We start from the raw sequence: 121,449 nt of genomic DNA, 5'->3' as shown, positions 1-121,449 counted from the left end.
CTTTCCAAAGAACTATTTTTCTTTGTTAGGAAGCATATCATATGTAAGTTAAAGATATTTTCAGAGAAAATTTCTCATGTTGCCTGTGAGAATTAGACTTGCGATGCAGTATTAAGTATAGGTTTCACTTGGCAAAGACTTGTTATTATCATTCTTTTAACATACAGTGATGCAGATTTAAAAGGAAGAGTGACACAGTACACCACAGTCTCAGCATGAAGTGTTACAGAACTTTGCAGAGCAGTGCCTTCCCGATGCCCAGGGCACATGGGGCATTGCTGGCACAGACCGTAGAGCCACTGGACCGCAGGGAGTCACACCTTACCTGCCAGCCAGGCCACCGGCTCTCAGAGTCAGGAGGACACACAGTTAACTACACAAGTAACACTTCGGTCACCAAATGATAGGTCTAGATTTGGAAGACAGAGGGTTTGAAATTCTGTGCACACATCCAGGTGGAGAGGAGGGAAGGAATTACAAGGCAGTCATCAAGTGGTCATTGTTTCTTATTTTTTTGTGAGAAAACAGTTGAAAAACATGAGGAAAAGATTGGAGTCAGCTAAACCACCCCCCCCAGCATGATACACGCTTATGTCCCTTAGTTGGGCACAGGCTTCCAAGTAATGCAGTGCACGAAGCAAGCAGAGGGGGAGATCTGCCAAGTGCTGCACGTGTGTAGCGGCCTCTGTTAGGAAAGGCCTTCCCTCTGAGGGAAGTGAAGCGCAAAGTGAAGCCTAGATAAGAAAGAGCAAATGAATAATTTTCCCAGATTTTTCCCCCTTCCTTTGGTCTTGTTTCTCTTTGCTTCCTGAATGAGGTGCCCCTGCGACACTCTCATTTCTCTTGAAATTCCTGATTCAAGTTTAGCTAAACTTTCCCCTTGTTTAAGAGACAATTCCATATATGTGGAAATACCCAGTCATACCCAGTTATTTAGTAAGCGCTCAAATATTCGTGTTGTGCCTTTTTTAGTTTAGCATTAAATCAGACTGACGTTTTTGAAAAGAGTTTTACTTTAAACAAAAAACTCACCACCCCTCTAAAAATGCATAAGCATGTTTGACTTGAAATTCCAACACAGTCAACAAAACCAGTCCCTTTTTTAAAGTTTAGCCCTTCTTGGATGGGTCCCTCTTCACCTGCTTCCATGAGACAGGCAGCATCTGCTTTCCTACCACACAGCATTTTGAGAATCTTATCTTGGTCCTAGGCAAATTGTTAAGACCCTTGAGTCTCCAGTTCAAACCTCCCATATTCCTAAGGTCCTTGTATGAGGTCCCTGGTCTAAGAGATATACTAATTCAGGCAGTTGCAGACATGTTAGTAACCACCGCAATGAATGTTTTAGGCCCAAGATTGCCAGTCTCTTAACAAAACTTTACAGACCCTTTTATTTATGATATATTTTCCCAGTAAATCAGAAATTACTAGGTTATTTGGCCTATCAGTCTTATCTCAGATTTCTATGATGCGTTATCAGCCAACCTGAACTGCTGATCATCACATGAAACCTACTATTTTTACTTCGATAGTCCAGCCAAAGCAAACAACTTTATCCTTTGTTATTGGCCTGGCTTTATCTTAGATATATGTGTCATTTGCATTATTTTTGAAATATATAAATTAGCTGTTAAGATTTTTATGGGTTCTTAAGCATCTTAGGATACATATTGGGAATTATTGATCTAGAGGCTTTAGACCTTTCCTGATAAAATTAACCAGGCCCCGCCCCCTACCCCACTTTTGGAGCAGACTATAAAACATGTCTGATCTGAGTCCCCATACTACCACACCATGGCGGGGATTTTGTGCAGGTATCCTGTTCCAGATTCCCAGTTTATCCAACAACGCTGTGAGAGCCCGAGTGTCCTGCCCCATGCTGGGCAATAGGACTTCAACAACAAACAAGACTGGTTGCTCACAGACTGTTAATGTGAGAAGGTCTATGACAAGATAAGCATAGAGTATAGTAGGAGGACATAGGAGGGCCTGTGGGAGGAAGTGGTATCCAAGCTTAAATCTGGAGGAGGACGTAAAGTCAAACAAAAAAGTACTCCAGGCAGTGGGAGCAGTGCACTCAAAGACCTAGACACTGGAGGCTGGGGACAGCAAATTGGTTCCCAGGTTGTGATAAAACGTGCACAAGCACAGCCATAGATGTGGCTGGGCAGGCAAGATCATAAAGGACCTTATAAAACCTGGACTTGATCCTGAGCACAGTGGGAACCATAGGAAGGCTTTAAGCAGGGGAATTACATTGTTTTAGAACCATATACTTGCCAACAATGGGGAGGATAGAATAGACAGGCAAGTTCAGATACCATTTCTGTAGTAACCAATAATATTTACTAAATTATATACTTACCCAGCCATACTGAAATGGGAAATTCTGTTCCCTTCCCAGAGTGTTCTCTCTTTTTTTTTTAATGCCTAATACTATTTCATTTTACTTCACTTATATTTTTGAGCCCTTATCTATAAGTCTTTGTATCCCCCCACTCTATTTTTGGGTGGTAAATCCTAGGACTGGTCTTGGGGTCCTGATCACAATCTAAGTGTTGCCAAGCAGACTGGGAAGGCTGTTTTATGGAGCCCTAGCTTCTTACCAGACGAACGATGGGCTAAATTTTTAAAAACCACAATGCTAGGTCAACTTACCACCACGCTTAAAGTCTAGGTTTGCCAACCCAGCCTCTACCAACCCAGTGTGCTCCTGAGCCCCTCCCACCAGGTGGCCAGTTGCTAAGACTGTCATGTTTACATTTGTGTATCATCAACATCCGAGCTACCTTTTTAACCTTTCTTTCCTTGACTACTTGTTCTAAGCTTGAGTCCGGGGGTGGAAGTATGTACAGTAATAGAGATAAAAGAGTGAAATAGTGGGAAATGTGGCCTTCTGGGAGAAGCTAGCTTGTACAATCTTGATTTTCCGACTCCTTGCAATAATTAGATTGGGAAGCACAGTTTATATGCCTTTTCTCAAATTTGTGCTTGCTGAAGCTCCATGTACTTCCGATTGTGTTCTCTTCCTGTGATGTTAATGGCTTAACTTGTTGAGAGCAGGTGTTTGTAACATTTTTCACACCATGGACCATTCCAGTGATCTGATGAAGCCTGTGGACTCTTCAGAATCGTGTTTTTAGATGCCAAACACTAAATATGAAGGACTGCAAAGGATGTTAAACTATAGTTATTAAGATATTTTTAAAATTTTGTGGTTGTGTATATATGTACTTCTTTATTAACTCAAATTAAGGTGTAGTGGTAGTTCTAGAGCCTCTGTGATTCCAAAGTAATTTCAGGTTATTATTTCTAAATACCTGCAACCATTGTAATGTGATACCTGAATCTATGGTTTCTGTTGGTGACAAAGTCGTAGGTGCTGCTCATAGACTGTCGATTGTGGCCTATAGTCATAGTTAAAGGAAATGCTACATTTCAGCTAGAAGTTAGTGAGAATAAAGATTTATTTTTTTTTCCCATCCAAGTGCACTAAAACCGGTGGGTTAGAGGTTGTCTAACTTTTGTCGTGTTTTTTTTTTTTTTTTAAGTTTTTATTTAAATTCCAGTTAGTTCACACACAGTTTTACTTTGTCATTTTAGGAGCAAAATATGTTTGTTTGCCTGCTCAGTTCTAAACTATTTGGGGCCTTTTTTCCTTTTTTTTTTTTAACTGTATCTTGTGTGCTTTTCATACTTGAATTGTTCTGCAGCCTTGGGACAGCAATAATTAAAGGCTTAGGTGGAAAGAATTCAGCAACTGGTTAGACAACAAAAGCTTGATAATGTTACCTCAAGATATACTGTCAACACAGTCATTGCTGGGGCCCTGCGTCTGTTGGTTCATGACACATATGTCTGTAAACGTCAATAAAATCTGGATCATCTGCATTAAACAATATTGTAATGCTGTCTTGTAACAGGGTCTGCTCAGCTCTGTCATGATGTTGTTTGTCCACACCCTCCTCCAAGTCCTTTGGAGCAGTCTCACCATCCCCTTCAATGGGTGCTGACCAAATTCTTTTAGGAAGGCAAGCTGGGGCCCGCCATTTCCATTCCAGAGTTGAATAGACAGTCTGAGACAGGAGAGGCACCAGTCAGGGCTCCGCAAGTTATAGGAGGCCTTGGGGAGGAGTGATAAATGCTGAGCCAGGGACAGGCCTCAACCCCTAGGCAGGTCTGGGAGGAAGTCCCTGGGTCCATCTAATGGTAGTGTCCATTAGGATTCTCTAACCCAGAGATTGGCCCTGGACTAGAAAGCAGTTCCTTGCAGCTCTCCGTAATTGTCCACAAACCAAGGCCTCCAGAAACAATACTGTGCCCCCAAAGGGAACAGAACATTTTCACATACATGCACTGATTTAATTCTAACCACCATGCTCTGAGACAAGTGTTCTTGTCCTCATTCGCCAGGTGAGGACATGAGTTTCAAGAGGCTGTGACTTCACACCTTAAATTAGTTGGGCAGAGTTGGGATGAAGACCCAGGTCTATCTGCCAAGCTAAGTTTGGCTGATTTCGTGTCCAGTCTCTCCTAGCCACTACCGGGCCAAGACAAGCCTCAGACAGGAAGGCATAGAGGGATAGGTTAATCTGGGGAAGGAGGAAGAGTCAAAGAAGGCTTCATGAAGTGAGATTTTTAGTTGGTTCTGGGCACAAAAGATGGATTTAGAAAGGCAGAGGGAGCCCTCAGAAGCTACTCAAAGCAAGTGACAGGCTACAGTCCAGCATAAAGAAATCCACAAATCAAGAGAAAGACAAACCACCTGTAGAAAAATGAACAACAGATATGAAAAAGCAACATGCCAGGGAGGAAATCCTTACAACCAATATACAAAAATGGGCAGCACAATGCATGGAGTCAGGCAAGGCTCTCCATTTGAATCTCCTGAGGACCTTGTTAAGATGCAGGTTCTTCAACAGGGCTGCAGTGAGACCCTACTTCTAACCAGCTCTCAGATGATGCAGATGCTGCCGGTCTGAGGAATGCTTTACAGAAGTAAAGGTGTGGGTACAGGAGCCAGACCTGTATCCCAGCTCTGCCTCTTTTCAGCTGTGAACCTTGGGCAACTCAATGTCTCTGTGCCTCAGTGTTTTCATCTGTAAAATGGAGATCATGGTCCCCATACCCTGTGGCTGGGAGGACTAAATGAGTCCTCCATACAGCATTTGGTAGTGTGTGGTAAAAGTGAGTGTTCAGTAATAGTGATTAGTCGTAGCAATAGTAATTACTAGAGGTGTACAAATGAAACCACTGGCATCCGAAGACACCATTCTGTACCCACCAGGTGTCTGAGAATGATCGTTTTGAGGCTAGGGAGATGGAAGTTGGAAACTCTCACACGCTGCTGATGGGAGTACAGAGTCATATGGCCCCCTGGAAGAGCAGTGTGGCCAATTGTGCTACAATCGAGGTGCCCCTACCATGGGATTGTGTCAGTGCGTCTGTGTGTCTGTGTGTCTAGAGACAGCAGCAGCTCCTGAAGCATACATAGCATATTTAGGAAACTGGTTGACTCTGGGGAGAAAAACGAAAGGAATACAACTGGGGAGAAAAGAGGCCTTTGATTTTACTAAACTTAATAGAAAAGTCTAAAGCAAAAATTACTAAATCTAAATAACTAAATCTTAACTCTGGAGGGTAGAATCATTATTGCTTGTTATGTGATTTTTTTCTCTGCTTTTCTGTAATAATTTTGGGGGCCTTTTTTTTTCCCCAGGGGAGGAAAGAGGGGAAGAAGGGAGAGGTTAAAGCACAGAGAGGTCCTTTTATTGGGGCACCACTTTCTTCAGGAATGAATGGAAAAGGAGTTTAGAGAGGTAAGTGGGAAAGCCGAAGCTCAAAGAGGTTAGCTCAGAGGTCACACAGCTAGTGGTGGGAGACGCTTTGGACTATCAGCACCCAAGTTCCCACTCCTGCTAGAAGTGTACCGAGGCATGGCTCGAGCGGGCCCCAGCCAAGGCAAGGGAGATCAGCAGGGTTGCCCAAGGGAACCCACGGTAGACACCTCTAGTTAATCACAAAACCCTGAATCCTGACCTCAGAACCCTCATGAACCCCACATCCAGACATCCTCTCGCCGTCGATTGCCATTGGCGGACAAATGAAATCTAGTTAGCATCTTTGGCAGCTGCAGTAGGGGTGTCCTTCCATACACCCCCCACCCCCACCCATTTCTCTTCAGAGCACGAAACCTGGCTTGCCACTGCCAACACTGGCAGCTCTTCTCCCACGACAGGCCAGCAGAACCAGCGGGCTTTACCTCTGGCAATTCTCAGCCAACGACTAGCAAGAGATGGTAAGCAGACCCCCACTCCATGCCCTCACCATCAGGCGGAGTAACTTGGAGGTGTGCCTTCTCCCTTGTCTCCTCGAACTCCTCGGCAGGAGAAAGTTCCATTTGCACCTCATGGGAATGTGCCTAATCACATGCCTATTACGGGGTCCTTCGCTTCCCTGTCCCACTCCCCTCGCTCCCCAGCTGGTATTTCCAGGGATCACTCCCAATTAAACCTATTCCCAGTCTGGTCTTATGGTCTGATTATAGAAGTCCCCAAGTGCCCCCTTCATTTGGCCAAATCCTTTCATTCTATGCATGAGGGAATTGAGGCTCAGAAAAGGGGAGCAACTTGCCTACACCAGCACCAGTGGCAGGGCCCTCTCTCTTGGCTGAGGGTTTGGCCCTTCCCAGGGCAGCTCCCTCTGGAGGGTTGCTCTGGCATCAATCCATCCTACCCCCACCTCGGCGGCTCCAGCGGTTCATATCCCAGTGCAAAACAGAAGGCCAGTCCCAGGGTAGACAAGCCCTAGGCATCAGGGGCAAGCTGCCCAGTGACCTTCCCAGGAGGTCCCACACTCGAAGTCCCGAGGTGGACACCTTGCCTCCCTTGGTATTCCAACCAGTCCCTGGAGCTCCCAGAGCCTTGGTCCCCTCAGCCCTGGGATGAGGCTTCCTCCTGCAGGGCAGGAAGCCAAGATTATTCAGGTGAGTGACCTGCCTGTCCCTCCTCCATCATGGGCACTGTCCCCCAAAAGACAAAAAGGCGCATGGCCACTTTTTAAAAGAAAATAATTTAAAATTATGCTTGTTTTATAATTTTAGTGGAAAATGCATATTCTGGCCTCATAGATTACCTATTAAATTGACTAGAACAATAAGAAAATGATTTCTGTTTTAACTAGAATGTTAATTCTGGATATTTTTGCCTGGACGTTCATGCAGCTGAGGGTCCTGAGAGCCCCTGGTCTCACCACAGATGTGGAGGAAAAAGCAGGTCCAACCCCTGCCTCCCACTCCCTACTGTGTGAGCTAGGGGCAGTTTCGTCCTGTCTGACCACAAGCTCTTTGTCTATAATGTGGGCATGAGGATTCCAGCCTTGGAGTGTGCTGTCAGAGGCCAGAGGGCGGAGTGAGGAAGGGCCATGCAGGAACCTGGGAGGGGACTGCCCACAGGGAAGGTGTGGCCAGGCCAGGCCTCAGTCCTCCCTCCGCCAGGCTGTCCCTGGCAACCAGGCCAGAACCTGTGCTGAGTTCTCTGCATAGGGCCCCAGGGCCAGGATCCTAGAGCTGGGAGCAGGAGGCCCGAGACATGAACAAAATCTTCCCCCAGGTAAGAACGACTTTAAAATGCTCCCCGACCTGGGGAGGCCAACCCTGGAATAAAGAGTGGGCTTAAGTGAAGAGGGGAGCAGCTGAGGTGGCCCAGGTCTCCCTTGCTCTGAAGGCTCCCTCCCAGGTTGTAGGGGACCCCACATGTGAACCAGCCGCACAGTTCCGGTGGCGAGCGCTGGAAGGGGGACAGAGGAGCCAGGTGCACAGGAGACCAGGGGAGGGATCAGTCAGCATTATGGGAAGGGGCCTTAAAGAAAGCCCCTCCATGGATGAGCCTGAGCAGGTCTGAAGGATGAGTGTTGGCCAAGTGGACAGTGGAGAGAAGGGCACTGTGGGCAGAGGGCAGTGTGGAATCATGAGGCGGGCGTGATGGGCTTGAGGTGCTCAGCACGCTGGCATTCCCAGGATTCCACACAAGGCTCTCCCTGACCCTTCTGAAAACCCCTTCTGGCTGGCTCCCAGAGGCTGGCCCTTGGCCCACCTAAGCCCTGCCCTCACTCTGTTCTCTTGGGCAGGGAGACAGCGATGACAGTGCTGCTGGAACCAACGCCCTCCCCCGAGGGGAAGGTAAAGGACCGAGCTCCCCAGTGGGCTCCCTTGAGGCTGGGCCGCTGCTTCAGAAGCATGAACAGGACTCCCCAAGTCCCCCACTGTCCCTCAGACCTCTGCCCCCATGCTGACGTCATGTCTTCCACTCCCAGCTTCCTGGCCACAGGGCTGATAGTCACCTGTTTAAGAGGGCTGTTCTTTCTCTCTATGCCTTGAGCGCCTGTGTGTGCTGCCTATCACACACCCCGCCCTACATACTGTTTCCAAGATGACTGAAAGAACTCTGCAGCCAATTCCCTGACTCCGTGGGTTGACATGGACTGTTCTCTGTACTTCTGAGGGATAAAGTAGACAGGATCACACACTAAGTTAGCTCCTACAGTGTGCCACTAACTCACCATGCACCAAGGACAGGTTGCTTTGCCTTTATGCATAAAGGAAGAAACACACATTTATTGAGCACCTACTGTATGCCCCGTCTTGGCCCACATTTGTCAATGAGGAAACAGAAACCAGAGGTAGGTAGTAATAATAACAGCTCTAAAGGATCGGCAAACCCCCCAACCCCCCAGCCCACCCTAGTCTGTGCTTGGCAGTGTATGGCCTCTTGTAGTACCTAGGACACCTCTGAGAAGGAGGCCTGCTTGGGTACAATAACAGATGAGGAAGCTGAGGCTAAGGGACTTTGGGGAGCTTGGCCAAACTGGGATCACACACAGCTGGGAGGTGGGGAGAGGCGGATGGAGTTCAAATTCAAGTTGGGATTCCTCTTGTGGCAAAGCATCGTGCCTTCATTCTTCCAGCGGGGCTCCCACTGGGCGTGGTTGTGGAGCAAACGGCCTCTTTCTCCCATATGTCCAGGGAGGGCTGGTGTGGAAGGGCTCTGAGCCCTGCAGAGTGGTGCCTTTGTGGGGCCCGGCGCCAGTGCTGCCAGTCCTATCTCAGGTCCCTCCCGGGATCCCTCCGCCCAGGCCTGTGCTGCACAAATATTTGAGAAGCAGCTGCTTGAATCCCCGGGCTCCACGCTGTCTCCCTGGTTACCTGAGTTGGCGCTGTGTTCGCTGATGACGTCTAGGGAGCCACAGAACAGCCCTGCAGGGGTGGTGGGTTTCAGCTCAGTTCCCTGCTCATTCAGCGCCAGGCCTTCCCTCCTACAAGCTCTCCCTGGAATGCCTTCCCCTGCCCACCCCCACGCCCACCCCCTCAACCCTGCCTGTGCAAATCCCACCCTTGCTTATCTTACCCCTCCTTCCGGCACCCATGGCCCCTTGCTCACACTTTGTTGATACTTTAGCACCCTGGACCAGAGCTTTGGGAGTCCAGGTACAGGTCTGCCTAGCACAGGCAAGCGGTGTAGGAAGCTCTGGACAGGGGAGTGAATCAGAGGGAAGGGCCTCGAACTCACCTGAACTGGGTGCCTTCCCGTGTCTCCCGGATGTCTGGGTCAGAGTGGTCACAAAACACTCACTGGGTGCCCAGTCTCGCGACTGGATCCTGTGGACACACAGATGCCGAGACCTGGCCTGCCCCTTTCTCTGAGATACCTGCAGACAGCAGTGGCGCCCACACTCTCCCTTTCCCCACCCATGCCTTGTCCTCCTGAGTGCAACAGCAAGCTCCCAAGGTTAGGTAAGGACCGCACTGTGACGATCCTCTGTCCTCTGCACAGCAGGATGCTCGTAGGTCCTCAATAAAGCTTTCTTTCATGATTTTCGCAAGCAGGCAAAAATTAAAGGTACAAGGTAAGTTAAAGGGGCGGATGTCTCATCTCATTGTTATTTCCACGGTGCTTACGTAAACAGCCAGGCACATAGTAAACACTCAATGAACACTAAGAGTAGCTAAAACCTTTAGAGCACTGACTGTATGCCGAGCACTGTTCTAACTGGTTACTGGCTTAGCTTAGTCCTCTCAACAAGCCTAAGGGAGATATCATGACCCACCCCCCATCTGCATGAGGAAACAGGCGTAGAGAAGTCAAGTGACTTCTCGGTGGGGTCCAGCTGGGAGTCCAGCCAGCATCCTGGCTGGCTCCAGAATGGATGGTCACTTGGCGTTGACTCAAGTCCCAGCTCTGCATGAGGTGATCTGGACCTTTTCTTCTCTGAGCCTCAGTTTCCTCATCTATAAAATAAAGGTTTTGAAAAATAGAAGTAATTGCTATGAAGGGCCTGCTTTATTTTTTCTGCAGGCAGAGGCTCACTAAAACAGGTGTCTGTTTCTCCTGACCTCCTGAGGAGAAGTCCTCGAGGGAGGACAGCGGGGCGAGGGCCATGATGCAGAGACCTGGATGCCCACCTCAACTGCTGCTCACCAGCCACTGGCCTGGGCAAGGGACGGGTGCTTGGTGGAAGTGGGCCCACAGGCAGAACCGGGCGCATCATGGAAGTCTCAGGAGCCCCATCCTCCAGGGAGTCCTTCCTGCTCCCAGCCCCAAAGGCGGGGAGGTGCACCTGTAGGGCTGGGCAAGGGGGATCCGCCACTGGTTTTCCCACCCCACACGCAGGCTGCAGCCCCCTCTGCGGCTCACGCCAGGGCGCCTGCCTCTCAGCCTTCTTGCTGCTCCTGCTGGTCACTCTCGCTGCCCTCATCGCCCTGGTCTCCATCCTGGGATTCCCACCACACACACCAGGTCAGAGTGGTCCAGACTGGGTGGGCTGGGCTTGCTCAGAGGGGATGGGGAGCCCATGAGGAACCATAATGCTGTGAGTTTCTGCCATGAGATGCATACGGGACTCTGAGCTGCTATTTGCCCATCTGTATAAGGAGTTACTGAGCAGACTCCGCTCTGATGTCTCCTTCCTCAAACAGCCTGACCTGACCCCCAGGCTGGGCCTTGTGCCTCGGCCCCCATGGCTCCCACACCTCCTGTGGGGTGCCGTGCATCTGTGTGTCTGCCTCCACCAGAGGACAGGGACATATCTTGTCCATCCCACAGCCCTGCCTCATGGAGCTGATAGTTTGGAGAGTAATGGACATTAATCAAAGAAACCCATTAAGGCAGGGTTAGCGGGGGCTCTGCAAGTCTGGATCCAGGGCCTCTGACCCAGGCTAGGAGTCAGGTGGGCAGCTTGGAAAGGGAAAGGGAGCTGAAGGGCCATGAAGAAAAGGAGGGCAATGGTTAGCGGAGAGGGAGGCAGGAAAAGTCTCCCGGGCGCAGGGAATGCCAGATGCAGAATCCTGAGGGTGGGAAGAAAGGTGAGGAGAAGAAGACACAGGAGGCCGGGGGGCTCCAAGGGCCAGAGCAGTGGACAGGGCGGGTGCCCTGTGCTGGGGAGGGGTCACCGTCCAGAGTGCCATGGGCAGAGGCTCCAGCTGGGGGTGGGCTGTCATTTCTGAGAGATGGCTCTGTAGCCAGGTTAGGGGGGTACAAAGGGACATGTGGGGACAAGGGGTAAAATACACAGTACTCTACCCACCCCCCCGGGCAAGAACATGGGCACTGAGTAGAAGTGCACACGTGAGGAGTTGCCCTCACGCGCCCTGTGTACCTGCACATGTGTCTGTGTGTCAGTGTATGTGCACGTCTATCTGTGTGCATGTGTGTATGCATGTACCTGTCTGAGAGTGTGTCTGTGTGCACGTGTGTGAACGTCTGTGTGTATGCACACGTGTCAGTGTGTGTATGCATGTGCCACAGGGGGAATTCTCTGAGACTCAGTCCCTCTCCCGCTGGCTGAGGCTGCCCCAGGAGGTGAGAGGCGGGTGTTGGGTGCCCAAACACACATGCATAGACCGAGCCCGTCTCCAGGCGGCACGCACGTGTATACACGCCCACGCACAGCCGTGGGGCCGGGGTGACCTCCCGCCGTCACTTTCGCTCCTTTAATTCTTCAGAGCAGCCCTGGGTGGGTTCCCTCCACACCTCCCCATGGGAAGGAAGGGAAGACTCTCAGCTGCCCAGCATTCCTGGACACTGGGGGGCTGGCCCCAGCCTCAGGGAGGAGCGGGGACAGCGGGCTTGAACTGTCAGCCGTGTGACTGGGCCTTGCACCTTCTTGAGCCTGGGTTTTCTCATCTATAAAACAGGGCTAAGGATGACACCTCCCAGAACTATTTGAGGAAACAAGAGACTACAACTATCAAAGTGCTCTACAGTCCGTAGTTGTGCCCAGATGTCAGGGATTGTGGCATAAAGGTCCCCAGCCAGCCCAAGAGATTGTTTCTGACAGCCTGACCCAGCACCTGGAGCTCCACCATTAAAACCACTTCACTGACTACAGCCCCGTTCTCAGGAGCTTCTGTGAGGCTGACAATCAGCTCTCAGTAAAGGAGAGAACCATGAGTTACCCTGCACATTCTGTGTTCTAGGGTTGATCACACAAAAGCTTCTATGTAATCTCCCCAGCAGTCCTACGGGGTGTGTGCTCTCGTCCCCACCGTACAAAAAAGGAATGTGAGGCTCAGAGAGGTCAAGTCATCTGCCCAAGGTCTCACAGCCAGGAAATGGCAGAGTGGGGGCTTCAACCTCACCTCTGTCACCACCCAGCCCAGCATCCTCCCGGCAACCCCAGACCCTCGGGACAGCTCAGTGTGGGGCTGAGTCGGGGGAACTTGTGATGCCCTTGTGCACACCACTCTTGCCCCTCTGGGGTCTCCCCCTGCCAACTCAGGGGCCCAGACCTGTGTAACGCTGACGAACAGGACGGGCTTCTTGTGCCATGACCAGAGGAGCTGCATCCCCGCCAGCAGGGTCTGTGATGGCGTCCGCACCTGCGCCCACGGCGAGGATGAGGACGAGACCATGTGCCGTGAGTACCTGCACAGTCTTGCCCTGCCCCAAATGGACCTCTCCAGGTTCAGGGTTGCCCCCCATGCCAGTTCTCCTTGACCTGGGGGCCCCTGTGCCTGGTAGCGGAGTCTCTGCATTTATTTCCTGAACAGACGATGAATGAATGAATGACAAGTGAATGAATGCATGAGTGACAAGTAAATGAATGAATGAATGAATGAATGAATGCATGAATGAATGGGTTCCAGACCTTAGAGACCTGACAGGACCCAGGAGAGGAAAGCCATGGCTACATGGACTAGGCAGTTCCCATGTAGGAAGGAGAGAGTCTGGGGGGTTGGAGCACGTGTGGTGGGAAGTGGATGGGGGAAGTCACTGCATCAAGGACCTTTTAGACTAGAAGAGATGTTAAAGTTCATCTCGTCCATGTCAGAGCTCATGCCCAAATCCTCTCACACACCCAACAGAGGCCACCTAGGCTCTGCTTGCATACTCCAGCGATGGGGGGCTCACTATAGCCCGAGGCAGCTGCTCCCCTCCCTCGTCACACGGTTTCCATGGGAATGTCTCCCTTGGACTGAATTTAGAGCTGTCCCCTGTAGCATCCTTGATTGGTCCCAACTCTCTTCCCTCATCTGAACCACATTTGAATTCACCTCCCATGATGGGGGCACTGCATGGATTTGAAGATTGCTTTCTTGCCCACTATGAGGTTCCCCCTCCCAGAGCCACACTCCACACTCCTACAGTCATCCTCCCTAAGGCTGGTTTTCTCCACTCCACCGGCATACCACAGAACACACACCAGCTGCCCTTGTCCCCCTCCTCGGTCTGGCTCCAGAAGCATCCATCACACTCCTGGCCAGCCCTGGCTAGTCCAAAGGACAAAGGCTTTTCCCCTCCCAAAGGCCTCTCGCCATGTAGCCCCTTCACACCACCGCCTAACACAGAACGCACCTTCAAGGAAAGTGCTCTGACTCCCTCTCTCACAAAGTTTGTGAAGCCACGTCCTCTGCGTTCTGGTCCCCAAGCGCAAGACTTCACATTTGTTCTTGTTTCGTTCCTGTTGGGAGGAGGTTTCCTGGAGGTGAAGGAACTTGAGCCTGCCCTTGACAGTGGAGTGGTTTTGTAGAGGTGTCCGAAAAGACACTTCTGGAGGAAGGAATAGTGCAAGCAGTGGTGTGAAGTGGGCGTGCCCCGGAGTTAAGCCAGGAATGAACGAGGGAGATGCTGCTCTCTGGGCATCTTATGCCGAGGGGGAGGGAAAGAATCCTCCTCTCCCCTTGATTTGACGTCCTCCCCAGGAAACCTTTTCCTGTGCCCTTCTCCCTGTGAGCCCGGGTTTGAGGGGGTGGCCAGGACAGACCACCTCCAGAGAGACGTCTGGAGGCCAGATGTGAAGCTCTCCCTGCTTCATCTGTCCCCCTGCAGGGGATATGCCCCAGAGCCTCCCCAGCTTCCTCGTGGCCCGCTGTGGAGACCCGTCTTTCTGGATCTACTCAGACCAAAAGTGTGATGGGACCAACAACTGTGGGGACTGCTCAGATGAACTGAGCCCAGGTAGGGGTCTGGGCACAGGCTTGACTGGGGCAGCAGGCTAGACAGTGGCCAAAGGGCAGAGTTTGACCAGAGAATCTCAAAGGTTCCCTTGCCTCCCCTTCTTGCATAGTGTGAAGAAGTTTTCCACCCCTGCTTGAGTGCCTCCAGTGGTGGAGTGCTCACTACCATTCCAAGCTGTTCCTTCTGGAGGCCTGTTCTTCCATGGTGGGGCACCTACCTTCAAGGGCACAGATGAGGAAATCAAGGCCCATAGGGTTATGCAAGGGGCACATACAAGGCTGGACTGGGATTTCAGCATGAGTTTCCCTCCTCTCCTCTGCACCTCTCAATCACCCTGTGAGGAAAGCAGGGCAGGAATCACTGGTCTCAAACTTATATGTAGGAAAACTGAGGCCAGAGCAGAGAAAGGACTTCACAGAAGAAGGGATAGGAAAGGAACAGGGATGTAAACCCAGGTCTCCTGGCTCCAAGTCTGGAGCTCTTTCACTGCCCCGACTTTCTTTTCTATTTCTTCACCATTGTTCAAGCAACAAACGTGTGCCAAGCCCTGGGAAGGGCTGGCTGTGCCTGGTGCCAGCTTCCGGTGGGTGATAGTCAAAAGTCAAACCTGTGTCCTACCTGCAGGACTAACATCATGCTGAGGCCAAAAGGCCGTGCTGGGGAACTAGGGAGGGGTACTTCGCGGGGAGGGGTGCAGGTCAGAACCAAGGGAGGCTTTTCAGAAGAGGCAGTATTCAAGCGGCCTTAACAGAGTGGGGCTCTAGGGTGCCTGGGGTGCCCCGGGCCAAAGGAGCTGCTCTTCTGCTGTGCCCACAGTGACGACGTGCCCACCCTGTGGCCCGGGCTGGTGGCGCTGCCCCTCGACTGTCTTCGGGTACTGTGGCTGCATCCCCAGGAGCCTCTGCCGCGACCACACACAGCACTGCTCCGACTGGTCTGATGAGTACTCCTGTCCTGGACCCTGAGGGGGCCCCCAGGCCGGAGGGGAGGCCGGTTGGAAAGGCACTGATAGGCCTTCACAGGAGCAGCGAATGCAAGAACACAAGGATGGGAAGGAGGCTTCAAGGTCATCTAGGGGATCCGTGCACCATTGTCTCTGAATAAGAGTTGCCTCTCCTTGCTTTCAAGTTGTTTAGCCTCTCCTTGAATGCCTCCAGGGACAGGGGCTCACGACCAAGTCAGATCACTCCTAACCAAGATGAAGGGGATCCACTTTCCTGATTTTAGGCATGTCTCCGGGACCACACAGAACAAATCCGTTCTCTGCCCCAAGAGAGGCTTGCAGCTCCTGATCCTATCACCCCTTAGGAAAAAGATAAAACCAAGCCAAGGAGTTCGGATCTCATAGATGCCACATATATGTGAAGTTGCCACTTTCTGCTCCCTTGGGGACCCAAGGCAGATATTGCTGGGCTCACGTGCAGCTTATATTTTTCTCCACTCAGTGATCCTAGCAGGCCCTGCTGGCTGATCACGGGAGATGGCACTCGAGGCAGGGTATTGGCTATCCTACCTACCCTTGGAAGCCATCCCGAGGGCTCTGAGCTGGAGAATAGAAGGTCAGGAGAAAGAGCAGCTTGAGGTGCTCCTCACTGCCCTTCTGTCTATCCCATTCTGCACGCTGCCACCTGTAACCAGTTGCCCAACCCAACAACCCAGCTCTCCTGAGGAAGGGATTGCATTTTGGTCCTGGAAGCTGAGTGAATGAGCAGTTTCTCTGATACTTTCCAGTTTCACAACAGCCAGACAGACAAGGACACGTATCCCTGTTAAACAGATGAGGAAACTGAGGCCTAGAGGAAGAAATGACTTGCTCAGGTCATCCAGCAAAGTCAGTGCCAGAACTGGAACCCAAGCACGGTCTCTGGCGTCCCACCTCTGAAGCCTTTCTGCTCCCAATGGGATTATACCTTGGCCAGGGACAGAATCTCCTTGGGGTACTTTAAAAAGGTAATTTCGTGGGCAGCTGAGTGGGTTGAGCATCTGACTCCTGGTTTCAACTCTGGTTTCAATCTCAGGGTTGAGAGATTGAGTTCTGTGTTGGGCTCTGCGCTGAGTGTGGGTTCTGCTTGGGATTCTCTCTCTCCCTCTGTCCCTACCCCTGCCAAATAAATCTTAAATAAATAAATAGGTAAAATAAAAAGATAACAAATTTTTAAAATCTTAAAAAAATAAAAATAAACAATTTGAAGGTCAGAGTGTGATCCACACCTATTCCAAAAGAAAGACTTGCAATTTGGAATCTGACCAACAGAAGAGTTCCTGATGAGGAAGACAGATATATCCTCATTGGAAATTAATAAAATTGGTTTTATAAAGCAGTCTTTGGTGAGTTTTGAATTGAACATGAGCATCTGAGAGACTGTTAAGCTCCAGTCCATTTTCTCACAGCGCAGCCTCCAGGCACCTGCTCTGGGCCAAGGCCATTCCAGGCACCCAGGAGCAGAAAGACCTGATCCCAGCACACGAGGAACCCAAGGTCTCATGGAAGGGACCCCTCATGCATAGGGGATGGGTGGAGCAGCAGGAAAGGCCGGGCTGAGGCCACCAAGGAGGTGCCTTTGGGGAATGAGGACACAATCCTGTCCCTGAGCCTGATGGCCTGAGGACCCACTCCTGGGACAAGGTGCCTCAGGGATCCTGGCTGAGGAACAGTCCCCCTTGTCTGAGCTTTCCTCCAACCACAGCCTAAGTGAGGCACTTGGGGCTCGCTGGGGACACTGTCAGTTCTGATGCCTTGGGCTGGCTCTGGAGAGAAGAGTTTCTAGGGGAGAGGGGGAGGGGAAGGGCATTCCCCACTGAGGGGCCAATGTAACTGCAGATCTGGATCTGGGGGTGGGACTGGTATAGCTGAACCCAGGAATGCATAGCAGGTCCGAGTGGCCAAAGCACCATCTGGGGGTAGGAGACAGAAGGAGATGAAGTCAGGAGGTGAACTGGGATGTGATCCTTCAGGGCACAGCCCATCACACTCCCTCCTAAGGGCAGCGGGTGTCGTCAGGGGTGATAAGCCAGGAAACACCCTGGACCTACAATGACCTTTAATTACACTGTCCAAGAAAGAGATGCCAGCACCTGGACCAAGTGCACACAGGAGGTGGTCAAGAGTTACTTACTGGTGGAACACAGGGACCTCAGGGAGCAGGGGAGGGGAGGGAACAGGGGGAGGGGGAAGAGTCCAGACCTGAAACTGGTCCTCCCGCCCTGGGGGCGCCTTCTCCAACAGAAAGCCAGTCTCCAGGGGAAGAGAGGGCTTATGTGGTCCCTGGGCAACAAGAAAAGGTCCAGAGGCTCGTTCCAGCCCTCAGAATGCGTTCCCCATGCCGTGGTCTAGCTGTTGGAAACAAGGCTTCTGGGAGGGGGCCATGGGAATATGCCCCTGTGTGCTCATGCTGGTCAGCCTCAGTGGTTCGGGCAGCGGGAGCGCACCCAGTTCCCACCAGGAGAATGCATCCTGCCAGTGCCTCAGATGGGCCCTGCAGGGGATGGGCGGCTGGCCCCACTGGCCCTCCTGTCCTGGGCTTCTTCAGTGGCCCTTTTCAGCAAAGTGCCGAGGCACTGGCACCACGGGCTGCCCCATCATTTTACCCGCCCCTCCTAACCAAACACACCCACCATCCTTTAGGGGTTAAGAAGCTTCGTTTCACAGGACGAGATGCAAGGCTGGGACACACTGGTCCCAGTCCACTCGGTGTGTCCGGAGCAGAGCAGGACCTAAAGCCAGGTTCCCAGGTGCACACAGTTGGTCCCTGCGGAGTGTTTGCTGGGAACCAGGCACTGTGCTCATTAAGAGCTTCACCTCCCGGGCGCCTGGGTGGCTCAGTGGGTTAAGCCGCTGCCTTCGGCTCAGGTCATGATCTCAGGGTCCTGGGATCGAGTCCCGCATCGGGCTCTCTGCTCAGCAGGGAGCCTGCTTCCTCCTCTCTCTCTCTCTCTGCCTGCCTCTGTGCCTACTTGTGATCTCTCTCTCTGTCAAATAAATAAATAAATAATTCTTAAAAAAAAAAAAAGAGTCAGATTCTTGACCTACTGGGCCATCCAGGCATGCCTAAAAAAATTAAAAAAAAAAAAAAAAAAAAAGAGCTTCACCTCCCATTCTCCTCTTTGCACACACACCCAGGGGCCCCGCCATTGGCTGGGGGTGGAGCCAGGCATCTGGGGGCTCAGCGGCAGTAGTCCACTGTCCAAAGCTCTGTTTCCGGAGGTCTGGGAAGCTTCTTGTGGTGGTGCTGCCCATGCAGGGCCATGATGGAGCCCAGTGGGAAGCCAACCCGGGGCAGCCCAGGCTGAAGAGTGCAGGGAGGGCACCTGGTGGCCGAGGGAATGTGAACCAGTACCCCTGGGTGAAGAAGAACCTCTGAGGTTGGGTTGCAGGGAGTGAACTTGACTCTGCACGCTACGTGATGCTGGCAGAAATCTTCAGCAGGAGGAACACGTTTGAGTCTTTCCTTCTGAGGAGGGGCTGCAGTAAAGGCTCTCTTCCCAGCCTCAGGAAGAATGATGTCATCAGCAAACTATCCTGCGTCCTTATTGAGAAGAAAGATCCAGAATTACGCTACTTGGAAACCTTAGAGCTTTAAGCAGAAGAAAGAGGAGTGCTGAGCACTGTGCCAGGGGCTTTAATGAGTATTAAAAGGAGGTAATTAGTCAGCAATATTGCCAACGTATATGTGCCTTGTCTCGTGTGTGCGTGTGTGTGTGTGTGTGTGTGTGCGTGTGTGTGTGCCTTGTCTCCTGTATCTCATTTTCCCTAATACACACAAGCATCCCAGGCACCGGTCTGGTTAGTCACACTTGACAGAGGCACACCGAGGCGAAGTTGCTTGCTTGAGATCATAGAGCCGGGATCAAACCCGGACAGGTCCAAATCCAGAGGCTGCCACACCCCTTCCTTGACGTCTCGCTCTTTCTCAGCCAGCAGTCTCTGGAAGAGAAAGCTAGAGCTCAGGTCAGGGGGCAGCAGCCTGTAAATGGGAGGTGGCTGGCGCTGGAGTTTGCTCTTTTCCTGTTTATTGGTTCTTCTTCTCAGAAAGAAACAGGTACCACAGCAACCTCCTGAACAATGTTCCATAAACCGGGTCCAGAAAGACACGGAGCCCAGGGCAGCCAGCCAGGCCCTTCCCCCAGTTCACATCAGCAGAGGGGCGGTGGGGACTGAATGCCGAAGCCTGCTTGGGGAACCCATGCAGCCAGCGTCAATATTTGCCATCTCCCAGCTTCCCTGGCCCTCCTCAGGCTGAGATCAGTACTGTGAGAACAACAGGTTCTTTGCTGTGCAAACACGCAGGGATAGATGAATGGAATTTAAAAAGGCTCAGCCTTCGCCCCAGGGTTTGGACTAGAAATCTGGTCTGGATTAACTCTCTGAGGTCACTGTTTGCTTAGGACTCTCCGTTCATCCTTAGACTCACCGAACCTCAGATGTTGGAACCGGGGAGAAACCCATAGCCCAGCCAGGCTTTTGACAAGAGGACACCGGCACCCCTCAAAGTGGCACCGTCTGGTGGTCATCACTGGGATTCTGAGAGCCACCCAGCAACTCTGGGTCAAGGAAGAAAAGATTTCTCTGAATATTCTTTCAAAAAAATAATTTATTAACATATAATTTACATACAGTAAATGCATAGATCTTAAGTATATGTTAAGTTCTTTTTATTTTTTTAAAGATTGTATTTATTTGACAGAGAGAGAGATCACAAGCAGGCAGAGAGAGGGGAAAGCAGGCTCCCTGCTGAGCAGAGAGCCCAATGCAGGCCTTGATCCCAAGACCCTGAGATCATGACCTGAGCTGAAGGCAGACACTTAACAATGGAGCCACTCAGGCACCCCAGTCCAAGAGTTTCTAAAAACAGCTTTATTGAAGTATAAAGACATATAGTAAGTTACACATAGTTTCAGTATATATTTTCATAAGTCTGACATATGTATACACCTAACGAAACTATGACAATTAAGATAGTGAACATAGTCGTCTGTCCTCAAGTGTCCTTGTGCCCCTCTGTAATCCTTCAGCCTGCCCCCTCTCTAGTCCTCCCCCTCACACTAAGGCAGCCAGTGATCTTCCTTCTTCAGTATCATCTTCAGTATCTTTTTTTTTTTTTAAAGATTATTTATTTATTTATTTGACAGAGAGAGTTCACAGTAGACAGAGAGGCAGGCAGAGAGAGAGAGAAGCAGGCTCCCTGCTGAGCAGAGATCCCGATGCGGGACTCGATCCCAGGACCCAGAGATCATGACCTGAGCCGAAGGCAGCGGCTTAACCCACTGAGCCACCCAGGCGCCCCTCATCTGTACATCTTTAGAATGTTATATGAATAGAATCATGCATATATAACCTTCTTGTCTGGCTGGCTTCTTTCACTCGGAATAACTATTATGAGACTCACCCATGTGGTAGCATGCCTGACATCCTTTTTACTCTTGTCTAGTATTCCTTGTGTGAATATACCACAATCGGTGCATTCCACGCTGAAGAGACGCACTCTTCACTTACGCATTCATTTGCAAATGGACTTTTGCATTATTCCCAATTTCGGCTATTGCAAATAAAATGGCTACAATCATTTATGTACATATCTTTATATGAACATAATATTTTCAATTATCTTGGGGTAATACCTAGGAGTAAAATGGCTGGATGTGATCAGTGTATGTTTACCTTTTTATGAAACTGTTTTCCAAAGTAGTTGTATTGTTTTATATTCCCACACTGCAATATGAGAGTTCTATTGTCCTATATTCTTGCCAATACTTGCTATGGTCAGTCTTTTTCATTTTAGCTATTTTTTTTAAATTTTTTTACGTATTTAAGTAATCTCTATCCCCAAGATGGGGCTCAAACTCATGACCCCGAGATCAAGAGTTGTACGCTCCTCCTACAGAGCCAGCCAGTTGCCCCTCATTTTAGCTATTCTAATAGGTATGCGGTAGCATCTCAGTGTGACTTTACATTGTATTTCCTTAACGAACTGATGCTGAGCACCTTTTATATCTTTGCCATCCACATTTCTTCCTTGGTGAAGGGTTCGTTCAAATCTCTTACCCATTTTATTTAGATTGTTTGTTTTTTCATTACTGGATTTTGACTGTTTTTTACATACTCTGAACACACATCCTTAATCAGATGTGTGATTTGCAAATATTTCTCCCAGTCCGTGGTTGGTCTTTTCACTCTTTTAACAGTGTCTCTCCAAGAGCAGACATTTCTTTGTTTTGTTGAAGTCCAATTTATCAGATTTTTTTCTTTTATGGGTCATGCTTTTGGTGATGTATATATGAAATGATTGCTTAGCCCTAGGTCACAAAGATTTTGTCCTATGTGTTCTAGAAGGTTTACAGTTTTGGTTCTCTAATTAGATCTATGATCCATTTTGAGTTAATTTTTGTACAAAGTCCAAGGAATGAATCAACATTCTTTCTGTTTTGTTTTTGCCCATGTTATTGTTCCAGTATCATTTGTTGGAAAGACAATCCTCTCTCTACTGAATTGCCTTTGCATCTCTGTCAAAAATCAGTAATCTATATATTTGTGCTCTATTTATTCCACTGATCTATTTGTGTGCCTTGATGCCCGCATCATACTGTCTTGATTACAGTTGCTTTATAAGAAGCCGGGAAATTAGGCAGTATTAGTCCTCATATGTTGTTCTTTTTCAAAAGTTTTTTTTGCCTGTTCTATCTGGATTCTTTCCATTTCCATATGAATTTTAGAATCAGTTTGCCAATTTCTATAGGGAAGCTCTGCTGGAATTTTGATTGAAATAGCATTGAAACTGTAGACGAGTTTTGGGGAGAACGGACACCTTAACATCGCTGAGTGCTCCCACCCATGATTATATCATCTCTCTCTATTCGTTCTCCTTTGCTTTTTCCCAGCAATGTTGTATGGTTTTTCACTGTATAGGTTTGTACATCCTTTGTCTGATGTGTCCCTCATTATTTCCTGTTTTTTGATAGCAAGGGGCATTTTAAAATTTTAATTTCTGATTTTTCGCTGCTCGTATATAAAGATAGTTAATTTTTTGTACATCTATCATGTATCAGATAACCTGTTAACCTCTCTTATTGTTTTATATTTTTGTAGATTCTATCAGATTTTTCCATATACATAGTCATATCATCTGTGAATAAAGACAGTTTTCGTTCTTTCCAGTCTGGATGGCTTTTATTTTTCCTGTGATTCCAGGGCATTTACAAGGTTGAACAGAAGCGGTGAGAGGAGACAGGCTCGCCTTCCTCCTGATCACGAGGAAAAAGCACTCAGTCTCGGGATCACTATCCTTCACCGCCCGATGTCCAGTGTCTTAAAATTGTTGCTTCACGTATTCTGCCTGGTTTTTTGTTTTGTTCCAGGCAGGAAAACAAAGCTGGTCCCATTATTACACCCTGGCTGCCTTCTGAATCCTCTGAGCAGGGCGGAGGAAGGCGCCTTCCCAGAGCTTTCCATCCCCACCCCCTTGCAGATTCCTTCTACCTCATTCATCAAGAAGCAGGGGTCCAACCATCACTGCTTCATTTTAGAGCCTGGGAGATGGAGGCAAGGTAGCCTCCACAGAGGGGAGTGTTGGGAATGGACGAGATTAATAGCCACAAAATTCCCCACTTAGCCTGCTCGGTGCTGTGGGGAAATATTGGACCTGAGAGTCCGAGGGAGCACCCTGACTTGCCAGCAAGCCTCCCACACGGCCGAGCCGTTTCCCACCTGCGCAGCACACTGAGATTTACAGAGCACTTCTCTTGGAGGATCCTTGTTCTCACGCCATCATCTCCATTCAGTTTCCAGAAGAGGAGTCCTGGCATCTGCCACTTAAGATTCTTGGGCCAAGGGGCATGTTATTTGATTAAACTGCAGGTTTTGGGGGCGCCTGGGTGTCTCAGTGGGTTAAAGCCTATGCCTTCAGCTCAGGTCAGGATCCCAGGGTCCTGGGCTTTCTGCTCAGCAGGGAGCCTGCTTCCTCCTCTCTCTCTGCCTGCCTCTCTGCCTACTTGTGATCTCTGTCAAATAAAAAATAAAATCTTAAAAAACAAATCAAATAAATAAAATGCAGGTTTCGGGGTGCTTGGGTGGCTCAGCGTCCATCAGACTCTTGATTTAGGCTCAGGTCGTGATCTCGGGTGGTGGGATTGACCCTTGAGTTGAGCTCCACGCTGGGGCCAGAGTCTGCTTCGGTCTCCCTCAGCCTCTCCTGCTACTTGTGCGCGTGCGCGTACACAAGCCTGGACCCAGGCGCAGGCCCATGGCACGCTCTCTCTCTCTCTCTCTCAAATCAATCAATTAATCAATCAGTCAATCTTTACAAATGCAGGTTCCTGGGGCCAACCAGCAATCAAGAATCAGAACGGAGTGGTGGAGCTTATCAACACTTTTTTTAAAAACAGAGTCCTTGAGTGACCTTTGAAAGTTTCTAGGAATCACACTTTTAAAAAAATCAGTCCTTGAGTGACCTTTGAAAGTTTCTAGGAATCACCAAAACCTCAGCCTGTGATTTTCTTCCCAGGAGCTACAACACTTAACTAGATGTGCTATCTTGTTAAGTTACATCATCCCTTTCTACTCCTAACCTCATGAGCCTTATATGGAATGAATTTTTATAATAAAATGAACCAAAATGGTCTTTTTGACCTTTTCACAGAAATATTTGAGATGGCCAGGGAAATTTGACAAGTGTTAAGAGATTGTCAAGCCTAGAAGGGACTTTCAAGGTCATCTATCCAACCCTCTACCTGATTGTCTCTGGATTATCTCTGTACCAGCCTTGCCAAATGATCCCCGAGCTTCTGTCTGCACACTTCTGACGATGAGGAGCTTGCTACCTCTCCTAGTAGCTGTGAGCTTAGAAATTTTCTTCCATTACTGACTCAGATCTCTCTCTAGTTAGTTCTGGATCCAGAAAATGTATGTGTTCCCTCTGGCCCAGGAAAAACCATCTCCACTGCCCCCCGAGGCCTTTCCAGCTGCACCAGCCCCAGGTCACTGGCTGTCCCTCCTGGGATCAAGGGTTTTAGTCTCTTGAACAAGCCTACTTGCAGAGCCCCACAGGGCTGCCTTCGCCGGCCTGTCACTTGGCTTCCCCTCGCTCTGTGGAAGCTGACTGCCTTCCTGAAGTGGGGGGAGCTGATGTCGCAATGGCTCCCCTCCTCTACTAGAATGCTCCTCGCGGCATAAACACATGTCGTATGTCAGTCTGTCTGATGTTAAAACAGCCTGCTTCTACGCCAAGTTCTCCTCGGGCTACCTTCACAACTCCAAGTCCAACTGCTTGTCGGCACCAGGGAAACCCTCCCCTCTCGTGGTTTCCATCATGGGGCCCTGCTCTAGCTCCCTCCGCCCTCCACCCTTTCTTCTTGGTTGGTTCTTCCTCCGCTTCCCTTTCAATGCTGCCACTCCTGAGGTCTCCTCATTAGCCACCGGCCCACCCAGTTATTATCTCAGCGGCTCCTAATGTTGTTGGCAGAGTATTTTCCTCCCTGGGAGAAGGTGATAAGTGCTATGCAGCCCCGCCTTAGGGTGGCAGGAATCCCACAAGGATCCAAACACAGAACACTTTGCATATAATTCCGGTTCCGAGCCTGAAGTCTGTTCTTCCTGCCTGATCTCATTCCCACCCTGGCTTCTTCCCAGTCTCTGTTCCAGGCCCATAACTCTCTGGCCCCTTAGACTCACAAATCAGCGATCTCCTGGACAGTTTGATCCGATTGTCCCGCCTCAAACTTGACAAGCCCCAAACTGAACTTATCTGGCCCCCAAACTTGTTCCTTCTGCAGGACTCCCCGTCTGGGTGGTTGCTGTCCTCAGCCTAGAGACCTGGACATAGTCTTTGACCACTCCCTCTCTGGGAGATCAACACCAGATCCTCCCGGGTCCCCCGCCAAGCTCGCCAGCTGCAGGGTCTGTGTTGTGAACAGGAGTGCATGAAGACATCTCGCTGGCGTCCCTTCTGCTGCCTCTCTGTCCCTTCCCTCAAGCCTGCCTTGGCTCCCTGTCCTGGGCAGCAGCTTCCGTGGAGAGGCCTGAGGAGTCTTTCTAAGCCACAGGTTTCTGTCATCCCTGCTTTCCTCTCCTGCGTGACCCCCTAGGATTTTCAGGATCAAGGCCTTCCCCGAGAGTGGTCCTGGCTGACGGGTCCCCCTTCCTCTCTCAGCTCTCTCCCGCTACCACTGCCTTCAGCCCCCAAACTCCCGAAAGCCTCATCTGGGCAAAGGCGGCCACTCTTCCCCACACTCCACAGAACCGGAACTGCCCAGCCCCTCTCTGATTTGCTAACTCACGGTCATTCTTCGAAAGTCACGCCAGTCTCATCATCTTTTAGGAAGCGTCTCAGACGTCACACCTCTTGGTTACCCATTTTAGCATTCCTTCACTGTGGCTGCAACACTCCCAAAGCACCCCCAAATCATGGTACTGATCACACAAAGCTGTACATTGGAAGTCATTTGTCTGTCTCCTGACTGTCCTCCTTGAGGACAGGGACCCTGTTTCATCTGTTCTGCCTAACTGAGCTCGCAGTGGGTGCCCAATAATTGTTTGCCATAAGAGCGAAAAGATGAATGTATTAGTAAGCAGTCTACAGAGAGAAAAAACAAATGTGTGTGTGTGTGTGTGTGTGTGTGTGTGTGTGTGTGTGTATACACAGACAGAGAGGGAAGGTGGGGAGAGGTTTACTCTGGGAATCTCCGTCTTTTCTCTTAGGCCTACAACTAATTAGATGAGGCTTGTCCACATCATGCAGAGTAATCTTTTGTTTTTTTTTTAAAGATGTTATTTATTTATTTGACATAGAGAGATCACAAGTAGGCAGAGAGGCAGGCAGAGAGAGAAAGGTGGAAGCAGGCTCCCTGCTGAGCAGAGAGCCAGATGTGGGCCTTGATCCCAAAACCCTGAGATCAGGACCTGAGCCGAAGGGAGAGGCTTTAACCCACTGAGCCACCCAGGTGCCCCAGAGTAAACTGTTTTATTTAAAACCTACTTGTTTAACTATTACTCACATTTATAAAATATTTTCACAGCAACACCTAGACTGGCTTTTGACCAAACCCCTGGGCACCATAGCTTAGCCAGCAGGACACATAAAATTTACCACCCATAATGAATAAACTTCCCTTGGAGTTTCAGCTTCCCCATCTGTAAAATAAAGAGCTGTAATAATGGTCTAGGATTCTAGAAACCATGGCAATTAGATAACATTTGGATTGGTCTTTCTAGTTTAAAGCACTTTCACTCACACTATATGATTTAATCCCCAGAATAATCCTATTAAGCAAATTTGTTACTGTATTCTTCTTACAGATGAGGACAGGAAGGCCCAGAGAGAGGAAGGGATTTGACTGGAGACTGGGTTTTCTGACTCCTCACCTAGAGCTGATTCCTCACTGCCAGGAGAGCCATCTGTGACAGCTGAAAGAGAGAAGGCTGCCAGGAATGAGAGGCCGAAGCAGCGGCAGAGGGGGAAATTACGCTATGGAAACTCAGAGTAAGGCCAGGATGGCTGGATGTCCAAATCAGCCTGGTGAGGACAGGTTAGGAATTCCAGAATGTAATTATTCCTCTCCAGCCGAGAGAGTACGGGTATAGCCAGAGCTCAACACCTGGTGTATTAAGAACTACGAACTTGGGATTTAAGATAAATTTTGAAAAGTAAAGATGATGAAAAATGCATGGTAAAGATGGCCAGAAAAGGTGGTCACAGCTCTTTATTTGCCAGAAAGCATGTAGCATTTAATGTTGCCAGAATATTCTCTTATAAAACCTTTTCCAAAGCTAAGCCTTAGGGTTATTCCAGACCAAAGGTACAAAAAGACTATCAGGGGAAGGACTAGAAAGAAAGCAAGGCCTTCTGGTAACTTGTTCTGTTTATTTTGCTTTGGTGTTATCTTTGTTTACTTACAGGATTAGACCAGGGGAAAACTTGCAAGCTAATTCTGCAAGCCTGGTGTCCCAAGCACTTACAGGGCTGGGAAAGCTAATTGCTTGCCCTTTTTTTTTTTTAACACTTTTCGTGCTTTCTCATTCTCTTCTATTTTTCCTTTGCCTGAGGCTGCAGGGGAGACTTGTTTCCCTGCCTGTTTCAGAGGCCACCTGTATTCTTTTGCTTGTGGTCCCTTCCCTGTATCACTCCAATCTCTTGCTTCCATGAGCCTCCTGCCTCCCTCTTAGAAGGATCCTTGTGATTACATGAGGTCCCCTCGGTGCTCCAGAATCATCTCCCTCACTCAGGTTCTTTCATTTAATCCCACCTGCAAAGTCCTTGTTATGTATTCGCAGGTTCTAGGGGTTATGATCTGGACATTTTTGGGAATGTCATTCAGACTGTCATTCAATGTGGTAGTCATTCAGACTACCACAATGGATAATGGGTACACAGGAGTTTGTTCTACTCTTTCCTTTATATACGCTTGAATCAAAAATGATGAAAGAAACACTTCTTTGACTCCAAGATCTCAGTTACCATAGAAATTTGGAACTTATACACCTTTACTGAGCGGCAGAGGGGAAAATTTCTTCAAAATAACTTCTTGAATTTGTGTGGTCCTTATCTCTGTTTCCTTACCTCCCATTCTCTTTAATCTATTCTATTTGGCTTTTTAACACTGACCTCTCCCCTCAACCCAATAAAGGCCACAAACAACCTTCAGCTTGCCGAATTATCTGTTCTCATCCAACCTGAACTCTCAGAGCATTATTGTAGTGGACTACCCCCTTCTTGTCTAAACATTCCCACTCTAGGCTTCCATTATACATTCTCCTGGTTTTAGCCTGACCTCAACACCCATTTGTCTTCTCCTCGATCTTAAGTGTGGGAAAGGCCCCATACCAAGTCTCAGCCCTCTTCCTAATTCTGTCTATACTCATTCTGGGTGCTCTTGGGCAGTCATGGGCTCTGTCAGCTCTACAGTATTGAACCCCAACTTGACTTATCCCTTAAGCTAGACTTCTGCCCAGGTGCCTGCCTACCTGCATATGCCCTGAGCCACTGGTTGCCCACCTGTGACAGAACTCTTGATTCCCACCCACCCCAAACCTGTTCCTCTCCTGCGTTGTCCAGTCTTAGTAAATGGCACCAGGACTCACTCCATTCAGGCAATACCTTAAGGAATGAGTCAGTTTTGATTTTATTCTTTCTGTTCCTTTCTTTCCTGACACCAACTTCAACAACATGATCAGCTCCCTCTCCAAAAGAGCCCCCGAATCCAGCTCTTCCCATCTTCACTGTTACTGACCACTTTGCGGCTGCCATCATCTCTCACCCAGACTTCTGTCATGGTTCCCATGGGACTCCCTGTTCCCATGGTGTCCCTGCCATGATCCAGGCTCCACCTATGGGGCCCACCAAGCAGCAAGGGTTACTTACTCAAAGTACAAATCAGGGGCACTTGGGTGGCTCAGTTGGTCAAGTGTCCAACTCTTGGTTTTGGCTCAGGTCATGATCTGAGGGCCACAGCATCGAGCCCTGCGTGGAGCTCCCACATCTGGCTCCACGGTCAGCTGGGAGTCTGCTTGAGTTTCTCTCTCCCTCCCCTTTTGCTTCTCCCCACTACACATGCTCTCTCTCTCTCTCTCAAATAAATAAATACATCTTTTATCTATATTACGTATAATATCTCAGATGACATGTGTTTTAGGCTTCATTGGTGGCTTCCTGTTACACTGCAATAAAAATTCAAATTCCACGACCCTCAAGGCCTAGGTGATCTGCCACTTGCCTCTCCTAAACTTGTCTTACTTACTTAGTCCTTACTCACCAAGCACTAGTCATCTGGCCTTTATTCTTTTTCTTCTTCTGTCCCCAGAGCGTGTCAGTCAGCACGCACCACTGGAGACTTCTGCACTTGTTCTTTTTTACCAAGACCCCCTTCACCCAGACCTTTGCATGATTAACTCCTCATACCTCTCAGCTCAACTGTCACATCCTGAGAGGTCTCTTATAATCCTGTAAATTAAAGTCTAAACTAACCCTCCCCATGACCCTCCACTTTCTTTAAAGTACTGATTTCCACCTGGACTTAGCTTATTGACACACTGTCCTTTTGGTCTCCTTGCCCTTTTTGAACGTAAGCTCCTTGAAAGCAAGCACCGTCTCGTGTCTGCCAGCACCAGGCACTGTTACATGCTCAACAGATAGCTTTCCAAGTGGATAAATGAGTACTCAGCATTTTACAAATATGAGTGAGAAGAAAAGGTGGCCTCGTGTTAGATTTTTATACACTTCCAATCAACTAAAAATTTTTGATTCAGCAAATACAAATGAAACACAGGAATACTCACCCCCCCACCCCTTCACTGTGCCCTGAGATGCTGGGGCAGGGGTCCAAGGACCTTACTTTTGAGAATACTGATTTATTCATTCTTACAAGCACCAGTAGGTAAATGGCTTAGTATTAAAGTGGTAAATTGAAGCTTAGCAGAATTAACTCACTTGTCTAAAGTTCATGAAGAATGAGTAAGTGAATTCGAAGAAGGAACAAGAAACTCTAATTTAAAAATAGCTAATTCTTGCAGGTGAGCTAAACACACACGCAAATTACCCCATCTATTTTATGCTGGTCATAAATTCTTGGCCTTGGTCCTTTGTTTCAATCATTTAGACAGAGCCTAGACTTTCATAACTCCGTGTGAATGACTACAACAAATTGTTGAGATCGAACAAGAAATAATCTGTTTAAAGGCATCATCAGCAGAGGAAAACAAGAACCTTAAAAGAAAAAAAGGATGAAAGAAAGTGAAATGTCCACTTCAAAAGTACACTGTGTTTATGAAAGCAAAGGTAATCAGAAGTGGCTTTGAAGATTTGCCCTCCAAAACAATGAGAGCAGGGAGCTGTTTTACGAGCCATTTCAGACACCCCTCTCTGACAGTGTCACCTTACGGCAACAATAGAGGTGGGAGGACTGAGGTGACCAGCAAATTAGACTCCAGTTGGACCAATGACATATGCGAAGTTTGACAAGGAAGGCTGTGTATTTGCACTTGGAATTTGGCAAGGTGTGTTAATGTCCACCCAAAAGACATTTCAAAACTCTACTTCTACCAAAAAAAAAAAAAAGCAATCTGCATCTAATCTGCTTTTTCCGTTTCACAAATTTTAGAATCAGAACTTTTCATGATCCGGGACAACAGGCCTTTATGGACAGAGCAGCTTGCCTAGCAAACAAAACATGTATCAGACTCAAGATCCACCCCTATACTACAATCCTGGTTTAACCGTAGAGCATTTCCAAATGTCAAACCTGTCACACTGATGTATGTCATGCCAATGTGTTAATTCCTCAAGGTATCCACTGCCTTCCTTGTACTCACCAGTTAAGTCTTGCTTTAAGCTCACTGTGAGGATGGAGGACGGTCCGCAGTGACACTGTCTGGTAGGAATATAAAGCGTATCATAAATATAAGACATGTAAACTTTGTAGTAGTCACATCAGACACAAAAACAGGGGAAATGCGTATTTTAACCCCCAAATTACCATTCTAACATGCAATCAATACTTTAAAAATGGGAGATTTTTTTTGTTCACACTTGTTTGTGCTTTGATAGGATACCCAGTGTGTATTCTATGGCACATCTCAACTTGGACTAGCCCAGTTCAAGTGCTTGACGGCCACATATCACTAGGGGCTCCTGTATGGGATAGGGAAGATCTTGAGCCTTGCTATCCAAAGTGGTCCACAAATTAGAAGCACTAATATCTTCTGGAAACTTGTTAGACATGTTGACTCTTGGGCCCTACTCCAGATCTACTGACCAGAATCTGCATCTTAACATGAGCCCCAAGTAATTTACATGCACGACAGAACTTAAGCACTGATCTCAGGCCAAGTTATTGGTCTCTGGTTCCTTTTCTGTCAGATAGAGGTGATAACCCTGACTTGGCAGGACTGTGTGAAGATTCTTGGTGGTTTACTTCATGGACTTAATAGTTGGGATTTTAATAAACGGTAGCTGTTATTTAAGAAGGCAATGTAAGAGTGGGCTTTAGGACAGAATAGAGTATGAATTCTGGTTCTATCACTTATGAGCTCTGTGACCTTCATTAACTCCCTTAATGTGAGGCTGAGTTTTCTTTTCTTTCTTTATTTCCTTTTTAAGAAAATATTTATTTATTTGAGAGAGAGAGGAAGAACGCAAGTGGAGGGAGGAGCACAGGGAGAGGGAGAGAGAATCCTCAAGCAGTTAGCCCACTGAGCATGGAGCGTAGAGTCTTACACAGGGCTCGATCTCACAACCCTGAGATCATGACCTGAGCTGAAGTCAAGAGTCGACACTTAACTGACTGAGCCACCCAGGTGCTCTTTGAGGCTGACTTTTCTGAACTCTAAAGTGGGGCTAAAACCTATCTTCCATTGCTGTTGTGAGGACAGGGTGTGGCACAAAGGAGATATTGAATGATGGTAGCCATACACTGGTGCGCGTGTGTACACACACACACACACACACACCCCTTCTTAGCTGGGCCACCTTATAGTAACAAATCATGCTCAGCTGCCTTGTTAATTCACATGCCTTCTCTCCCAAATCACCAGAGTGTTATTTCCTGTGGCTCTAGTCTGTATTTCACAAGCAGAACTTAAGGACAGCAAAAACGTTTATTTGAAAAAATTACTATGTATTGAAAATATACATTAGAAATTATTACATACTTCCATAGCATTCCCCTCCCCCACCACAAAAGTAGAAATATCCGCTTGCTATGCTAATACCATAGGTAAAGTCAAACAAAAGGGAAAACACCATCAGCCCCCTTTCCTCATACATTAGAGTCGGGGGAAAGAGGTCAACTCCTATCTACCAATCAGTAGGAATTTAACAAGTCCCAGTCTTCCACAGCAAGACACACGTATTTCTGCTTTGAAGACTGCGAAGAGTTGCTCTGGTCCTTCTCTGGCTCTTCAAAAGCTCTCTTCTTGCTCTTCTTTGACTCCTGGCTCGAGACAGCTTCCCGCTTTAACAATGGTGCATGGCAGTCTGGGGCTTTCTCTTTATAGAACTGGAGTTTCTCAGAAGAGTTCACGGGGGTGTCTGCCAGGGGACACTTCACAGGGGCTTCTGTCCGAGCCCGCTTGCCATCTGCAGGAGTGACAGAAGGGAGCGGCAATAAGTTGACCATGCTGGGGTGTGAAGGCCTGCCCGAGTCCAGAAAGATGATCCAAGGAAGATGACAAATAGGGAGAGACTTGGATTCATTTTATTGTCTTCTGAAGGCCCTATTTAGTGACCCTGGCCTGCGCACTAGTGTAGGCTGGAGGCACACACTCACACAGGAGGACGACAGATCTAGATTCAAATCCCAGGTCTGCTTTCTCTTGGAAAAGTCACCTTGGGCAAGTAACTGCTCTGAGATTTACTCTTCTCATCTTTGTAAGGTTATAAAACTAATTTCATAAGCGTGATGTGAAGATAAATGATAGAACATATGAAGTGCTCAGCACACAATTAAAGCTCAGAAAATCTTAAATCTATTATTATTCAAAATACGGACTTTGTCTTCTAAACAAGAGCCACATTTGGGGCACAACCCTAACAAATGATACCAATTTATTCTATAGCTTTTGGTAGGCCCTGAATTCTTATTTTGTTACCTTTACTTTTCCTTCATTTTGATTTTATTGCTTGACTCCTTTCAAAAAGTTTTGGTAAAATATACATAAATTTACCACTTGAATGGTTTTTAAGTGTATAGCTCTGTGGCACTGTGTACATTCACACTGTTGTGCAATCATCACCATCTTTCTCCAGAACTTTCACTTAGTGCAAAATGGAAACATTGTATTTGCTAAAGGGTGATTCCCTTTCCTCTCCCCCCAGCCCCTGATACCCACCATTCTATTTTGTCTTTACAAACTTCACTATTTTAGGAACAACTTACAATAAGAATCACAAAACATGTTTCTCTTTCGCTTATATTTCACTTAGCATAATTTCTTCAAATTTCATCCACGTTATAACACTATGTCAAAATTTCCTTCTCTTTTTTTTAAAGATTTGAGAAAGAGAGGGAGAGAGAGAGTGAGGAAGACTGAGCATGAGTGGGGGAGGGGCAGAGGGAGAGGGAGAAGCAGGCTCCCTGCTGAGTAGGGACCCTGACATGGGGCTAGATCCCAGGATCCCAGGATCATGACCTCAGCCAAAGGCAGAAGCTCAACAGAGCCACCCAGATGCCCCCAAATTTCCTTCCTTCTTAAGGCTAAATATTCTACTATATGGAAATACCTCATGTTGTTTACCCATCCATATATTTTTTAATTTTTTAAGGGTTTTATTTTTAATTAACCTCTATACCCAATACAGGATTCAAAATCACAACCCCGAGATCAAGAGTGGCAGTCTCCCCTGACTGAGCCAGCGCCCCTATCCATCTTTTGATGGACACCTGGGATGCTTCCATCTTTTGGCTAGACTTAATTCCTTTTTTAATGTTCTGTACTCGATCTACTTTTGTGCTGCCACAAAGATGGGATACACAGACATTTAACTATGTTCCTGGTGGTGGTGCTCAAAGCCAAGTGGGAACTGACACCGTAGCATGGTGAGAGAATAGAAGTCCTGATGATTTGTTTAAGTCCATACGATCATAATTACTTTGCCCACTGGGTGAAAAGGGCTGACTGCTTTAAGGGTGCAAATAACCTAACAGCAAAAATTCCAAAGAAAAGGGAATTTCTCACAGAAGTGCTGAGCTGCGGTTCGAGGCTCCCCGGTTTCTCGTGGCTTCACAGCTTCTGAAGTCACACGTTCCCACTGCAGAACAATCTAAAACATATTTGGAAAGATTTGAATCTGAACAATATCTCAAGCTTTTAATTTCTAGCTTTCCTTGTTCCCCCAGCTCCCTTCCATAAACACAAAGCCTTGTAATCTCACTTCAGATGACAGGTGGTGGTAAGAGTAACTAAGTCAAGACCGGATTTTCTGTTTTAATGCAAGAGTTGATCAGAACAATCACGCTGGACATATGGATCTGCAGGACTCGGGAAAAATCTGTCAAGCTGATTCCCCATCTATTTTCATCTCCATTGCAAGCCAAAAAGAAGTGTAAAGCCTTAAATTAAATAATTTTCACACATCCCTAGACTCACTTTCATGCCTTAAAATATATCAAATATAATTCAAACTCTTGTATGTGTGTAAAATGCCCATGTTTCCATGTTCTCATGACATCCCATGCTAGGTTTCCATTTTCCAAAACTGTTACAAATCTATTTTCACGGTAAACTACTACAAATTCTTTGGGAAATTTGGCTGAGTATAAACTATGCATAAATAAAGTGATTATTTCACATATACCACAAGTAACAATGACTTTTAACTTACTATTTCTCATCATAGTATGCAATAAAATGATCATAAAGAAAGCCAAAGAAAACACTTCAGGACACAGACAGGACAATGTAATGCAAGAATGTAATGTAAGAATGTAAGAATATAGTTCCAAGTTTAGCGCCATTGTCTACTAGCCAGGGTATCCTTGGCAAGTGATTTAATATTTTAGGCTCAGTATTTTCATCTGTAAAATAGTATTAACAATAGGACACAGCCACCCAGGGCTGCTTTGAGGACTAAATGATGAGGTTAGCAGTGGCTGGCACACAGAAAGCACCCAGTAAACACTAGGTGTCATCCCTTCTACAATACTTCCCTATGGGGAACAGGTCGGATCTTAGAGAACACCAGCATAAACCAAACCTGGTGACTCAGCAGGCAATACAGAAAACAGTCCTTCCACTGACAGAAACAGGAATGTCAATAGGAAGAGCTGCTTGGGGAGAAGGAAGAGGAAAATAAGCTTGGTTCTGGACACACTGAGTCTGGGGTTCCCAGTAGAGATTTATGGACAGTATTTAGGAACAGGTTCGATGTGTCAGAGAGGGTAAAGTCTTCCCACAGGGAAGGCTAAGGCTGTAAGAACAGTTCCGATCACCAGGAGAGTGAGAGAAGACAGAGGAGGAGAGGGGAATCAGCAGGAGCCAGAGGGAGAAGTGAGAGGGGAGTGAGGAGAAAAGCCAGGAGAGGGAAGCGTAAGGCGGGCATGTTCATACCAGCAGTGCAGAAAAGCCCAGGAGAGATGGAGAATGAGATCACACGCCACCTGCAAGAAAACACCCGCCAAAGAGCAGTGGAGGCCAGACCTAGGTTACAAGGGATTAAGAACCGGGCGGGCGGTGAGAAAGTGGGCAAGATCGTAGAAACCACTTCACAGCTGCACTGGGGGATGAAGAACACGTTAGAAAAAGGGTAAGTCACATTTATACACAGAAAGCAAGTAGCCAACAGTATGAGACTGAAGACGGACAGGCGGGGGAGTAGAGGGAGACCCCAGAGACTGGAACCCACCAACATGCAAGGGCTCATCCCTGGAAGCCGGTGGCACACCTGCCTTCGGACAGGAGGGAGGTAGGGTATGGTTGAAGAAACGGAGACATTCTGAGACAGAGACAGGGAAGTAAGGGGACTGCTATTAGTTGGCCCTAATTTCCTGTCACCTGCAGAGAGCAGGGCAGGAGGAGACTGGAGTCAGCCTGAAACATTTCAACAAGGGATCAGCAAGAAACGGGGAAAACGCTGCGGCCACGCTCCAGGGGCCCGAGCGGGGTGTATGAACAGAAGCTGTGTGTGGGAAGGAGCCTCATCATCTTACAGGCACACCTCGGACCTAGGCTGAAGCAGATACTGCGTGTTCCACACATGGAAGGTTGGTGGTGACGCTGTGTGAAGCGAGTCTACTGGTATCATTTTCTCAATAGCAGCTGTTCATTGCATGTCTCTGTCCGATTTTGGTAATGCTCCTACCACTTCTGATTTCTTCATTATTATTGTATGTGTTATAGTCATTAGAGATAACTCACTGAAAACTCAGGGGATGGCTAACATTTTTTAGCAATAAAATATTTTTAATTAATGTGAGCACCTTATTTTTTTAGACATGATATTATACACTTGACAGACTAGAGGTACACAAATACTTTATGTGCACTGGGGAACCAAAAAACTCACTTGACTTGCTTTATTGCAGTATTTGTACTTCTTAAAAAGATTTATTTATTTGAGAGAAAGAGAAAGAGAGAGGGTGAGGTGGGGAGGGGCAGAGGGAGAAGGAGAGAATTTCAAGCACTGATTCCCTCCCGCGCTCCAAGTCCAATGTAGGGCTCAATTACAAGACCCTGAGATCATAACCTGAGCCCAAATAAAGAGCCAGTCACTTAACTGACTGAGCCACCCATGCATCCAGCAATGTTTGCTTTAATACAATATTCGCTTCATCAAGGTGGTCTGGAACCAGACCCACAGTATCTCCATGGTACGCCTGTACGTTCAGGCCAGGTTAAATGCCAGCTAGTTGTTTTACTTCATCCTTACTAAGCTCTGTAAGAGAGGTCCTGTTTTCTGCATTTTCTAGATGAAGAAACAGTAACTCCAACTTACCTTAAGTGATACAGCTATTGGGTTGCTTAGTCAGGATCCCAAACCCTCGTCTCCTAAACTCCATAGCCTATATTCATTCTACTATGCCCTTGCTATCGAACTTCATCAAGCCTTCGTATGTCCGCCCCATACCTGCTTGAACTCCACTGCATACATGCAGGATTCATCTGATGCTACAAACTGTCATAATGATTTCAGTATGCATCGTGTGGACAAACATCACAGTGCTCCTGAAATCCTGAGTCCCCCCTTCTTCATTACTTATATGGAGGTGATGCTACAATTAGGCACTCGGATAGGTTCACCATCACACATTAGAGTAGGACCAGGGAGGAACCCAAAACAAAACAGTTTGCTGGGTCTTCTAGAAACATTAAAGTGTCTGAAGAAAAAGACACCAGCCCCAGGCAAGCCACCATCTACTGGTGCCCTAAGACTTGGTTACCTTCTGACTTCCTCCTTAGGTCTCTACTTTACTAAGTTGAAGAACACCACCAAGAAGACAAGGGAGAATCAAAGGAAAGTCAGCCAAAAAGTTGAAAATGGGAGGGTTCGCACAGTGAGAGGACACACACACACATATACACACAAAGACATTTCCTCACTAAAGCTCTAAGAAATTTGTCCAAACTAAGGAGGAGAGTCAGATTTGAACTGTTCTCAGCGTGCCTTATTCTCTTTCCAGCATCTACAAGCTGCTAAGAGAATGTGTCCTTCTGCAGCTGGACATACTGTTTTTCTGCAAAGCAAGCCAGAATTTGCTAATTTTCTGAGTCGTTTATAAGACGACATTTTCTCCTAGGGTGAATAAGGATGAGGCCTGACCTAGAGATCAGAGCACGAGGTCTAAGGACTGGCATATGACACCCTGCCTTCCGTAGCTGGGTCAGGTAAGGGCCATCAGTGCCTATGATTTGATGTGAAGATGATAATTCAGTCAGACTACGCAGAAGATTAATGTTTGTTCAAAGTGTTGACTAAGGCAGTTGGTGACTTAAAACGAGAAGCCATATAATTGTGAGAGAGAAAAACTGCAAGTACCTGGTCAGCCCAGCCCTCTGTCTTACAGTTACTGTGATCAAATTCCTTCAAAGGCACTTTGGAGTGGACAAGGCCTATGTGGGTCTGGAGCTTGTGTTTGACAGCTTTGATGTCCTATGAGGGAAAGAACAAGAAGGCACACATGTCTGGTCAATTCTTGCTTGCTTTCAGTAGGAAATAAACACCATCACAAATACCAGTCCTTTCTAAGCACCAATTAGCAGGAGCCAAATATATCTAATTGTGAATCTGGAGAAATAAGAGAAGGGAACAAATGTCTTACCTTGAGCCCTGTCCCAGAAATATCTAAGCAGTTTAGTTTTCTAAAAGAGAAGAGGTATCCAATTCCCGCATCTGTGATCTCAGGGTTACCTAGATGTCAAAAACATAGGCTGTATAACAGTATTCAGTAGAGCTCAGAAAAAAGGCCAAACAATGATAAAATATAAAGTATTGAGTGAGCAAACTTTTCAGAGCTAACTACTGTTAGGATCTTATCTTCATCCTGTCTGTAATGTGGAACAGCCATGCTAGATGACCCTTAAAATCCTTTATATAAAGCTCTAACTTTCTAGGAGGTGGGGATTAGCAGAAAAATAAACCAGGAAGTTATTCCGAAGGGTTTAATTTGGAGCCTTATGAAAACTGCATACATAAACATGTATTAAAATGGTTTATCTGACTTTGCTCGTGGGTATTTCATCTCCAAAGTAAAGACAGTTTTAAAAGATTTTCAAAGGCATTTAGACACAGAGACTATTACTACTCTTACTAACCTACACTATTTCAGAAATTTTTCTTACATATTACCTTCTCAAATCAGAGAGTCCTGTAGTTAGCACTGAGTCCTCAAAGCCATGAAGACAATGCCTGGCACATTCCAGATGCTCAAAAAAAATGTTTGCTGGATAAATACACTCTCCTGGGAGGGAGGCTGGACATTCACTACTATCTTTATTTTACGGAAGTTGAGGCTCAGAGAGGTTAAATAACTTGTTCAAAGGTACAGAGTTGTTAAAAAAAAAAGTAGCAGAGCAAGGAGTGTTGTCTGACCTTAAAACCCTGTTCCTTTCCTTCTTCTGACACCACACCATCCTGCCATATACTAAATGGATGCTCAATTAAATTGTAAATGATCTCTATTGACTTTCTACCACTGAAGTCAACATCTAGTTAATCCTGAGTATGTTATCACAACTGTGAATTTACCCAGATTTTCATCAAGCAAGTATTGATTCAAAGACCCAGCTGACAGACACTATAAATCAGCAACTCAGGGAGTAAGTAAAGGTAAGCCAGACGTCCTTTATATATGCCATGACTAGAATAAAAGGCTGCCCTGTCTGCACACTGTGAGTGGCCCAAATGCATGTGGCAAGGCATACGGGGAAAGGTGTGTGGTCAGGAGTCAAGAGCATATGGCTTTACTCCTGCTCTGCCACTAGCTGGCTGTGGCACCTAGGAAAGTCACCGCCCTCCATCTTACCACCTCTAAAATGACAGGGAAGAACTAGGTGATTTCTAAGGCATTCTTCCAACATTAAGAACTATAATGTCTAATGAAACTTACAAGATAAGTCTAATAATGTTAGATTTTCAAGGCCTCTTTTCATCACTCGAACTGGTGCTGTCATTTTCCGCACACCGGCATCAGATAAACAATTATCCTTCAGGTGGAGTTGAGTTACACTAGGGAAACAAAGTCCGTAAGTAAATCACTTAGAGTTTGAGAAAGCCTATGTACAAGAGCAGACTTTCATAAACTTCACCTAAAAATAAAAGGACCTTCTACGTCCTGTTTTATTCACACCCAATGCATATAGCAGAGTTATAAACCCTTTGGCGCTGTTTACTAAGTGCAGGTTAACTTAGGGATCAAAGTGTCATGTAGTACTAATCTCAGATGGCAGAGGGCACTAAGGGTATATGGTCAAATGAGGTAAACAGGGACTTCATTAAGGGGATAAATATACCTTGTTTTATACAAAAGCTGCATTCACGACAAATCCTATGTGAAAACCAGAAACATTCTAAATATGTCAGGAAAGTCTACTGAATAACTCCTATGAGAATTCTTTTTGCAAAGCAAACAATCCTCTAATATTGACTGGCTTTATAAATCCAGATTTTCAGATTAGTTTTTTGGGTACACCCATAGCCCAATCCATCCAGCTAACCTGAAATTAGTGTATTAATTTCCTCCACTGTCCCACACATAAGACATCTGAAACTTTACTAAACCTCACACAAAAATACCTTTGTATGGAGCAGTGTGTAGGTGTTGCTGTCTGAGCCAGGCACCAGGAAGCTGGTTAGACTCAAGTTTGTCATGCTGTTATGCTTCCGGCTGTTTATGAAACCACAGAAGAATCTGTCTGGCCTCCTGTCTGCTGGCCAGACTGAGCAACTGGAGATCAGCTGGACTATTTGTGAATGGTACTGGGTGATTTCTTTAAACTATGGCTCTTGAAAAGAATTAGGCACTCTTTAATAGTTTATTTTTGAAATAATCTATAGTTCATTGAAAAGAATGCTTATAGACAACTGTATAATATCTCTTGTTAGAATAAACTAGGACTGGACAGACCAAGGGCAAAATCATTTTCACCCCATGTAGTTTCATTTATTACATGCTGAAATAAAGATTATTTAGAAGATGAACCAACTGACTTACCTTCCTATGAAGTGTTCAATCTATATTGCTTGTGCCCAGTAGAGGAGATTGAAAATGTTTTAGGAAAGAAAGTAAGTAGCAAATAAACACAGGATTGGAAAGTAATCAGCATTCTTCAAGATGATCCCATGTATCATCCTTTAAAAAAAACAAAACAATTCATCTACAAGGGGTGGCAGGTCAATACCTAGACAGTGCCTCATTGGTGAGATGTTCTAGAAGTTCATGCTCATCTCCAAGCTTGCAACAGGAAAGATCCAGGCAGGTCAGCTCCCGGAAAGACTTAATTTCCTCAAGCTTTTCTGAAATCACCAGGTATCTGTGGGGCATGGAGAGCAATCAATAGCTTTTCTTTTCCTTCTTTTAAAACATTACCATTTGTGGCTCTGTGATATAGTCAACATTCCATCAGGACAAGGAACTATGAAATAAGCAGACTTCACCCATTTCTATGTGGGTACAGGCTGAATTTTTTCATTAGTGAATACCGTGAATCTTTTTACATGATGGTGGAGGAAAAACTTTTAAATAAAAATACACAAGCAAAGGCAAGACAAAAGAGAAAATACATCTGCTTTGTCAGAAGACAGACCTTGGTGTTGGGACCTAATGGGAAAATTTCCAAACTTCGGGATTCTTAAAAACATAATCATTCATTCTTTTGAAGTTCCTTTTTTTAAAGATTTTATTTTAGTGAGCAGAAGAAAGAGATAGCACGTTTGTACAGGGGGAGGGGGCAGGAGGAGAGGGAGAAGCAGAGCCCCTGCTGAGTGGGGGGCCTGAAGTGAGGCTCCATCCCAGGAATCTGGGATCAGGACCTGAACCAAAAGCAGATGCTTAACTGACTGAGCCACCCAGGCACCCCTTGAAGTTGCCTTTTATCTTGGGCTTGGTAACTACTGGTTTGAAAACTGGAATAGGGCCTGAACTCTGGGTTCTAATCTCTGCACATCCCCAAGAATATACCAAGAGATACTTGGCAGATCGTGTTTTACCATTTCTATTCAAACACGGTTCAATAGTTGCCCTCTCTACTGCGCCTGTTAACTTTTCTCTGAAGGTACGTGCAGTATGACAGACTACAAGGACTCCAGCTCATCTAGATGGTTAAGACAAACATGTGAGCACAAACAATTTAATTACACTGGAGCACCTTGGCAAACTGTTATCAGGAAGCATCAGGGGGGCCTCTGGAGAGGAAAGGGAGATCAAAAGGGCATTCCGCAGCCCAGGCTGGGGCCTCCGCCCTGCTTTCTAGTTGTTCATCTATTTCAGATGATTTTCAGATGATGTCAGTGAGAAAAAAATGAAAAGGGATTAGGTGTGACAGGAAATAGGAGAGGATCCAAAGAGAAAGGAAAACTGACTTGTGGTAAGAGCATGCCTTTCTCATCGACTTTCCTCATAGGTGTCTAGAAGTTTCCAGAGCAAAATGGTATGCTAGGATCTGTGGATTTAACACTTAAAAGTGTTCACTTCTCTCTTCTGTTAGTAGGATCATAATTGCCAAAAATGAGATGGAATAATGTGAGGGCAAGAGGGAAGTGAGACCTCTTTTCTTCCTATCTCCAATCAAAATAAGATGTACTGAAGCTGATCGTTGGCCGGGCTGCTACGTACAGATGGCATGGGGCACTGATACCCTCTCTAAGCTGCCTGGTGACAGAGCTCAGCTGGGTACACAATTGAGTCTTATTGACTCAGACGTATTTTAATTGCACTGTAAATAAAGCTGCTGTTTTCCATCTTCCAATCACAGAGTTGAAGTGGGTTAATGGGGATTTGGGGGATTACTGGCAATCAGAGGAAAAAAAACACACCACCTTTGATCAATTAACCAAAAGATTTTTAGTAATTCTGAAACAAGGGTTATCTGCAAAGGACATAACAATGTATAATGTGATTAACAAACTACAAAAATCAAGGCTGAGAAACCAACATGCAAAGCCACAGACACTACTAGATGCTTATCTAGGACATGATCAAAGCTCTCGGGTCTCGCTCAATGCTATTCTTCCAATTTATCCCTTAACCAGTTCAGAATAGTGTAATAGAGAAGCAACAGAAAGAACACAGACATATTTTAGTGTCAGATACACCTAAGTCTGGATTGTAACAACCCTAATTAATTGTGTGACTGTGAAAAGTTACTCAACCTCTCTGATCCTCAATTTCTCTAGCTGAAAATGGGGCAAATGATTACTTAAGGATTACTAAGAAAACTATAAACAATATCCCAGAAGTACAGGCATCTTATAGAACCTCATTTCATAGTAGTTATTACAATCACGTCATTACATAGAGTGGTATTTTAAGGGAAACATACTGGTCTCCCAGTACCACTGGTCGGATTAAAAATCACTGGGCTTTCAACACAGGAAGGAAATAGTTTTTATAGGGTCAGAACGCAGTTGCAAAGATATTACCTTCTCCTTCTGACAAGCAGCTTTGTGACATGCCCTTACACAGTAAGTGCCCAAACCTCCCCAATTATCTTATTTTCAATAATTTTCTTACTCTCCTTCCCTTTGACCTGAACCCTTTCATGATGGTAAAACCTTTGCTGGTACAGCATCAGCCTTGGATTATAAAAGCAAACCCAAATCTCTGTCCTCTTCCTATTTCCCTCTGGAGATTCAAAAGGAGAGGGAAGTTTGGGATCAGAGTGGAAATTTTTTTTTTTAAAGATTTTATTTTTAAGTAATCTCTATACTCAGGGTGGGGCTCGAACTCAAGACTCCAAGATCAAGAGTCCCATGCTCTTCAGACTGAGCCAGCCAGGCGCCCCTACAATTGAAAATCTTTTTTTTTTTTTTAAGATTTTATTTATTTATTTGAGAGAGATTTATTGAGAGAGATCACAAGCAGGCAGAGAGGCAGGCAGAGAGAGAGGAGGAAGCAGGCTCCCTGCTGAGCAGAGAGCCTGATGTAGGGCTCGATCCCAGGACTCCGAGTTCATGACCTGAGCGGAAGGCAGCGGCTTAACCCGCTGAGCCACCCAGGCACCCCAAAAATCTTAATCTTGTATCTGAACAAGACAACAAAGTTTAGAATTGCTGCAATAAAGTATGAATCAAAAGATCACAATCACATTAAAAATGTTTCTTCTATCTTTCCAGTTATAAAATACAAGTTCCTTATAGAAAAAATTAAGAACATGTGAAAAGTTATAAAGAAAATTAAACTGCAATCCCACTATCTAGATTGCATTTTGAAAGATTTCTCTTTTTCCTTCTATATATACAACACATATAAAAATTCCTGATTTTTAAAAAATTGGATCATATAGTACATGCAATTTAAATCCTTTTAAATGTGTCGTATATGAACATTTCACACCATTTTAATCTTTGAGTACTATCTCAACAGCTATGTAATATTTCACCATATGAATACCATAATTGGCTTAAATTCAATTCTTATTGTTAAATATTCAGCTTTCAGGTTTTCACTGTTACAGTGTTGTAATGAACACCCTTATATGAAAGTATTTGTTCCCATGTTTGTGTATTACATTAAAAATTAGGATTCCCAATGAATGTAATTCATGGGTCAATCAAATGGTATGGGTATTTTTAAGGCTCTTGATACATGTAGTAGCTGAGCTGCTTTCCAGAAATATCACTAATTTACGTACTTGTCAAACATGAATGAAAGTGCTATTCTCCTTCAATCTGACTACTGGAGTGGTACACAGGCATCACAAATGAATAAGAAGCATTTTCACTATCAGGAGAAATACTTAAGCTAGAATGGTACATGGGGAAAACAGAATACAAGTTGTACATAGAGTATATTCCCAAATTATAAAGATATATATTTGGAAATGATTATCATGAATAGTAGGATTACAAATTTCTTAAAATTACAGCTGTATATATTTCCCAATATGTACTACCTTTATAATTTTAAAACATCTATCATAATTCTACTTTTCATGGTTCTATTTTTTCTACAATGAACATAAATGACTTGAAACAATACATGAAAGAGTAAAATGTTATTTTAAATATACGTGTTATATATTTAAATACTGCTTAGCTTTTTCATTCAGGCAACGTAAATCTTTTTTCTACTGGCAGCAGCACAGAGATGGAGCTTTCAGAAGGTGCCAGCTTAGCTCCCAAGTCCACAGCTCTGACCCTATCTGCATGTGTTTATCCCTTGTCTTTTTAAAGTATAATATTTGGACTAGGCTGAAACCATTATTTCTGAGCCAATTATATAAATATTGCTTCTTTTTTTTTTTTTTTTTGAAAGACTTTTTTGAAAGAGAGGAGTTGAGGGAGGGTCAGAGGGAGAAGGAGAAGCGGACCCACCACTGAGCGCGTAGCCCCAGGGGACAATACCAGGACCTTAAGACCAGGACCTGAGCCTAAGGCAGATGGTTAACTAACTGAGCCACACAGGTGCCCCTCTTTTTTGCTTTTTAAACCATATGAGTTTAGCTTATGCTTTCTGGTATGACTTTCTCCTCTTACATGCTGTTTTTTTTTAGTCTTGCTTTAATGGTCCTCTTGATGGTACTTCTTTTTTTTTTTTTTAAAGATTTTATTTATTTATTTGTCAGAGATAGAGCGCGAGCAAAAGCGAGCACAGGCAGACAGAGTGGAAGGCAGAGTCAGAGGGAGAAGCAGGCTCCCCGTGGAGCAAGGAGCCCGATGTGGGACTCGATCCCAGGACGCTGGGATCATGACCTGAGCCGAAGGCAGCTGCTTAACCAACTGAGCCACCCAGGCGTCCCGATGGTACTTCTTAATAGTAAGCTACCTTTCACACTTTCTAATCACAAAAAAGGTTCACACATGGCATACTACAGTTATTTTTTAAATCTACGGGTATTGACAGCAAATGACCTTTAAAATATATCAAGAAAGCAAGGTGGGTAACAGTGTAAGCAGTGTGCGGCCACTTGTGTAACAAAGGGGAGAGCTATAGATGAACGTATATGTACAGGATATCTCTGACATGACGTAAAAGAAATCATGAACAGTAGCTGCCTCTGGAGAAATAGGAGATAAAATGGGAGAGAGGTTATGTTTCACTTTGTACCTTTGGTGTTTAAATTATTTTGCATGGCAGTTTCTATTTTTAAATTTTCCACATTTTTCAAAGGTTTTTTTTTTTTTTTTTTTTTAATTGGTTCCATGCCTAGAGTAGAGCCCAACATGGGGCCTGAACTCACAACCCTGAGATTAAGAATGGAGGTGAGATTAAGAGTCAGAGGCTTAACCTACTCAGCCACACAGGCAACCCTAGAGTTTTGTTGTTTTTTTTTTAATTAGTAGATGCTTTAAAAGTCATTTTATGGTGGAATAAAAACTTTATTTATTTTTTAAGTGGAGCCCAAAGTGGGGCTTGAACTCATGAGCCCAAGATCAAGAACTGAGCTGTGGACAAGAGTCTAGGATGCTCAACCAACTAAACCACCCAGGTGCCCTAGAAACTTTAAATACATCAATAAAAGTACATAAGCAAAGGCAAGTCAGAAGAGAAAACATCTTCTCTGTCAGAAAATAGACTTTGGTGTTCAGACCTGTCAAAATATGTCATGGGGAAGCCTCACTAAAATGGGAGTCGTGAGGTTTCTGCTGGTGGAGCATTCAGGCCCTAGACCCACGAGGAAGAGCCTGACTTGACCTTACACGGACTTGACCTTTCACATGAATACTACTCTACTATTCCCAGACAAAGGAAGAAATGCTTTCCTCATCCTGCCTAGCAATAGTATCAACAATGAAAAGCCTCCACCCTTCAAACTCCTAGTTTACTCCAAAGGATTTTTAGTTTGTAACAACCTTCTCAGCTTCCTTCTTTCCTCCTTAAAAAAGTATGTGTCTCCTTTGTTCCCCCAGATTTGCCTGTGGTTTTGCCATAGCTTGATTGTCCCAGATTGCAATTCTCTTTTATTCCTGAATAAACCCAGGTAAAATAACTGGCAGTTTCTATTTTTAAAGTGAACAGACCTTATTTGAAAATTTCCAAACTTTAGGATACTTGAAATTTTAATAACTCTTTTAAAGTTACCTTTTATCTAATGCTCAATATCTAGAAGTTTGAAAATTGGAACAGGGTCCAGAACTCTAGTTACTAATCTTCCCATCCCTAGGAGCATACTAAGATACTTGGCAGATGGCAGATGATACCCTGTTGTTTCTATTTTCTCATACTAGAAAAGTTGGTAGAAGAATTTATTTTTTTTTATTTTTTTTTTATTTTTACTGAAAGGAGGAGTGGTGGCCATCAAGCAGTGGCAAAATGGTTTCAAAATAAACCTGTTTTCTGGTTGGGGGGTAGATAGGGAGAAAGACAGTGATTTTTCTCAAAATAGCCTCCACTTTGTATTTGGGAGTTTTAAATTGAAGTGCTATTTGATGGGGGAAGCCCCCATGCCCATGAAGCCCCAGAAATAGACAGAATTAACACATCTATAAAATATTCACTATCCTAATCAGAATACCCACCTGTTTCGCAAACATAGGGAGCAAAGTACCAGACTTCCATAGGCCTCTGTGAATTTCTGTAAAGCCCTCAGCCCCGCACCTGGCTCTGTGAATTTCTGTCTGGCTTCTGCAGCAGAGAACAGCTTTTCAGCAATCTGCTCAGGAAAGCCAATAAGGGAATCAATGTGATCAACATTGTCGGAGATAAAGCCCAGGACAAGGCTGAAGAGAGATTTGGCAGAGTACCGAAGATTCCCCTCTCGGGTATATGTGAAGATGAAATGATCAGTCTTCTCTTTCTGTGCAGTATCATCTTCTCTGTTCATACAAAGCTCCACAGAGAAGCCTTTGGGAAACAGTCTGAAAGGCCTTGGCTTCTGCAGGCTACTCCTGACACCATCCAAGGCCAGATTGACCATGTGCAGCTGACCATTTTCTCGTACATAGATGGGTCCTGGGTCCAGGTGGTTTTCTGAGTTGAGGTAGTAAGACATTGCCTTGGTTGCAACTGTAAGAGCAAGGCACAGAGGAAGCAAATCCAATTAACACACCATTTGTACACGTAACTTCATTGTGCCGTGCCCAGAGCTTTACAAGCCTAGCAAGAAGGCCCTTTGGTTGGTTTGGGGAAATAAAGCTTCCCAGCTGCCTGTGAACTCTGACACCTACAGGCTGCTTCTACTCCCTCTACCTGAAATGCTGACTCCTACTTTCCCCCTTTTCTTTGTATCTGGTGCACTCCCACTCATCTTTCAAAAGGCAGCTCAAATCTCATTCCTAAAATTCACCCTGGGGAAGTTACAGAAGCACATAGAATCATCTACAAGGAAAGTCATGGCAGCACAGTTGATAATCACAAAACAACTGGAAACAACCTAAATGACCAACAATAGGGGTGTTATTAAGTAAGTTATGATACATCCATACCATGGCATGTTAGGCAGCTATTCAAATCATAAAATTTTTATTGTTTTGCAGGTTACAAACAGTACATATAGAATTTACTACTACTGTTATTAAAAATGTAACTATGCATAGGAATGAAGACCAGAAATTAGTAATTTCCTTGCTACCCTGGCACCCTCCACGTCTTTGTTGTCTCAGTGTTCTGCTACTGATTTATTCCCAGGCCTGTGTTCCACCAGCTTGAGTTCCTTGAGGAGAGGGACCATGTTTCATTCATCCAGACTCCCTAAGTTAGCTCTGGCATATAACAGACCCTGAGTGGGTATCTGTGGAACTAAAGTTTACTCATTTACTAAGCCTTGCATGGAACACCAGCAACAGGATTTTTTGGATCTACAAAGAAAGACCTCCATCACAAGAGCTAACAAAAAAAAAAAAATATTCTACCCATTGGAAACATCATATCTCTTAAGGCTCTATTTAGGACACTTTTGACATAAGGCAAAACACAAAAACAGTGGGCATTTATGCAACCCTATGGGTGACATTTTGTGCTCAAGCATTAATTGGAATAAATTTTTGTTTTCCTGAGAAACCGTGAGATCTCAAAACCACAGGAGAAATTCCTATATTAAACAGAAACATTTGATTATCATTTCCACAACAATTTAAAGAGAGGTGAGAGTTAAAATTCTATAGATGTCAAATAGCTTCCATTATCTTTAAAAGACTCTGACTTTTAGAGTGAAGTAACCCAGCTTCTCCATCAATGCAGGGCTGGGCTATAGCTCTGATGCCACGTAAAAGTGTCAGCAAACAATCAAGTCAGTGATCAAAAACGCTGAGTCTTTGGAGATCAAACAGTGATCCTGTTTGTGGGCATCAGTATGATCCCTGTTTCTCCTGAGGATAATTATGTGGGTAAAAGCACATCAGAAAGAAGGGCTCTGCCTAGTCTGACAGCCTCACCCTTTCCTGATCAGCTTCTCTCGCCCTATGCCATGCCATACCACCCAAGTAAGTTGGCTGTGTGCTCTCTTGTCTCACTGGTCTTTGCCCATTCTGCTCCCTTTGGTTGGAACATCCTTCTCAGCTTTCCTGACCTAGCTAATCCTTACTCATCATTAAAACTCAGCTCAACCATCATCTCTCTCCTGGGAAATCTTCACTAACCCTTGCACCAGTGCACGCCTGTCTGGTTTTCCCAGGGCACTCATGTCTCTTCTCTATATAGCACTTAGCCCTGTGTCCTATGTTCACTTGCTAATGTTCCCAGAGCTGTGAGCTCTTGGAAGGTAAGGCACTTATTTGACTTGATTCATCTCTTTTTCCCAGGCCCAACACAGTGCCTAGTACTGAGTAATCCCTCAAAAGGTAGGTGCTGAACTGAATGAGAGAAAGGGTGAGACCTCGAAGGGACAGACACAGTGCTCAGAGCTGCTGGGCCTGCTGATACTGTTGCTAGGAGCCAGCTCTTCTTCCAGGCAACAGCTGCAGGCTCCTCCCCGACTGGCCAGACCCTTCTGCAGGTGGTAGAAGCACAGCAAATGATGGCAGGATACTGCTACTGGTACTACCAGGGGAAAAAAAAACCTAAAACCCAGACAAAAAACTCCTGTCATGGTGCCAGCTCTCATAACCCATACTCTTGCCAGTATTCAGGGCCTGCTGCTAAGGCGATGCCTCACTTATTCTAAGCTCTTCTTCCAGCAGAGGTAAGCATCTGTCCCCTGCAACTTCACATACTTTAATCTTGATGAGGAGATAAAGCAGATCCCCTCAGTCTTTATCCCTAGATTTGCACATCTGGAGTCCTACTCTACCTGTGAATCAGAAATTAGTCACCAGGCATGGCCATAAAAAGCAATAACTTGATTGTAATAATGGAAAGGCAAATTCTAAGGGGAGAACATATTCTAATGGATCGGCACATCATAAGCTCCCTGACAATGGAACAGGGTCTGCCCATCCACATTACTCCTAACCCTCACCCCAACAGTGTGTTCCACAAAATTTGGAGTCAAACAGACAAGTGGATAAATGACCACTTCAGGTATAAATCAGAAAAGTTTGATTCCATCCAGCAGAGGGCACAAGCAGCCAGGGACCAGAGCAAGGATGCTAACCCAGGCTGCCCCAAATCCTGGCAGCTTCTCTTTGCAGGGATCACTTTCAAAAAAGGCCTAGTTCTGGTTATTTTTTACTTCTAAATTACTCACAAAATGCTGACTGTCTTTCTAAATGATTAAAAGAAAAAAAATCCAGTATTTCCTGAAGAGTAAAATCCACAGTCTCTGTCCAGAAGCCCCAAGGCTCCTCTGGCTCTTCAATGAACGTACTTGAGGTACTTGGTTCAGGGAATCCTGGTAACTTTTGATTTCTACTACTAAATTCCTGCATCTTGCATTCGCTCAATAAGAAGCTTCCTAAGAGTTTGTGAGATACTATAAAATGAGCTAAGAATTAAATGAATGTTTAAGTCTTGCAAGGTTAAGAACCATAAAAGCAAGAGAATTCCACATACAACTTCTATATTTGGCTTTGCTTATGCCTGGCTGTTGTACATGGTGGTCTATTAAAAATGGGTCCTCAGGCAACAAGGCCTGTTCTACACCATGGCAAAAATCCCCTACAAACTGGAAAATCAAAATAATTAGTATCTTCAAGAATGTCCAGTTTAGATCTGCATTAACTATATTTTAAAGCACGTAATTTTGTCAAATGAATAAAATGTAACCTTACCACATTAAGAACTCAGAACTCTGTAGCCTCTGAACTAAAATAACTGATAACTAAACATGACAACTTTCTAGGTCTTGAAGCCAGTTTACCAAGCGAGAAGCAGGACCCCGCCAATCATGTGGACTGGAGAGGGGGAATAAGAGGCAGAGGGCACAGGACCAAAATTGTGAGCTGAGTCTATGGCTCTCTAACGTGAAGGAAAAAAGAAAGCACCTAACTTTAGCAGGCAAAAGAACAATCCCCTAAAGATAAATCATAGTAATGACAGTGATGACGACAATGATACTAGGTCTGATAGCTAGCATTTATTAAGTACCTACCAGTTGCCAAGCATTGTGCTAGGTACTCAAGTGATCTCACATAACCCTCAACAATCCTATTAGGTCAGGATTGCCATTTAACAGGTTAACAAGGCTCAGAGAAGCGAAGTAACTTAAGGAACAGAACTAGCGACAGAGCCAGAATTCAATCTCAAGCCTGTATTACTCCAAAGCTCAGACTCTTTCCACTGCATGATGCTGTCTCTCAAGAATAAAAATATGACATCAGCCTTAAGGATTAAAAAAAGATGTTAAAAATTAATCTCACCCACCTGTTTGATCCCTTTGGCGTTCACTGGCTTAAGCTGGGGGTGGAGGGCAGGGAGGAGATTAAAAAACCGTGGCCATCTGAGGAAAGAGCTGGTAGGAACAGAGCCAGGACAGAGCTACGCTGAGGCCTCCCTTCCTCCCTCTACCAGGGCAGAAATTACCCACATCCACACACCAGGAAAACATCTGTCAAGCCATGGCCTTCATCCCAAGGCTTCAGACACCCTTGGTTTATTTGAAAATGCAGTACTCTTGAGAAAATTCCTACACAAAAACTTGAACAGAGACAAGTTCCAAACCACCAATAACCAACTAACAATCTTGCCTTGGTTGTTCTGTGTCACCACCATTATCCAATTTTCCACCCCTCTCATTTTTTCCCTACAGAGTGCACTTTCCTTACCTGCCTTCTCACCCAAACCCTTTCCTCCCCCAAAGCTCCAGAGGGCCACACCATACCCAGCTCCAGGAGCATGCCAATCTCTCCTACATCCTGACACTTACAGTTCTTCTACCTGCCAATTCTAGAATTTTTAACATAAAACCCAGTCTCTCTACACCCCAAATCCTAACTCCTCTCCCTCCACCCAGTCCCAGCATCCCTGTCCCCACCTCTCACACCTCAGGCCCTTCCAATCCTATCCTACCAATGCCCTTCTGAAATGAGGTTCCTTGTCACACCTTCAGCTGCCTCTCCTTCCTTCCCTACACGGTTCCACCCCCAGGCATTCTTCCTCTGTCCTTCAAGTATTCTTCCCTTCCTCCCAGTCTCTGGGATTCCCTCTCCTAGGACTTCAATCTCCCCATCCCTTTTCTTGTCTTCTGCCTATAACCTTCAAAATCCCCTTTCTTCATGCCTCACGAAGCCCAACCTCACAACCCACAGCCCCAACTTTTCTTCCCTACCCCCTAGACCCCACTCCTTCTATTCCGATCCTGGATCCTTTCCTTCTTACACTTCTCAAATCCGACTCCGTCTTCCCCTTCCCCAGTACTGCAATCTCCCTCAATTCCCACGCATGCCCCTCCCCGAGCCTGCCCAAACTAACCCTGCTCCCTTCTCCCACCTTGCCCCCAATTACCCTACGAGGCACCCCGACCCCACCCATCTCCCATCTCCCACATCCCTATATCCTCATCCTCACATCTCACCCAGACCACACCCCAACCTCGTCCTTCCCGGTCTTCCCCTCCCCCACTCCGCCCCTCCCTCACACCCCGCCCCCGGCCCCCACTCGCAGCCCCAGGCTGCGTGAGCGGCCCAGCCCGCGGCCGCCACCTACCTGTGCCCCTGCCCGGGGCTGCGAGCGGCAGCTTCTCGGTGGCGGCTCCCACCTCCCGCGGCGCGCCTGATGGGGGAAGCGGCTCGACGCCGCAGGCACAAAGCTACAGAGGGTGGGACCGAGAGAGGTTGGGAGGAGGGAGGGGGCTGGGGGCGACCTGGCGCCGTGGGACCGCGGGGCTGGCAAGGGGCTGGGGGGGGGCGGGGGAAAGGCTGGGCTGGTGTGATGCGCGTGCGCGGGACCCGGCATGAGGGGCGGGGCCGGGATGGGGGCGGGGCCGGGCCGGAGGCGGGGCCGGGCCCTGGGAGAAGACCTGAGGGTCGAGGGCGCGGATCCGGGAGAGGTGGGCACTGCGCTTGCGTGCTCGCGCGGGGGTGGGTCTCCAGGGTTCTGCAAGCCCCTGGAATTGATCTGAGGTGGGGGAGGGTAGACGGTGCAGGCTCAGGCATTTTCTTGGGGAAAGGCCTTAAACTGAGGCTACGCACTTAAACCCACCAAGTAAAGGAGAGAATAGGGATGGGGCTTGCGGGAGAGGTGGGGCAAATAACCGCGAGTCGAGAGGTGCCTGCGTTCTGGGGGCGGGGCTGAGGGCCGGGCCAGGCTGCGCAGGGCGGGACCTGTGGGCGGGGAGGGGCGAAGAGCTGGGAGTCGGGGTAGGCGCGCGCCCCGTGGGCTGGGCTGAGGGCCGGGATGGGCTGCGCGGGGCGGGGTCGGCGGGTGGGGTGGAGCGAAAAGCTCGAGCGGAGAGGTGCGCGCTCCCGGGGACTCCGACTCCTAGGAGGCCGCGAGTGGGGGGCGGAGTTAGGGGCAGGGGCGCGCTTTGCCGGGAGGAGCGGAAGGGGGATCCAGATTCCGGACAGTCCGCGCGCTTGGAGCTAACGGGAGGCGCAGGCGAGCGGGGTGGCGGGGCGGCGAGGCGGCGGGGCGGGTTGGGCCTGCGCTGGGATAGGTGGGAGCCTGGCTGGACCGGACCGACGGAGCGGGAAGCTGGTGGAGAGGGTTGTGAGGAGGCGGACGGCGGGAGGGCGCTGAGTGGCGGCTCGAGAGGGGACTTGGAGGGGTGAACTCTGACGCAGATCTCTTCTCTCCCTCAGTCTTAGAGACATCAGTACCGGTCCACGAACTTTTTTGAGCCCCGAAATAATGGTTTCATTCCTAAAGGGGAAAAACAATTGCAGATTGGAATTAAAAAGCCTATCAAACTGTAACCTTTCAACTGCTACGTAACCCATATATAATGATTTATAGTTAATGTAGGATGTGGGTTCATTTAATGTATTTTATGTAATTTGGGGTGGGGGCGTCCAGTAGTCTGAGTGCTTAGGACCCTCGGAGGTCTTGAAATGAAAATGGCTTTGGTCACTGACACCGCCTCCTCGCCTCTGTCCCAAGCCCATATCGGTCCAAAGCCATTCGTTTCACAGTATATGTAGTGATATACCAAGCTGTAGGCCCGGGCCCTGGGGACAGAGGGTGGCCGTTTTCTGACTTGCATAAAAGCTCCCAGTCAGTCATGTGGAGAGTACCAAGTCAGGTATAAAGTGAACCGTGGACTTGACCCCTTGAGGTGTTCAGAAAGGACCAGGAAGGGCATGTGACCTGGAGATGAAAGGGTAGCTCAGTGGCTCTGGGAAAGGGATGTCCAAGGTCAGGGACCTTGAAAAATGGCAGAGCACCCCGAGTGCACCCCCTTTAGTAATCTAGGCCCTGAGGGAATATGTATGTATTTATTTAGAGTTAAGTTATCCCAGGTTGGGGGGGTGTTGGTTAGAGTGTAGCGCAAGCCTGCACCTTGGAGTTGTGGAAGCAGCATTCTCTGTGGCTTTCTCTGGGGCTGGTTTGCCCCTTTCTCTTAACCATGAACAAGGAACCTTAAAGAGAACTCAACTTCTGCCATTAAATAATGAACACCCAACACAGGAAATAAGAAGGATACTGATGGGTATAGGAGATAGGAAATGAGTTTTGTGTTAAAGTACATGTTGACTTCTCTCAAACAATTTAGATGCTAGGAATGTGAGGCAAGGAATTTACGGGACATTTTGAAATAATCTTTTCCTTATTCTTATACTTGACATCAGTGCTTGATATTTTTCCCTAAAATATAACTTACTGAAAGCAAGTTCTCTCCCTAAGTCTCCAACCCCCACAGTTGCACCCCCAAATATATTACCCTAGGGTTTTTCCACCTCTGTATTCACATTTTGGGCTAAATAATTGTTTGTTGTGGGGGCCTGTCTTGTGCATGGGGGTATTTAGAAGCCCCCGGAAATGCCCACTAAATGCCAGTAGCATCACACACCTCTCCTCCAAGTTGTAACAGCCAAACTGTCTTTCAAAATTGTCAGATTTTCTTCTGGGGCAAAATCACCCCCAGTCCTCTTGAAAACCACAGGATAGAAACCATTGTCTTCAACTTCAACCATTGGCTTCTAAGATTCTTCATTATCTGTTCTCAATCTGTCTTTCCTAGAACTTGATCCAGTCTAAAAGAACCAATGCAGGGATCCTTTCTTTAGTTTCCTCCATAAATTATCATGTACTCTTCTTGGATACTTTCAGGGATGGAAAAGACTTAAAATTTTTACTTTGCTAGTAAGTCCTTTTATCTTTGATGTCTTCCTGCTTAAAGTTTGTTGAATTCAGTTCTCCTACTTGGGAGTTGTAAAAGAAAAATTGTAGTCCTTTTTCTATTTTGAACATTTGTGATATTAATTACATTTCTCTCTGATCTCTTTTGAAATATTTCAGCCAATTCTTTCAACTTTCTCCATGTGATAACTTATAGATCGTCATGAACTTTTTGTTTTCCTCTGACAATATTAAACCTGACAATGTCCTACTTAATATATACTACCCAGAACTGATATAGTATCTAGATATAGATCACACTATTAGCACATAGCATTATAATATTAGTTATATGTTTGTCCATCTTTTCTTGACTTTGATCTTGAAGGCAAGAACCAAGTTTTAGTCACCATTATAATCTTAGGTTGTAGTCATCTTTGCATAACTAGCAAGCACAGTGCCTGGTCCTTAGTTGGTATCTAAAAAAATTTTTTTAAAGATTTTATGTATTTTTTTAAAAGATTTTATTTATTTATTTGACAGAGACATAGAGAATACAAGTAAGCAGAGAGAGAGTTGGAGGGAGAAAGGGAGGCAGGCTCCCTGCTGAGCAAGGAGCCCGAAGTGGGGCCTGATCCCAGGATCCTGAGACCATGACCCAAGCCGAAGGCAGAGGCTTAACCCACTGAGCCACCCAGGTGCCCCAAAGATTTTATGTATTTATTTGAGAGGGAGAGAGAGCACAAGCAGGGGGAGCAACAGAGGGAAAGGGAGAAGTATACTCCCTGCTGAGCATGGGGCTGAGATCATGACCTGAGCCGTAGGCAGATGCACTGCCACCCATGTGCCCCAGTATCTAAAAATGCTGATGCATGTAGTTCCTCCTTAACTCTGTTATTATAATCTAAGATTGTATTCTTTTACTTTTGGGGCAAATACAGTACACTCTTGCCTTACAGTGTGACTTTGTAATGAACGAAACCTTATGTTTTACACATCTAGATCAAAGGTCAGCTTTTTTACTTTTTCTGTAAAAGGCCAGATAATAAATATTTTAGACTTTATGAGCCTAATAGTCTCTTTCAAAGCTCCTGTGTCACTATAACCCAAAAGTAGCCATCAACAATGTATAAATGGATGACCATGGCAAAGTTCCAATAAGACTGTTCATGGAGGGGTGCCTCGGTGGCTCAGATGGGTAAGCATCTGCCTTCGTCTTAGGCCCTGTTCTCCAGGTCCTGGGATCTAGCACACATCGAGCCCTGCATTAGGCCCTACATGGGGCTCTCTGCTCAGTGGGGAGTCTGCTTCTCCCTCTGTCACTTCCCTTGCTTGTGTTCTCCCACGCTCGCTCTCTCAGATAAATAAATAAAATCTTTAAAAGAAAAAACTATTCATGGATACTGAAGTATGGATTTCATGTAATTTCATATAACCGTCACATATCACAAAATAATTTCTAAAAGTTGTTTTTTTTTTTTCCAAAGATTTATTTATTTATTTGACAGAGACACAGTGAGAGAGGGAGCACAAGCAGGGGGAGTGGGAGAGGGAGAAGCAGGCTTCCCGCAGAGCAGGAACACCAATGCGGGATTTGATCCCAGGACTCTGGGATCATGACCTGGGCCAAAAGCAGACGCTTAACGACTGAGCCACTCAGGCGCCCCAAAATGCATTTTTTTTTTTAAAGATTTTATTTATTTTATTTGACAGAGATCACAAGTAGGCAGAGAGGCAGGCAGAGAAAGAGAGAGGAGGAAGCAGGCTCCCTGCCAAGCAGAGAGCCTGATGCACTGCTCGATCCCAAGACCCTGGGATCATGACCCGAGCTGAAGGCAGAGGCTTTAAACCCACTGAGCCACCCAGGCGCCCCCCCCCAAAGCATTTTAAATAAAAAGCATTCTTAACTCGTGGGCCATACAAAAACAGGTGGCAGGCTCGATTTAGCTCATAAGCAGTAGTTTGCCAACCCCAATTAAAATCAATCCTTGTTTTATTGACGTTTTAAGCCTGAGTACAGACCTTTATTGTTACCCTTTTTAAATATATTATTCATCATATCCCATCTTTCTAGCCTGCTTAGTTCTTTTTGTGTGGCAGTTCTGTCATCTACATATTAGCTGACATCCCAGCTTTTTGTCATCTGCAAAATTGATAAGAATACTTTTCCTATCTTTAATTAATAAAAATATTGAATGGCATCAGACAAGAGGTTTTCCACAGCTCATTTTGTTCTATTAATCATCATTCTTTGAGGGTAGCCATTCAAAGAGTTATAAATATTTACTTAAAGTACTGCCTGTCACCCAACGTACATTTCTCCATCTGGTCCATATGGAATCTTGAGAAGCTTCGAAGTTTTGTTGAAATAGTCAGAACATGTCCCTAATTGGTACTAACTCAAACAAGCAAAAAGAAATGTATAGATTTGGCATAACTTTTGTGAACTAATGTTACTCCTGCTTTCTATTGTACTACTACTCTCTTGTTTACATTTTCAGGGCTATCATTTTAATAATGATATTTTAATAATTTTAGAATTTTGTTAAGAATTAACAGTCAAGTTCATCAATCTGTATTTCTAGGAATTTACCATCTTACTTCAAACTATGTGCTAACAGTGTTCATCTAACACTAGTTCTCTGGTATCAACAGTATTAAATGCAAGAAAAAAAGCCAAGAAAAGAGGCACAAATAGAAAATGTTAGAACGCATGCCTTTTTTCTTGACTAATCTTTCCATGGCTTTTAACACTATCATACTAGATTTTTAAATTATAATAAAAATGAACCTTATGCCAATAAATATAAAAATTAAGAAGAAATGGATTTATTACAAAATATAAATTTCTTTTTTTTTTTAAGATTTTATTTATTTATTTGACAGAGGGTACAAGCAGGGGAAGCGGCAGGGAGAGGAAGAAGCAGACTGCCACTGAGCAAAGAGCCCAACGCGGGGCTCGATCCCCAAACCCAGGGATCATGACCCAAGCCAAAGGCAGACACTTAACCAACTGAGCCACCCAGGCACCCCCAAAATATGTATTTAAAAATTGACTCAAGGTGATAGGGAAAGTCTGAAAAGAACAGTTGAATTTGAAATAGTAAAAGGAATCTACCTGCCAGTAGATTTTAGCAGGCTTACAGGATCAAATAACCTCTGTCTTACACAAATTGCTCCAACAACTAGAAAAGGGGGAAGCTCTCTAACTTATGTATGTTGATTATACAACAAGAGTACAATCTTGATTATAAAGCCAGATACAGGAGTGCCTTGGTGGCTCTGTCCATTGTGCGTCCAACTCTTGATTTCTGCTCAAGTCATGATCTCAGGGTTGTGAGATCAAGGCCCTACCCCATCGACCCTGCGCTCAGATGAGAGTCTGCTTGTCTCTTTCCCTCTGATCCAACTCCACCCCACACCCTCCCTCTCTCTCAAGTAAATAAATAAAACCTTAAAAAAAAAAAAAAGACAGTGACTGAATAACAAAGGAAAATTATAAGCCAGTCTCATTTAGAAGTATGCTTGTAAAAATTCTAAATAAAATATTAGCAAACTGAACCCAACTATGGATGAAAATGATAATATACCTTGGCCATGTAGATAGAGTTCATGCTAGGAACTGGGGATACTATAACAATAGAATATCTTGATATAATTTATCATATTATCAACCTGTACAAAAATCTACATAACCATCTTAGTAAATGTTAGAAGAACATTTAATAAAATTAAGTTTATTTGTGGAAAAATAAAATTTAGTGCACAAAAAGAGAAGGAAATCTCTATAACCTGGTTAACAGTGTCTAGCAAAATCTTCAGTGAATATCACATTTGATGGGGAAATGTTAGAAATATTCCTTGTGTGGTAAAGAATAAGACTTTTAAAAATAATGTTATTTTTAAAAATATCCTGTTTACAATAGCAACAGAAACCATAGGCATCTAATAATTAATCTTAAAAAAGAGATGAAAATATGTTTGGGGAAAACTAGAGAATAATTTCAGGACTTTTTAAGTCTTAAATAAATGGGGAGATATGAAGAAGATAAATGAATAAATGAAGATCGATGTATTTGAAGACTCATTATCATGATATCCTCTTCAAATTAATTTATAAATGGAATTGAATTACAATCAACATTTCAAAATTTTTTTCCTGAGCTTAAAAATCTTTCTAATAATTAAGGTACAAAGCATAGAATTTTGAAAATTAAGTAGAGGAGTTTACTTTATCAGATGTTAAGACTTATTATTCTATCCTTTTATGTTCAGTGTGTCGTTATATTTACAGTGTGTCTCTTTTTTAAAAGATTTTATTTATTTGACACATAGAAAAATCACAAGTAGGCAGAGAGGCAGGCAGAGAGAGAGGGGGAAGCAGGCTCTCTGCTGAGCAGAGAGCCCGATGCCGGACTCGATCCCAGGACACTGAGATCATGACCTGAGCCAAAGGCAGAGGCTTAACCCACAGAGCCACCCAGGCACCCTACAGTGTGTCTCTTGAAAAGGGTATCTGTTGGCTTTATTTAAATTCAGTTGATTAAGTAGTGTTTAGTTTATTAACATTTAATGGAATAATGCATTTGTGTTTTAAAATATCTTTTTGCTGTTTATTTTCTGTTTCTCTTTATTCTTCTCCTTTTTGGCCTTTCAGATTTATCAGGTATTTTTATGATATTTCATTTTTTCTTTTCTGTTGGCCTTCCTATAACTTTTTGTTTTATGGCTTTTAGTGGTGACTTTATTCTAATCCTAGGATTACAACATGTATTCTTAACATCCTGGTCTACTTTAAATTAATATTATATCACTTAATGTTCAACATAAGAACTTTATAAAAGGACTCTACAAAAAAATACAGTCTCATTTCTCCTCCTTTTGACTTTTGTACTATTACTGTATTTATTATTTCTACATCTATTAAATCCCTACCATTCATTGCTGTTTTTAAAAGTCTTTTATGTTAGCAAGACCTGTACTATTACTAGTGTTCTTTCTTTCCATATACCCAGGATTCAACCTGGAATCATTTCCCTTCAGCCTATAGAACTTCCTTTAATATTTTTTCTAGCATGTGTTTATTGATAAATACTTTAATCTTTCGTTTGCCTGAAAATGCCTTTATTTTGCTTTCATTTTCAAAGAATATTTTTGCTGGATATAGAATTCTAAATTTTGTGTTAGCACTTGAAAGATGTCATTCCACTGTCTTTTGGCCTCCATTGTTTCTGATGAGAAGACAATTTTTATTCTTGTTCTCCTAGATGTAATGTGTTTTTTGCTTTGATTAATTTTTAATATTTTTTAATATTTTCTTTAATTTTCAGCAGTTGATTAAGATGTGTCTAAGGGGTTTTCTTTGTGGCATTTATCCAACTTAGGGTTCAAGAACTCTTGAATCTTGGGTTTATGTCTTTCATAGATTTTAGAAAATTTTCTCCTAATGTATATCTAAATAGTTTGATAGTGTTCCACAGGTATCTGATGCTCTGTTCTGCTACTTTCATTTTTTTCTCTATATTTCTTTTTGGATCATTTCTGTTGACCTATGTTTTAAGTTCAGTGACCCATTCTTATGTTGAGTCCAGTCTAATGCTAAGTCCATGTAATGAATTTTTTTTAAGATTTTATTTATTTATTTGACAGAGATCACAAGTAGGCAGAGAGGCAGGCAGAGAGAGAGAGAGCAAGCAGGCTCCCTGCCAAGCAGAGAGCCTGATGGGGGGCTCAATCCCAGGACCCTGAGGTCATGACCTGGGCTGAAGGCAGGGGCTTTAACCCACTGAGCCACCCAGGTACCCCTAATGAATTCTTTTTTTGAGATACTATACTTTTCAGTTCTGGAGTTTTCATTTTGTTCTTTTTTAGAGTTTCCATTTCTCTGCTAAAATTCCCTTTCTGTTCTCCTATTTTGTCCATCTTTTCACTAAATTATGTAACAGACTCATAGTAGCTGTCTTTGCTAACTCCAGTACTTGGGTCATCTATAGTTCTGCTGAAGTGATGTACATTGAATATTGTATTTAAAAGAATGATAGACACTGGAATATTATGCAGCCATCAAAAAATGAAATCTTGCCATTCACAACGATGTGGATGGAGCTAGATGCTATTATGCTAAGTCAAATAAGTCAATCAGAAAAAGACAATTGTCGTATGATCTCACTGATACGAGGAGTTTGAGAACCAAGACAGAGGATCAAAGGGGAAGGGAGGGAAAAATGAAACAAGACAAACCAGAGAGGGAGACAAAGGGAGATTAAGAGACTCAATCTCAGGAAACAAATTGAGGGTTACTGGAAGGGAGAAGGGCGGGAGAGGTGGGGTAGCTTGGTGAGTGAGTGCTGTGAATTGCGTAAGCCTGATGAATCACAGGCCTGTACCTCTGAAACAAATAATACATTCTGTGTTTAAAAAAAAAAAGAAAAAAAGAGTAATAGACACTGAAGTAGGTAATGTCTTTTTCCCAGAGAGAACACAACATTTTCTTTGCCTCACAGCCAGGATAAGGGGCAGATCACTTCAGTCCTCCTAGGGATTGGACTTCAGTTTACCTCTGATTGCAGATATTTGGGAGAGAGATCAGTTCCCTCCATCAGGGCTTTGAGATCTAAGTAACCAAGATCACATAAATCTTTCTTTGCTTTTCAGTTCATATACCCAGTTTCCTGCGAAGCTCCACTTAGGGGATGGTTTCTTTGATCTTATTAGGGGTTGTGATGGGTTGGGGCTGGGTAGTAATTTGACTTTACTTAGTTGCACTTTAACTCTGTGACACAGCAATATGGCTAAGTCTCAAAAACATAATGATGAGTGAAAGAAACCAGATGCAAATGAGTGCAAACTGTATGATTCTATATATATACATTTCTGGCAAAATTAATCTGTTTGGAAAAAGGACTGTGCTGCTTTTGGGAAGGAGAGAGGGAAGTGATTGGAAGGGGGCGGGCAGATGGCTTCTCAAAGGCTGGTAATATTCTCTTTCTTTACCCTGGCTGGTGATTACCTGGGTGTGTTAACCTTGTGAAAAGTTATTGCTCTGTATACTTCTGGTTTGTGTTCTCTTCTTTATGTATGTTATAGTTCAGTAATAATTTTTTAAAAAGTGTGCGGGGGTGGAGAAACACAAAAAAACAAAGTTAAAAGGAAAAATCAAGCTACAGAGAAGATATTTGCAACACATATAACAAAGAGTTTGTATCCAGAAGGTTTTATTTTTAAAAATTCCTACAAATCAAAAAGAAATGGACAACATTTTTAGAAAACACCACAGTAGCAAAATGAACAAAGGATGAAGAAAAGCAAATAACAGAGAAAGAGGTCTGAATGGCTCATAATCATATGAAACAGTATTCAACCTCACTAATAATCATGGAAATACAAATTATAACCTTATCGAGATATTATTTCACACCAAATAGATGGGCTAAAGCCAGAACCTCTAATAATACCAAGTTGGTGAAAATACGAGGAAGCAGAAACTCTCAAACACTATAGATGGTAATGTAAATTGTTAAAATTTCAAGATCAAATTGATCAATTACTGACTTGAAGATCTGCTGATTCTACGTTTCTGCAATTTTACTTCTGTAAAGAAAGATATTTTTTCTTTTTTTTAGCCCTCCTGATGACATTTTTATTAAGCTCTTATAGGATGCCTTGTCTTAAGAAACAGTGAAGTGACACCTAATTAAATATGGTTGTCTTTTTTGCTTTAGCTGCTAGTTTTCTATGATCTGAAATCAATGTTCACCTGCAATAAGTAGACAGCACCACATAAGAAAGGTACTCTTATCATAAGACTTTCTCCCACATATGCTAAGGATATATACACAAAGATATACATTTCAGATTTGTTTATAACAGCAAAAAATTGGAAACACCTTAATATTCATCATTACAGAAATGGAGAAATACCTGACAGCAGGTAAAGTGAATAAAGTAGATTTACGTGTATCAACACGATAAAAACTTGAAAACGGGCACCTGGGTGGCTCAGTGGGTTAAAGCCTCTGTCTTCGGCTCGGGTCATGATCCCGGGGTCCTGGGATCGAGCCCCACATCGGGCTCTCTGCTTGGCAGGGAGCCCGCTTCCTCTCCTCTCTCTCTCTGCCTCTCTGCCTACTTGTGATCTGTGACTGTCAAATAAGTAAATAAAATCTTAAAAAAAAAAAAAGGCAAAAAACTTGAAAACATAATATTGAATGAAAAAAGCAAGTAGTATAAGGATATAAATACTGAGAAATCATCTTTATTTATTTTTAAAGATTTTATTTATTTATTTGACAGAGATCACAAGTTAGGCAGAGAGGCAGGCAGAGACAGAGAGAGGGGGAAGAGGCTCCCCGCTCAGCAGAGAGCCTGATGCGGGACTCGATTCCAGGACCCTGGGATCATGACCTGAGCTAAAGGCAGAGGCTTTAACCTACTGAGCAGCCCAGGGTCCCTAAGAAATCATCAAGCTTTTAAAAGGACAGTACATGTCGTTTATGGGTACATATATGATAAAAGTATAATAAAATATAGCAAGGAGAGATACTAATCAACTTCAGAATAGCTATTACCTCTGGACAAGGAAGGAAATAGGCAAAAATGTTAACATTTATTAAATCTAGGGAGTAAGTACATAGTTGCTTAACATATGTGATATTCTCTGTACTTTGTTGATTATTTATTTGAAATAGTTTCATTTTTAAAAATATTAGCCGGAGGCTGGGGTATAAAGGGTATTGGAAGCCTTCTTTTTCCAAACTCTCTCTGTCCATTAATTCTTTATAGATACAGCTTTTACAGTCACTTTGCTTCTATATATTTGTCCGTGCCCTGTCACCACCAGATCAAGGAGGAAGGTGAGTTAGATCTGATCAGAGTCTTCTCTTGCCTTCTGTCTAATCCACCAAGGTCCTTATCTTTTTAGGATATTTTTATTAAACTCAAAATATTACCATGCAATAGAAATGTCTTTAAATCCATGACCCATGTGACTAATACAGAATTTAAAAATAAAATTTGTCTTCTCTCTTATTTTACATTCTGCTCCAAAAATAATGATGGTAAGATATTTTTAAACATGTGGATAATATTATTTGCTACTGAAGTTGATAAATGTATGGGTAAACAGTCATGTAGTATGCCTGGCCAGCTCAGTTGGTTGAGCCTCTGACTCTTGATTCACAGTCCTGGGTTCAAACCCCAAGTTGGGCTCTGTCCTTGGTGTAGCGCCTACTTTAAAAAAGAAAAAAAAAGTCACAAAAACATGTTTTTATGTTCCAGATTTTTTAAAATTTCAGAAATAGAATGATACAGGGGCGTCTGTGTGGCTCACTGGGTTAAAGCCTCTGCCTATGGCTCAGGTCATGGTTTCAGGGTCCTGGGATCAAACCCTACATCCGGCTCCGCTCAGCAGGGAACCTGCTTCCCCCTCTCTTTTTGCCTGCTTGTGATCTCTGTCTGTGAAATAAATAAATAAAATCTTAAGGAAAAAAAGAAATAGAATGATATAAATAATTTTTAAAAACTTATCCACTAATCATGTTACAGTATCCTTTAACTGTTTCTGTGTCATTATTGAGGACTTTTAATTTTAGAATAATGATGTCAGTTATCAGTGTCTTTTTTTTTTTAAAGCTTTTATTCGTTTATTCAATAGAGAGAGAGAGATTACAAGTAGGCAGAGAGAGGGGGAAGCAGGCTCCCCACTGAGTGGAGAGCCGGATGCAGGGCTGGATCCCAGGCACACTGAGATCATGACCTGAGCCACCCAGGCACCCCAAGTACTCAGTATCTTGTTTTGTGGAGTAGAATAGTGGAAATAATCATTATCTTACAGATTAGTCCTGGGGGAGGTTAGAAGTTTACTTTTATAAACAACCATGTCAGAGTCCCTCCCACTTGTTGAATAGCTTGGTGGTTAAGCTGTGTGCTAGGCAACAGGCTTTCTCTTTCCCTTTTCTCAGATGAAGTTCAAAGAATCAAGAATTTGCTTTCGTTATTATTGTTTTATTTGCAGATTAACACCTGAAGATGAGAAAAATTGATTTGTGTTTGAGCTCTGAGGGGACTGAAGTGATTTTAGCTACATCAAGTGATGAAAAACACCCACCTGAAAATATGATTGATGGGTAAGAGTTACTATTTTTTCTTCTTTATAGTCTTGATATTAGCACAGTGAACCCCTTCAGTACTGGGACTATGCTTTACAACAACTAGAACTTTTAAATATAGTTTAATAAATGTTTGGTGAAGTACATTACTTGATAGTATCTACCTTTGGTACCATTCCTGAAACAAACTCAGTTGTGCATATTTAGGCTTTTGATCCTTTTTTTTTTTTTTTTTAATTTTATTTATTTATTTGACACACAGAGAGAGATGATCCCAAGTAGGCAGAGAGGCAGGCAGAGAGAGAGGGAGGAAGCAAGCTCCCTGCTGAGCAGAGAGCCGGATACAGGACCTGATCCCAGGACCCTGAGACCATGACCCAAACTGAAGGGAGAGGCTTAATCCTCTGAGCCACCCAGGTGCCCGCTTTTGATCCTTTTCTTTACAATTTTTAAACTGACCTTTTATACAAATACTTTTTAAGAAGTAGTTTAACAAGGCAAAACTTTAAACAACTTTCTCATTTTAGGGAAGAGTACATTAAAATATATGGTTGTGATTTTATTCCAAGTTTTTTAGTAAATAGGAATAAAAACATTATAACTTCTCATTATTGCCTATTTCCTTAGTGGTCTAAGCAATATCTTTGCTGAACTGAAGGCCTGACTTCCTGGTATCTACTTGCATTGTCTGGTTCTCAGCTTGTTGATTTCATTCCAATTTCCTGTCTTTACTGTGCTACAGCTTCTTCAAGGTAGAGATAAATATCATTCTCAGGCTTTTAAATTCCAAGAAAAAGTAGTTAATGGAAAAACTCCTTTTTAAATAGTTGTGACTATTTTATTACTCTCTTGATTTCTCTTTCTTGGTATCTCTACAATGACCAGAGTTTGACTTATAAAATCATATAATTTTAGAGCTGGAAGGACTTAGAAATTTATCTTACCTAAACCTTTCATTTTAGAGTCGTGGTAAGAGAGGTCTAAAGAGGTCAAGTACTATTTTAACTGCTGAAGGCAGAACCAGTTACAACACAGATCTTATGGTATTTTTGTGTTCTATCATGAATTCCATGTATCAGGATTAAGTTGCTAGAATTTAATCCCGATACAGATAATTCCATGTATCGGGATAAAATTCTAGCAACTTAATTCCTTCCTTTAAGCCTAGTTGTTTCTCCTCTCTGACATCTGTCCCTTTGGCATCATGTAGGATTAGTGTACCTTTTTGTCAGACTCTAAGAGAATTTAGTGTATGCATCTATTACCTTTTTATCCCTTTATTGTATAATTATTTGTTTAATATTTGTGTCCTCTCTTAACTATGAATTACTAGAAGTTAGAGATATGACTCACTCATCTTCGACTCTAGAATATCTTAGAATAGTTGAGTATCGTGTGAATTAGATCATCAAGTATCGGTCAAATTCAATTAATATTGGAAAGTAGCTGAGCATATACACATATACACAAACCATATATTTATGTATGTATATGTATATATGTATTATTTTAATTTGAATAGGGCTTTATAGTTTCACAGATATCGTGTGACCCTCACCATAAGCTTGGGAAATAGGAGGCAAAATATTTTTATTTATTTATTTATTTATTTTAAAAAATTTTATTTATTTGAGACTGAGATGCAAACGGAGAAGGAGAAGCAGACTCCCAGATGAGCGGGGAGCCTGACTCGGGGCTTGATCCCAGGACCCTGAGATCATGACTCAAGCCAAAGGCAGATGCCTAACTGACTGAGCCACCCAGGCACTCCCAAAGTATTTTAAAAATGTATTTTCAACCTAATTATAAAGATGAAGAAAAGGATAATCGGAGATAAAGATGACTTGTTCAAAATTACATAGATAACCAAGTGGTGGAATCAATATTAACCTCATGTCTTCTAAGTCCCAGTTTGGGGTTCTTTGTACTATACTATGATAACTCAGACTTTAGATTTGAATCCAAAACTTAACATCCATTTTTTTGGCCTGTACCTCTTAATCCTTGGTTTGTTACTTCCTGGAATTCAGGTAATAGCTGTTTATCCCATTCTGCCTCAAGAGTAGAAAAATTAATGTGGAAACTGTGTGATCAGATGCAGATATAATGAAATTTACCTTAAGTTGTTTTCAGAAATAGAGATCTTTCTGGGGCAACTGGGTGGCTCAGACAGTTAAGTGTCTGACTCTGGCTCAGGTTATGATCTCGGGATCCTGGAATTGATCCCCGTTTTGGGCCTCATGCTCAGCAGGCAGTTTGCTTGTCCCTCTGTCCCTCCCTCTACTATCTGCGTCTCCCAAATAAATAAGTTTTATTTATTTGTCTCTCTCCCAAATAAATAAAATCTCTTTAAAAATTTTTTTAAAAAGAAATAGAAATATTTCCAAAGACCAGTCCATATTAATGAATGATTAAGGACATAACCCTTAGTACAGAAAACCATATAGGATAAAAGTGGTTACTGACCTGATAACAGAACATATCAGAGACTTTTAATGTCTATGCATTTCGAACAAGTACAATTAGACTTTATGTAGTAGGTATTAAAAATTAATCTTTATTCATAAGTTGGTTTGTCTAAATGGAAGTAACCATAGAATTATTTGGAGAAAACAGTACCATAAAACTGCCCCCATTAGATAGTTCTCAATTTCCACAGAAGTAAGAGTTAAAGTGATTATATTTCTAATGGTCTTTGACTGTACTTTTGCCCTTCGGTATTTAATATGTTAATGAAAAAGGAGAAAGGAAGTTCTACACTAGGAAAAAAAGAGTTAAGAGAAAAAATAGTAAGAGAGAATTAGTCATTTCAGTGTAATGTATAATACTAGATTTACAGTTAAAATTCCTGGTTAAGTGAACTATATATGTTACCTTGGACTAAAAGGATATGTTGCTCTTTGAACCTCACTTTTCTGATCTGAGAAGTGGGGATAACACCACCTTCCCTGACTACCTCAAAGTTGTGGGAAAAAGTCACATGAGATGATAATGTTAAACAGTTGTTAGCTGTAAAGCCTTATATTTATTTATTTATTTTAAAGACAGATTTATTTATTTATTTATTTATTTATTTATTTATTTATTTGACAGACAGAGATCACAAGTAGGCAGAAGAGGCAGGCGGGGTGGGGGGAAGCAGGCTCCCCACTGAGCAGAGAGCCCAATGCGGGGCTCGATCCTAGGACCTGGAAATCTACCTGAGCCGAAGGCAGAGGCTTTTACCCCCTGAGCCACCCAGGCACCCCAAGTAAAGCTTTATATTTAAATGAAAACTACTGAGGCGCCTGGGTGGCACAATGGGTTAAATATTGGATACTTGATTTTGGCCCAGGTTGTGATCTCAGGGTCATGAGATCAAGCCTTGTGTTGGACTCCATGCTCAGTGTGGAGTCTGGTTGAAACTCTCCTTCTCCCTGTGCCCCTTTCCCCACCCCAGTACTCTCACACATGCGTGCTCTCTTTAAAATTAATTAATTAGGGGCGCCTGGATGGCTCAGTGGATTAAAGCCTCTGCCTTCGGCTCAGGTCATGATCCCAGGGTCCTGGGATCAAGCCCAGCGTCGGGCTCTCTGCTCAGCTGGGAGCCTGCTTCCCCCACCACTCTCTCTGCCTACCTCTCGGCCTGCTTGTGATATCTGTCTGTTAAATAAATAAAATCTTTTTAAAAATAATTAATTAATTAACCTTTAAAAGAAAACTACTGTTTTTATGGCTTCATTATACCTAACTATGAGAATTCAGTTATATGTCAATAAAATTTTATTAATTAATTATTTTTTTAATTTCAGTATAATTAACATACAGTGTTATATTAGTTTCAGGTGTAAAATGTAATGATTCAGCAATTCTCTATATTACTCAGTGCTCATCACAAGTATACTCTTAATCCCCTTCACCTATTTTACCCATCTCCCTACCCACCTCCCCTCTGGCCTGGCAACTACCAGTTTGTTCTCTATATATGAGTCTGGTTTGTCTTTTTTTTAATAGTTGTTTTGTTTCTTAAATTTCACATATGAGTGAAATCGTATGGTATTTGTCTTTCTCTGACTTATTTCACTTAGTATTATACTCCCTAGCTCCGCCCAAGATTTCATTCTTTTTGATGGCTGAGTATTATTCCACTATACATACACCACATCTTCTTTATCCATTCATTTGTGGATGGATACTTTGGTTGCTTCCATATCTTGGCAATTGTAAATAATGCTGCAATAAACATGGGGTGCATGTATCTTTTTGAATTTGTGTTTTCATTTTCTTTGGATAAATACCCAGTGATGGAATTACTAGATCATATGGTGATTCTGTTTTTAGGCTTCTTAGCCACTGTTTTCCCCAGTGGCTGTGCCAGTTTGCATTTCCACCAAGAGTGCATGAGTATTTCATTTTCTCCACATCCTTACCAACACCTCTTGTTTCTTGTGTTGTTGATTTTAGCCATCCTAACAGGTGTGAGGTAATTTCTCATTGTGGTTTTGATTTGCACTTCCCTGGTGATTACTGATGTTGATCCTGTATCTGTTAGGCACTTCTGTATGTCTTTTTGGAGAAATGTCTATTCATGTCTTTTGCCCATTTTCAATTGGATTATTTGTGGTTTTTTGCTGTTGAGTTGTGTAAGTTCTTTGTATATTTTGGATATTAACCTCTGTTTTATTTTATTTTTTTTTAAGATTATTTATTTATTTAACAGAGATTGAGAGAGAGAGCTCACAAATAGGCCGAGCAGCAGACAGAGAGAGAGGGGGAAGCAGGCTCCCTGCCAAGCAGAGAGCCCAATCTCGATCCCAGGACCCTGAGATCATGACCTGACCCAAAGGCAGAGGCTTAACCCATTGGGCCACCCAGGCACCACTAGATATTAACCTCTTATTAGTTATATCATTTGCAGATATCTTCTCCCATTCTCTGGGTTGTCTTTTTTATTTTCTTGATGATTTCCTTCACTGTGTAAAAGCTTTTTATTTTGGTATAGTCGCAATAGTTTAATTTTGCTTTTGTTTTCTTTTCCATTGGGGATATATCTAGAAAAATGTTTCTACCACAGATGTTAAGACATTACTGCCTGTGTTTTCTTCTAGGAATTTTATGGTTTCAGGTCTCACATTCAGGTCTTTAATCATTTTGAGTTTGTTTTTGGTGTGGTGTAATCAAGTGTTCCAGTTTCATTCTTTTGCATTTAGCTGACCAATTTCCCAACACCATTTGTTGAAGAGATTCTCTTTTTCCCATTGCATATTCTTCCCTAGATTAATTGATTAGTGTCATATATGTCACTTTTTAAAAAGATTTTATTTATTTATTTTGAGAGAAAGAGTGTGTGACCAGGGAGAGGAGCAGAGGGAGAGAGAGAATCTCAAGCAGACTCCATTCTGAGCACAGAGGTAGATGTAGGGCTTGATCTCACCACTCTGAGCCCAAGAGTCAGATGCTTAACCGACTGAGCCACCCAGGCCACTCCTGCCCCTATGTCATATTTAAAACCAATACATCTCTACATACCATTTGATGTTATTACATTGGTCATGTTAATTAAAATCACCTGAGAGACAGAGGGCAATTAAAAGTCATTTGAATAAGTAAAACTTAAAACCATATACATATAAATGAAAAATGAATTGTGAAATAAATAAGCATAGTATAAAAAATCCAAAATTGTGAGTTGGACCTGTATTGTTTTGTTTTGTTTTTGGTAACAGCTTTATTGACAGATAATTCACATAGTGTGCAATTCATCCATTAAAATGTACAATTTATTGGCTTCCAACATATTTAGAGTTATGTAGTCACCTCCACAATCAATTTTAGGGCATTTCATTACCTCCCAAAAAAAGCTTACAACCCATTGCAGTCACCTTATATTCCCCATCGCCACCCGCCCTAGGCACTCTTTAATCTACTTTATATCTCTATAGATTTGCCTGTTCAGAGACTTCATATAAATGGAATCATATATATGGTCTTTTATAACTACCTTCTTTCACTTACATGTTTTTAGGGTTCACCCGTTTTATAGCACATATCAGTGCTTCATTCCTTTTTACTGCCAAATAATATTCAATTTTATGGATATAGTATATTTTATTTATTCATTCATTAGCTGATGGATATTCAGGTTGTTTCTACTTTTTGTCTGAATGTTCTCCAATCTTATTAAAAAAGGCCAATTTGTAAATCCAAGAATTTCAGCAGACCCCAACCAGGATACACACAAAGAGACCATACTGTAATCTCCTGAAAAGTAAAGAAAAAAATTTTAAATAACTATGAAAAAAAATACATTAACTACAAGGGAACAGTAGTACCAGTGGCAGCTGACTTTGTTTCACAAACAGTGGAATACAGGTGACAATGGAATAATAACTTAAATGTTGAAAAAAGAAACAACAAAAAACCCTGTCAACTCAGAATTCTGTATCTAGCTAATATATCTTTCAAAAATGAGGGTGAAATAGAAACATTTTATTCCCCACAGGTAGACCTGTATCACAGGAAATGTTGAAGTTCATTAATGATACTAGGTGGAAATTCAAACTTACCAAGAAATTAAGTACATTGGAAGTGGTAAATGTAAAAAAAACTATTCTTTTTCTTTTAATTAAAAAAAAAGTCAACTGACCAGGGCGCCTGGGTGGCTCAGTGGGTTAAGCCTCTACCTTTGGCTCAGGTCATGATCTCGGGGTCCTGAGATTGGGCCCTGCATCAGGCTTTCTGCTCAGTGGGGAGCTTACTTACCCCAACCCCCGCCCCACCTGCCTCTGCCTACTTATGATCTCTATCAAACAAATAAATAAAAATCTTAAAAAAATAAAAAAATCAACTGACCACTTAATGGGAAAAAACACATTATACTCTGGGATTTACTACATATATATGTAATAAATTCTATATATGTAAATATAAAATTTATTTAAAAATTGGCACAAAAGTGGAACTCAGTGTAAAATGGCTATCATAGGTTCTTATGATCTTGAAAATAACCACACACGCGTGCGCGCGCACACACACACACACACACACACAGAAAATTAAATGGAATTTTAGGTTTTTTAAAAAATTCAGTCAAAAGTAGATAGGAAAGGAGAAATAGAACAAGAAAAAAATAGATGGGAGGGACAAATGGAACATGAATAGCAAGATGGTAGACTTAAACCCAGCCATATCTATAATTACATTAAATGCCAATAGGCTAAACACTTAATTAAATGATAGAAATTGACAGAATTTGTCAGACTGGGTAAAAATATAACACACAGGTATATGCTATCTGGAAGAGATGTACTTTAAATGTAAAGTCACAAATAGGTTGAAAATAAAAGGATGAAAAAGATGTATCCTATTAACACTAAACATAAGAAAGTGGCTTGGCTATATTCCTACCAGACAAAGTAGAATGTAGGGTAAGAAGAATTACCAGTGATAAAGGGGACATTTTTAATGTTTTAAGAATTCTTTCATCAGGAAGAGATAATAATCCTAAATTTATACTGATCTAATAATATTCAAAATACATAAAAACTGACAGATGAAAGAAACAAACAAATCCACAATCATAGTTGGAGATTTTAACACCTTTCTTTTAGTAGTGATAAAGCAGCCAGACAAAGATTCTGAAGATATCACATAGTAAAGACATGGTAAAGATAGGATGATCTGCACATGTCAGTCACCTTGACTGAGTGGACATTTATACAACACTATAATCAACAGTGGCACATGGAAGAAGTCTATCTACATTAAACATTCACTAAAATGTGCTGGTCCATAAAGCCAGTCAATTTTAAAAGATGAAAACCTTAGGGAATATGAATTGAAAAAGAAATGGTACCTCTGAGATGATGGATGTGTTAATTAACTTTTTTATGGCCATGATTTCACAACATATATGTAAACAAATCATAATATTGTATACCTTAAACATACACAATGTTGTGTATTGATTAAATTGCACTAAAGCTGGAGAAAAAATAATTTGTTCTCTGACCACTATGTAATTAAATTACAAGTAAATATTAAAAAGACCTTTGGAAAAACATCCCTGAAACTTAGAAATTAAGCATGGCACTTCTAAAGAACCCATTGGTCAAAGAAGAAATCACAAGGTATGTTAGAAAATATTTCTGGGGTGCCTGGGTGGCTCAGTGGGTTAAAGCCTCTGCCTTCGGCTCAGGTCATGATCCCAGGGTCCTGGGATCGAGCCCTGAGTCGGACTCTCTGCTCAGCAGGGAGCCTGCTTCCCTTCCTCTCTGTCTGTCAAATAAATAAATAAATAAATACCTTTTAAAAAAGAAAATATTTCTGGGGTGCCTGGGTGGCTCAGTGGGTTAAAGCCTCTGCCTTCGGCTCAGGTTGTGATCCCAGGGTCCTGGGATCGAGCCCTGTGTCTGGCTCTCTGCTCTGTGGGGAGCCTGCTTCCTCCTCTCTCTGTCTGCCTGCGATCTCTCTCTGTCAAATAAATAAATAAAATCTTAAAAAAAAAAAAAAAGAAAATATTTGTAACCAAATGATAACAAAACACAATATATCCACATTTGTGGATGCAGCTAAAGTGATGCTTCCAGGGAAATTTTTTATAGCATAAATATTTTATCTTAAAAAGAATTTTTAGGGGCGCCTGGGTGGCTCAGTCGATTAAGCATCTGCCTTCAGCTCAGGTCATGATCCTAGGGTCCTGGGATCGAGCCCCACATCAGGCTCCCTGCTCAGCAGGGAACCTGCTTCTCCCTCTGCCCCTTCCCCACTTATTCCCTCTCTCTCTCTCTTGCTCAAATAAATAAAATCTTTAAAAAAAAAAAAAAGAATTTTTAAAAACCACTAGTTAAATTTCCACAGTAGGAAGCTAGATAAGGAAGAGCAAATTATACCCAAAGAAAGTGAATAATAAAGGTAAGAACAGAAATCAATAAAATAGAAAATAGACTATTAGAAAAAATTAACAAAGCTAAAACTGATTATCTGAAAGAAATATTGAAAGTTATAAATCTCTAGGAAAACTGACCAAGAAAGAATAGAGGAAATACAAATCACCAGTACCAGCAATGAAAAAAGCAGTATCACTACAGTTTCTAAAAGACTAATACGTCACTATCAAAGATAAATTTAGGATATCAAATCATTATGTTATATACCTGAAACTAACTGGTATATGTCAATTATACCTTAATTTTAAAATTTTTTCAAGAAAAGAACAAATTTAGGCTAATAAATTGATAATCTAAGTGGACAGATTCCTTAAAAAACTCAACCTATAAAAATGACAAAAGATGAAATAGAAAATTTGAATAGAGAGACACCTGGGTGGCTCAGAGGATTAGGCCTCTGCCTTCGGCTCGGGTCATGATCTCAGGGTCCTGGGATCGAGTCCCACATCGGGCTCTCTGCTTGGCGGGGAGCCTGCTTCCTCCTCTCTCTCTCTCTACCTGCCTCTCTGCCTGCTTGTGATCTCTGTCTGTCAAATAAATAAATAAAATCTTTAAAAAAAAAAAAAAAAGGAAGAAAATTTGAATAGCCATGCATCTATTGTATAAGTTAAATTCTATCAAATATTTAAAGGAAAAAATAATATAAATCTTTCACAAACAGAGCAGGAAACATTTCTCAAATTGTTTTTCATGAGAACAACATGACCCTGATACCAGGACAAACCTGACGAAGACATTATGAGGAAAGAAAAAGGAAGGAAAGGAAAGAAAGAAAAAGAATGGACAAGAGAAAGGAAAATTAAAGACCAGTATCCTTTATGAATATAAACACAATTTTTTTCTAATTTTTAAATTTTTTTAAGTTTTTTTTTTTTTTTTAAGATTTTATTGATTTATTTGACAGAGATCACAAGTAGGCAGAGAGGCAGGTGGGGGGGTGGGGAAGCAGACTCCCCGCTGAGCAGAGCGCCCAATGTGGGGCTCAATCCCAGGACCCTGAGATCATGACCCAAGCTGAAGGCAGAGGCTTTAACCCACTGAGCCACCCAGGCGCCCATAAACACAAAAATTCTTATAAACTGAATCTAGTAAGTGGAATTAATCCTGGGAATGCCGAGGTTGGCATATTTACCACATTATCACAGGAATGCAAGGTTGACTGTAATTCACCACATTGTCAGAACAAGGGAGAGAAATCATGATCATTCCAAAAGATGAAGAAGCATTTGACAAAATTCAGCATTCATTCATGATAATAATTCTTAGCAAATAAAGAAGAGAAGGGAACTTCCTCAGTCTGATAAAGATATCTACTAAACATGTTACCTTAGTAGTGAAATAATAAATGCTTTCCCCCTGAGACTGGAAACGGAAGAAGAATGTTTGTTCCACTGTTCTTATTCAGCATTGTTTTAGAGGTTTTAGCCCATGCAGTAAGGCCAAAAAAAGACATAAAAGGCATAAGGATTAGAAAGAGTAAAATTAGGGGCGCCTGTGTGGCTCAGTGGGTTAAGCCTTTGCCTTCAGCTCAGGTCATGATCCCAGGGTCCTGGGATCGAGCCCCGCATTGGGCTCTCTGCTCAGCGGGGAGCCTGCTTCTCTCGATGCCTGCCACATCCTCTGCTTATGCTCGCACACTGTCAAATAAATACATTTTTTTAAAAAAGAAAGATTGTCTTTGCTTATAGGTTGTATTAGTGTTTTATAGGAATCTACAAAAAAAACAAAGAATCTATAAAAGCCTACTAGAGCTAATAAGTACATTTAGCAAGGTCAATATGCAAGAATCAGTTATATTACTATATAATAGCAGGAAACAGAAATTGTAGTCTAAAAAATTCCATTTCCAATAGCATTCAAAACATAAAGAGAGTTAAAATAAACTTAATAAGATATGCAAGACCTTTACAGGAAAACCATAAAATGCTGCTGAGGAAAATTAAATAACTAAGTAGATGAAAAGATATACTACATTCATGATCGGAAAACTCAGTATTGTTAAGGTGCCAATTTCTCCCTAAAATAACCTGTTGATTCAGTACAGTGTCGATCAAAATCTCAATTTTACAAGTAAAATACATCTTTTATACAAGTATAAAATACAAGTTGATTCTGAAATGTATGTGGAAATGCAAAGGCCCAGTCTACTCAAAGTTACTTGAGAAAGAAGAAAGTTTGAGGGCTTACATTATCTGATTTCAAGACTTAATAACTTACAGTTATCAAAATGTGTGGTGTTTTTGTAAAGATAGATATGCATACCAATGGAACAGAATAGAAAGCCCAGAAATAGACCCACATATACAAGGTCAATTAGTTTTCAACAGAAGCCTAAGGATATAGAAGCAGATCAATGGAGTAAAATGAAGGGGACAGATCTACCCATCCATTAATTTTAGGCAAAGACACCAAGGCAGCTCAGTAAGAAAAGGAAACTCTTTTAAGATTTTATTTATTTGACAGAGAGAAATCACAAGTAGATGGAGAGGCAGGCAGAGAGAAGAGAGAGGGAAGCAGGCTCCCTGCTGAGCAGAGAGCCCGATGTAGGGCTCAATCCCAGGACCCTGAGATCATGACCTGAGCCGAAGGCAAAGGCTTAACCCACTGAGCCACCCAGGTGCCCCAAGAAAAGGAAACTCTTTTAATAAATGGTGTTGGAATACTTAAATAAACATACTGATAAAAATGAACCTCCACCCCTACCTCATACCAAACGCAAAAGTTAATTCAGGATGGATCATAGATCTCCACTCAGAGCCAAAATTACTAAGCTTCAAGGAGAAAACCTCAGAAAGTTCCTTTGTAGCTGTGAGGTAGGCAAAGATTTCTTCAACATAAAAATCACTAAACATAAAAGAAACAGGTAATAAAACTGGACTTCACCAAAAAGAAAACTTTTACTCATTGAAAGATATAAGTAAGAAAATGGAAAGACAAGAAAATATTCACAGTACATATATCTCATAAAGGACAAGAATACATAGTGAAGTACAGTTGACCCTTGAGCAACATGGGTTTGAACTGCATGGGATTTTTTTTCAATAAATACATATACAGAGGAGTAAATATAACTTCTCTTCTTTCAGATTTTCTTAACATTTTTTTTACTCCAGCTTACTTTATTGTAAGAAGACAGTATATAATACATATGTAAGATATGTATCAATTATGTTGTCAGTAAAACTTCTGATATATATTTATAAATATATATATTCATATATGTATATGAAAAAGTGCTTAACATCATTTGTTATCAGGGAAATCCAAATGAACGTCATTGTAGGACACCATTTTATATCTACTAGAGTAGCTAAAAAAAAAAGGGCTGACAAAGGCAAGTATTGGAAGGGTATGGAGCAACTAGAACTCTCTTACATTGCTGGTAGGAATATAAAATATAGTACAATCACTTTGGAAATCTGGCAGCTTCTTGTAAAGTTATACATACCTCTGCCCTATGACCCAGCAATTCTATTCCTAATAATTGCCCAAGAGAAATGAAAATATATCCCCAAAACACTTGTACAAGAATGTTTATAACAACCTATTCATAATACTAAAAAGCTGGAAGCAATCCAAATATCCAACAAAATAATCAGACAGAAGAATGAATAACCAAATTGTGGCATAGTCTGTGTTCACAGAAATCAGAGCAATAGTTACCTAAGGGAAGTAAGAAATGTCTGGAAGGAAAGAAAAGGAAAGTTTCTAGAGCAATGGAAATGTTACGTATCTTGGTATTTGTTGCCCTGGCGTAATGGTTATGTGAGTATATACTTTTGTCAAAACTCATTGAGTTGTATACTTAAATTTCACTGCAGGTAAAATTTTACCTACAAAAAGGAAAGAAGCAGCTTGTATAGTTAAAATAGAAATGGTTATTTCTGTGGACAGTACTATATATATTACATGTATTTTAATTATATATATGACATGAAATTGAATGCATTTTTTTTTCAACACGCATCTAACTGTGCATCTGCTATGGGTCAGCCAATGTGATAGTTGCTGGGATATAAAGATAATGAAGAGAAAGTGGTTGGACTCAGAGAACTCAGCATCTAGCAGGAGCCATAAAAGCACAAGAGAGAAGTACCAATGCAAAAATGGATTCTGAGTGCAAAGGAGGCCTGAGGAAATGATTCTGACTTGTTGGGGCCTCAGAGATGGGACCAAAGAGCAAATATACTCGTAAGGGAAGAAAGGCCTTTGGGTCAAAAGAACCTCATGAACTAAATAAGGCACAGAAATATGACCCTGTATGATGTGTTTGCAGAATCTTAATTGGCCCGATGTGACTACAGTAACGGGAGAGCATACCATGACGGGAGACAGTGTACTTTCATAATGTGACCAGATCGTACAGGGTTGTAAAATGCCATCCTTCACGGGCAGATTTATAGGCACTAAGGGGCCACTGAAGGCTTTTAGACAAGAGAGTGACATCAGTTCTGTTTCTGTGTTTTTAAAAAATGTATCTGGTAATAGTAAAGAAGAATTATTAAAGTTGGGGAGCGATTAGAGGCAGAAGGAAGAGGTAGGGATCTTAAGAGTTGAGGGTCGTTTATTGAAAATACTTACCCACTAGAATTTTGTGATTGAACATTTTTATTTGGCTCTTCTTTTTTCTTTTCCTTTAAAATTAACAATAGGAATCCAGAAACATTTTGGACCACAACAGGAATGTTTCCCCAAGAGTTCATTATTTGTTTTCACAAACATGTAAGGATTGAAAGACTTGTAATCCAAAGTTACTTTGGTAAGCAAATAATACATTAATATTCATCATCTTTTCATTTTCCCATAGGCAGAGGGCACATATGTAAACTTTGGCAAAACACTAACTTTTCTTTGCAGCATGGAATCCAGTTTTATGGCTGGGTTGGGAGAATAGGGAGTATGGGTTAACTGCCTTGAGCACAGTTAGCTTCTCTAAAATTGCAAATTTGAAATCCTTCCAAAGTGCATAATAATTTCCATGCAATTTACTATGTGAAAATCTTTGGCAAAAAACCCTATTATGAACTTAAGAAGCCAGCTTGCCAGAACACTCGGTTCTTCAACATCTTTATTCCAGATTCATTTGGCTTGGGGTTCTCTGTCAAATTCTTTCTGAAAATCTGATAACCTTGATTATTTGCATTGGATAATTTTTATTCTTCCTTTAATAGTGGCATTTTCTGAGGCATTTAGGAGAGGACTCTCCCTTTGGAACATCATTCTGATCCTGTCTTGTGTTTACTTAAGGATAAAATATTTCAGACAAAATCATGGCAGGAGACAATACATCCCAGATGGTTCAAATGAAAAGACTTTATTGACGGGATTACTTACAAAATTATGGTCTGGGTAAGGGAACCTAGGATGGTGAGAACGCCCTGAAACTGGCCACAACAATAAGCCATTACCATCCCTAGGATAAGGGACAGAAATTGTGTTACCAGAGCCCAATGAGAGCTGGAGCCTGGGTCTAATGGCCTGCCCGGCAGTGGCTGTAAGCATGAAGGGACCCAATCACTGTCTCAGGGCATGGAAGCCGGAAGGGAGTGGGCAAAAAACAACCTGATCTCACTTTGCCACTGCCCTCCAGTTTCCTCCCAGTGCCTCCCATTGGCCAAACCCAACCAGAAGCCAGTGGTGCAATCCACAGTCGTCCTCCCCCAGGCCACAGAACAGAGAAGAGAAGAGAAGAATGTTTCTAGCAGGATCTGGGTTAGGGATAATGGAGAAAAAACAATGCAGAAGGAAGATGCCTGGATTCTGGTTAAGTGTCTCTCTAGTCATTAATTGTAGAGGCTCTAGAGTCAGACACACCAAAGTTTGAATTCTCTTTCTGACCCTTACTAGCTCTGTTATCATTGAACACTTTGCCTGACTTCTCTAAGGTGCCTGATTTCTGTAAGCCTGTTTCCTCATCAGTAAAGTGTATTAGTAATACTTTCTCTTAGAAGATTATAGTCAAGAGGGAATGAGTAAATATGCCTGACTCACAGTAGTTTCTCCATAAAGGTTTATGACCAAGATCACTAACAGTATTATTATTATGATTACTGTTACTATTACTATTACCAGTACACAAAAACTCTGGATGATAACCAAGTTCAGAAAGACTCTACTAACTTTGTACTAGGTGCTTTGCAAACATTTGTAAGACTACAGTGACACAAGACTGCATTTTACCATAGGGCCCTACAGAAAAACAGAGTGTGTGAATGATTTTCAGACCAGGTATTTTTTTTTTTAAGAATTTATTTATTTATTCGACAGAGAGAGATCACAAGTAGGCAGAGAGGCAGGCAGAGAGTGGGGGGGGGGGGGGAAGCAGGCTCCCTGCTCAGCAGAGAGCCCAATGTGGGGCTCAATCCCAGGACCCTGAGATCATAACCTGGGCTGAGGGCAGACGCTTAACTGACTGAGCCACCCAGGTGCCCCCAGACCAGGTATTTCTGATCCCAGTATTTTGTGTAATCCCACCAGTGCTTGACACTTTCAGAGAAAAAAAAGAAATGTAGGGATAGCAACATAAAATCAGGTAGGTAATTAACACTTTATTTATTTTGTTTACTCCCAATGTCAGTGAGGACCTTGAGGATTGAAAAGACCACATCTAAAGAGCCAGTTGATTTTGAGCCATGGATTGAAAGAGGTATGTGCTTTTTCACCAGCATTGTTCTGGGTGTGAGGGAGGGGAGAATTGTCCTTTGATTCTATATTTCCAATTATGCTTTGGTGAAAAAAGGTGACTCTTGTGACTTATGTAGAGCCTAGAAACACCTAAGTTTGAATAGAAGACTGCTGCTTCACTTCTGGTTATGTAACTGTTAGCATGTTAATACTCAATTTTTCTGAGTTTCAGAATCCTTATCTGAAAAATGGGGACAGTAACCCACCATTTAAGGTTTTTTTGAACATAGTATCAGCTACCAAACTATACATGGTAGACAATAAGTATTAGTTTCTTGTCTTCCTTCCTTCCTAATGGTACTATTTAAATATCATCATCAGAATTGCCTCTGGTTAAACACAACATGTTGCCTTCGTGTGTCTGTTTCCTTTCCTTCCCCAAATACCATGAGAATAATGGAAAAGGAATAAAAGGAGGCATAAACCTACAAGGACAAAGATGAAAAACAGTGAAAAAAACAGGAGACCAACGAGGATGTGAGGAGTTAATCCATATTATGGAAGAGAGGACGCAGATGGAAGAGAAGGAACTAACGTCGCCGAATGGAGTAGTAGCTAAGTGCCTTCCAAGGAGAGTAGCAATGTAAAGCAAGCCAGTTTGCCCAACAAAACCCCAGGATGGTCTAGAATTTGAAGGCAGAAGGTACCAGGGAAGGTGCAAGTGAGACGTGAACTGGAAAACAAGGGTAATTAGTTGAACATCTATATACAGAGTTTTTGACCCTATGTAAGTTCTCCTGTTCCACAAAGCTGGATGATTCCTCTTTCCTCCCGCAAACCACCTGCAAAGGATAATGAGGAACACTGTGTGTTGAGGCTCAGAACTCAGGGAGGCCAGACATAGTAGAGAAAGTAAGGGAGCTGTGCAGTTGAAAGCAGGGGATTTAAGCCTGCAAATTGAATGGTGAGAACTCACTCCTCTGTGCTCTAATGTTTATGACAGCAATCAAGAATATAGCCCCACCCAGGAGACTAAACATTTTTGGAGAAACCGAGTGGCTCCAGAAAAAAGATTTATGGATACAGACAAAGGCTAGCTCATTCCTGGTCGCTCTGTTGAAGCCCTAGTCAGTGAGCCTGGTTCATGCACACGGTTTTCAAATGATTTATTTATAAGTAACAAAAGATAGCCAAAGTTTACCGGACATTTGATGAAGGCCTCAAACCTTGAATATAATCAAGCCTTTAGCTCTAATTCCAGTATATTGGAAATAGAGGATAGAGGATTAAATGTAATGAAACTAGGAGGAGGTAAGATGACAAAATGTGGGACATTCTACAGAAAAACTGACCTGATCTCTTCAATAAGTCAGTGACATGGGAAAAAAATGTGTGGGGGGCGATCTTCTCCTTGTGTCCAAGTGACTGTGTTGCAGGCGGCCCCAGCGTGGGTCATCCCTGGCTCTGGTGGGACTCGGGGAGCTTGCCGAGGGGACCGGCCCCAGGGCCCCTCCCGCCCCGCCTGGGCTCCGCCTCCTCTGCTCTCGCGCCTGCCTCTGTGTCCCGGTTTTGTCTGTGAAGTGGGCATGACGATCGTCGCCACCTTCCAACCTACCTCACAGGGGTGTTGTGGGGACACCGTGATCTCTGAGATTGTCATGTTGTGATGCGCCAGAGCACCTGCCTTCCTGAAGACAGAGGGCACCCCTCCTCTCTCCCAGACCCTGAGCGCGCTTCTCTCACTCCCCCTGCTCTCCGCCTCTGCGGCCCCGCTTCTCGCCTCCTGGTCCTCCTGTCACTCTCTCTCCTCCTCCTCCATCAAGGAGCCGGTCTGACTTCAGCCGAGTCCCCGGAGCACTTGACTAGACAGTTGCAAACACATGGTTCCAGCCTGAGCTCACCACAGGCTGAGGAGCGGGGCTTCCTGGCCCCTCCTGGCCACCGCCCCCTCGTCCCCCGCCCCCCGGCCCTCCCCGGAGTGACCGATTCCTATCTCTTCCCTCTCCGCAGGCTCAGTGACTCGAATGAATGTGAACTTCTTCATCTGTGAAAATCTTTTATTTTTTTTTTTTTCCATTTTGTTCTGTTTGGGGGCTTTCTTGTTTTTTTTTTTTTTCCTCGTTTGTTTGGCGAGAGAGCGATGGCTGCCGTGAGGGGTGTGGGGGGAGCCCTTGTGAGTGGCTTGTTGGTCATGGCCTTGGGCGATGCTGGGCTCTCACTCTCTCGCTTATTCTGTGTGTCTCATGCTTTTTTTCTTTCAAAATTGGGATCCTTCATGTTGAGCCAGCCATAGAAGATAGAATTAAATCTCTGCCAAAAAAAAAAAATTTTTTTTTAAATATAAAAAACACAAAAAGCAAACAAAACCTATAAAATTATATATATATATATATATATATATATATATATATATATATATATATAAATCTCTATCCCTTCCTGAAACTGCCTCTTTCAGGGGAAGGCAATTCATTTTCTTCCTTCTGCCCTTGGCCCTCTTCATGTTTTTAAAATAAACTTTTAAAAAGGAAAAAAAAAAAAATGTGTGGGGGGGAGAGAAAGCAATTCAAAAGTCTCCTTCTTACAGGAGACTTGATTCTGATTTGAATAAACCAACTATAAAAAGACATTTTGGGGACAGTTGGGAAATTTGAATGTGGACTGGGTATTATATGATATTAAAGCATTTTAAATGTTGGTATGATAATAGTATTTTACTATTGTAAGAAAATATCCTTATTATTGAGCGATGGATAATCAAATATTTGGAGGTGAAATGTCATGTTGTCTTAGATTTCTTTAAAATACTTTAGCAAGGACATCTGGGTGGGTCTGTTAACCATCTGCCTTCAGCTCAAATTATGATCCCAGGGTCCTGGGATCGAGCCCCACGTTGGCTCCTTACTTAGTAGGGAGTTTGCTTCTCCCTCTCCCTCCACTCCTCCTCCCTGCTCATTCTCTCCCTCTTAAATAAATAAATAAAATCTTAAAAAGAATACTTTAGCCAAAAAATATGCCATAAGTCAAGTATAGTGAAATGTTAGTAATTACAAAATCAAGATGACAGGTATATACAAGAATTACATCGGTCTTTGATGTAAGTGAGATTTTCCAATTTTTCTCCTCCCCCCCTTTTTTTTTTAAGATTTTATTTATTTATCTGAGAGTGACAGAGAGAGCATGAGAGGGGAGAGGGTCAGAGGGAGAAGCAGGCTCCCCACAGAGCAGGGAGCCTGATGTGGAACTCTATCCCGGGACTCCAGAATCACGACCTGAGCTGAAGGCACTTGCTTAACCAACTGAGCCACCCAGGCACCCCCAATTTTTCATAATTAAACTAAGCAATGAAAGAAGAGGTTATAATTAAATTCTGGTAGAGGAGGAGTTGCATAAGAAAGAAAATGGGGTCATAATTTGATACTTATTTCAGTAGTAAATAACATTACATAGACAATAATGTAACTGTGAAGTATTGATTTCAAAACTCAGAGGATGGCAGGAGGGAAAAGTTGCAGGAGGAGGAAGAGGATATCGATTTCAGAGACCTAATTTTCTCCTACCATAATATAAAGTCAGTAAAACACTAATAAATTGAGAAAAGGAATATAAATATGTTACAGTTCCAGGGAAAAAACGCTGAAGGAGTTGGAAACATTTGCCTCTCAGGAGCAGGACCGGAGGGGAAAGAAAGGGTCAGGCAGGGAATTACTACCATTCGTTACCTCAGAGAGAGGTTAGGAAACCGGAAGTCATGCACCGTCTTACTTCCCAGAGACTATCCCTTTTGTGATATGTGCCTTAAAAATTATGTGCACTAACTATTCTGATACAAATAAAATTAATTTCTAAATAATGTCTGTGTTTATTATTATATCAATCAAATATTTCATGTTTCCAAAAGAATGTTTGATATGACTCATGACCAACTAAGTTAATCTGTTTTAAAATTATATTAAGTAAATGTTTTCTAAAGTTGGGTACCAAGAAAGATCAATTCACAGGCAGCATAATTCAACGTCACAGTAAAAGTTCAGCATGAGAAACCGAGCTGTGGTCATTACCCATGGGAGTGGTAATAAGATGGCTCCTTTCAGGCCTGTGATAACTGTTTGTGGCTTGATCCTTAAAAGGGATTTTCATATTTTGTCAATTCCTTATATTCCTTTACTCTGATTTACATTTCCTTTTGTTTATACTCACTACAGATGTTTTAGAGCTCACAGTTTATCTTTCACTCCTTTTACATCAAATATTCCTATTTTGATATTGAATTTTAATCCCCAACCCCTGGTAAATCTGATCTAACTGTAGTTTACCAGACATCATGTTTTGCTGAGCCTAAATTTCAGTAGCTGTCCTCATGTATTTTGAATCCTAACTCATTCCTGTTAAATTTCTGGTTTAGATCTAGTCCACACAGAGGGGCAGCTTCAAAATGAAGAAATTATGGTAAGTCAATATACTTTGTAGAGATAAACATTATCTTTAGTCAGTGCAATGTGTTTATGTTTTAAATCTATCTCCTCAGTCATAAAGTTAATAATTTGTGTGTATTATTGTGATGTATTATAGGTTCTGTACATAATAACCCATGGAGAAGGTCATTCTCAATGATTCTATAGTTTAAATAAAGCATGCATCAACTAGGCCTTTATCTGTCATAGACTAACAGCAAGGGTAAAAATTCACTTACTTGTTTTTATTTTGTTCGTTTTTTTAGAAGTGTTTACTTGCTGTGCTTTCATTCATTTGATTCTGTAGGCCTTTTAGAATAGGAATCAAAAAAGGTTGAGATGCCAAAATCGGATGTTAATTTGAGCATGAAAGGACAAGAGAGATTCACATAAGGGGAACTGGAGCATAGGATCAGCAACAAATAAGCCAAAGAGAGATGAGGTGGAAAGAGAACCAGCATTTTTCGACAACATTCCATTGGGCTTTGCTTGTCAAGTGGAATGAATGCCCTTGATGAGGAAGCTGCTGCCTCATCAGGGGTTCCTCTGTTCCTGCTCGTTAATCAGGCCCTGGTTTTAGACAAACACAAAAAAGTGAAACAACTAAATGTGTGGGCTTTTTTTTTTTTTTAGGTGGTAGTGTTTGTTTAAGGTTTCTCTAAATGAGGCTTAAAGAGGAACCTTGTTCATTAAGTTTCCTTCTTCACAACTTAACCAGGCGCTGCTATGAAATCTGTGCTTCAAAAGATTCTGTAGGAAGTTTTTGAATGCTATTAATTATCTTCTCCGCCATCCAAATGTGCCCAGTGACTGGAGAGGCCAGTGGGGCCAGAAAATGATTAATTAGACTGAATTTTATCTGCCTGTTTTTCTCCATGTTTATTAATGGGTTATGATTAGTAAGCCTCTGCTAAGTATTTTGTTTTAGGACTCACTGTGAATCAACAACATTATAGGACAACATTATAGGACATTTGGAAAACAGTAAGGGGGAGTGGGCAGCTGGAAGTCACCCGTGATTATTTTATTACCCTGCCACAAGAGCTTTTATTACACTTATTTTCTTCTTGTCAGTATGCATCACATAGTTTAATAGTAAAAACTGAAGAGTTTTGTATCTTTTTAAACAATATTATAAGTTCATAATTATAATTTAAAAATTAAATGTGAAAATAGACAAATGTTCACTAATTTCCCTTTTCCTGCCTCTGTCATTAGAAGTAATACTCCAGGGGACATCTTACGCATGTTCTCACTACCATGATCTTCACCTTTTAAACTATTCTCTATGATTAAATTTCAAGGAATAAAATTACTGGGTCCATCAGGGTAGACATATTTATAGCTGCTTATATATATTGCCAAATTGCTTTCCAGAGAAATTATACAAATGTAAAAGTATAATAATGTTTCAGGATAGTATAGTTAGAGGAATCATCAAACAAAGGAAGTCTCCTAACATGAAAAATACTCTAGAAAGACACTTTTAAAAAATTAATCAGAAATGTAAAGTTGCTGGGGCGCCTGGGTGGCTCAGTGGGTTAAGCCGCTGCCTTCGGCTCAGGTCATGATCTCAGGGTCCTGGGATCGAGTCCCGCATCGGGCTCTCTGCTCAGCAGGGAGCCTGCTTCCCTGCCTCTCCATCTACTTGTGATTTCTCTCTGTCAAAAAAAAAAAAATCTTAAAAAAAAAAAAAGAAAGATATTTAAGAAATGTAAAGTTGCAATTTTTGTTCCACCCATTATTTTTCATCAAACCAATGCTGGTATTTGCCGGGTGATACATCAGACCAGCGGTACTGTTATATGCAGGTGTCTTCTTTTCTGATTATTATATCTTATATATTATATATTTAGGATATCATTTTTGCATCACACTCTTTCTTCTGCTAACTGCTGTTTAACAAGTTAACTAGAGTTGCTAAATGCTTCCATATTGATTTTTCCTTTGCAGACACGAGATGGCCACGCCACTTACTTGAGATTCATGATTATATCAGCCTTTGATCATTTTGCATCTGTGCATAGTGTTTCTGCAGAGGGACTAGCAGTCTCAAATCTTTCTTAGTAATTATAACCAAATACTCTTGCATGATTTTTTTAACAGTATATTTATTTAAACATGAAGTTGTCGTTGATATGCTTTTATTAAAGGGATTTGTATCAATCTGTTTCAGTGTTTTTTTCTCTTAAACATTTTCTGTGAAGGAATTTGGTTCATTAGTGAGGAGTCATGGACACCATATGGGCTGTAAGAAAGCTGTCATACAACCTAATAAAGGAAATGACATATATATGAAAACTTAACTGATAAATGCATTGTGTCCTCCCAGCATCTCACAGGGTGCCCTTCAGATGTCAGTGCATTAATTTTTTTTAGGTTCAGTGCATTAACTTTTTAATTTATTGATTGATTAATGAAGAGGGCTAAGTGAGCAACATAGACAGTAAATGTATGTGTTCAGAAAAGAGAAAGGATTTATGGGAATGTTTCATGGAGGCCATGGAACTTGAACTGAGCCTTGTCCAAAAAATTTATTTTTTTCTTTTAATTTAATTTTTGCCTTGATTTGAAAATCTCAGAGAAGAATTAGGGAAAAAAACCATAATCTGACTTTCCACAGACAACCATTATTAACATGAGTTGGTTTTTTTGGTGTATGTTGAGGAGCTAAAGAACAGGATAGGACAGATTAGGCAAAAATAAAGCTTTTCTGAATATACTTTATATACCTTAACATTTAGAAACACAAATAACTAATATAACCAAAAATTAAAACAAAAAAGAAAGTCCAGAATATTGAAAACAAACAGAAATGCATGAACCTAACTTTATCACTAGTTGATAAAATAAACATACAAGAAACAGTGGCATTAAGCATGGTATTTCATCTATGTGGTTCATATTAGTTTCTTAGGACTGCCATAATGTACTACAAACCTGATGGCTTCAAACAATAGAAATTTATTGTCTCACAGTTTCAGAGTCTAGAACTCAGAAATTAAGGTATTGACGGGGTTTGTTCCTACTGGAGGTTCTAAGGGAGAATCTGTTCCATGGCTTTCTCTTAGCTTCTGGAGTTGCTGGCAGTCCTTGGCATTCCTGGGCTTGTGGCCCTGCAGCTCCAGTGTCTGCCTCTGTCATCACATGGCATTCTGTGTGTGTGTCTTCACATCATCTTCCCTCTGCATATCTGTTTCTATGTATCTTCTCTCATGAGGACATCAGTCATATTGAATTAGCCCCCACCCTACTCCAGTATGGCCTCGTCATAACTAGTTCCATATTTAGCAGTCATATTTTCAGGTAAGGTCACATTCACAAGTACCAAGGATGAAGACTTCAACATGTCTTTTTGGAGACATAGTTCAACCCCTAACATAATCTTAGTGAAAGTGTGTGATAGTTTAGTTTGTGATAGTTAATTTTATGTGTTACATAGACTGGGCCACAGTGCCCAGGAGTTTGTTCAAACATTCTGAATGTTTATGTATGGGGTATTCTGGGGACAAGATTAACATTTAAATGGGTGGACTTTTAAAAAATTTACATATAATGTATTATTTGCCCAGGGGTACAGGTCTGTGAATCATCAGGCTTACACATTTCACAGCACTCACCATAGCACATACCCTCCCCAATGTCCAAATAAATGGGTGAACTTCGAGTAAAGCAGATTGCCCTCCATTCCATCAGTTGAAGACCTTAATAGAACAAAGATTGGCCTTTCCTGGACAAGAAGGAATTCTGCCAGTAGACAGCACTCAGACCTGCACAACAGCTCTCCAGCCTGTCAGCCAACCCTACAGATTTTGCACTTGCCAGACTTCATACTCATTTGAGCCAGTTTCTCACAGTCAGTCTCTCTCCCTTTCTGCCTCCCTCTCATTGTCTTCGTATATGCATATATATGATGGGAGGCCAGGGAGGCAGCAGCTATTGCTGCTACAATCCACTGCAGTTAAACATTCTATGCTCCTGATGTGATGCCCTATGAAGCACACGGGCCAGCCTCTGAAGTCCTTCTGCCAGAATTACTGAGCCTGAGTTGCATCAAGTTCTAGAGTTAACTTCCATTTTTCGGGAAATACAAGGGATGGAAAAACAAGTAAAATGACACCACAGGGCAGCAAATAGATTAATAGCCATTTTGTAACTCACCAAAATGCCCAGATCTGTGCCTTTCCTGCACATGGTGAGATAGATTTCCTGGCCTTCTTTGGGTAGGGCCATATGACCAACTGTGGGCAATGAGATGAGGGGAAAGGGGTAGGTGAGTCTACATGAGAGCCTTCAAAGAAAGAAAAGCCTTTTCTTTCTCTGTCACGATGACCAGCAATGATGATCTGCTCAGTAGCTGCCTCACCAGTCTGGGTCTGGAAATTGAACCTGATGATAGCAGGGAGCAGATCTCTCTCAATGTGAGATGGACAGACAGAAGGAAAAACACAGCTTTGTTGTTTTAAGCTAGTGAAATTTGGGCTATAACTTGGCCTATCCCAATTGATTCACAGACAAATCTAGACTGTGGCTTATCCTACAGAACAAGTGACCTGGTTTCCTCAACAAGTCAGTGGCGTGAAAAATGGCAATTAATTAAGGAAGGGGCCCACTCTAGATTCAAAAAGACTTTAAGGATCCCCATAGCCACATGCCATGTGTGGATGTTATTTGGATGCTGATTTGAGAAAAACAACTGAAAATAAGACATTTTAAAGATATTTGGGGAAATATGCTTATGGATTGGGTGTTACTGTTCATTTTGCTAGCTGTGTTACTGGCATTAAGCTTAGCTAAAAAAAAATGCTCATATTTTTCAGAGATGCATATCAAAGTATATAGGGGTAAAATGTCCTCATATTTGGGATTTGCTTTAAAATAAGCAGATGTTTTAAGGGGAAAGGTATTGGTTGAAACAAGCATGGCAATAAATGGTTAGATCTGGATGGTGGGTCTATGGGACTTCACTGCACCCACCTCTGTGTATGCTTGACATTCTTCATAACAGAAAAATAAAAATCAATAATGCTACTGAGGGTATCTTTGTGCATAAATCTCTGCCTGCCCTTCAGAGATGTCCTTAGAAGAGATTCCCAGAGGGGAGTTGGTCAAAGTCAGGAACAGTTTTAAGGTTCTTAATACTTCCTGATAAACCACTTACCAAGATTTGTTGCACAAATTTACTCTTAGAATGGTAGGTTTTAGATAAACAGAGGAGAGTAAGAAAAGTATTTCAAGAGCAATGTTGGTGTGACCGAAGATGTGAAGAGGAGGACTCTCTCATCAAACACATTTGGGGAGTGATGAGTATTTAAGTCAGACAAGGGCAAATAATAAGACTAGAACTGTACATTACAGCCAGATCACAGAGAGCTTTTAATGCTTTCAAATATTTTCCCTTAATATTGGAGCCATTTAAGGCTTTTGAGAAGGAAGGTGACTTAGAGCAATTGTGTTCGTGTTCAATAAAATGAAATGCTAAGGATTTTCTTTTGGCCAACTTCCTAAACTGAAATGTCAATGATTCTTTGTGTAAGAAACAGTGTTAAGGCTCGCAGATTGCTGGAAGGATCTCCAGGGGCTGTCTGATTGATCTCTTTGGCTCAGGCCTAGTAAATTATCTCTTAAGTCTTTTTTCCCTGTGTCTGTCTCCTGTGGTGCTTATAATACCAGTGTAGTGCTTATAATACCATTTATGATATTTTAAAATATTTTAAAATGGCATTCTTTAACTTTCATTTTCCTGGACTTTAAAAATTCATTTCACCTTCTAAAAACCTCACCAAGTTTCAAGCAATAGGTATCATAATATGTGGCTTTATCTTTTTTCTTTTTTTTCTTCACTGCTGAACCCCCTCATCTTTTTAAAGTCTCATCTGTCCCCAGTTGGCTTCCTTGGTCTCCTCTATCCCTCATTTGGATTTATCTCCACCTACCCACTGACTCCTGACTCCCATTGGGCTGTGTGTACTCTGTGATTGAGACTTGGGAGTTGGCCTCCTCTGCCTGGTGGGCTCGTTTCCTTACCTATCTGTACAGCTAGCTTCCTTGGGTACTTCAGATCCTTACACAAAGTCTCAGTGAGGCCTTCTCTGGCCTCAGGTATCTAAAATTACAGTGTCTCATCACCCTGGCCATTCTCCACCCACACACACCACTGCAACATAAACATTCAGTCTTCCTTCCTGGGTTGTTTTTCTCCTTTGTTCTGGGATTGGCCACCCTAGTTCCTGTGCTGCGGGGCTTCTGGTACCTTACTCCTCTTTCCTCACTACCACTAAAATCCAGCTGAGATTTTCTTTCCCTTTAATCGTACCCCAAGCATGCTATGAGAGATGAGGTCAGTGCAGTCTCCTTTCAAGTGTGAGTATCTTGGGTAGGGGCTCAATTGATTGAATCACCCTCAGCTCTCACAACCTTTTAGAGACGGCCCTACTTATTACTAACACATTTTTGTTCTTCTTTATCATGTATTTCATGTTTATTGTCTCTTTCCCTCACTAAAAGGTAAATTCCAAAAGGGCAGGCAATGTTTGTTGCTTTTGCTTCTGACCATAACCTCAGGCCTTACAACAGGCCTGGCACATAGTAGATTTTCAGTTAAAATGTGTTGACGCATTGTTCTCTCTTTATACTACTTTATCCTCGAGGAGTTTTTACTAAAGCTTGCTAATAATATACATTTTTGGATCACTTACTGTGGGCCAGTGCCTACCACGGTGACTTGTATCAGGTTTTTACTTTGTTGTTGTTATTTTTTAAAGATTTTATTTATTTGAGAGAGAGAGAAAGCACAAGTTGGGGGTTTAGGGGCAGAGGGAGAGGGAGAAGCAGGGAGCCTGACAGGACCTTGAAATCCTGACCTGAGCTGGAGGCAGATGCTTAACTGACTGAGCCACTCAGGTGCCCCAAGTTATTACTTTTTTGAAAAAGTAAAAATCTAATGACATTTTAACCATGTACTCAAACAGGTCAAAGAAATATTGCACAAATGAAAATCCTTACATCTCTCACAGAGATTTGCACAGACTTATTTTTATTTTTAAAAGATTTTATTTATTTATTTGACAGAGAGAGAGCATGTACAATCAGGGGGAGCTGGAGAGGGAGAAGCAGGCTCCCCGCTGAGCAGGGAGCCTGGTGTGGGGCTGCATCCCAGGACCTCGGGACCATGACCTGAGCTGAAGGCAGACGCTTAACTAACTGAGCCACCCAGGGGTCCCTGTACAGACTTTTTAAAAAACATTGCTGTTAGGAGCCCTGTCTCAGGAATGCCCCTCTGTGGAGGGGCATCCTTTGGGGACTTTACCATCTAGTAAATGCTGGAGCATCTAGTGATGCTCCAACAGCCTTTTGTAGCTGTAGCAAGCCTTCTAAAAAATAACATGTGGCAGTATGCAGCTTTAAGCATACACATAGCTTTGGACACAAATTCTATTTCTAAGAATATATTCTAATGCAATAATTAGATAAGTGACAAATGAACAAAGATTGATAGCAATGCTTCTTCAGGGCAGGAGCTGGAAATGACTATGCATTTGTACATTAGAAAGCATATATATAGACATCAAATATCATACTTTATCAAGAGATATTAATCATATATAAATATAGGATGGATACTTCTGGTTAAAGATGGTGGAGTAAAGGGATTTTTACTCCATCCCCTTTCTCAAAATTCACTACACACAACAAAAGAATTATAAAAAGAAAGAAAAAAATTCCATCTGTAATGAGAAAGGATTTTCACTAAGTCCTGTGACATCAGGATTTTGGTGAAAAGCTGAGAACTGCTATGCTCTCCCAGAACTAGAGAACGTCACAGACACATTCAATAAAAGAACAATTTTTTTTATTGGGACTGAAGCTTTCTCAGCCTGCAGGTAGCTTCAGAGGAGGGGGAGTGTCCACAGAGGGCTGAGGTTACTAACTCAGAATGGCAGGGGTGATGGAGCTGAAGGAGAGACAGGAAGACACAGTAAAGGGGACTGCTGGAGGAAGCCTGCTGGACGGCGTCTTACCTCGGCCTGCCGTAACAATAACACAGGCTAGGGCGCCTCAACAGCAGACATTTATTTTCTCACAGTTCTGGAGACTGAAAGGCCAAGATCAGGGTGCCAGTATGGTTGGTTTCCCATGAGACCTCTCTTCCTAGGTTGGAGATGAGCACCATCTCCCTATGTGCTCACATGACCTCTTCTTTGTCCAGAGTGGGGCAGAGAGCTCTCTGAGGTCCCTTTTTTCTTTTTTAAAAGATTTTATTAGACAGAGTATGAGCAGGGGTGGGGGAACAGAGGATAGGGAGAGGGATAAGCAGACTTCCCACCGAACAGGGACCTTGACCCAGGGCTCGATCCCAGGACCCTAAGATCATGACCTGAGCCAAAGTCAGACACTTAACTGACTGAGCCACCCAGGTGCCCTTCTCTGGTGTCTTTACTTAAATGGACACGGATCCTCTAGTATCAGTGGCCTAGCCTGACCTCATCTAACCTTAATCACCACCTCCAGGCCCTCTCTGCAAACACAGTCACATTGGGGGTTAGAGCTACAACATAGGAACTCTGGTAAGAAGGCAATCAAAGCAGAGAGCATGTGACTGAAGGGGATTTCTAGCAGCCCCATTGCAAAGGAGGTAATAAACTTAATACGAAGGTATTTAAGACAGCTAATCTAAATGAAAGTTGCAGATTGCCCCAGCTGACTCCTCTTCATCCTTCTACACTCTGTTCCCAGCAAAAAATAAGCCCCATTAAAGAGTGATCAAAAAAGACCCAGAAGGGGACCGCTTTCGGTCAGTTTCTCCAGAAACAGCCTGAAGTAGGGACTCTTGTAGGAGTGCTTTATTGAGTAAGTGCTCTCGGAAAGCAGGATGAAGCAAGGGGAGAAAGTTAACCAAAGGGGCGCCTGGGTGGCTTAGTCAGTTGAGTGTCCAACTCCTGATTTCCCTTCAGGTTGTGAACTCAGGGTCGTGGGATGGAGCCCCACGTTGGGCTCCATGTTCGGCAGGAAGTCCGCTTGAAGATTCTCTCCCTCTGGCCCTCCCCACTAAAATAAATAAATAAATCTTTAAAAAAGAAGAAAAAGATATGGCTTCAGCTGGAGCCCCAGCCTGATCCCATAAGAAGCTCTGGATCATGAATGGCCCCTGAGCAGTAGGTATACTCTCACCTAGAGGCAGGGGACCAGGACTTTGTAGGACAAACGCGTCCATCGCTGGTCACCCCCAGGGGAACATAATCTCTCAGGAATTTCTGGGTGGGAGAGCTGCCGTTGAGGAAACATCAGGAAAAGGGGCATCTATCTGTGAGCCATGAGCCTCAAACACTCAAAGCAGCTGTGGCAGATGGGTGCACTGGCTTGGTGAGAGGGGTCCAGGTGTGTCCCCAGCAACAATCCACTTGGAGCTGTGCCTCTTGGAGTGGGGTCCCTGCAACAGTGGCCGCAGCCTCTCCCCTGAGAACTTGTTAGAAATGCAGATCTCCTATCCCAACTGCAGATCTGTTCAATCAGAAATGCTGGGCTTGGGGCGCCTGGGTGGCTCAGTGGGTTAAAGCCTCGGCCTTCAGCTCAGGTCATGATCCCAGGGTCCTGGGATTGAGCCTCGTATCAGGCTCTCTGCTCAGCAGGGAGCCTGTTTCCCCCTCTCTCTCTGCCTGCCTCTCTGACCAGTTGTGATCTCTGTCTGTCAAATAAATAAATAAAATCTTTAAAGAAAGAAAGAAAGAAACGCTGAGCTTAGGACCCATGAATCTGTATTTTAATAAGCCCTCCAGGTGATTTTGATCATGCCAAAGTTTGGGAACCACTGTACTATAGGGAACTGTAACCAGAGACTGAAAGAAATGGAGGGGGGGAAAAATAACAAAAATGAGGCGGATACACAACATACGTTGCAAGAGAAGTGAAAGACAAGAATTGCGACTCATGGTTATCTCTTAAAAAGGCAGAGCTCAGAGAAGAGATACAAGGATTTAAAGAAAAAAATTATAAGGCACAGAAGATGAACAGTGAGCTGCCAGCGCTAAGAAAAGAAACGGAAGCAAGAAAGCAAACCCTTTCAGAGCTAAAGCCGTGTAAGCAGCAAAGGGATAATGACAGTAATTGTAGCAGTCAGCGTTCAATTAGGAAAACTACATTGGCTCCAGATCTCTATTTAAAGCAGAGAGGGAACTAATGAAGAGGGTTTGTTACAAAATGTTGTAGAGGCTAGGAAAACAAATAGGAGAGGGGATGTGACCCTGAGTTGGCACCCATGAGCCACACTCACTGTTGACAGTGGAGGCAACGTCGCTGTCTCTGAGCAGAAGCCGTTGCCTTGGCTGGTGACAGCAGCACAGCAATCTCTCCAGCCAGAAGTGAAAAAAATTACTTCTTCTGCCCACCTTCTAAGTTCCCACCAGTGCTTTCCAGTGGCAAAACCTAATCAGAATGCGGCCTCCAGGCTTCTGGCTCCCTGAGATCCAGAGGGGAGTGTGGGCAAATGGGAACAGGCGAGAGCTGAGAAACTGGCGCAGTATTGAACCCAGTTTAAGAAGAATCCGGTCGGAGGAGAGAGCTTGAGAAAAACTACAAAATGAAATAGACAAGAACGGATTTTAAAAATAGTTACAGAGGGGCACCTGGCTGGCTCAGACAGTTAAGCTTCTGCCTTCAGCTTAGGACATGATTTCAGGGTCCTGGGATCAAGTCCCAGGTTGGGCTCTTGCTCAGCGGGAAGTCTGCTTCTCCCTCTCCCTCTGCACCTAACCCTGCTAATGTTCTCTCTCTCTCTCTCAAATAAATAAAAATTTAAAATTTTTTTTTAAAAATAAAAAAATAGTTATAGAGAAGATAGCAGCTATGAAGAACAGGGTATACAACACACCCAAAATTCTACTTCCTGAGAGTAGGACAAAATACAAGGAAAAGATGATCAAGGCAACTGAAGAGAATGTTCCTGAAATTTAAGAGAAGAAGAAGAAGAATTAAATCTTAGACCAGAAGAGGTTACATATTTGTCTTAGTTGTTCAGGCTACTGTAACAAAAATGCCACAGACTGGGGGGGCCTATCGTCAGTAGAAACATTTCTTAGGATTCTGGAGCCTGAAAGCTGAGATCAGGGTGTCGGGTGAGGGATGTCTTCTGAAGCAGCAGACTGCTTATATCCTCCCCCAGAGGAAGGGGGCAAGCTAGCTCTCTCAGGGCTCTTTTATAACAGCATTAATCTCATTCCGAAGGGGTCCCTCATTGCACATTCCTCCCAGTCCTACCCTAACACTATCATGCTGGGCTTTACGATTCAGGGTATGATTCCAGGGGGACACAAATCTTCAGAGTCTAGCAGTATTATAGAAATTTTGATATAGGAACAATCGACACTGGGACTAGGTCTTGAAGTTATTGAATCTCAGATTTGAAGAAAGAATCTGACAGGTCTCCACGTCTCCAAAAGCAAAACAAGCGCTGGGAGCAATCACTCGGGCTGGCCTCACTCTCCTCCTCTCATGACTGCTGGACCACAGGGGAGCAGGGTCTGTGAATCTCTGAGCTAAAGAGGCTGAGATACAAGAGTCTGAATCCCAGCCAGGGATCCTGTGGGCTTCAGATGACAGGCTGGCGGGGGCAAGCATGTCAGATGTCCCAGAGTACAGCATCCATGTGCCCTTCCATTTTTTATTTTTATTTTTTTAATGTATTTATGAGAGAGAGAGACAGAGAGCTGGGGGAGGGGCAGGGAGAGGGAGAGGAAGAGAGAGAATCTCAAGCAGACTCCCCATTGAGAGCGGAGCCCAACATGGGGCTCGAACGCAAGACCCTGAGATCCCGTCCTGTGCCTGGATGCTTAACCCACTGCACCACCCAGGCGCCACCGTGGTCCCTTCTTGAAAAAACTACTTGAGACTTTCAGTGATGTCATCTATATGGCAGAACAGGTATCCTGAATCCTTCTTCAGCAGACATCTACGCATGCCTTACAAAATGTGTTAACGCACCTGCTGAATGTCATGGCGGAACTTACTCGAAATGAAGTCATCCGTGGCCAGTTTAGTAGAATGAGAGTCCAAACCTGCTGAGCACTGTGCACAGTTCTTTGCCATCTCTGCCATGCGGAGTTACCCCACAAATGTCCCTTTCCCTTCCCGTGCTCTGCACGTTCCCATTGCAGGTTGTGGGAGGCCTGGCCCCAGCCTAATGCTAGCACTTCCTCCAGGCTTTCCCAGTCCCACCCAGCCCCACACAATTGCCCTCCCGTCTGCACTCCCTGAGCAGTGAGTCTTCATCTCAGCTCTCCCCCATCATCCTCGCTTTGAATTACAGTCATTGCCATGGATGCCTAGTCCCCCGTGAGGTTAAGCGGGACCTTGTCCTCCTGGACATTGCTCAGCACCTAGTAAGGAATCGGTGCCCAATGACAGTCTGAAGCATTAAACCAAAGAGAACTGACTTGGAACGCTTGGGGTCTACTTCACCATTCTGAAAACTCAGCTCTAGCTACTGTTGTTCACTGAAAACTGGGAACTTTCTCTGCATTTATAGGCATGAATTGGAGGACCATCTGAGGAGTGATTCAGAGGAGCACAGGCTTATCCGCTGTCTCCTTTTATGGAAACGGGGCTTAGGAAGGACGGGCTCGGCTGGGCTCCAGCCCCACTGCCCAGCTCCTCGCTCTTCGTGTACCCACATAAACTCATGCATGCATTGCTTTGGCAGGATGAATAGTTTTTTAAAAAAAAATATTTAATTTGTTTATTTGACAGAGATCACAAGTAGGCAGAGAGGCCAGCAGAGAGAGAGAGGAAAGCAGGCTCCCTGCTGAGCAGACAGCCTGATGCAGGGCTCCATCCCAGGACTCTGGGATCATGACCAGAGCTGAAGGCAGAGGCTTTAACCCACTGAGCCACCCAGGTGCCCCCAGGATGAAGAATTTTGATTCACTGTCCCTACTGTCCTACCTTCCTACCATTTCCCACTGCCTAAAAAGGGGGCCCAAGGAGGCAGTTGTGGAACGACTTAAAATAATAATAGCCTGTCCGTGGCATTTTCTCCAAGGCAGGCACAGTTCTGAGTGTTTTACTTACAAATCCTCTAGGCAGAAGGCATTACTAGTAATTGATTTTATAGTTCAAGATACCAAGGCAGCTTAGCCAAAGTCCCACAGCTAGCTGAAGTTAGAGATGGGCTTTGAATCTTGGCTTGTTACTTATTAGATCTAAGCCCTTCCACAAATTCCTCAACTCTGAGCCTTGACTTCCCATCTTTAAAATGGGGTAATAATCTCCTCTTTGAAATATACGAAGACTAGAGGACTTAATATATCTGAACATGGGTGCCTGGTAGATGATTAATGATAAGACTTTTAAAAAGAATAAAATAGGGGTACCTGGGTGGCTCAGTGGGTTGGGCGTCTGCCTTCTGCTCTGGTCATGATCTTGGGGTACTGGGATCGAGCCACGCATCAGGCTTTCTGCTCAACGGGGAGCCTGCTTCCCCCTCTCTCTCTGCCTGCTTCTCTGCCTACTTGTGATCTCTCTCTGTCAAATAAATGAATAAAATCTTAAAAAAAAAAAAAACAAAGAATAAAATAGCAGCATTAATGGTGTTCACATTGTAGTAACAATGGCCAACCCAAGGAGAATGTGTTTTCTTGGTAGAAAAATGGTCTCCCAAGTCCATTCTTTTATGTCGTGTTGTAAAGGTAGTTTGAATCCAATGTAAAACATTCTTTAGCAGGAATTCACAAGACAAAGGGACATTTAATATGTAACCCACGGAGAAGGAATGTTCTTCCCACCAAATGAGGCGCTCCCAAGCATATGGTATTTTTGCTGATCAGATTACACTGGGCTATAATGCAAGATAAAACAGACTGACACAAACTGGGAAAGAAAATGTAAGAATCACACCGAAGCCATCTCAAACGGCCTGAGATAGTTTAATCACTCTGTATTAGCTTGCTGCCTCTTAAAACATTTTCTTTCAAATCAAGTCACAGCTGTGTGTACTTTAGGCTGTGGCCGTCATAGACAAATATGAAAAGAAGCAGAGTTAAAACAGATGAATAGCAATGGCGATCCATTAGTCTGATGTAATCGAACACAAATGACCGTTAGGAGACTTGCAAAGACATCAGAGAAACCATTTCCAGTGTGAGCTTCTGCTTAAAAGAACAACGGCTTTCAATTCCTCATCTATCTCTCTCTCTCTCTCTCTCTCTCTCTCTCTCTAAACAACCAGCATGCTCTCCCCATGCTTGGTTCTAAAAGCCAATTTAGTGTTTGAGATGATCAAGTCCATAAATGGCAAACTGGGGAAAATGAGTCTGCCTCACATAAGGACCGCCGATTCTGACCGCTTGGTGTCAGAGTGGCTGGAGAGAGATGCCACGCCTCGGTAGGCTGCCTGTGGAGTGGGGCCTCTCTCACGTGGGGATGTCATGCGATGAATGTGGTCTCCGTGGGGACAGCATTGGGGGGGTATTTTAACATTCTGCTTACTTGCTGCTTTGTTTTCTGATTACAACTGTTTGGTTAGATGAGACCAGTCTGACCAGCAGGGGACATGAGTCCAGAGGTGAAAGCCACCTAGGCTGGGAGGAGACCCCAGAACTTGAGGAGCCCTCCTGTTGATCACCTAGCACTGGGGGATCTTTCCAGACTCGATGTGGAACTTTTCCAGAACAGCACGAACTTCCTCTGGATGGTAGTTCCAAGGGCCCGATTTCCCCTGCAAAAGAAATGAACCAGTGTTCCCAGATTTCCAGCCTGCAGGAATCGGTGGGTCTGGAGCTGGGTTGAAAGGACAGGGCTGGTGATGGCTACGTGGGACTTGTCAGGATGGTGTACTCCATGGCAGAGACAACCCTCAGGTGGATGAGGTCACCAGAGAGAGGGTGTGGAGTGGTGCCAATATTTAATGGGCAGATTGGACCGAGAAGTACAAGGAAGACCAGAGGGGGTGAAGTGAATACTTCCAAGAGGAGAAAGGGGTCTGTACAAATAATTATCTTCCATAATTAGACCTTCAGACAGGCCTTATCTTCTCTACACCTCCCAGCAAGCACCACCTGTCCTAAATCAGACCCACCTCTGCCTCTCCAGTCCAATGCCCTAGTTCAGCCCTTTTCATCTCCTACTTGAACAGCCATCCTACCTCCTGACTTTTCCTAGTCCTCAATCCCTGCTCCTTCCAGTCCACACCTCACCCAGGAGCCAGTGATCTTTCTAAAATACAGATCCAGGGGCACCTGGGGTGCTCAGTCGGGATCCTGGGATAGAGTCCCACATTGGGCTCCATGCTCAGCAGGGAGTCTGCTTGGGCCTCTCGCCCTCTGCCTGTCCCCCCACTCACATGCACACACTCTCTCTACTAAATAAATAAATCTTTAAAAAACTAAAATAAAAATAAAATAAGATCCAATCATGCCTCGATTCTGCTCAAAACTCGTCAGTGGCTCTACTTTGTCCCAAGAGGCACGCTGAACTCCTTGGTCCAGAATGAGACTCCTGTCACCACTGGGGACATGGTGACAATTCTCCATTCACACCCTGCCATAACCTGCCTCTGTGCCTTTGCCCACCTTCTCCCCTGTATTTGCTATGCTTTTCACTCACCCCGCTCACACGGCTGGCTTCCTGGCCTTGAGGCCCACGCAGTTGTCCCCACCTCTAAAGAGCCTACCCTTCCTCAGGGGTCAGGAAATTTCCAATCTGAGAGCCAAGTCTGTCCTGATGCTTCACACTCATTGATGTCTCATCTATACCGATTTTGTGCCACAGCAGCAGGATTGAATTGTAACCGGAGATGATTTGGCCCACAAAGTCAAAAATATTTATAATCAGGCCCTTTTCAGAAAAGGTTTGCCGATCCCTGCTCTGGAGTCTCCTAGTACTGGGGACACCAGAGCACTCAAAGTAAGGGGTGGGCCATTCGCAATTCATTCCTGTGTTGCCAGTACTGGCTTGGAGCCTAGCCCTGCTGGCCTCCACCATGCCACCTTAGAGCCATGTCTCTAGGGAAGAGAAAGGAAGAAGGACCTGAATCCTTGTGCTGTGGCCCTTGGCACCTCGGGAATTCATCTGCAAGTTGTTGCCCATTTCCCTGCGACAGTAGGGTCAGCTTGACCTGTGGGCAAGGAGCAGCCGTGTGGCTGGGCTTCAGGGGCCACGGTTTGAAATCCTTTCTGCAGCTATGAAACAGTTCCTGCCCTCTTAGGGGTGGCCAACGGTGCCCAAGTGGCCAGAGGCTATGCTTCTGTCCCCAACCCTGGCCAGGCTGGAAGCCCTAAGAGGGGCACAATCACCAGAAATCGAGCCGGGACTCGGCTCCTGCCTCAAATCCCTGCTTCAGCATCTCCAGCTGCTGCCTGTAGGGTTTGCTCTGCTCCCACTCCTACAACCCCCTCCAGGTTCAGGCCTCAGAGATGAGTGGCTTCAGACCCTCCCACCCCTGGCTCACCCCATCCAAAGGACTTAGAATTGGAATCAGAGCCTAGTGAGGTGTGACCTTGGGCAAGTCAGTGTCCTTCTCTGAGCATTGTTTATGAAATGGAAACAACCTTCTCTTGTTCAGCTCCAAACTAAGCTAGGGCTGGGCCAGTCTTCTGGGTTCGAAGGCAACAAGAGGCTGCAGCTCCAGCCCAAATGCTAGGGACTTTTCTGTGCATTATTTCACCTCCTGTGAGGTGAGGGTACCTCCCTTTTGCAGAAGAGGAAACTGAAACTCCACGAGAGGAGAGGACCTGGCGCTGGCCACATGGCTGGTACATGGCCAGGAAGCGACATGAATGCTACAAAGCCCTTTCTGCCCATCCCCATCCTGGACCCCATACCCCTGGTCACCTTGTAGAGGATCCTGCCCTCCCAGAGCACGTAGAGCCGCTCAGGCAGCGCTGCGTAGCGCTGGCTACTCTGGTTCTCCATTGTGTCCACCACCACAGGGCACTGGGGGTTCCTGTCCAGCAGCAAGCGGGCGGCCCTCAGGCGGTCCTGGAGATTCCGGTGAGTCCTGATGTTCACGTTGTTCTTAAAAGCCCAGCCATCTGCAAAAGAAGAGATGGGGAGTGAGCCTAACTGGCAGGGCGCTATTTTCTGCCCATTAAAAACCCCCATCCCCACCACATTTAACTGAGGGTCCCAGATAGAGGAGCCCTTAGCTCGATTGGGCCCAGTTTCCTACTATGAGTGAAGACACGAGCTCACACAGGGAGTTACTGACTGATCCAGCATGGAAGCCCAGGACTCCTGACTCTCAGCTCTTCAGCATGGAAGAGTCGACTAGTCCCATGCTTCTTGAACTGGAATGTGTATTTGAACGGTTAAAGGCAGATTCTGATTCATCTGTCCAGGTTATCAGTGAGGATCTAGCGGGCATCACCTGGAGTTTGTTGCTAATTCTTGGGCCCGAACCTAGACTGACAAGAAATGGGGCCCACCAATCTGTCTTAACAACCTTCCAGATGATTCTAACAACACACCGGAAGTCGACGAACTACTAGTCTAGACAATCTACCTCTTCTAATTATTCTCCACCAGAATGATCTTTCCAAAGGGCCAGTCTGACCATGTCATTCTCCTGCTCCCTGTCATCCACAGGGGAAATCCCAAGCTCCGCAGTGACCTGGCCTGTCTGCCCTGCACACCTCCAGCCTCTGTTCAGCCGATGGGTGAAACACCTGGGATTCCTTGACCCACCACCCCCGAGCTGCCTCTCACTTCCACCCTCTTCCTCACAGGGCTGCCTCCACCTACAGTGTGAGAACAGGAGCTTCTCTCTCCTGCAACTTCGGCCACTATGGCTGCCATTAGCTCTACGGACAGCTTCATGACAGCTTCATGCCCCTCAAGGTGAGCTCACAGCCAAGGACAACTGTCAGCCTGACAACCACCCTTCCTTTCAACCCCTAAGGAGTATTCTTACCTCTTGATCTTGCTACCCTCCAACTCATCATCCAAAAATCTCTGACAACATTACGAACACAAACTTTAATCAGATTTTTTTCTCTGCTTGAAAACCAATGACAGGACCAGCTCCTTAGCAAACATGTCACGATGCCGACCATCTCTCCCTACCTGCTCTTCTAGTCACGGCCGCTGGTCCTTCCGCATCTCGCTGAAGCGACTTCCTCAAATGGGTCTGACCCCCTCTTCCCTGTCTCCTTAGCATCTTTTCCATATTTGAGATCCTACCTGTCCTTTCAAGCCTCAGCTCTAACATGGGGCTCCTCAACGCTGCTACTGTTGACATTTGTGGCGGGTCCCGTGTGTTACAGGACATTGAGCAGCATCTTTGGCCTCACTAAGCACCCCGCCCTCCCTTCAATTTGTTTTTGACAACCAAAAACATCTCAAAGCATTGCCAGATGTCCCCTGGGGGACATAAATCACCCTCCGTTCAGAACCACAGCTCTAAACCCCTCTCCTCCAGGAAGCCTTTCCTGACACACGCAGCTATGTGTTAGGGGGCAAGCTCTTGAAGCCTCTGTTAACTCTGTTTCCCATCTGTAAAGGGATTAATAGGACCAGCGTTGCAGATGACTGTGAGGTAACTTGTTTAGAATTCCTAGTACTCGGCCTGTTTCACAGAAGCTGCTTTAAAAATATGAGTTTATCTTGCCTGACTCCCCCAAATAACAGACAGGTAGGAAAGAAGCCAGTTTTTATTCCATGCCACAGGTATTCTGTTACTTTGCTCTGGAGTTGCCCCAAATCAAACCTATTTAAGGCTGCTTGTTAATGTTAATTGGAAGGGGATTTTCAAATGGCCTCGTTGCCAAGGTGCCCTTCTGCCTTCTTACAGGAAGTGGTACTCATGTTAATGGGCTGAAAAAAATAACATAAAGTGCTACTGGCCTTGCCCTTCTACTTGCCCCGTTTCTGCGGAGCCTGGACCCAGTTAATGTGGTCATGGGATCCTTCGGAAGCCACGTGGCCTGTGTTTACAGTCATAGCTGCTTCCCAAGGTAAGGGAAGTTGGAAAAGTTTATCAGCAGAAATGGCCCCACCTCCTTGGTGCTTCAACGTGCTCCGCTCAGAAAACTTCCTCCTAGAGAAGCCGGCTCTTGGGACAAATTCACATCAAGATACAGGTGCCTGGCCACGGTGTAAAGTAACTATCACCTGCCCCAAGACATTGGAACTTTGTAGATGACAACGCCAGCTTACCTTCGTGTCATGTTTAGGCAGTCAGTCTTGTGCAACTGTTAACTTCACAAGGACCTCCTAGGGGAGGCTAAACTGGGATTCTGCCCCTCATCCTGCATCTGAGGACATGGAGGGCGGGAGAGGAACAGTGACTTGCTTCCCCAACCTTAACTGTAAGTTCCTGAGAGGCAGGAGCTGTGTGTATCTTTTGTCTCAATATCCCCAGGCCCAGCACAAGTGCTCCTTAAATATTGTCAGATGAGTGACCCTGTGAGGTTGGTCTTGTCATCCCATGTCACTGTTGCAAAAGTGGGCATGGAAAGTGAGTGCCCCAAGGTCACGTGATAGAGCTAGGACCCATAATCAGGTCTGAAACTCCGAAGTTCATGTCCTTCCCACCATGCTTCATGCCTCCCCCTAACTTACCTGGAGAAACAGGTGGTGTGTGGAAACCTGATTTGGGCCCCAGGCCCTGTGGGATCGGTGGACCACCTGGTAAAGTTCAACGGGCTTAGCCCACAAGCTGTAGGAGTTTCAGGGAGAGCTCTCCTGAATGGAACTCTCCAGCAAAGGAATAAGATGTCCCGTGAAGTAATAAAAATGTGTGACCACCTGTCAGGGGTGAAGAAAGAATGCCTGCTCTGGATGAAAGCTAGCTTGGGGCGGTGGGTCTCCAAGTGTGGCCCCCAGACCAGCAGCATCAGCATCAACCGGAGCTTGTCAGAAATGTGAATTCTCAGGCCCCATCCCAGACTTCACTGATGAACTCTGGGATGGGGCGGTCCAGCAGTCTGTTTTAACAAGCCTTCCAGGTGCTTCTGACGCTCACTAATGCTTGGGAACCATCGACGGAGAGGAACCACAGTGTCCCTTTGAGTCTGGAGAGTCTTAGGAGGGGTCACACATGTAGCTATGGAGTGGGCATTTCCCTTGTGACGTTTCAGGTCTAAATTCCTCCTACTAGCTCCTCCTCCTTGATTTCCACTGGACCTGTCCCTCTAGGGTGTTTTTTGTTTTGTTTATTTTATTTTATTTATTTGAGAGAAAGAGAAGGAAGGGGGGGGAGGCAGAGAGAGAGGGAAGAAGAGAGAGAGAGAGCAGAGAGAGAAGCAGACTTCTCAGTGAGCAGGAAGTCGGGCGCTGGACTCAATCGCAGGACCCCAAGATCATGACCCAAGCGGAAGCCAACCGACCGAGCCACCCCGGTGCCACCTCCAGTTTTTCTGCTCCGTGTGCTGGTGGAAAGCACAGACTGTGAAGTTACTAAGTAGTGGGTAATGGCAGCAGGCACCGAAAGAAGTAGGTACTCCATGCAGAGCAGCTCATGCCCTCATTCCTCTTCCTCCTCTCTCCCCAACCTTGACCCTGGGCCTGGGGAAGTGAGGCAGGAAAGAGAAGGTAGGCAGAGGCAGAGGCAAGGAGTGTCTCAGTACCTGATGCGTGTGCTTCCTCGATGTAGATGATGAGGAAGTCTGCCATGGAGCAAAAGTCTTCAATAAGTCTCTTGAACTGGTCAAGTTTGAAAAGAAACGAAGGTCAGGTACAACTTCCAAAATTTAGCACCAGTGGCCTGTTGCCTGAAACAGGAATGGAATCATCAACAACCAGTCCTCTGCACACAGCCTTGGTTTGTCAGTACCATCTTCGCTCTGGATGCTCTCACTTCTGGTACTTTCCTTTTCCCTCGAAGATGGAGCCAGGCCACAATGAGGGGACAGATGCCTACAGAGCCTGACTTAGCAGAGGCTGGAGCCAGTTTACTCCTCTCCACAAGGAGGGGATTTTATCAGGGGGTCTCAGTGGACCACCTGCAGCTACTAGGTGGTAATTCAAATAGTGTGGGTCCCTCCCAGGCAGTTTATGAGGTAGGCACAGATCTGTCTTCTCAGGTGATGAGATTAGAATACCGCAAGGTAGGCCATTTTTCTCCTTGTTTACAGACTTGCTTCAGGTCACACAGCAGGTCAAGTGTGGAGTTAAAATTAGTACTCTGGCTTCTAGACGCTCAATTCAGAGTTCTTCTCATCCAAAGCCCCTGTTCCCTCATTCACAAATGGACATAATAATAATACTTACCTTATAGGATTGTTATAAGGATCATAGGTAGTACGGATAAGGGAGTACAGATAAGGCCTTAAAGTGGTGCTTGGCCCAGAGTAGGTACTCAATAAATGTAGGCTGTTGTTATCAGCTATCTTGTCCTTGAGCTAGGAAGTGGAACAGGCAGCGAAGGGGATGCCACAAAGGGGAATGAGGGGGAGGCCCAAGACTGGCTACATGATTTGCTGGCTCAGTGCAAACTGAAAATGCTGGGCCCCTTGTTCAAAAGTGGAGTGCGTGGGGGAATTGCCGTTAAATATATGAAAATAAAAAGGTTTGCTTCTGTGGCCTCTCTCTTGCACTGGCATGGTATTTTCTAGGTACCATTTAATGTCAGACTCTCACGAACATAGGGATAGTCATAGGGCAAATGCAGTCCTTCATAGTCAGCCAGGAACCCTAAAACTTAGTGCATATGTGCCTGTGTGACTATGGTGACCGGCTACCAGCTTTCCTCTCCCTCCAGCCAGCAGGCCAATGCACGATGCCCCAGTCACCGTATCATGAGAAACTGAACTAGACATTTACCCTCCCCACATGCCCACCACCCACAGGGTATCACAGCCACCATTCGGGAATGCTTAGGCTCCTTGCTGGGGGAGGGGAGGAGGCAAGAGGCTTCTCCCACCACTTTCCCCCAGTCACCTGACACACTGCCCCATGGCACCGTTAGCCCAGCATGGAGATGGCCATTTCCATGCCCTGCCTTGAGAGGCTCCCGGAGGCACACACCCGACCACCCCAGCCTCTCCTGTGCCTGTGTCCAGGTCCTTTCTGGGGTGAGAAGGCGGTGGCAGTCACTGGGAAGGAGCGGGAAGGAGGCAGGACCAACCCTGCTTCTGAGGGTGGAAGAGCGGACATGTCCCAGAGAGCGAGAAGGCTGTGGGAGGCCGGATCCCACATGACCAGGGCTCCAAGTCCCTTGAAGTTTCCATTGTCCCATGAGGCTTCCCTTAAAAAATGTAAATTCCAAGACAAAATGATTAAGGATTTCAAGATGGCTAATGCAGAGCATTAAACCCCAAGCACAGGGCCTTCCCCTGTGTGATTCACTGGTCCCACACCCATGAAACCAACCCTGGGCGGGAGCCTTCCACAACTGCCCCACCTTCAAGGAGGAATAGCCCTTGGGAGCTGCCAGCACCCCGGGGGTCCCTGTGGCCAGAGCGGACACGGTGGAGGCCTCACTGAGGTGTGCTCTGTTAGAGCACAGCAGGTAGAGCATAGCAGGTCATGCACTGTGACATGTCCCGTAAGAGAGTTGTGTCGCCCAGGCTACTTGTTGCCCCTGGAGGGCAGAGCCCTCCCCCGACACACTGGGGAGCGGTTCAGCAGAGAACAAATCCAGCCTGGCTTTGCCTGCATGCAATTTCTTTTCTTTTCTTTTCTCTTTTTAAGATTTATTTATGTATTTGACAGAGAGAGTACAGGTAGGCAGAGGGGGAGGGAGAACTAGGTTCTCCTCTGAGCAGGGAACCTGACGCAGGGCTCGATCCCAGGACCCCAGGATCATGTCCTAAGCCAAAGGTGGACACTTAACCTACTGAGCCACCATGGTGCCCCTGCCTGCATGCAATTTGAGGTCTATTCAGTGGCAAAAAAACAAGTAAACACATAAATGTGGTAATTCCAAATTGTGATAAGTGTTTCGAAAGAGTCCATAAAGGAGTGACCTACTTTAGACAGGTGGGTCAGAAAAGGCCTCTGAGGACATGCTATTTAACCTGAGAAATGAAGTACAGGAAAAAGCCAGCCATGGGCAAAGGGAGGAGGAGGGCATTCCAGGCAAAAGGACTCCATCCTGTACAAAGGCCCTGAGGCAGGACAGAGCTTGGTGAGTTCAAGGACCTGCAAGGCCACTATGACCAGAGCCAGGCCCAGGGAGCGGGTGGAAGGTGGAAGGGGGAGGGCGGATCCCAAGAGGCAAGACTGAAGAAGCAGGTATGAGCAGGGGTGGGGGAGGGCAGGCTCTCCTACACCTTGGTGAGAAATCTGGATTTTTATTCTGGGTACAGTGGGACCTCGTGGAGATATAAAGCAAGGACGGTAGATATTTATTGCATTTTTGGCTGCCTGTTTCCTAGTCGTCCTTCCTAGGTGGACTTCCCTATTTTGTATGGTATTAATAGGAGCGTACGCCTCTATGGAGGACAGAGGGGCCAGGTCTGTTCTTTGTCCCGGGCAGCCAAGGCATAAGTAAGCAGTGGCCCAGCTGGGTTGATTGGACCATCCCACAGAGATCTTTGGTCCTGAAGTCACTGAGACAGCAGAACTGGTCCGTGGCCCAGTGGCAGGGCTCCTGTCTGGGTTGGGGGAGTCCTGGGGGCAGGCGTGTCAGTTCCCAAAGCAACCAGAGTGACAGCAGCATCCAGGCCTGACTTTTGATGCTAAAAGTCCAGGCCCAGCGTTCCAGGTGTGGTTAATTCTGGGGGTCTTGTAACACGTTCTTAATATGTTCTTGTGTGTGTGTGTGTATGTGTGTGTGAGACTAGGAAAGCCAGAGTACGTTTCTGTGACTTGCAGGCCAGACCCCTGACTCCCACGGTAGAGAGGTATAATGAAATGTGGTCAGATTTACACCCGAAGATCATTCTATGGGGAAAGGCCTGAGGATGGGAATGGAAGTGGAAGGATCCAGTTAGGGGGTGCCAGAGAAATGCGCATGAGAGATAATGGGAGCCCAGGTTAGTGTGAGGGCCGCGGAGAAGGTGAAAGATGAAACTGACAGGACTTGCTGATGGAGGGGAACCGAGGGCATCTTAACTTGCTGATGGTGTATTTTGTTAGTTAGACCCTCACCTCATTGTGCAATGGGTTTGAAGAAGTTATATGTATAGTAAAATATATTTTTTTAAGATTTTATTTATTTTATTTGACAGAGATTACAAGTAGGCAGAGAGGCAGGCAGAGAGAGAGAGAGAGGAGGAAGCAGGCTCCCTGCTGAGCAGAGAGCCCGATGTGGGACTCGATCCCAGGACCCCAAGATCATGACCCGAGCCGAAGGCAGCGGCTTAACCCACTGAGCCACTCAGGCACCCCAATATTTTTTTAATTAAAAAAAAATCATGCCCGTCTGGGAGGCACAGAACAAAAGGGAAAGATGGCAAACAAAGCAGTCTTAAGTCGCATGTATTCATTATAACTGAACTAATATTTGATTGAGTTTCCTGGTGGCCAAGTAAAGAGAGAAGGGATTGATTATAGAGTCTTCATTTTTCAGTACATAAGTAGAAATTTGGCCAAGGAAATACAAAGCTCTCCTTGTCCTTGGCTCAGAGATTTTCTCTTAGGAGGCCCTAGGGAGCACTGAGTGGGCCCCAGTCCTTGTTGGATGATTACACAAGTCCTTGCCCATGTGACAGGACTGCCCGGGCCTCATCAGGGTAGTCTCAGAGGCAAGTCAAGACTAAGTGGCCAGCCACTGGCCTCCAATGACCCCAGAGAGTCATGCTTTTGATAAGAACCCCAAGACTTAACGTCAGGACCAGTGCTAAATATTAGCTATCTGGAATTTTGTTTTTAACTGGAAAAAAAAATTCAACATCACTGATTAGGAAACTGGACGAGACAGAGCCATGTGTTTAATTATTTATAGTGTGGTTGGGTGCAGTGATCAGTATGGAGGGCAAAGTTTAAGCTTAGTTCCCTGCTTTCCTGATAGCAGAGAGGAAGGATGGGTACAAGGGGGTGACAGGACGGAGAGATGACGGGACAGAGGACTGGCAGTCTGCCTGTGTGCACAGGCCACGGGGCAGAGGACACCATTTCAGACATTGGGCTAGCACTGTCAAGTCCATCTTGTCTGTAGAAATGGGGAAACAGCCCTGTAGAACCTGGACTTGAACTCACCATTATGACCGCCAGGTCAGGCTCTCTCTCTCTCTCTCTCTCTTTTTTAAATTTTATTTATTTATTTGAGAGAGAAAGAGATCACAAGTAGGCAGAGAGGCAGGCAGAGAGAGAGGGAGAAGCAGGCTCCCTGCCGGGCAGAGAGCCCGATTCGGGGCTCAATTCCAGGACCCTGAGATCATGACCTCGGCCGAAGGCAGAGGCTTAATCCACTGAGCCACCCAGGTGCCCCAGGTCAGGCTCTCTTAACAGAGAAAGCCCATTTATCATTAGTAGATGACCTCTCCTAAGTACACTTGGGGAGATTTTAGAAGATAATAAACAGGGGCTGAAATAAATCCGGTTTCCTATTTACTCCCAAGTACCTAGAAAATAAATGGTCCAGACTTGCCTTCTACCACCACTCACCAGTTAAACTGTGTTTTGCTCTGGGAGCGTGTGTACCTCATGTGTGTACACCCAGGGGATAGGAGGGGGCTGGGAATTCCTCTGGACCTCTGTCATCTTATCCAACAACAACTCCACTACCGGAGAGCCAGAAGCTATAGGTTCTAGTTCAGGCTCTACAAACACTTGCCATACGACTGACTCTGAGCAAGTAATTTACTTCTCTGGGCCTTTGTATGTGAAAAATAAAAGAACTGCTTCAGATTACCTGTAGAGTCTTCTGGACCTTCTGCTTTTTGGCTGTAAAATGAGTTCAGATTTATACCCAAAGCATCAGAGTTTTTTTAGTGGCTGGTGGGTTTCCAAAGCAGTTACTGGATTGCTTTCTATTAGGCATACCTGATCATTGTTAACACCCTGCTTGAAATTCTTCTAGAATTCACCAATACTGTCAGGTTGAAGTCTACCCTCTTCAATAAGACACATAAGATCCTTTAAACACTGGTCCCTGATGCCGTGTCCAGCCTCAATCTTCCCCATCTTCATGCCCGCCACAGCCCCACTTCTGCCAAAACTGACCAATGGTCCTCCACAGCTCGGCCCTCTGTAGTTCCTCTCCTCTGCCCTGCTCTGCTCCCCACTGCCCTTTTCCCCACCCATCCCAAGGTTTCACTGTCTCTAGATAATCAGCTCACCATTCTCTTCTCCAAGAAGCCTTCCTCTGCCTGCCTCCCTATCTCATCCCACTTCTTCCAGAACCCTCCAGTTCCCTCTCTCACTACACCATCTCCCCCTCCGGGCTATGAGATTTTCCAGGGCAGAGACCAATCATGCTGAGGTCTGTACCACCAGCATCTACTATTTCAGCACCATTCAGTATCATTATTTTTGGGTCCATATGCCAAAAGCCAACTCTGTTTTATGGGTAGATATTTCTTTTGTCTCTTGGTCTCCCTCTCTTTCCATTCTTCAGTCGCAATAGCAGGGAGCAGAGACCAATAGAACAGTCTTTAAAATGTAAACTGGTCCACAAAAGTGAACAGCTAAAAGAAGCAAGTACATTCTGGAAACTGCCGTGAGGCAAGTTGGCTTTCACATAACTGGTCACTAGATGGATATTTGGCAAACTGGCCTGGTTCCAGCACAACACTTGGCCCACAGGAGATACTCCATAAAAGTTCGTGGTTATTCTCATTGCTCTTATTATCAGGGGTCACTTAGTGGATATTGAATAGAAGGGAGGTCATTTGTGTACTGCAGTTGTAGAGTCAGGAGCAAAAAACTCGTGCCGTTCCCTCTGTTCGAAACACTGTTCTCTTCCCAAGCTACAAAAATCTTTCTCGTTTTTCAAGGCCTCATTCCAAACCCACTTCCTCCAGGAAACCTTCCAATCCCTGCAGGCAAAGTTTATACCTTTACAGCCTCCCCCATCTCACAGAACTGTGAGGATCTCTTTATGACATCAACCTATGAAGACAGATGAGTCTATGAAACCAAATAGACTCATCGAGGAAAGGATGAAGTTCTTACCTAACTCTTAGACCCTGGCATCTAGTTGGGGACTGGGCTAATGAATGTTTGCCAAGGTGCACTGGAAAGAATGAGATAAGGAAGTCTAGATTCTGGGTCTGACTTGGTCACTCCCTAGCTGTGTTACGTCTGCCTCTTAGTGCTCACTCCATCTCCCTTCTAAAGTGAGAGGATTGGATTAGGCCAACGTTTCCCAAAGGTTGTTCTTTGGAACCTGGGCATTTCCTCAGGTGGAAAGTCAGGGGTTGTATGTTAGGAAAATCAGATAGTGTTTTCTCAGTTTTTTCAAGTTTTGTTTGTTTTTAAGCTTCAGGGCTTCTCAGAGCTTTTTAAGTATGTGTGTGTTCTATGAATTTCCAGGAGGAGGGTAGGGTGTGCAGGGTTTCCCAAACTATTTCAGTCAGGAAACTCAGTGTGGTAAAGCTTATCCGTGGGCTTTGGTTTCCAAAGAACATGTTTGAAAACCACTAGATTTGGTTGCCTATTATAACTTGCCTCAGGAACCTTCTCTACTCAGTCTGCTGGGTCTAGTTCCTGGGAACTCAGAGATGAATGAGACACAGTTCTGTCATGAGGCTCCCCATCAGGTGGGAAGAAAACACTTGTGCTTGGCAGCCAGAGGCAGGGTGGAAAGACTCAGAGTCTGTGGAGAGGGGCAGATGCAGAGCCATGAGCCCAGGAGAGAGAGTGTGTGCCTAGCTGTAGGGATCTGAGAGGGCCTCACGGAAGGGGGACAGGAGAGCAGGCCCGGCTGGTGTGGGGTTTTGGACTGTTGGTGAGATACAGGAAGAGCCAACAACACCAGCAAGGCAGAGAAGGGAGAGTACGAGGGATGTGCCAGGCTCAAGGGTTCTTCCAGAGGCTAGAACTGAGGGGGAACCTGTAGGTGAAACTGGGAAGGGGAGCAGGAGTTGGCCTGGAAGGACCTTGAATACAAGGCTGGGCCTGGGCTTCATCCACGGGAGGACTCTATGTGCCCAGAATGTGCAGGCCAGTGAGGGCAGGATACAGTAACCAAACACCCCCATGTGTAACTACCTACACGGTCAGACGTGATAAAGAAAAGTTGAAGACATTAAGTCTGGATGAGGGGCTGAGCTAGTCTGGGGGAGCCAGGGTTGGCTCATCGCAGGTAGCGTCACCGAGCGGCAGTGTGAAGGGTGAGCAGGAGCCCACCAGGCAGAGCTGAAGAGCGTGTGGAAGGCGCTGAAGGCCAGTATGTTTGGTTTGCGGGTTAAGGGCCTGGGAAGGTGAAAAGAATCTAGAAGTCTCAGTTTCAGGAAGTGAGAAGAGGACAAGAAACCAAAAAAGAGAGCAGCTAGAGTAGGAGAATTCTGGACTTCCCAACCCACCTCCCCACCCACTTCTACACCCCCATTCCAAGCACATCTCAAGTTCGCAACTGTCTCCTCACCATGCATGAAGTCCCAGATGTTGCATCTCTGTCCTGAGAGCTGGACTACGGGACAGTTGGGTGCCAGGCCCCCGGGCTCTGTCCTGTCCTCTAGTCGCTGCCATCGGACCTTCAGAACAAACCAGAAATACTGCATGCTGTAGAAGGTCGGGGCCCAGTTGTCATAAGAAAAGTGGGGGTTCTTCTTGTTCATGGCCAAGATGTGTTGCTTGACTCTCTCCGGAAACAGTATCAGGCACACTTTGCCCACGGCCACGTGCACCACCACCTGCAAGAGGACCCAGAACCTCTTCAGCCACAGCCCTGGCCCGGGCAGCCCCATCTCGGCACACCCAGAGCTGGCTCTGAGGCCGGTGGGAAGAGAGGACACAGCCAGGCAGTACTGGGCGGAGCTGAACAAAGGTGCAGGGTGGACGAAGCCAACCCGGGACAGCAGGAAGGTGCCAGGACAGAAGGTGTCTGCCTTCCTGTCAATGCAATGGAAAATTCCAAACCAAGTGCTCAAAGGTCTGTTCTAATTATTATCATTTCTGATCCTTCACCTTAACCTTTGAGAGATCCTTGGGCTGGGAGACTGCAGAACTTAAAGCTTCTCTCTGATAAATTTTTAAAAACAAATACGTAAAAAGGTCACACTTAAAGGGACCCTGCGGTCCTTTAGAAAGGCTCTGTTGCAAGTGAGTTCTAATAATAATGATTCTTTTAATAATGTAAAGTGTTCCTTTATGGATGAAAGATGTTTCTTCCACTCACAGCTTCTAGCTGATGGTTGAGTGTTTCTGGAGGCATAGTCCTTCCTGGAGGATTTGGGTCTGGAGGCTCCCCAAGCAGAGACATAGCTGGCCCATCCCCAAGAAAATCTGGGCCTGAGACTCCCTGTAGTGAGTGTGTGTGTGTGTGTGATATAAATACAACAGCCTACACTCAGCAGGGGGAGGTCTAGAATTGGGAGGAGACAAGTAAACAGAAAGTTATCATTTAGTATATTAAGCACAGAAACAGAGGATGAGTGGGGATCTCCTGGCATGGAGAAGGGCACTTAGTCCTGTGTAGAGAGGTCAGGAGGACTTCCCCAAAGTGATACCGATGCTGAGATCAGAAAGGCAGAACAGCAAGACATTAGCCAGGCAAGTGGGGATGGTGATCCTAGTGGAAGGAACCACATGTCCAGAGGCCTCGAAGCCAGAGAAAGCAGGAGCCCATGGAAAAATTAAAAGAAGACTCCTAGAAACCCAGAGCTGGAAAGCGTTTTAGAAAACATTTAAAATGTCCTTCCCTTCAAGTAGGGAAACTGAAGCCCAGAGAGAGGAAGTGGCTGAAGGCCAGTTCTGCAGTTCATGAAGCTTCCAGTCGCATACCTGTGTTTGTGGGCCAAAGGAAGGAACACGGGAAAGCTGGCTGCCCCCGTCATAAAGGTGTTGTCCTTGGCCTCTAGCACACTAACTTTATTCAGAGAAGAAAAAAACAGCTCCAAAAGATGTTCTGTTTCTAAGCATCTCCCTGGAAATGTCGAGCTGTGCCCTCAAAGTACAGCACCTGCCTCTGTAAGCAGTAACTGCCCTTCGTGTGCACATAGCATTTTGCCATACAAAGTATTTTTGTTGGTTGGTTTTAAATAGACTGTATTTTTTCAAGCAGTTTTAGATTCACAGCCAAATTAAGCTGGAAGTACAGGGAGTCCCCAAATAACCCCTATCTCCATACACGCAGAGGCCCCCCTACAATCCAAATCGCAGCAGGGTGTTGTATGCGTTACCACTGATGAGGCCGTGTTACAATTCAGTATCCCAAAGTCCACAGATTACACTGGACTTCACTCTCGGAATTGTATGATCTATGGGTTTCGACAAATCTGTAATAATATGTATCCAACATTACGGTATCATATAGAATAGTTTTAATGCCCTAAAATCCTCTGTGCTCCTCCAATTCATCCCTACCTCTCCCCGCACCCCTGGCACCCTTAATCTTTTGTGTGTCCATAGTTTGACTTTTTCCAGAATGTCACATGGTTGGAATCACCTAGCATGGAGCCTTTTCAGTCTCCTATCTTTCACTTAATAATATGTCCCATGTCTTTTCAGGACTTGATAACTTCTTTTTAAGCATACACTTCCATTAAGAACATTCACATTATGGTACAGTCATCACCATCATCTACCCATATGCCTCTTTCCATCTTGCAGTTCTGAAACTACACCCGTTAAACAATAACTCCCCATTCCCCACTCCCCTCAGCTCCTGGAAACCACCACTGTTTTTCTCCCTCCATGAATCTGACCACTCTAAGTATGTCATATAGGTAAAATCATACAGTATTTGTTGTTTGTTTGTTTGTTTTGTGACTGACTTATTTCACTTAGCTTAATGTCCCCAAGGTTCATCCATCTTACAACATATTAAGGAATTTCATTCCTAAATTGAGGCTGGATAATATTCCATTGTATATATCTAGCAAATTTTGTTTATCCCTTCATCTGTTGATTGTCACTTGGGTTCCTTCCATATTTTTACTGTGAATGATGTTATGAACATGTGTGTACCAATATCTCTTTAAAAGCCTGATCTTAATCTTTTTGGGTATATACCCAGAAATGGAAGTGGTAGTTGCATTTTTAATTTCTTTAGGAACCGTTTTCCATAGAGGCTTCATCATTTTACATTCCCACTACCAGTGTATAAGGGTTTCCATTCTTCCACATCCTCACCAACACTGGTTATTTTGTTTTTTTGTTTTGTTCTGTTTTAAAGTAGCCACATGTATCCCATACCATGGGTATGAGATGGTACACACATTAACATTTAAAATTTTAATACTTATATATTTATTTCAATTTATATTACATATAAAAGCCACACCAAAACTGTGATTTCATAGGTATTGTCACTTAGGATAAGACCAAAGTAGATAGTATAGCAGTGAGCTATGTCTTCAGAGAAAAGTTAACGTAGCAGACCTGAGACTACTATCCCTAAAAAGTCCTGCTTTTAAGGTTGGTCCTTTGCTAGTGCCTGGGAACTTGGGATTTTAGAAGGGTTCTCACCACTGCTCATAGTGGTTCCCTGTGCACAAACGTTTATGAAAACAATGGGAGCACCTGATGCTGAACAGCTGTGTTCCTTCTGAGACTCTGGAACTTGGGTAGGTGCTGGCTAAGGGACCAGTCTCCAGTAAAACCCTTGGGAACTGAGTCTCTGATGTGTGTCCTTGGGAGATAGTATTTCACATGTGTTGTCACAACTTTGTTTTCTCTGGACTTTTGCCCCATATCCCTTTGCTGATTTTGTTTTATATTCTTTCGCTGTGAAAGCATGGCTTTGAGTAGGACAATATGCACAGTTCTCTGTGACTGCTTACGGATCAGTGAATCTTGGGCTGGATCTGTGATACCCATGTTACACAGGCAGCCCATAAATATTTCAAACATTCAGTACTTCTGTTATTTTCAGTGAGACATTAACCATCACTTCAGAAGCTGCCGATTACTCATAATGCAAAGTAGGTATGCAAAATATGTTATCACTGAAACCTAGAAAGGGACTAAATATGTTTTGCCCTTCCTTTCCAATTGCAGGTTTGTGTGGGAAGTTGAGATTCTTGGTGCTATAATATTGAAACCAAAGGACAAAATCATTTTATTATTTCTTCTTTAAACTTTCCATGTTCTCAAATTTTCTTTAAAAATTTAAGTAATTTTCAATATTTTCTGGAAATCAGACTATTTGCCTAAAAAATTTCAAATTTATAAATACCCTAAAATTATTTTGTTGCTTCTGTAATTATGTAGTATGATGATGGAACAGTTTTGGACATGCAGTTATTTCAGAAACTAATCCTTATCTTAAATGAAGAGACAATGAGCTTTCATATACGTTTATAACTGATTGATCATGTGTTCTTCCATTTTCCTCACTGAAAAACTTTTTAGATATGTATATATAAATCAATTAATTATGGCTTTTATATTTTATTATTCATTTTCTTAATTTTTAATAACTTCGATTTTCCTTGTATTTCCTATAGTTTCATTCTATTAATGGCAAAAGATCATGGTTTTCCATTTCATAGAGTCAATATGAAGTTTCTTTTTAAAATAAATATTTTTAAGTTTAAGAAGTGGGCTCACTGGGGCACCTGGGTGGCTCAGTGGGTTAAGCCTCTACCTTTGGCTCAGGTCATGATCTCAGGGTCCTGGGATTGAGCCCCGCACTGGGCTCTCTGCTCAGCAGGGGGCCTGCTCCCCCCGCCACCCTGTCTGCCTCTCTGCCTACTTATGATCTCTCTCTCTCTCTGTCAAATAAATAAATAAATAAAATCTTAAAAAAAAAAAAAGGAAGTGGGCTCACAAAACCATAGAAAGGAGGATAGATGACAAAACTGGTAAGTGAATGTGGGCGATGGTATGCGAGATTTCATTGTATTGTCCTTTAGTTTCTGTGCATGCTTGGAATTTTGAATAACAGAAAAAATATTTGAAAAATTCATTTCTAGCAGTATGTCAGCTTTCTGCTCACAAAACAACCAGCTTTTCCATGAAAAAACTATTTTAATGATCTACTTTCAAGGGAGAAAAAGGAAAATCTCCAAACACCCACACATAAGTATAAACACATGTGAATACTATCATTAGGTAAAACCAAAATAGGGAACTGGGCAAAATGGTCTTGAGCAAATGCAAAAGTTAGAGCAGTTCTGAGGGAAAACACCAATATCAGCTCTGTGATTGTGCAAGGAAGTCCTAAATATGTTATAGAATAGAGCTGCTGATTGGAGTTTCCTGCATTAAGACAGAGACTCCTGGAAGGATATAAAAGTGGTCCCATATCAGCAGGGACTTCTGGCTTCTGGAAGAAGCAATAGTCACTCCTCTCTGAAAAGTTATCTCTTGCACCCTGGTGTTAATGATGGTGTACATTTGAAAAAAGAGCCAAACAGAACTTTTAGAAAAGACAAAATATTTAGACCTTGAGGATTTCCATACATTAGGATGAAACTGATATGAGCTCACAAAGATTACCTCCGTGAGTGGCCACAAGGGAGTCAGCAGAAAAACAACACTTAAATCCTCAGGAATTCCAGACTTTGGAGTTATCAAATGCAGACTATTTAAATAACTGTAACTGTGTATTAAAGGTTTAATTCATTCACAGGGGCCAGGGCAGCTCCTACCAGCAAGCTATTCAAGTATTTGCCTCACTGGATAAAAAAAAAAAAAAAAAAAAAAGCATTCATAGGTTATCTAAAATGATTTTTAAAGAACCCAACAGAACTTTCAGACAATAAATACATAATTGGGTTAAAGACTCAGGAGGTGGTTTACATAGCAGATTAGGAACCCTGAAGAAAGAATTAATAAGCTAGAATGATATAAAAGAAATTACTCAGGATGCCATACAAATCAAAGGATTTGAAAAGCATGAAAAAATGTTATTTGAAAACATGACAGAGAAATTAAGCAATTCAGAGTAAGATTTTTTAAAAAACCTATTTATTTAAGAGAGGGAGAGCGTGTGGGCTTGTGAGCAGGGGAAGGAGCAGAGGGGCAGTGGAGGAAAGGGGGAGGGAAAGGGACAAGCAGAATGCACACTGAGCATGGGGCCTGGTGTGGGGCTCAATCCCAAGACCCTGATATTATCATGACCTGAGCCAAAACCAACAGCTGGAAGCTTAACCAAATGTGCCACCCAGGTGCCCCAAGAGTAAGATTTTTAAAGAAGTAATCAGTGCACAGTTTTAGTGAAGCTATGAAATAAATACACACACAAAACAACAATAAAAAGATCTTAAAAGAAGCAGGCCTGGATATCAACCTTTTGTCTGTACTGGCATTTGCAAATATCTTCTCCCATTCCGTGGGTTGCCTCTTTGTTTTTTGACTGTTTCCTTTGCTGTGCAGAAGCTTTTGATTTTGATGAAGTCCCAAAAATTTATTTTCGCTTTTGTTTCCTTTGCCTTTGGAGACATATCTTGAAAGAAGTTGCTGTGGCTGATATCGAAGAGATTACTGCCTATGTTCTCCTCTAGGATTCTGATGGATTCCTGTCTCACGTTGAGGTCTTTTATCCATTTTGAGTTTATCTTTGTGTACGGTGTAAGAGAATGGTCGAATTTCATTCTTCTACTTATAGCTGTCCAGTTTTCCCAGCACCATTTATTGAAGATAATGAACTTCTCAAACTCAACACACACGAAACAGGCAAACATATCAAAAAATGGGCAGAAGATATGAACAGACACTTCTCCAATCAAGACATACAAATGGCTATCAGACATATGAAAAAATGTTCATCATCACTAGCCCTCAGGGAGATTCAAATTAAAACCACATTGAGATATCACCTTACACCAGTTAGAATGGCCAAAATTAACAACACAGGAAACAACATGTGTTAGAGAGGATGTGGAGAAAGGGGAACCCTCTTACACTGTTGGTGGGAATGCAAGTTGGGGCAGCCTCTTTGAGGAACAGTGTGGAGATTCCTCAAGAAATTAAAAATAGAACTTCCCTATGACCCTGCAATTGCACTCCTGGGTATTTACCCCAAAGATACAGATGTCATGAAAAGAAGGGCCATCTGTATCCCAATGTTTATAGCAGCAATGGCCATGGTCGCCAAACTATGGAAAGAACCAAGATGCCTTTCAACGGACGAATGGATAAGGAAGATGTGGTCCATATACACTACGGAGTATTATGCCTCCATCAGAAAGGATGAATACCCAACTTTTGTAGCAACATGGATGGGACTGGAAGAGATTATGCTGAGTGAAATCAGTCAAGCAGAGAGAGTCAATTATCATATGGTTTCACTTATGTGTGGAGCATAACAAATAGCATGGAAGACATGGGGAGTTAGAGAGGAGAAGGGAGTTGGCGTATATTGGAAGGGGAGGTGAGTCATAAGAGACTATGGACTCTGAAAAACAATCTGAGAGGTTTGAAGTGGCGGGGGGGTGGGAGGTTGGGGTACCAGGTGGTGGGTATTATAGAGGGTACGGATTGCATGGAGCACTGGATGTGGTGAAAAAATAATGAATATTGTTTTTCTGAAAATAAATAAATTAATTTAATTAAAAACAAACAAACAAACAAAAAACCCCAAAAAATAAAAATTTAAAAAAAAAAAAAAAAGAAGCAGGCCTGGGGGATAGGAAATAGGCAAAAGCAAGCAAGCGAGGCAAAAAAAAAAAAAAAAAAAAGGTCAAGGGAAGAAACTATCACCTACAAAGGAATAAGAAATACGTTGACAGCAGTCATGAGTCAGCTTTCCTAGCAGCAGAGCCTGAGACATGATCGGTTGGCACAAAATTTACAGCGGGAGTGCTCTCAGGAGAACCTGTAAGGAAGAGGAAAACAGGATAGGACAAGGGAAGAAGCTAAGGAAGCTTCTTTCAGAAGATGGCTGGTTTCAGGTGAGGTCTAGTCTTTCCTTGATTCCATGAGGAAGTTCTGGATCATGAGCAGCACCACTGAGTTGTACCAATTTGAGGCAAAGAGGGGTCAACCATTAGTATACCCATATCACTCAGTTACTGGCTGCGTGTATAACCTCCGAGGCATTCTCAGCAAAACAGTGTCTTTCGGCTGAGGGTAATTCTCCAGAGAAAAAAGGAGCTCTGAGCCTCTAGCAGTCAACACAGAAAGGTGGGGAATGGAGGTACCAGTAGTAATGAAGATCTAGGTGGGCACCAACAGCGTCCACCAGAGTGGAGTCCTGCAGCAACAATGGGAATCAGAATAATATCTTCAAAATACTGAGGAAAAAAAATAGCCTGCAGTCTAAGACTGTGTGCCCAGCCTGTCTTTTAAGAATGGGGAT

At 43.8% G+C, this 121,449-nt stretch overlaps 4 protein-coding genes across 14 annotated transcripts; 2 read left to right on the top strand and 2 right to left on the bottom strand.

The window, feature by feature from the left end:
• The first annotated feature begins 7,465 nt into the window (after positions 1-7,465).
• Positions 7,466-15,580, top strand: LDLRAD1 (low density lipoprotein receptor class A domain containing 1). Of its 4 annotated transcripts, none has more exons than XM_004751581.3 (6): positions 7,466-7,610; positions 8,128-8,179; positions 10,668-10,793; positions 12,775-12,912; positions 14,325-14,453; positions 15,270-15,580. In XM_004751581.3, exons 1-6 carry the CDS (start codon positions 7,590-7,592, stop codon positions 15,416-15,418), a joined length of 615 nt encoding a protein of 204 aa, XP_004751638.1. In that variant the 5' UTR covers positions 7,466-7,589; the 3' UTR covers positions 15,419-15,580. The 4 variants fall into 4 exon arrangements, with proteins under 4 accessions (XP_004751638.1, XP_004751639.1, XP_012911073.1 ...); XM_013055619.2 differs by having other exon boundaries at positions 7,467-7,610; positions 12,831-12,912; XM_004751582.3 differs by lacking the exon at positions 10,668-10,793.
• Positions 15,581-32,012: 16,432 nt separating this feature from the next.
• On the bottom strand, positions 32,013-52,684 carry LRRC42 (leucine rich repeat containing 42). 3 transcript variants are annotated; one of them, XM_045064561.1, is made up of 9 exons: positions 52,545-52,679; positions 51,264-51,296; positions 47,045-47,531; positions 40,768-40,899; positions 39,477-39,595; positions 38,190-38,278; positions 37,907-38,020; positions 34,111-34,195; positions 32,013-32,512 (listed from the first exon to the last, which is right to left on the bottom strand). In XM_045064561.1, the coding sequence occupies exons 3-9, from the start codon at positions 47,515-47,517 to the stop codon at positions 32,238-32,240; spliced, it is 1,287 nt and encodes a 428-aa protein (XP_044920496.1). In that variant the 5' UTR covers positions 47,518-47,531; positions 51,264-51,296; positions 52,545-52,679; the 3' UTR covers positions 32,013-32,237. The 3 variants fall into 3 exon arrangements, with proteins under 3 accessions (XP_044920496.1, XP_044920494.1, XP_044920495.1); XM_045064559.1 differs by having other exon boundaries at positions 51,264-51,351; positions 52,545-52,677; XM_045064560.1 differs by lacking the exon at positions 51,264-51,296 and having other exon boundaries at positions 52,545-52,684.
• Positions 52,559-87,392, top strand: HSPB11 (heat shock protein family B (small) member 11). Of its 6 annotated transcripts, none has more exons than XM_045064562.1 (7): positions 52,559-52,656; positions 63,897-63,967; positions 65,128-65,239; positions 78,801-78,907; positions 80,726-80,794; positions 85,178-85,221; positions 87,180-87,392. In XM_045064562.1, exons 3-7 carry the CDS (start codon positions 65,142-65,144, stop codon positions 87,291-87,293), a joined length of 432 nt encoding a protein of 143 aa, XP_044920497.1. In that variant the 5' UTR covers positions 52,559-52,656; positions 63,897-63,967; positions 65,128-65,141; the 3' UTR covers positions 87,294-87,392. The 6 variants fall into 6 exon arrangements, with proteins under 6 accessions (XP_044920497.1, XP_004751634.1, XP_012911071.1 ...); XM_013055617.2 differs by lacking the exon at positions 52,559-52,656 and adding an exon at positions 52,843-52,887; XM_013055618.2 differs by lacking the exon at positions 52,559-52,656 and adding an exon at positions 53,309-53,435.
• Positions 87,393-99,126: 11,734 nt separating this feature from the next.
• On the bottom strand, positions 99,127-114,018 carry DIO1 (iodothyronine deiodinase 1). Its single transcript, XM_004751574.3, has 4 exons — positions 113,629-114,018; positions 105,782-105,925; positions 102,048-102,247; positions 99,127-99,933 (listed from the first exon to the last, which is right to left on the bottom strand). Exons 1-4 carry the CDS (start codon positions 113,948-113,950, stop codon positions 99,841-99,843), a joined length of 759 nt encoding a protein of 252 aa, XP_004751631.2. The 5' UTR covers positions 113,951-114,018; the 3' UTR covers positions 99,127-99,840.
• Positions 114,019-121,449: the final 7,431 nt, after the last annotated feature.

Source organism: Mustela putorius, unplaced genomic scaffold, assembly GCF_011764305.1.
Source record: "Mustela putorius furo isolate JIRA1106 unplaced genomic scaffold, ASM1176430v1.1 tig00003853_pilon_pilon_pilon, whole genome shotgun sequence".
NCBI classification, from domain to species: Eukaryota; Metazoa; Chordata; class Mammalia; order Carnivora; family Mustelidae; genus Mustela; species Mustela putorius.
This window is presented reverse-complemented; position numbering and strand designations above follow the sequence as displayed.

Coding starts and splice junctions, on each gene's coding strand:
- LDLRAD1 (XM_004751581.3), top strand. CDS start 7,590: ATGAACAAAATCTTCCCCCAG. Junction 12,913..14,324: donor TGAGGACGAGACCATGTGCC/GTGAGTACCTGC, acceptor GTCCCCCTGCAG/GGGATATGCCCCAGAGCCTC. Junction 14,454..15,269: donor CTCAGATGAACTGAGCCCAG/GTAGGGGTCTGG, acceptor CTGTGCCCACAG/TGACGACGTGCCCACCCTGT.
- LRRC42 (XM_045064560.1), bottom strand. CDS start 47,517: ATGTCTTACTACCTCAACTCAGAAAACCACCTGGACCCAGGACCCATC. Junction 38,279..39,476: donor AACATTATTAGACTTATCTT/GTAAGTTTCATT, acceptor TTTGACATCTAG/GTAACCCTGAGATCACAGAT. Junction 34,196..37,906: donor CAGAGGGCTGGGCTGACCAG/GTACTTGCAGTT, acceptor AATATGTTTTAG/ATTGTTCTGCAGTGGGAACG.
- HSPB11 (XM_045064562.1), top strand. CDS start 65,142: ATGAGAAAAATTGATTTGTGTTTGAGCTCTGAGGGGACTGAAGTGATT. Junction 78,908..80,725: donor TGTAATCCAAAGTTACTTTG/GTAAGCAAATAA, acceptor TCCCAATGTCAG/TGAGGACCTTGAGGATTGAA. Junction 85,222..87,179: donor TTCAAAATGAAGAAATTATG/GTAAGTCAATAT, acceptor TTTCCTTTGCAG/ACACGAGATGGCCACGCCAC.